A 144179-nucleotide genomic window follows, 5' to 3' on the forward strand; every position below is an offset into this window, starting at 1 on the left:
TGTTTGTCGAGATCCGATGAATTGTGGATTTATGATCAGATTATCTATGAATCTTATTTGGGTTTCTTCTGATCTCTCTTATGCATGATTTCATATCCTTGTAATTCTCTTCGAGTTGTGGGTTTTGTTTGGCCAGCTTGATCTATGATTCTTGCAATGGGAGAAGTGCTTGGTTTTGGGTTCATACTGTGCGGTGACCTCACCCAGTGACAGAAGGGGTAGCGAGGCACGTATCGTTTTGTTGCCATCAAGGGTAAAAAGATGGGGTTTTCATCATTGGTTTGAGATTATCCCTCTACATCATGTCATCTTGTTTAAGGCGTTACTCTGTTCGTCATGAACTCAATACACTAGATGCATGCTGGATAGCGGTCGATGTGTGGAGTAATAATAGTAGATGCAGAAAGTATCGGTCTACTTGTCTCGACGTGATGCCTATATGTATGATCATTGCCTTAGATATCATCATGACTTTGCGCGGTTCAATCAATTGCTCGACAGTAATTTGTTCACCCACCGTAATACTTGCTATTTTGAGAGAAGCCTCTAGTGAACACTATGGCCCCCGGGTCTACTCCATGCTATATTTTCAGTCTTACTCTTTTTCTTCGTTGCACTTTCCGCCTTCAGATCTCACTTTGCAATCAATCTTGAAGGGATTGACAACCCCTTTATAGCGTTGGGTGCAAGCTCGTTTGTGCTTGTGCAGGTACTCTGGACTTGACGAGATTATCCTACTGCATTGATACCTTGGTTCTCAAACTGAGGGAAATACTTACTGCTCCTCTGCTGCATCACCCTTTCCTCTTCAAGGGAAAAACCAACGCAAGCAAGTCCCCGTCAACGTGTCACCTATTTAAGCCTAGGGTTGGGCGGAATCAAAGTTGAACTAGCTTCTAAACCATTAGAGTGGTATTTGTTATCGGGCCCAGCTAACCAAACACAATTAACGAAATCTAATAGAGGTAAAATTGAGCGAACCAAACACCTCCTAAGTAGAAGCCACAAAAAATTTCATCATAAAATGCATTTTAGCTTTCCATAGGAAAATATGTGGACACTTGATCTTATCCACAACCAACTCCCTCCTTGTAGTAAGATTGCACATTATACATGCCATTTTTGGTTAAGGTCCACTTGACAGAATCATCTTGGTCATTCTAATCGTCTCCATACATACCTCTTCTATATGATTCCAATGTTCTAAAGAATCCCCATAGGGTTATTCTAAATTGTATATTGTCAAGTCCCTTGGTTAAAACATGAACAACGCAGGCAATACGGTGTCATAAATTGACGTGGCCCTAGAAAACCTTTCACTAATAGGAGAAAGGCTACCATTAGCGCTGATTTTACCCTTACTAGTAGCGTTGGGGCCAGCGCTACAGCTAACACGCTACAGCTAACCTGTTAGCAGTAGCGCCCGATTGAAAGCGCTACTGGTATCTACTTTAGCAGTAGCGCTGGAATAAATAAAGCGCTACTGTTAATATTCCAGCGCTACTGCTAATATTCTTGCTTTTAGTATTCAATTCACATCGTATTTATGTCCCCCCTACGTATTTGTGCATGCTCTATACAGTGGTTTCATCATATCATAATAAACATGCATAATTTGCATCACATCATACACATAAAGTATCATGTCATATAACTCATCATCATCTTACGTACTCATCTAACAACTCATCATCATCTTAATCATATACCAAGTTAAAATCTCGTAAAACAGAAAAACATCATAATAGTCATCATATGCATGCATCCTAACCGATCATGTCAAGTTAATATAAACCAGAATAACTTGTCTCTCATAAGACCTAATCCTCGCTTCTAGGTATAATGTCATAAAACAGAATAACACCTATGTCTCCATGATGAAGCATAGAGATCCAACGGTCTCCAACTTGTGCCTTGCGATCCTTCTTTATTTCTCTTCATGCTTCAATTTGGAGCCTTTTTGATTTTGATTTGCGGTTACTCGAGTATGGAGCATCGAACTCAGCCCTCAGCGGGCTTTTAATTTTCATATGACCTTCTGGGTGCATCAACAAAGGCACTACATCATTTGGCAGTTGTTGTTGAAGAACATAATAATAACCTAGTTAGCAATGTAATCAACACCATTTATGCAATAGTAGAGCGTACTTAATTAGGAAACTCTTACCAAGATATTTCGGCGAATGTCATCCGGCCTCAACCTATGCACTAGTGGCATGTAAAATGTATAATTTTGGCTAATTCCCAACTTATACGGGAAGTTATCCCCAGAAACCAGGACACCAACAAGAAAGTAGAGAAGAACATCCTGCTCCTCCCAAGTTAGATGTGATCCATACATGTAGTTTGTCGTGTCAATTAATTTTCATAATTCACTCGAAGAAACGAAATAAGTTGTAAATTATAATTTAACAAATTTAGTATATGGATGAACACCAACTATTTCTAAATATAGAATGCAAATTACTTGACAAATATGGTTGATGAACTCACATGGAGGTAAAACAGAAAGCATATCGACAACCACCCAAATGTCGATGTTGCCTGGCATATTATCTTCGGGACGAAGATCGAATGTTATTTCCATACCCTCCTGAAATCCATATGCCTTGCAAAGATCTTCCCAATTTGGGCACCCTATTTCTGTGTTAAAAACTGAATTAAATACTTTGATAACAAATGTGTGACCATGTATAGTCCTCGGGTTAGCGCTCCTCGTCTCCATTCTCTCGTGGTATTCGAAACCGAGCCTCTCCAACACATATCTTCTTACATGGCAAGGGAGGAACATATCTCCATTCTCGTCAAGCTTCATGCTGAAGAACCTATCGTCTCACAGGTGAGGCGTGTCGCACATACCCCGATAGTCGCTGCAATATTCACACTCTCAATATTCATCATCACACACTTCATGTTTTAATGTGGTAATTTAACTTATAATCCATGAAACATGTTTGTAAATGTGTAAACAACAACCGTGACACTATATCAAAAGAATTGAACGTCTATATATAAACAGAAGCATGAATAATAAAAAGGGACCTATATTTGGTCGGAATGTTAATTCATTCCCCTTTCCGGCAATTACCACTCCATATGTCATAGTTGCTATCACTAGTCATGTCGAAATTCACGGAAATTTCGGCATGACCTTCGCTAAAAACTGGACATATGGAGCGCCTGAAATTTGCCGAAATGGAAATGAATCAATTTTCTGGCAAAACATAGGCGACTCGGACATTTCGGCAAAACTTAGCAAGCAAAAGTGAGAATTAACAAAAATTTATCAAGCACAAATTAGTTTTATTGCATTTGATAATCAATATATGATGAATTAACACAAACTTAGCAAGCAAAAGTGAGAAACTCACTACTGTTTTATGCATTAACACCAACAAAAGGATGATATTTGTAGTCTTCATTAATTGATTAATTAAATAGTTAGTTAATTAGTTGGTTAGTTAGCTCATTCATCATCTTTGTTTGACTCTTTCTATCCCTTGGATGAACAGTGTCCAACATGTCATGGAAGTGTTGTGGGTTGGTGAAATATGCATGTGCCCTTTTTCCTCTCCACAGTTTAAATAAATTGTTTGAAATTATTGGTTGTCTAATTCAAACCTAATGTGCCTACTTAAATGAAATTTACAAACAAGAATGATTTACAAATAGTACTACTATATTACGAGGAAACTAAAATAGTATAAGAAAAACTCAAAGCAACGTCTAAAACTTTTTTTGAAGGACCATTTCAATATATTAAAAATAAAACACGAACCAACGTCTCTACTCGCAACTTCTAATCATTATTTTATATAGCTACAACAAAATAAAACACCACGAAGCCCAGATCAGCTCGTCCCTACCCCTTGACCCATGGCAAATATATCAAATCGAAACCTTGGCCGACCTATATGGGGTTGGCTGGGTGTTATTCTTTGAGTTAGCACTGTCAAGATTCAGGGAATGGTATAGCATACCGGTTCATAAGAATGGACGGCTACCATGGCTCCCGAATAGATCATCTAGTCGCCACCGTAGGATTGTGCTAGCTCTCACTAGTCAGCCTATATACAACCGGGATGTGGCTGGAGAGAAACATTATCGAATTATCCCAGTTTGCTGTCTATCATGGCTTGTATACGAACCGTAAACTTCTCCTCTTATTACACATATAGTTGAGATTCGCACCACTAGTCTTTCAATCCATCTCCCAATTATAGTTCATGCACTCATATAAATCTCGGGTCCTGACAAGAGGGCATCGGCGCCTGGAGGGGGGAGCAGCACTTGGAGGGGGCGGGGGGCTTACCGGAGCGGGAGGGGAAGGGGGCTTACCGGAGTGGGAGGGGAGGGGGCGGTGGCGCCTGGAGGAGGAGGCGGCGATGGCGAGGGAGGCGGCGACGACGACGATGACGGCGACGGCAAGGGAGGCGGCGACGGCTTGAGATCGAGGAGAGGGGAGTGGGGGAGTTAGGAAATTTTGAGACCGTGGTGGGGTGTTAACTAAACATAGCAGTAGCGCTCGTTCCGGAGGAGCGCTACTGCTATTGTACTTAGCAGTAGCGCTTTTACCATGCCAGGGCTGCTACTACAGCTACTGTCGGTGGCCTCGTTGGGCCCCTTGTAGGAGTAGCACTGGATGCGACGCAACGCTACTGCTATGGACCTTAGCAGTAGTGCTGATTAGGACCAGCGCTGCTACTATAGCTACTGCGGGTGGCCTCGTTGGGCCCTGTTTATCAGTAGCGCTGAAAATAGGGCCAACGCTACTCGTAAGGACATTAGCAATAACGCGTAGTATTTCCAGCGCTACTGCTAAGTAGCACCGGCGCGTGCTATTTTCCAGCGCTATTAATAGGCTCCTACCTATAAGGTTTTTCCTAGTAATGTTTACATAGTGTAGCACTGTTGCTACAATACTTGCTACAGTAAACAAAGGAATTGACCCTCCCCAAGCAGCGGCCCGGGGCCTAGCGCCGCCACTGAATGGAAAAGTCCTTGTAAAATACTATAAAATCTAAGATAACTGGTCTTCAAAGGTCTACCCTCAATTCAATTGTCTTGTCATAAACTTCATTTTTTCCATTACCCGCCATGAACTTGCATAAAGAGAGACAAATGTTTATTTATGATTGAGCAAGCCACTCCAAAATTGAGAATTTCCATGCTTTGTCTATCCCGAATAATGCACTTATCTTTTTTCGCATATATATTTGGAAATTATAAACCCCGAACGTTTGGGGTTTTAGCATGACAAGTCGAACATTTTTTATGGCAAGTTTAGTGGCGCAAGGATGAAAAAATTAGTTGACACGCATGTCAATTTATTTGGCAAAAGATACACTCGGCATGGAGTTGCAATGCTTGCCCACTATACGTTTGACTTTCTGTGGTTAAGTCCCTAATGTTCGAGCGTTATCGAGGTCCTTTTGAGTATAGTTTGCCACAAGCCCTGAGTGTTAAAGATCTTCTACCACCATTTACGCAAGAGAGCCTAATTCATCAATGCCAAATTTTGAAGTTCCAAACCCACCAAATCTTTTGTTCTACAAATTCAGACCATTTGACGAGGTGATATTAATTTCTTTCTGTTGGCTTATTCTTGCCACAAGAATTTGACTCTAAAGGAAATCCAACATTTTATTAACTCCCACGGGAAAACCATAGAAGGACATCATAAAATTTGGAATCCCTAACAAAGATAATTGTATCAAGGTGATCCTTCTAGCACTGACCAATGGCCTATGTTGCTTGCTACCACATTTGTTCCTAATCTTATCTTTAGGTCTTTTCCACTATTTATTCCGAATTCTTTTTTCATCCAGTAGTAGTCCTAAATATTTCAGAGGCACACAGCCAATGGGGAGGTGAATATCTCAATAAAAGATTTTCCCTTATCACCACCCCCCCCCAAAACAAACAATTCACTTTGTGAACTATTTTTAATGCGTCATTTGCTAAAAACAAATGAATTTTAATTTGTGAGCACTATCAAAATCACCTTGCAAGAGGAACATTGTGTCATATGTATATTGCAACATGTTAACCCCCCCCCCCCTCACTATTATGTTATAGCACTCCTTTAACCAACCCATTATCTCTTGCCCTATCTATAACAATGGCTAGATTATCACCCGTCAGATCGAAGATCAAAAGAGATAACGAGCCTCTTGCCTTCCACCTTCATAAATAGGAAATAAAGGGTCAACGTTATCATCAACCTTAATGCTAACATTCCCCCCTCTAATTACAGAGATAATCCAATCAATCATTTCCTTGGAAATCATCTCATGTTAAGAATTCAGAATACAGAAGGCCATTTGAACTTATCATAATTTTTTTTGAAGTCAAACTTAAAGACAATAGCACTTTATATTTTTTTGGCATGAATATTATATAAAGCTTCTTCATGAATAATCAACACCCTTCCATAGTATATCTTCCTTTTACAAAGGCAATTTGGACAAGTGAAATTACAACCCGAATAACCCCATTGACACTATTCATCAAAACCTTTGTAAAGATATTAAAACTAACATTCAAAAGACATACATGTCTAAACTGTTGATTTTTTAGGCTTCTTTGATTTTTGGAACCAAAATGGCAATCCCATGTTTTAGCCTAGAGATCTCCAAATCCCCCTTATGAATATCAAAGAGGCTTTTCAGGTCAAATTTAGCCAGCCACAAAAAATACCGATAAATAGTGAAACTATCAAGAGGTGACCTATTATGGGCCATGCCAAAAATTGCCACCTTAATTCCTTCCACAATAAAGTTTGCGGCTAATTTTGTCAACAGCTTCTAGATGCACAACTCTAGGATTATAAATATCTAAGGAAATATTAGGCAACTCGGGGTGCCCAAACAAGTTTTTATAAAATATATAATACAAGTAGAAGTTACTTATCTCCTTCAGTATGCCCCTCATCCTGATCAAGAGATAAGATCCTATTTTCCCCCACGCCTCCCATTAGCCTTAGCATGAAAAATACTTAGTATTACTATATCCTTGCAATTTCTGTAATTTGAGCTCTCAATTTCCATTTTAATCCTTCCCTGCTTCATGATCCTATCTAATTGCGATCTCAGATCTTTTTGCTCCCGCCTCATGCGAGTAGAGAGACCATGTAATTCACTAACTTATCAATATAACATATAACTTGTTGGGAATATCTTTTGAAGTTCTCTATACCAAGCGTTCATATTTCTATTCCAACCTTTTAACTGGGCTCTAAGCTCCCCAAGCTTGTTTTGCCACCTCTAATATTAGATCCCCTGATATTAGGATCAAGACACACATCAATAACAATTTTATTTATCCCATCTCTCAAGCCAAGAGTGTTCAAATCTAAATAAAATCTCAGAGTTAACAATGTATCCTCTATCTAAGAATAAAGTGGTACGGTCAAAATTCTCTCCAATAAGAGCACTGACTATAGTGAGAGGATAATTTTCCTTCGCATTGTACAACAAAGGATCATATCCAACATTTCAAAAGTATGGTTAGGGAGATTGTTGCCCCAACTAAAGTTCCTACAATTCATTTCTATTCCCCTCAAACCCACTTATTTAGTAATTTCACTAAAACAAAGCTTCAATACCTAGGAGTGTCTTGTTTATTTTTTCAAAAGTTTCATAATAATGCTAAAGTCACCTCCAATCAAAGAAAACACTGCCTTGATGAAGTTGAGATACTAGGCTTTCAACCTTGTTAGAATATAGAGTAAATTCCGGTTTTTACCCCCTATTTTGACATTTTTGACAATAGTTACCCCATTTAATGGGATTTCATCCGTTTTACCCCATTTAGCAAAAGTTCTGCCATAATTTACTTTGTTTTAAATTTTATGAGGGTTTTAATGAGAAAGTCCCAATTGTGAGGTTCAGTTGGCAAGCCACATCGACGGGTGTTTTCTGCCTATTTTTCTTCATGTTGAATCGGTCCTCGCAGCTTGTCCCAAGCCGGCCGGCCTGATATGATTGCACGAATACAGGTCGTTCGCGTCACCGGCCAATGCATAACTCAATTTTAGAAGGGTTCGCGTCACCGGCCAATGCATAACTCAATTTTAGAAGGGTGACACGTATACACGTGATCTTCTAATAAGCATTTTAATTCTTCCCGAATCAAACACCTCATCGGCGAATGCATGGGACACAGATATTTTAGAATATTCAAATTGATGATAGTGATAGTCAAAATCATGTGAAATAGGGTACGAATGAGAGGGCCATAGACCCTCCATCAATTGAACACAACCTGATGGGGTCCATCTATGTCGCCAACCAACGGAGTATATCATGATCATGCCCATGCCGACGTCGGCAAGCATGCTGGAGCCGTCAGATTCCACGGGGTCGTATCTTGCCTTGATGTTGCGGCCATACAGCCCTACTCGAGGAGGTATGAAATTGCGCCACCATCTCCGTCGCCGCTGCCTGACAATCCCTGATCCAACATTCGAGCGAGCCTGATGGGTGCGTGCAGTCGAAAATATGGACGGGCGATGCAATCGATTAGGGGCGAGTGTGGCGCACGGCTAACTCAGACATTGTACGTTGGACGCGATGCGAGCGACCTCCATCGGGTCGGGCCTGATCGGTAGAAGTTGCGATGACCGGTTCAGCCGAGAGAAAAAAAAGGCAGGAAAAAAGGTTGATGTGACAGAACACTCGCAAAGTTTTAAACAGGGTAAATCATGGCAGAACTTTTGTTAAATTGGGTAAGACAGATGAAATCTCACTAAATGAGGTAATTAATGTCAAAACTGTCAAAATAGGGGGTAAAAACCAAAATTCACTCTAGAATATACTCACTTCATTCACAAATATAAGATGTTTTGGATCAATATGGACTACATACAGACCAAAATGAGTTAACAAACACATCAAATGTTCTATACGCATCCGATTCACAACAAAGTTAGAACATTTTATATTTGTGAACGGAGGGAATAGGTGATTAGATCATTGCAGCAAGTAGACATGGTCGCCTTGGCACAAGCCTCTGGCATCACAAAATTTGTTTCCGGCATGCACAACCATTGACCATGACACGGGTGCTCCCAGCGAGCCGCGCCCTCCATCGCATCGAGACACCCTTTGGCCGCGGAATCTCAAACAAGGAGGACCCAAGAGAGGGAGCCGAAGGACAGAGCTTTGCTTGAGCGTGCAATGGAGTATCTCGTAGCCTTGAAGAAGCTCCCAACTAAACGTACGTACTTGCAGAACCTAAGCGTACCACACGATCCCACAGCACCGTACGTACCAACAAGAAACGAAGGTGTTTATTGCATTGTACTGTATTCAACTGGTACAAATTACCTAAGCGTACCACACGATCCCACAGCACCGTACGTACTTTGTGGAACTTACGGAGAATATAGCTTGAGGGATACCTAGGCTGTTCTCCGCAAGCAAGCATGCATGCACGGACCGTCCGTTGGTTAACCATCCATCTCGCCCGTGCATGCAATGCAGTGCAACGCAGCGCGCCAACTTCGGCCGTTGAATCTTGAATGCCCTGCGAGTACGTAGCACTCACGCATCTTATCAGCAATTGATCTTTAATTAATTAATTGCGGCCAACCGACGTAAATCATTGGGGGTGGCGCCAAACGCAAGCTCAAGTGATCCGTCACTGGTCACTACCCCGGCCCGGCCGCTACAAATACCCGTGGCTAGGTGCTCGTCTAGCCATCACCTAGCTCCACTTTGCTCTCTTCTCCATCCAGCAACTAGCTCGAGTCGAAAATGGCGGTGCTCGCGATCCTTGTTAGCGCGCTGGTGTTGCTCTCGCCGGTGGCGGCCGAGCTGCAGCGGGTGCAGCACTCGCCCAAGGAGGACGGGTCGCTGACCGTGCTCGCCGTCGGGGACTGGGGAAGGGGTGGACAGTACAACCAGACACTGGTTGCCGAGCAGGTACACTCACACAAACTGAGTTCTACCGGTTTTTGCCTCTGCTGAGAAATTTATATAGGCACTTAAGTACTTGAAGATGTGGCTAACCTTTCATGTTGGTGCTTAGGTATTCTCTACCAGTTTTTTTTTTTGCGGGGTAGGTATTTTCTACCAGTTAAATACACAAACGTTAAGTATTGGCTACGTAATTACTTAGTACAAAATATCGGTGCTTATAATTAATAATATGCTTTAGCATCACTACCATAAATTTCCTTTTTTTCTTCTTCTTTTGCTTCGGTTAATTGCTGCCCTGGGTTGCTGGTGGTTAAGTAGCCGAAAGCAGAGAGGCCATTTAATTGGTTGTACTTACATCTTATCTTAGTTGTGTACTACCCTGATTAATTAAGTGACGGAACTCCCGCTCATCCGCCAAACAGATGGGAGTGATCGGCGAGAAGCTGGCCGCCGACTTTGTCATCTCCACCGGCGACAACTTCTACAACGACGGCCTCGCCGGCGACAACGACACGGCCTTCTTCAAGGCGTCCTTCACCGACGTCTACACCGCCTCCAGCCTTCAGAAGCCCTGGTACATCGGTATGCTTGCGTCCATAACTGCTGCTGCATGCATGCCACTATTCCTTCCTTCTCCATCGTCACACACATGCACATGCATAACGCAACCGTGCGCATGCAGTCCTGGGCAACCACGACTACACGGGCGACGCGCTGGCGCAGCAGAGCCCCGCCATCCGCGAGGTGGACGGCCGGTGGACCTCCGTCGACAAGTCCTTCATCGTGGAGGCGGACATCGTGGACTTCTTCCTGGTGGACACCTCGCCGTTCGTCCTCAAGTACTGGAACGAGAGCAAGTTCGACTGGAGGAACGTGGCCCCCCGCGACACCTACATCGCCACCCTCCTCCAGGACCTGGACGACGCCCTGACGGCGTCCAACGCGACGTGGAAGGTCGTCGTCGGCCACCACCCTATCAGCAGCGGCTGCGAGCACGGCAACACCACCGAGCTCCGCGAGCACCTCCTCCCGGTTCTCAAGGTACGTACGTAGGTATTGGATCACCATGCATAGTCTTGGCTGACCTACTATATATCATGGAGCTAAACACTTTGTGTGCTTTCTTTTGGCGTGCAGGCTCATGGGGTTGACATGTACCTCAACGGCCACGACCACTGCCTGCAGCGCATCAGCAGCATCGACAGCCCGGTGGAGTTCGTGACGAGCGGCGGCGGGTCCAAGGCGTGGGCGGGCAAGTTCAAGGCCACGTCCGACAAGATGGAGTTCCTGTACGACGGCCAGGGCTTCCTGTCGATGCAGCTCACCGCCGCCGAGGCGCACCTCGCCTTTTACGACGTCTCCGGCGCCGTCCTGCACAGCTGGGGGCTCGCCAAGTCGGCGGCGGCCGCCAGCATCATCTCCTGAGCTCGTCAAAGCCGCCGATGGCGCTGTTGCTAACCAGCTGTTTAAACCGATCGGATGCAGATGCTTTCTGTTAGTGTCTTGTGCGTGTCGCACCATGTTCCTCCGTAACAAAATGTTATGCCAAATAAATTATCAGACGTTGCGCTCCAAGTGTATGTATGTTGTTCATGCATGCTTGTATACAACGACTCACACAAGTACGCAAGATACTGGTAGAATGATGTTGAGCTTTGCCGTACCCACGTTCTAAAACTTAACTAAATAAATGTATTTGTAAGTTTAGAAAAATTCCGTATAAAATCAATTTAATTCCAAATTTACTCAACTATCACAACTCATTTTTTTTACGGGCAAAACTTTTGATATATTCATCAATTACCATGGCAAAACAAAGAACTAAAAAAACAAAAAATACATCCGTGACCTTGGTCATTTGTCAATTACTCTCAATATAAACATCCCACATTTGACATGTACTAGCAAAAGAGCCCGTGTGTTGCAACGGAAGAGAAAATAACACACGCTTTGAACGCAATATATTTTTACATGGCATCACATTTGTGTTGCCGACGATGGCCTTAGTGCTCACACAACGAAAACATGTTTGAATGTACAATCACTCGGAATAAGATGAGAAATATGTTGTTTCTCCCCACGAGGTTTTCCAAAGGTGTGCATGTATGATTAACGATGTTTTCTTTCCTCTGAATTTGGTTTTAATTTAATGGATGTTTATTGCAATTTGTATCGTCGTCGGAAATAGAGAAAATAAGGACCGTGCACTACAGATTAAGTTTGCACCAAAAATAATATTTAAGAAGTATTCAACAGCTAAAATAACATCCTATTTAGATTCTACACATTTTTTTAATCAAATTTCATATATAACATGTTTAAATGGGAGTTACAGTTTAAAAGATATGGATAATTTTGTTTTAGATAAAATATGGATTGATTAATTGAAAAATCAGGTTTTTTTGTTAAAACAAAAAAAAACGTTTCGGCTGACTTAAATCCGGACTGCAGGTTGATTACCTGAAACATCAGGGTTTTTTTTTTAGAAATACAAAAAAAATCGTTTTCTGACTTAAATCCGGACCGCGGGTTGATTACCTGAAACATCAGGGGTTTTTATGAAAAATGCAAAAACACGATTCGTTTTCTGACTTAAATCTGGACTGCGGGTTGATTTCAGAAAACGTCAAGGACTTTTTTATAGAAGTGGCACGACGGACCACAGAAGCGGCCGACGCTTTATTATTAGGGACAGATAAGTCTGACATGTCCCACCGGAGGCGTTGGCCCGCTCCGTCACTCCCGTGGGCGCTCCTAGGGGAGGCGTCGATCCCCGCCTGACTCCGTCTCCGCCCATCGCAGCTCGGCAGAGTGCTCGCCTAGGCTGATCGAGGGACGCTTCGGGCTGCCGCGCATCGACAATCCCGTAGAAGGCCGCCATGCGCACGGCGGTTTGTAGCCTTGAGCCAGCATTGGCACCTGCTCACTAGACAGAGGGATCAGGGTCGACTCGGCCGGATGCTAGACGCTCTCCTGGCTACGGCTCGTCGGCTGGCGTGCCGGTTCCTCCATGATGATATAATCATTTGGTGGCTTTTTATGCTTTTTTTGTATTTATTGGGCGTTCATGTGTTGTGGCCCCAGCAGACTTTGTGAGATGTTCTGATGTTACTTGTGATGCATCGTTGGCTTTATTTATAAAATTGGGTGAAAGCCTACTGGAGCTCTAGTTAAGCACTTTGTGTTTCCTCAAGGCTCCATCGAAACTTAAGAGCTAGGCCACCCTAATACCCTTCCCATCGCCCATTTCCCCCTTTGGCCACCAATGCCAGCGAGATCAACGACACCAATCATGCCCAAGGGACGGGAGTAAAATGCATACAACCACCACATTGGGTCACAACTTCTAAAAGACCACCATTTTTTAAATCGTTGCAAAATGCATCGAACGCTATCGTGCCAAAGAAAAACTCCGACGATAAAATTGAGCGTTTTTTGACTTGGCTAACCGCCCACGTGGTGGCACATTTGAAGGCAAGCCGTTAGTGAACCTTAACGCTTGGTTAGGACGGCGCACTCGGTCGGAGCCTAGGGTCCGCTTGGTTCCAACTGGGCGCCCTCATTCTCTCCTCTCGCTCCTGCCTCTCGTGATTCCTCCGGTCTGAAGAACCAGTAGGCAGCGGCGAAGAGGGCACAATGGCATCCCACGCAATTATGACGAGAAAGGTGGCAGAGCATTCGATGAGGAAGATTGTTGCAGATAAGAACATTAGTCCCGGTCGACTTACGAACCGAGACTAATGCGTGCATCAGTCCCGGTTCGAGCGGTCAGGATGCTAGTCAGGCCTCGACGGGCATCAGTCCCGGTTCTTCTAGGACCTTTAGTCCCGGTTCGTACCACAAATCGGGCCTAAAGGGCCTGGCTCCTGGCGCAACCCCTTCAGTCCCGGTTCGTGACACCAACCTGGATTAAATGGCTATCTTCAGTCCCGGTTCTAGACACCAACCGGGATTAAAAGCTTGCCTATATATATGTTCGTCCCTGCCGGCTCACTCCTCTCATTTTTGGTCGGCGAGCATGTGGAGGTGTGTGCTACTCTAGTTCTCACCTTCTATGGACATGAGGTGTTTGATGAGTCATTGTAGTTTTAGTGTGGTTCGCTATTTTTTGTTGGGTTGTTCTTGTCGGGTTTCATTGTGTTGTACAAGCGTCGGGAGTTATGATTGTTGTGTGTTCGAAGGGTTTGGTAAGTTTCATGTGTACTCGCGGGGTCTCATGATTAGTGAGTAGTCTGATTATGATATGATTGTATCGATTTTAGCTTTTTTATAAATTAACTAGGTAATTTTTTTCTTCTTAATTAATTGATAAGGTAATTATTTTGCCTTTGTTTTTAAAAAATAAAGCTATGACGATGTTACAAGAATTTATTTGGCCAGTTGGTAAATTGGCTGGTATTTTGGTTCTGTTGCAACTTGCAAGCATCGGTCCTTTTCAAGCCTACAGCGCTTGCAAGTGCAACAAGAACGTTTATCCTTTTATAACAAAGACAAAAGCGCAAGGCGATTAGTCGGCTAGTTTAGCGGGTGAAATGAGGTGTGAGATGCAGATACATCTTGTAATACCGTGGAATGGCTCTCCCTCCTTTATCTACTCCTATAATATGTGCACCAGCAGTGGCGGAGCTTGAGCAAGATCATTGGGGCCAAATGAAATATTCAAGAAAAAAAAAATTACTGCTTGAACAACTGAAACTAGTGCTAGAATCTCCAGAAGAATTCATGGCGGTAAATACTTGAGAAAGAGTAAACAGCCTTTTCTCTACTGTGTGCCTGGGGTGCACACACGCTTATCAACTTTTCTTCTTGCCTTTTATATCAAAACAAGAAAAAATAACTTCTCTCCTTGCCGATGGGTATTGGGTGACACGATGACCGGGATGGGTATAGGGAGAGATTTCGCGTAGGCGCCTTCTTTCACGAGAGTTTGAAACAAATATTCTGTTCTACTCCCTCCGTTTCTAAATATAAGTCTTTTAAGATATTTCACTAGGAGTCTACATACGGAACAAAATGAATGAATCTACACTCTAAATTATGTCTATATACATCAGTATGTAGTCCACTAGTGAAACCTCTTTAAATACTTATATTTAGGAACGGAGGGAGTAGTAGATTTCCATGCAGTATCTTTTCCCCCATTTTTGAATTTTGCAACCTCTTTCTTTTATATATACTGTTATTTTAAACCATTTTTCCCCCTTTGAACCAAAGGGGTCATGAATAAATAAACATGAAAAAGGTTGCGGTCCACGCTGCCTCAGCATGAACAGAATCGCCAACAAAGCGCTTAACCCAGTTTGCATGGTGTTGACCAACGCAGCCCATCCAAACCGGGCAGCAGCGTGTACCACTCTCGCTATCAAATCGGGCAGCAGCGTATACCACTCTCACTGTCATCATACTTTTTGAAACAATAGGCAGAGTGGTGCCGTGCCGCCGGTCAGGTGTGCGCGCAGATCCCAGCATGTGTCGTGCAACCGGCCTTGTGCGTAGGTCTGAGACATCGAAGCGGAGTCAGTGATCATGCTCTGGGGTGCACTGGGCGCGTCCACTGAACGGCAGTCGCAGTCGCCGCCCTTGATGCACGTGCTGCTCAACGTGTCGAGAGCGTGTGTTTTGCCAAGTTCCACCAGTATAGATCCCTCAAGCTCGCCAAGTTTCACCAGTATAGATCCCTCAAGCTCGCCAAGTTTCACGAGTATAGATCCCTCAAGCTAGTGGTGTGTAAGTTGCTAATGTACGTGAGTTGTTTCCTGAAAAATCCATCCACCTGCATGCCACATTGCCTGCATATCATAGCAGTGTTCGCCCGAGAGTACTGCATGATGATTCGGCGTTTAGGTGTTGTGTGTATTCGCCCACGGTGACATGCCCAGCACGGTCGACAGAACTAGCTCCGAGCTTCCGTTGCTCACAATCAGGCGTAGTTTGAGCACCAAGCCGAGCAGGCCCGTGTAGCCGGTGTACACGTGCAACATCGCGCACCTCCTGCCGGTCATCGCCAAGACGAAGGTCGCTGGCACGCGGGTCCGCGCCTCCACTCAGCGGCTTGTGTCGTGCCCGCTCCCGCATCCCCGGCATGGAGAAGTTATCTCACCGCGTAGGCGTGCTGCACGCGTGCACCGGCCACCTACACGCCATGCGCGCCATCACAGGCCGCCCCCTCGCAACTCCGGTTCTTCCTCCCACGTTCGCCACCAGCGCTAGCGCCGGCCACCTCGTGCTTTTGCATGGAGGGACCTCTATGGATGCCCCCACATGAGCCATGCGGACTAAAAAACACCATAACCGGGCGCCCTTCATGCGGACCTTCATGGATTGCAGTGGTACAACCAGTGTGATTTGAGCAGAGAGAGGGGGGAGGAATTGGGATACAAGATGGATATGACATGTGGGACAGGGATATCAGTGTGAGTAGACTGTGATCCCGGGCGAGGTGGACCTTTTCCCGGTACGCCAAACTAGTCCAGGGCTGATATTGACCGGGATTACAAAGATTAGGGTATAGACTTCAGGGATTTGAACATCTGGGTTCAATTCCGACGAACTCTACGAGTTTGAGGTTTGAAATGGACTTTACTCAAAGGTGAGTGATCCGAGTCCGTCTCCTGCTTGACTAGAGTAGCAATCCCCCAATCCGTGTGTGTGGACGCACATCTGGTCCTTCACTTTCGAGGCTAGCTGAGATTGAGATCCCCGAGTCGAGTCATGACGATGCACGATCACAATGAGCGCTGCTAGCATTTGTTGTTATATGTGTGCCACTTCCTCGTACCCCCAGTCCAGTCCTGTCATCTCTCTTCCCCTCCTCTCTGCCTCGTCCCCTATCTACACACATCGGACGAGACCAGGTGTCGGGTGCCAAGTGACTGTAAAAAGCACAGCTTCTTCTTGTCGGGCCGCATGAGGAAGCCCCCGTCGGCGGCGAGCATGAGACCCATGGCGATGCAACAGTTGGTGCTCTTCATCTTCATGTGTGGCCTGCCCTCCCGGTTTGGATTTGCTGGTACGTGCTCGGTTCTTCATTGGTCTTCTTTCTCTTTTCCTTTTTAAAAAAGAGAGGAGCCGAGCCACCGGCCTTTGCATCAATTGATGCATGCAGCCATCTTATTAAAATAAGTTTAAAATAAAGTCTTAGATCCACAAAGCTCTCAAGCTCTTAACATAAACAAAGATAAAAAAACTGTCATATCCTGATGCATGTGATCTGTCTCTTGCCGCTTTCGTTTTGCGATTCAACAAGGTTGCTAATTTCACTTCATTGGTTGTTTTCTCCTGAGATGCATGTGCTTTTTTCCTTGCCTTTTTGGTTTTGGGATTCACGATTGTTAGTTCACTTCATTAGTTGTTTTCTCCTGAGATGCGTGTGCTCTTTTCCTTGCTGCTTCGGTTTTGGGATTCACGATTGCTAATCTCACTTCACCGTGTGCATGTCTCTATGGCGGATGCGTTTCTTCTGACACAGGAGGTAGGTGTTTTCTTTGCGAGCCGTTAGTTACATCGAACCGCATATCTATAGTTTCATATATGACCCGGTTGATCCGAACGCGAACATCATCATCAACTGGGAGTTTGCGTCCATCGACCGGGTTGTGTACGTGGTACATATACTTGGGACTTGTTCGTCTGTTGCTGAAACGCAATGCTCATCGACTGAAACATCAATTGAATTGTTGTGCGCGCAGGTCAGGGTGAGCATCCACAATAATCAATTGTATTAAAAAATCCAGAGTTTGGTCCACAAGGGGGGGCGTGGGCCCCTCGGCCTCAACATAACTCCACTAGTGGCTCTGCGACGGATAGCAAAATTAACCTTTTATTTCTTGGGCAAAAAGAAAATGTATCTTGCGTCTAGCTATCAAGTAGTCAATCATGGAAAATCCTATATGCCACTGATTGCGTCCAATTGTCGACGCTTCGCCAGGGTGGCGTGAGCGATGGACACAGTGGGCCGCCCTGTTTAGCGCATTTCACAGATCCCGGTTTTGGGAACCTTCTCGACTTTCTCAGCCGATTTTTTTCGGTTTCTCTGAACTGGTTTTTCTTTTTTATGTTCATTTTCTTTTTTCTTTACTCTTTTCTCTTTCTTTTTCTGTTTATGTTTCAAAAATATTCTGGATTTTCAAAAAATGTTCTGGATTTCCAAAAAATGTTCGGGATTTTCAAGAATTGTTCTTCAAATTCGAATTTTTTTTGCTTTTTATAAAATTGTTCTGGATTTTCGAAAAATGTTCTGGGTTTTCACAAAATGTTCTTCCAATTCGGAAAGTGTTTCTGCTTTTTTCAAAAAATATTCTGGATTTTCAAAAATTTTCTTCAAATTCAAAAAATGATTTTTTTTCTTTTTAGAAGAATCTTCTGAATTTTTTTAAAAAACTAGATTTTTAAAATGTATTTTAAAAAATGTTCTTGTTTTTCGAAATTTGTTCTCAAAATTCAAAAAAATGAATTTTCAAAATTGTTCACGTTTGTAAATTTGTTCAGGATTTTTCAAAATTGTTTTCATTTTAAAAATTTGTTCTCAAGATTCAAAAAATGTTCGTGCTTATAAAAAATTGTTCATGCTTTCAAATTTGTTCGGGGTCCAAATATATTCATCTTGTATTAGAAAAATATTCATCGTATATTATTAAATAGTTAACCTTGCATTACAAATATGCTAGGACGTATTGTACTAAGCATTGCTGAGTATAATAGTTAAACTTTTGGGAACCACTAGGCATCAGACCGCCTAGGATTAGTAGCTAATAAACGTTGGATCTGTATGTGAGAATTGATAGGCTAACGTTGATCTTGTATTTTCTGATTGGTGTAACTGCTTCAAAACGCACGCCTATCCATTAACTTGTGGGAGCATTGCTTCCTAGAACAGAGCTACCATGGTGCTTTTGCTTCCATCGCTCGAGTATGTCAAAATGTCTCATCTCAACATAGTACTTGTTTATCTTGGAAAAACTATATTGAACAAAAAAAGGGTTCTAATATAAATTTCTTTATCGCTTTGATGTAATGAAATCTATGTCGAGTGAACATCTTTACTTTTGTTTCGAATAGAATAAAAAATTGCTTCCATGAACAACACAATTTGCTTCTATTGCAATTGAAAATTGCTTGGACCTGAAACAATTGTGTCCAAGAACTTTACTCCAACCTAATACTAAAATTTTGCATCCAAGAATTTGTTTCCATGCAGAAAAATTTGAGTCAAATATATATTTTCATTATGTTTCCAACACAAGACAAACTTTGCTACCATCCACCATAAAAGTGCTTCCATCGCAAAACTAATTTACTCCTACCCGAACATGAATTTGTTTCCTTGCTCCGCCCGTTCATAAAACATATTTTCTTCAAGTCGCCAATAGTACGATGCTTCCATTTTTCGATAAGGAGTACAATGCTTTCATATTGTATGTTTCTTAAAGAATAGAGACCTGCTTCCCTTCATCGAGTGTGTGGTCGTGTTCATTATGAGGTATATCCATGTATCTCCATGCTTTTCAATGCTTCACCGTCATATATACCTGCCTTTTCAACACCTATCGGCCGCGAGGCCAGCACACAACTGCTTGAGGCATTTATCAGTTAGGCATGATGCATGAGTATCAAAGGTAGGAAGCAAACATTGGTACTATATGCACATTAGTAATGAAGAAGATAAAATTTACATTAAAATTATGCGACTAAATTAGAGCATTTTAAATAAAAAAATTGGAAGAAAATGACCTATACCAAGAAATATATGTACTATAGTATGAGAGCATGGCATGTTTCAATGGTGATACCAATGCAAGAACAAAATTTCTAAAGTAAGACATGGAGTATGGAAGCAATCCACAAACCAAAAAAGCACACAAAGTGTGATATAGGAGACCCATATGCAGGAAACAAGAAAATATGATATCTCAGTATGACTGGTTTTAGGAGGATGCATAGAACATTGGAAATGGAAACATCGAAGAGTGGGGCTAGTGCAGGTGGGTTTAAAGCATGACACGGAGAATCAAATCAGGGGCGGTGTTGTTGGAGGAACATGAGCGGTGCGGTGGATGGCGACAATGGAGGTGATGTGCGTACCCTTGAGCATACCATCTGCTTCAGCCTGATTTATTGTCGCATGTCCACTCAAAATGTAAGAAATGCAATATGTTATCAAATATGAAGATACGGTCATAGAGCGAATGAAAAGAGACATGAAGATGGTTGCTAAAAACAGTTGTATGGAAGCAAGGCAATAGAATTAAGAAACTTATTTGTGAAACACAATAAGGGAAAATGTAGGAAGCATGAAAATATGGTAACCCAACATTACCCATCCTGGTTGGAAGCATAGAATGAAACGTTGGTAATGAGACAATATGCTCACGGCCGACACGGGGATCCTTTTTTGTGTCGTCGACATATATATTTAACGGATTTGCTCTTCATTCATTTGTGAGCAATTATCTAGCTAAACAAAGCAATATTATTACATTGTAGAATCACGGAAAAATAACACTGGGTACATAAGTAGTGCCACCCAAAACCATGAAAACTGATGGTGATTTTTCTTTTAGTGTCGACACCGACATATATATTTAACGGATTTGCTCTTCATCCATTTCTGAGCAATTATCTAGCTAAACAAAGCAATATTATTACATTGTAGAATCACGGAAAAATAACACTGGGTACATAAGTAGTGCCACCCAAAACCATGAAAACTGATGGTGATTTTTCTTTTAGTGTCGACACCAACCGGGGAGGAATATTTGTATGATGTCATACATACTAATTTCATAGAAAATTGTTGATGATATAGTGACGGACTACGGACTACAGGATATAGGTCACAATTTCACAGCCCCAGCCAAAGAGTAATAAACTAAAGTATCCACACAAAGAGATCACACAAACGAATTTGATGTTCCTCCATGAAAGATTTTATCTAGCCGAACGGAATAATAATATAACATTGTAGAATCCAATAAATGGCACTGGATACGTTAGTAGTGTTACTTGGAATCAGGAAAATTCGAAAATGGGACAAAAACTAGTGTTGTTATTTATACGATGTACATACTATTTTTATAGAAAATTATGGATGATATACTCCCTCCGTCCCAAAATAAGTGTCTTGACCTCAGTACAATTTTGTACTAGAGCTAGTACAATGTTGAGACAGTTATTTCGGGACGGAGGGAGTAGTAAATATGGAATGCACATCCCAATTTCATGCCCACATATATCGAAGAAACCAAAGTATACACAAAGAGACCACACAAAATTTCATAAAACAATTAGGCCAAAATTAACAAGCAATGCATGAACTGTATAGTATCAAGAGAGATGAATCAAACCCTTGGTCAGATGGGGAGATGGGATGGGTGAATGATGTGGTAGCCGAGTCGTGATGGCTATTTTGTTGGCACTCTGGCGAGGTGGACCTCGAGCGATGGAAGAAGTGCAATATCTCGATTTCGACATGGGCGCGTTGAATGTGGGGTGGGGTGGGGAGGGTTGCAATCCACTACCGGTTCTCTGGCCTGTCGGATGCTACTTCGGCAGCTGATTTGTAACTTCTAATCCATGAATCGTCGTTGAGGAGGGAGGGTTCAAATCTCTATTGCCAGGATGCCGGCGCACCACCGATCTCGCCTGGGAAAAGCATCGGTGGAGCGTAGGATGGGGTGTCCGGGCTGTCCGACGACGAGAAGAGAAGGAGGAGCGGGTCTGGTGGTGGGGGCGGAGCCGACCAGCTGGTCGACGATGAGGGAAGAACGAGGAATGGCGGGGCGGAGCAGAAAGGGGATCTGACGAGACGAGCAAGCTGGATTGAGCTCGGGGTTACAGGCCTGATTGGAAACAAACGATTAGGAAAGAAATTCCGGCCGCCTGGTTTTTCTATTTCCATCATTCAAATGTTAAACCCCAGCCTTATACCATCAGACTATAGATACAAAGCGTTTCCCAGTATTTTCTCGTTTCTCCAGGAGAATCGTGCGCCCTGCCGACTTCGCGAGCACGACAGATCACACACACAGCACAGCACACAAGCTGGGAAATCCTGGGGCCCAGCGAGCAGGCACCGAGCGGTGCAGGACAGACGTGGCGCGCTTTTCTCCCCACCTCTTTATCACCACTCTGACTGAACTAGCGCGCGCGCGCACTCCGCTAGAAGCGCCTCCTGTCTTCCTTCATTTTCAACCTGAAGCCCAACTGAGACCCACTTCCTCCATCCATTCCATGGCTTCCGCGGCCCCCGCGAGCGTGTGCCCCATCGCGTCCGTCTCGGGGCGCTCGTCGCCGGCGAGCCACCGGGCCGTGAGGTGCTGGGGCGCGAGGAGGGGTCGGCGGCGGAGGCCGGCGGCGGGGCTGAAGGCGAGGTGCGCGGGCGGGCAGCCCTCCGCCGTGAAGCCCGGCCCGGGGAGCCCCGCGGACGACGGGTCGGTCGGGGACGAGGAGCAGCCGCACCCGCAGTTCGACCTCAACCTCGCCGTCGTGCTCGCCGGCTTCGCGTTCGAAGCCTACAGCACCCCACCCGTGAGCCCCCTGTCCCCCCCGCCCCTTCCCACTCATCGTCCTTCAACCGCGCTAATCCTGCGTGTGCTCCCGTGAACTGATGGAGGCAAGCGTTTCTGTTCGTCCTTGTCTGGCAGGCAGACGCGGGCTGGCGCGAGACCGACGCGGCTGAGTGTCAGACGGTGTTCCTATCCGAGTAAGTGGTGGCCGTGTCCCGTCCTTCCCCCTCGGACACCGGATCCGGTCATCATGTTTGTAAATTGCACTGCAAGTATTTTCTGGTTCTGACCAACTAGGGCATGCAATGCGATTCTGAAAGCTGTCGTCATTCTGAATGTTGTGAATGGTACGGCGGATTGCAGTGTGTTTCTCCGTGAAGTATATGATGGGCAACTAGTTGTGAGGCTGAAGAAAGGCAACAATCTTCCTGCAATGGATCCATGGGTATGCTGATGAACATGCTAGTGAGTCGTTACTGTTTGTTTTTTCACTACTATATGCTGCATATGTTATTTGTCCATGGCGCTTCAGCTATTTCGTTGCAGAGAATATTGAATAATTGATGGGTATAGTAAAAAAATATACTGCCAGTTGCTGAATCTAGTTATCTAAGATAAGATATCTGGAAAGACCTATAGATACTATTCTAGGTTTTCATGAAGTGGCGCAAGAAGTTTGAGAGCTCGCTCCCACATTTACTGAATGAGGCAGTAGTTTACACATTTTAACTACCACTACATAAAACTATTTTCTTCCATTTCATCACCAACTTCCTTCTCCTTCCATTGCAGGGTACAAGCGATCCTTATGTTGTTCTGCAACTTAATGGTCAAACTGCAAAGAGCCAAATTAAATGGGCGTGAGTAACTCTTTCCTTTTCCTTGGACAGAAATTTCCTCTTTCTTTTTGAGTTGGAAATTTCCTCTTTATAGTTTATATTATAAAAAAATAATGTATGTGATATATATCATGCCTAGTGGGGTTGGTTTCTTGATAAAATATTTGATACACTGGAGATCGCTATTTTTTCCATCGTCTCTGGAGTCTCTGATTGCAGCAGTTGATTAATGTAGGACGAAGGAGCCAACCTGGAATCAAGATTTCACATTTAACATTAGGACATCTCTGGAAAATCTACTCCAGGTATGAAGAAGTAATGTGAGCTCATAGTGATATTGGACTCACTTTAAGCTGTGTACTAGACAATATATCTGTTGTTGTATAGTTCTGCATCTTGGAAGTCAGTGAATACTATTCAGGTCTATGATAATCCCGTATCTGGTTCTTTAGAGTGAACCAGTGAGGTTTCTATGATTGCTAAGTTAATAACAAACTTAAATACACATCAGCTCTCTGTTGTGGGATTAACTCAGAATCAGCGGTATCAGATGACTGGAGTACATGGTGCAAATTCAAAATTTCTTTTCTTTAATCAACAAGTAGATGAGCAAACTATACATTACATTTTAGCAAGTAACATAGTCATATCAACCAATTGTGTGCATCTTGTAATTTTCCTTCTAATCACCTACTTCATTATATTCTGGTATCACCACAGATAATATTTGTGTGTTTCTTTTTTGCATCTGGTGCCATTTTTTTCAATAGGTTGAGGCTTGGGATGCAAACCTTGTCACCCCACACAAACGAATGGGAAATGCTGGGTTGTATCTTGAAACACTTTGTGATGGTAACTCTCTGTATTGACCCAGAAAATAGGACAGTGATAACATTGCTTTTAGTGCAATCGGACATTATGTTCTGCAATAATATTTAATATGAATATATGAATTCATTTGGAAACCTTTGGGATAACCTTGTTCTTTTTAGGAAATAAACATGACATCACTGTCGAATTAGAAGGCCTTGGTGCTGGTGCTGGTGGAACTATTGATTTGGAGGTAAGAATAAGATCCCTCCAAGAAAAATAATAATCTGGCCGCTGCTGTACTCCCTTGGAATGTGTATGCCATAGTGAACTGATCCTTGTTTCCCAGATGGATACGAAGTACCTTCCTAACAAAAATCTCCCTTTTTTCTTTTCATCCTTCTAAAAGAAAAACCAGCAGAATAATTTTCACAGTTGGCTACTCATAGGTAAAATGGTCTTTTAAATTACGTATAGCTGTATCCCGAGGAGTAAATAGGCAAAACTCGCCGGTAGGTTACTGCATTTTATATTTATCAGGGAACCCCATTTATTAAGCATTGCTGCTGTTCTCCTAGTACAAACAGATAAGGTGGTATACGGACAGCCTACCAATAGTTCCAATATCTTCTGTATATCAAAATAGTTCAGTCTTTAAATAATGACATAGACTTGATTTCAGGTTTATCTTAATTCTTATTATTAACACACTAGGTCAAATACAAGAGTTATGATGACATTGAGCGTGATAAACAATGGTGGAGAACACCTTTTGTGTCTGACTTCCTTGAAAAGAGCAGCCTAGGCTCCGCTCTTAGGACGGTCCTTGGATCTGAAACTGTAAATGCAAGCCAGTTCGTGCAATCTGCATTTGGGCAACTGAGTTCTTTCACTGACATGAACCTTCTAAAGCCATCGTCTTCTGATAATAAAGCTGAGGTTTCTGAAAGTCCTGAAGAATCCATGGATAACTATATTGGCTCAGATGAACTGCAACAGCAGAAGATTGATTCGATAGCTTTTGGAGAAAACTCAGATTCCCATAGTGTACCTGTAGACACTGATGCCGTTATTAGCAGTGAGGGAAACACATCAACCGATATGAAGGAACCTGATGAGTATTTCTGGAGTGCTTTCACCAAAACACTCAACCAAAATGTCCTTAAGAACTTTGGATATTCTCTTCCAGAGGCTAAGCAATTGGATGGATTTGACCTGTTAAGTTCACTTGGTTCGAAATCACGTGAAATGGCTGAACAGGTATATTTAGAATCTGGACTGGCGACAGCAGATAGACCAGCCAGTGATGGCAGCGAAACAACTCCTGATCATACAGTCAGTGTTGACAATGAAGATAGCACAACACCAGCTAAAGAAGCAGTGCAGGTTTCCTTTCCAGACATTAATGAAGTATCTCGTGACGTACTGTCTCAAACAGAGAACGTACTAGGAGCTTTGGTGATTCTTTCTAAGAACTTCTCATCTCAAGGCAAGGATTCAGTAGAGAAAACAAACCAGAAAGATAATTCAAACGCAGAAGAACAAGGTGCTGCAGATTCTGTTGATGAGGATGGTGCTGCTGTTGCATCCACCGAAGTGTCCAAAAATACACAGAAAACAGATGATACACGTCAACTGTTTGCAAGTGCCGAGACTGCTGTGGAGGCATGGGCTATGCTTGCCACTTCAATGGGGCGTTCCAGTTTTATAAAATCGGACTTTGAGAAGATATGCTTTCTGGATAATGTTTCAACGGACACACAGGTGAGTAATGTTAGCTATTGTGCTATCAGTGAGTTTTGCTGTCTCCTTGCATTTGTGTTGTGTTGCATATGTTAGCAAATCTCCGCAGGTTGCCATTTGGCGTGATTCTTCACGAAGAAGACTGGTTGTTGCCTTTCGAGGAACTGAGCAAGTATGCAATAATAACATGAAGGACCCACTTGTGTTCTCTTGAATAATTTTTGTCATCTACCATCTTATTTACTTTCGTTTCTGTATGTCCTCTCAGACAAGGTGGAAGGATTTGGTAACTGACTTAATGCTTGTCCCTGCTGGGTAAGAGTTAACACATCACAGTTTTTCTTCCTTACATTAGTTTTTGCGTTTTCATTTTAAGAATTACTAGCATTAAAATGTATTTTACTTTCCTGTATGTTTACTTAACACAGCATATTTTGAAGTTGATTGCAGACTAAACCCTGAGAGGCTGGGTGGTGACTTCAAACAAGAAGTTCAAGTTAGTTATATATTCGCTGCATTCACTTGTTTATCTGTTTGCTGTCAGTGTAACTTACCAGCTTAATGTCAATATTATGTTTTAGGTTCACAGTGGATTCTTAAGTGCATATGACTCTGTTAGGAATAGGATCATGGCTCTTGTCAGACACGCCATCGGATATATGTGAGTATTTTGTAACAAAATAAGCACCTCTTCTACTGTAAACTAAAGTAGCAGTTAATCCAACATGATGCAGCAGGAAAAAACTCAAAGTTGTACCTTTTGTGCATATTCATATTATTCTCCAGATAGAAATGTTGGCTGCTATCTTGCAAGAAACAATTGTCCAGGCTGGAAGTTTAAATGCTTCTGCTTTATATCAATCCCTTCTTTCAATTAGCTCTCGCTAACCTTATTCATAGAGCATCCCATTTCTCCACTGTAGGGATGAAGAAGATGCAGAAGCCATACCTAGGTGGCACGTCTACGTAACTGGACATAGTTTAGGTGGAGCACTGGCAACCCTTCTCGCTCTTGAACTTTCATCAAGTCAAATGGCCAAGTAAGCTTGACTTGATATTACCCGCAAAAAAAAGCTTGACTTGATCTTGATCAATAACATTGTTATTTCATATAGACAATATGATACCATTCAGTCCAGGGTTTACATGGAAAGAAGATTCAGTCAAACATCTAACACACGAGACATTCTTAGTTAAGCGATACCAGATACTTGGCTAAAATGTTTTGACGAAGTTTTAACTGTCCTGCCCTAGAACTACAAAACCTTAGCCCATGTAACAAAGAAAGAGAGCATCGCCAGGATGCTCTTTTATTTTATTTTAAGTTTTGCTAAACGCGTAGTGCTTAATATAGAATCTACAGTGCACAACTAACACTTGGCTTCCAACTTATTTTTGCTTGCGTTATAAAGGTGTCAACACAGTACACCAAATATATGTATGTATGCTATTTACCTCTTGTCCTGCAGTTTGCAAAATTTATATTCGGTGGATGCTCATATTTTTTCATGTCCCCTTGTATAGGAATGGTGTTATATTCGTGACAGTGTACAATTTTGGCTCTCCTAGAGTTGGAAATAGAAGGTTTGCTGATGTCTACAATGCGGTAACTGAATCTTCAACACACAAGATACTTTCTCAAACTCTATTCATAGACCATATACTGAATAGAAACAGGCTAAAATTCAACCGTGAATCATGGAGGGCTGTTTTCATGTATTGAATCGCGTGTAAATGTATCAATTATATGAATTATAAGTTGGTAATGCAGATTGTGATCACAACCTGTTTTTTGAACTTTAACTTCTTTTGGATAAATATATGCAGAAAGTAAAAGATAGCTGGAGAGTTGTCAATCACCGAGATATCATTCCAACAGTGCCACGTCTTATGGGCTATTGCCATGTGGAAACACCAGTTTATCTTAAATGTGGAGATCTAACAGATGCACTGGTAATGTTTTTTATAACCTTTTAGATTCAATCCATTTTTTTCTACTAAAACTGTAGTATATTCGGTTAAGTATTGTCAACATTTCCTGCTTTAATCCTTCGTATCTTCAAGTTCTCACATGAACTGAGAACTGCATTTGTATTCTGAGACAGGCGAAGGAAATTCTAGATGAAGACCCAGGTGATGAGATAGGCGAGTACACTCCCGACGTGCTTGTTAGTGAATTTGTGAGTGTCCTTTTCTCCTTACCATAGTGACGTTGCTTGCAGATTACCAACTACAAGTTGATATGTTTACCTGTATAGGAAACGGCACAATAAGATTCGAATTCTACTTTTTAGCAATATGGGTGTGTTTGGATTTGAGCCCAAGCTAGCCCTACCAAAATTTACCTACCCAATTTTTTGGTCGGTTTTGGTTGCCTATGTTTTGGCCAATGTTGGCAAAAAAAAGTGAACTTGAGTTGGTTGGAGGGCATATGTATGTCAAAGTATTGGCAACCATCCAAACAAGAGCCAAAATCGGTCCTCAGCGCGATTCCAATCCACCAGATGCTTGCCCTTGCGCCCCCAAAGAAGACCCTGAAGCAGCTAGAGAAGATTCAGCGGGGCTTCCTTTGGGCTGGCCGCGCGGCTGCACAGGGAGGACACTGTCACGTTAACTGGCGCACGGTCAGCCGGCCACTTGTGCTTGGAGGGCTGGGCATTCGGGATCTTGAGCGCACAGGGCTCGCGCTCCGACTGCGATGGCTCTGGTTATCAAGGACGGACGCCGACAGAGCCAGGCAAGGCCTGGACCTGCAGTTCTCCCGTGAGGAGATCGGCCTCTTCTACGCCTCCACCTTCATGGTGCTAGGTGATGGCCACACGGCGCTGTTCTGGGAAGACGGCTGGCTGCATGGGCAGTCGATTCACGAGCTAGCACCCCTGCTGTACCTATGCATCCCCAAGAACAGGAGAAGGGTGCGGAAGGTGGCGGAAGGCCTAGCCGGCAATGCCTGGGCCCGTGATATCCGCGGCGTCGTGGGGCTGCAAGAGATTGGACAATACCTGGCGACATGGCAGCGCGTCACGCACACCACCTTGTCCGCTGAGCCAGACAAGCTTGTCTGGAAATGGACTGCCAATGGAGAGTACTCGGCGCGATCCTGCTATCAGGCAACCTTCCACGGATCCATCACTTGCCATTCCTGGCAGTTAATCTGGAAGGGATGGGCTCCGCCGAAGATTAAGTTCTTCCACTGGCTTGCGAACCTGGACCGATGTTGGACCGCGGACAGACTTGCTCGCCGCAGCCTCCCACATCACGCCCGCTGCCTGCTTTGCGACCAAGAGCCAGAGACCATCCACCACCTGCTACTGGCCTGCCCCTTCACGCGGCAAGCCTGGCACGAGGCTCTCTCCTGGCTGCGCTTACCAGCCCACACACCGGAGCAGGATATCTCCATTCAGGATTGGTGGATTAGGGCGAGAGATGCAACTCCACCATCACTCCGCAAGGCGCTGAGGTCCACCACGCTGCTAGTTCCATGGATGATCTGGAAACATAGGAATGCGTGTGTATTTGATCATGCCACTCCGTCGCTCTCCGAGCTCTCGGATGGGATCAAAGATGAGATGAGGTGTTGGGCTAGAGCCGGGGACAAGGGGCTTAGAGTAGTCTTGCCCCCATCCTGGGATGTTCATTGAAACTGCTTGTAACCTGCTGTAATCGTCTCCTCTAAGACTGACTTCCCCTCTTTTCAATACAAAGAAACGCACATCTCTGCGTTTTCTCGAAAAAAAAATTTGGCTATTACGAAAATATTGGAATGACTGATTTTGGTCACCATCCAAACATTATACAGAGTCATGTGTTATTTTAGAAACATTAGGAAGGAAAAAAATGCATAGCTAAACAAAATTGACGTTGCTCAAACTGTATTTGACTAGTTGGGCATATTAAACTCTTTCCAGATGAAAGGAGAGACACAGCTTGTGGAGAAACTACTCCAGACGGAGATAAATCTACTTCGCTCAATCAGGGATGGCTCAGCCCTTATGCAGCACATGGAAGACTTTTACTACGTCACACTTCTAGAGGTTTCTTCTATCGTTTAGTTTGTCTTCTGCTTGAGAACTATTTCTGCTATTTTGCCTCCACAGCTTATTCCCAAAGCTTCCCCAAGAGAACATAATAACAAAAACAATTGAATTGATGCAGACTGTGAGATCAAGGTACCAAGTGGTTGATGATGCAAGTCAAGAATAGCACCAAATTGACCGTGTGATTTTATTAAAGCTGTCTGCTGGAACTTCCCAGACATGATTCGCACTGGAAGGAACATGATACGAAGGTACCCTTGAATTACAGCATGCACATGTTGCACATTTTATGCTCATTTTTGAGTGCATGTATTGTGCTTTAATCATTCATATTCAGACTAGTCTTCGATTGCACACTTAGCTAGTGACAGGTGTATTTTGTTCCCTTCATTTTTCTCTCAACAGACAAGTATTTGTTCTCACTATGTTGTCTGATCCCGCATTTGAGCTTGCAGGATTACGAAGTATTCAGCTTTGTTCCACAGATATGTACACTAATGGAGCATTTGCGGCCAAAGGAAATCTGATCTGGAAGACAAAATCTGGTCAGCAAATTGTTGCCTGCCTAATCATATGTCAACATATTTCTGGCCGGAGACTGTAACCAATTGGGAGGTCTGCTCCGAAGATGTGTATTCCCCACAAACCATGAGGTGTATGTATAACAAAGCCTCGACTAAGCTGGACAGCTATCAAGATGGTTCTCGTCTAGACATTATGAACGTGAATGTGCATGCCTATCCTCATCGGCATTCGTGCTTCTCAGCTGCTGCCAGAACAGTCATGATATGGTACTACATTCATGTGAAAAGCCATGTAAATAACACCCTTTTGCTCCCAACTGCTTTGAATCATAACAATAGAAGCTCAAGTTTCTCCGTTGATGGACCCCGGATGTATCTTCCGGAAGTAGTTGTTATGATGAAAACCGGTTGAATCACAGGCCTCTAGTATCCTGACTGAAATATTTGTCTTGGATATGAAGTTGGGTACAAATATAGATGTGCGGTGAATACTAACTTCAGAGTATCCAGAACATGAGCAACAGAAGAATAATGATAAGATACGCCCTTTTCTCCTGAACCATATCACGCAATACAAGTGAAGCTACGTGGGAAAGTATAGGGGCTAAAAAGAACCCTGATAAGCCAAACACTAACAGTCTGTGGGACGCTTGGAAAGTATAGAGGCTAAAAAGGACCCTGGTAAGCCAAACACGAACAGTCTGTGGGACTCTTAAGTAACCTAACGACTCTCACAGCCATATTAGAGCTACCTCAATACCATTTTGTCATGCAAAAACTAAATTCATGTCACCACTATGCTTTACTGCTTCAGGTAAAAATACCATTTTGTCATGTGAAAACTATTCATGTGACCACTATGCTTTACTGCTTCAGGTAGAAATAATAATGCTTTACTGGTTATCTGGGAGGCACTACCCTAGGCCCTGGATTCAAGATCCAACGAATATAACACATAATGAATCCAGAATCCAATGTCCTTTCCTGTACCTACTTACGGGTCGAGCCGGAAATCCATCATCTCCAAAGACCCATTATTTGCACATGAGATTCAGAAAAGGAGTAGCTCTTGGTTTAAAGAAAAGGGAGGAGATGGATCGAATTCAGTCTTTTTCCTTTCTTTGATGATCTTCAACACATCCATTTGAATTCCCTGTGAGTGAAGGATTTCTCGTATGGAGAAAAACCTCTTGAGCGCTATCTGATCTTATTTTTGTATTTCAAACATGGGATCTGCCTTCTTAATGGGACATCCCGGCAACATGCCTACTCATACATGTGGCCAAGTACTCAACCAATCTTCGGAGCAAAGGGATGAACGAATTCTCAAGGTACAGCGTGCTGAGAAATACTCCCTCTGTACCTAAATACTTATAGTTGGGGAGAACTAATCTAGTTCTCCACAACTACAAGTATTTAAATACAGAGGGAGTATTTGATAAAGATTCGGGCAGGATGAAACAGAAAACCCCCGAAGGTTGAGACCATTCTGGGAAGACTATCTTTCATGATAAAACGAGTGCTGGCCCTTCACACCAAGTCACTAACTCAATGTGTGTTGTTGCATTCCAGCCTTTCTTTAGTACTGGGTGTGAAAACAACGTGTACTCAGGTGATAAAAGAAAGAACTGGAGAACACAGAAATCTCTCCAATAAACCTAAAACAATGAGTATTCTGGTAGCAAGTTGGAGCCTCGACTGAAAAATAACCTGGTTTAGTTTCAAGGACATGTTGAAGCCTCCGACTCATCCTGAGACCAAAATTTATTTATGTTTCTATTTCAACCATACAAACCATAAAAAAAACTGCTGTCTTTGTTCCCATGGTTGTAAGGAAAGTCAAAGTACAACAAATAAATGGACAAAAATATACATTCCCACGTACGTCAACAGTTCAGATTGTATTATGATATTTTGTCTACAACCACTGCTGATTGCATAATTGCTGGTACCCCAAATAGGATAGATGGTGTGCAAGGGTACAGAACCTCAAACTCAGGTAGCAAATCATGCTCCACGATTTATCTGGGAGAAACTAGAGAGGATGGCTGATCTTGAATTTGCTAACTCCACGATTAGTTCAAGTGCTACATGAAACAAAAATATCAGTTAGATCAACATAAAGTTTAAAGCATGGTTTGTTCTTTGTTAGAAACAGAACCTGTTTCAAAGGAAACTTGGGCTGTTCGTAATTTTGGAGACACCAATGCTCCAAAGACTGATAATGCTTTTGATCTCGCCTTTTGAACCTTGGGTACAAAACAGAAGAATCATTAGAATTTCAGCAAATAGGAATTACACAACAACTTTCTTATTCATGGCCTGCTAGCTGTGTTGTGCGGCTCGGTTTCTGGCCCCTGACTGAATCTGCTGTTTTTCATCATTCAAGATACTTACGTTAAAGGGAGGTGGTCACAAACCAACGTCCGTACCCCTTCGACCCTAGCTAACGCGCCCTGATCGGGGACGACCCAAACCAAACATGGTGTAGGTCCCCTGTTCGCTGGCACCATATATATATAAAAGGGTGCCAGCCTAAAACATGCCTCCAAGGAGCGAGATTAAATTGCTTGGATCAGTGATGGAAAATGCCCGATTAAAATGGAGACATTAATTGTTGGAGTTCAATTGAATGGGCATGAGGATCTGAAGGCAAAAGCGAGATTAGATTGTTTGTATCAATGAATGGAAAAATAGTGCATGGATTATTCCCGGCCTAAAACATGGGTCTAAGGACTTCTTAAGTTATATCACATGAATTAGTAGCCTCTCCAAGGGATTGTGTCTTATTTTTCCTACTGACGCAAAGGTTCATTACGTCTTAAGTTATATCATACGCATCATTTAGATATAGCCTCTCTAGTGGATTGTATCTTATTTTTTCAGCCGGTGCTAAAGGTTCTTTTAATGATTGATGGACAGCTGATAAACCTAGGTGTGTGTGACTCCATGCTGCCGGGTGGCTGCCTCGTTGGTGGGCGTTTTTGGTGGACAGGGCAACTAGCATTTTCTTCACAGTGCAGCATGAGGCATTCTACTTGCACATACAATTTTCACTAAATTCAAGTATTTATCAAATTTCCTTCCGTTGCAATGCATGGACATATGTGCTAGTAGCAATAAGAACAAGATGAATTGGCGAAGTTAAGAAACGCCCAAATTTTCCCCAATTCGGCCGAAACCTGGACACTAATTTTGTCCACAATTTGAAACCCTAGAAAGATCCCCCCCCCCCAAAAAAAAAAAATCAAAGCCCAAAATGTTGAAATTGAGAAAGGAAGAGGATTTGGGACTCAACTAATGACGTCACGCCATGCTCTCCAACGTCATCGACACCGCCTTCTCTCGGGGCCACGCGTGAAAAAAAAGCAACCGACATTGCTGCACTCATAGACGCGCGTGTGGCCTAGTCATTTGCGCCTTGCACGCCATTGTCGCCTCTAAAGATTGCACTGGTAGTCACAGGCACCAGCCTTCTCAATAATGTCGCTAATGGGCCATGTGCGTGCCGCCGATAGCCACACGCTACTGGAGCAGGAGCACGCGGGACTTGGTCCGCTGCAAGCTACTTCGTCGAGCGCAGCCACTGCGCCAACATGGCCGACAAACTTGGGTCGCCTCTGCATCGCCGCTCCGTGAAATCAGGGGAGACATGGGAAATGAAGCTAGGGTTTTGATCCTAGCCGTTGTCCGATCGCACGATTGAAACTGACGCGCGGCTCTGAGCGGGCTTTTGGGTTGAGGACCCGGTTGCGTTGGCCTTATGGGATTATATTTCTCCTTCCAAGATTTTTTTCCTGCGCTGAATAAATACTGGGCAACAATGGTTTATTGAGCCTAAATGATGCGTTTTTCTTTTTATTTATTGCATTTCTATATTATGAATTTTCTCAAAATGTTTTTGCACTGTTATAAATTGAAAATAGCCATAAAATATGTTGCAGATTATGATTTACTATTCTGAATGGTATATAACCAAAAAAAATATGCAACTAGTGTCTATATCATTTTTATGGCATAATCCTGAGGTCTCTTGGTAATATCAATAAATGATGGACTATAAGTGGATGACACTTTGTTGGCTTGCAACGGTAAGGATGTTGCATGAGACCAAGAGATTTATGTCTTCAAACTATAATATGAAGGGTCTCGGCGAATTCTATTATGCCCTTGGCATTGAGATTCATCGGGATGGGTCCAAATAAACATTGGGACTATCTTAAAAGGCGTACTTTAAGAGAATGCTGAAAAAATAAAATAGGCATAAGTGCTCTTTCTCGCCTACCCCTATAGTCAAGGGTGATAAGTTTGGAATATTCCAATGTCCAAGGAACCAAAATGAACCAGATCAGATGAAGTCGTTTCCTTATGCTTAAGTTGTCGAAAGCATCATGTATGCTCAAGCATGTACACGCCCTAACCTTAGCTTTTGTAACCGATACGCTTGGTAGATTCCAATCTAATACGGAAAACCACTAGTAAGTCTGACGTTACATGCAAGGAACTAAGAATTTCATGCTTACATATAGAAAGTCTGGTAAATTAGAAGTTGTTCGTTATTCAGACTCTGATCTTGCCATGTGTGTGCATAGTAAGAAATCCACGTCAAATTATATACTCGCTCGCTGGAGGAGACATATCATGAAAAAGCTCCAAGCAAACGATAAATGCCTCATCCACGATGCAGGTGGAATTAGTAGCATGTTATTAGGCCACCAGGCATGTTGTATGGCTGACGAATTTCATTCCCGGACTTAAAGTAGTACACAACATTTTCAAACCACTAACGTTGAACTGTGATAATGAACTCGCAATTTTCTATGTGAGTAACAAGTCAAGTGTAGTTGCCAATCACACTCACATAAAGTATCATATTGTGAAAGATGAAATCCGGGATCAAACTATTAATGTTAAGCATACCAGTATGACAATGCTTGCACTCTACTTACTAAAGGCTGACCACCTAGTATTTTTCAAGCATGTCGTCGGCATAGGTGTAATGAAAGTCTTTTGATCCTGGAATTATGGGACCACTAATATGAACAACTCCCTATTAAGTAATATGTTTTCCATTTCAAAATAGGATGTATGCTATAAGTACAAAGGTTCGGTGGCATTTCATTGGTTGTTGCAACACTTTAGTGTGCTATATTATTACTATGGAGAACGGGAAAAAAGTTGAGCCTAACGATCAAGGGGGAGAATGTTGGTATTTATCTAGGCCCAATGGGCTGAAGGGTAACTTAACGCTAAGGGGAGGTTGTCAACCAACGTTCATACCCCTTCAACCCTAACTAATGCGCCCTAGTAAGGGACGACCCAAACCAACGTGGTGTAGGTCCCCTGATCACCAACGCCATTATATAAAGAGAGGTAGCAGCTGGCCACGCACGATCTAACTTGTTCATGTGGGTCTACCCTATCCCTTACAATCCAAAACCCCTAAGAGCATCTCCAATAGTTGCCCTATTTTAGGGCACAAAAAGTGGATTTTTTGGGCACAAGAAAGTGGCGTCTCCAACGGCTGCCCTAAAATAGGGCACCGAGAAGAGCAAAACCAAAAAAAAACGATCATTCAAACTACTTCGATCACATTTCATACTTCCGAACTACTTTTACCACATTGAAAGTTTATACATGCAAACTTAAACTATGACATGCAAACTACAAACACTACAGGTTATCCCAGTCAATATCATCGGACCCATCACTCTCGATGTCAAAATCAACGTCGACCGCCAGAGGGTCCTGCATCCTTCTCCTTGACCCGTGATGAAGGCCTTGCCTCTGTATGCCGAGACTCGATCTATGAAAAGTTGAGCTCGTGCGGTAGGCCAAGCCTCCACATGGCGACGTCGTAGGCACGGGCGGCAATGTCAGACGTCAGGAAGGTGCCGAGCCAGTACCGCCAGCCACCTTGCTGGAACTCGACGCCAAACTGGTCAGACGGCCGCGGCCGCACCCCCTTGAAGCAGGCTTTGCCCTTGCCATTGACGGCATGGCAGTTGCAGCTGGTCAGCCGGGGAAGGAGGTGGCAAGGACGAGGCAGCACCAAGGAAGAAGGCGGCAATGACGTCAGGCGACGAGGATCCAACGGCGACGCGGCAGGTTTCGACTGCAGGTGTGCAACGGCGGTGGCGCGGTTTCGTTGGTCCAGCAACCGATGGCGTAGAGAGGCGAGTGGATTCAACATCAACGAGGTGCGGCGGTCACAGATTTGGAGGCGGCGGTGCAAGCGGTTGGGCACAGCTATGTTTGGAGTCCACGGGGTTGGTTGCAAGCCGATTTGGTTTTGCGGTAGCTGCCCGCGTGTTGTATATTTGTAATATATTTGTAGCACCCCTGCCGCATTTTAAGTCTGCCCAAAATAAGTTTTGCAAAAAAATTGCGATAGGGCAGCTATTGGAGGGCGTTTTTTGGCCCCAAGTGTCCTAAAAAGAGCTAGTACCCTAATATAAGGCAGCTATTGGAGATGCTCTAATCAGATCCGGGGCGTTGCGCGGCGGGAAGACCTCCGCCGACCTTTGTTCCGATGCCAGGGCAGTGCCGTTGGTGCCTAGATGGACGCCAGCACGCCGCTATCCAATGCAATCGAGTACGCCAAGCCTACATCATGCCTGCATCAAGCAGGCATGGGACATCACATCGTCAACAGCAATGGCTGCTCCCATTGGTGGTAAGATTCTAAACTACCCTCTGATCGTCATGTAATTAGATGATCTGATGCCAGGCTTACGATCCTATAATGTCATGCCTAAACTATATCCAACAAGACTAACTTTAGAAAAACATCTCAAACCCAAGAGTCACTTTTATACGGCGATATTTTCATGCCTTGAAACTTCATTTTGATGTACCATCAGGTCTGGCTGTGGCATATTAGGGTGAGGCTTGACCAAATTAACCACTCAAACACATAAAAGTTGGTTTCCTTGACTTACACCGATTCATCATAATTGGTGCTCTACTTATGTTGCTTTTAAGCAGTTGTTCACCAGCAATTTCTCTCTATCTTTACCTAGATTTGGCATATTCACTTTGATAAAACAACACTAGTCCAATTTATATGAGTTGTATATATGTTGCCTTTACCTGCCAAATTTTCAAAAGATAAAAGGCTTTTATATTGCACTTTACCTGACTGTTAACGTCAACACCAGTAGAAGACTTTGCCGTAGTTGCATCTGATTCATTGCTACTATCTATCTAACAAAAAAGATTTGAAGGTGAGCAACGGAAATTAATTAACACATATGAACACTAAAAAAGTAGAAATAGTGCACCTGGGGTAGCAGCTGATCCTCTGTACCTTAGTTTTGTTGTAGCGCTATCCTGAGCACTGACAATATCACTGGAGTTTGATTCTTCTTTCAAACACCACTTTGATAGAGAAAAATGCGGGTTTGATTCTGAAACATGATTAAACAACAGCTCATGACTTGCACATGGAACTATCACTCTAGTAGTTTGAAGAAGAGACAAAGATTAGACTCCACGAGGAAACAAGGATGGTTGTCCTAGCTGCTCTGAGTTGTCGATAACGATTGTCAACTGAAATAACACACAGGTGGTTACCTGATGGTGGCAAGTCTGCAGGATAAACTACTTGCAGCGTAGTGGCTGCAGATTGCTCTTTATGATCAAACAGTGTACTTGAAACACGTGATGCGCCCATCGAGTGACGCGCACTTGCCAAATCAAGCCAACCCTAAAAAATAAAGAACATTAAAGTTTATTTCTGAACCACAACAGTACAATGCTGAATTAGGCAAACAGTTCTCCAGTAATTTCTCACAAAATTACTCTCGCATAGCAACTTTCGAACTAGATGCAAAAACCTAGATCCAGATGCTAGGTGCCAGATGAACATGGATAAAATCATCAGAGCAAACTATTACTGCCCGGCTACCTTCTTTCTACTCTGAAGGTTGAAATTGCATGACAGTTTTTTTTCGTACCTGGCGAAGAGCGGAGGAGAGCGAATCCATCAGGAGGAGGTAGCCGTCCGCCGAGTCCATGAATCGCAGGATCTCTTCGTCGTCTCCCTCGAGTTCCGCCTCCGCCGCCGCCGCATTACTCGTCTCTTCCACTCGAGGGACGGGCCCCATGTGGTGCAGCACCACCTCTGCTGCCGCCGTCGCCACGGCCATCGATCCAATCCTGACACGCCCAAACCCTTTGCTGCGGTGAGAAAAAATGATTGGTTTGGGGATCTGCCAGCGAATTGGCCAAGGTGAGGTCCAAGGAGACTCGGGATTGCTTCAAGATCCGTGCCAAGACGGTGATATTAACCATACCTTTAGGGTGTGTTCGGTTTGAGGATCAAAAGGCATGGAATGTCATGGTTCCATTCCGGATGCATGGGTTGGTTCCATTCTTGTGTTCAGTTGGACATAAAAAATAGCATGGGTTGATTCCATCCATGTGTTTGGTTTGGGAGGTAAAATGAGAAGAATCTCATTCCACTCACCTCTCCATATGAATGGTGAGATTACCTCTAATGTGCTCATATATATCTCAGATTTGGACAACGTATAATTTAAAACTAACACAGATCTGACTATCTATGGTAGTACATCATGGATGCATTCGATTAGGATGAACCCTAGCTTTTCCTAGTGTAGAAGAAACTTGGCAGGGGGAAGGGATGGCGCTGGCCAACGGGATTCATACCTTCAGGAGGAGGAGCTGCTGCAGCTCGAGGAAGATAGGGTGGGCGCGGCAGATCGGCGTAGAGGAGGCGCTGCGGATCGGGCCGGGAGGAGGAGGTGCTGCAGGTAGGACGAGAGGAGGAGGCGCTGCAGGTCGGCCGGTTCCTTCCCCGCCGCTGGCCGTCCGGTTGCTTCCCCGCCGCTGGCCGTCGTCTCCCTTGGGTCGTCGGTGGAGAGCAGATGCGAGAGGGAGGGAGAGCGGCGGCTGGGAGGGAAGAACGAGAGGGAGAGGGTTAGAGCATGTCTATTAGAACCCTTAAATCCAAAATCAGTTTTAAGGGTTGAGAATTGATCATTTTTGACACTTTAAAGGTTGAAAAACAGAGTAAAGACTAGAACCCTCAAACCCAACCCTTATAGCCTAGTTTTGAACACTATGAACATGCACGCGGAGGAACAGAGGATACAAAAATGACTTCAGCCGCGGAGGAGCTCGCGCTCGCGCTCGCGCTGCCTGGACGAGGCCGTCTCCCTGGCGTACCGCGCGGTGGAGCTCCGCCGGGCGCCGCGGCCCTTCTCGGCGGGCGGCCGCGGCTGGAGCGCGGGGGGCGGCGGCGGCGGGCGGGGGCGCGGCGGCAGGCGCGGCGGCTGGAGTGCGGGGGGCGGCGACAGGCGCGACGGCGGCGGCTGGAGCGCGGGGCCGGGGCCTGGGCGCAGAGGGGCGGCGGGGCCGGGGCGGCGGCCGGAGCGCGGGGGGCGGCGGGGCGGCAGCTGGAGCGCGGAGGGCGGCGGGCTGGCGGCGGCCGTTGCGGATTCCTCCCGCGCGCGGGAACCAACTTCCTTCCGCGCGATGTGGGAAAATGAGCGCGGGTTGGGGGCAGTTTTCCCCCCAACCCTCACTTGTACAGGCTGGGAAGGGGTTTGAGGGTTCGACCTCTAAATTTTTTTACGGGTTTAAGGGTTTAAGGGTTCTAGTCTACGCCGTTTTTTCCGATGAAAACTGTAAAAGCGGTTATTTTTAAGGGTTTGATGGTTTGAGGGTTCTACTAGAAATGCTCTTAGGGGCGTGAGGGGTGAGAGCGGTGAGGCTTTGGGTTTGTTTCTTTTCTTTTTGCGTTCAATCGATGAATGTCAACCCATCCGATGATAGAAACACAAGTGAACACCAGGATGATGGGCTGGGAATCAACCCATCCGATGACACTTTATTCTTAAACTAAACACACCCTTTCAATAAATAAATAAACTAAACACACCCTACTTCAGAATTCAAGGTTTTTTTTCAAACTAAACACACCCTTTCAATAAAAAAAACTAAACACACCCTTACTTCAGAATTCAAGGTTTTTTTTTCATGCAATCCTCTATTTTTCCTACATAAATAAATGGTCCTTACTACGAATCAAATGGCTGATGACATACAAACTTAAGCCAATTTGCCCGCCATTAGATTGCCCTACGCATAGCCGTTAGATCAGGTCAACACAGAAATTGCACGCAGCAACTCTGCAGTGAACACGACAATGGTGCTCGGCTGCTCGCCATCAATCTCACCTCACGTTGGCGCATGTGTCGGCGATCTCGCGGCACCGGAGCCATCGGCAATGTTCCAACGCATCAGCATCGGAGTCGATGGAAAATAAAAGCTTCAACTCAACTCCGACAACCCCAGGAAGCTCCACTGCAGCTCCATGTCAGCAACGCGGCGTGAAAGAAAACTCCAACGCAAGACTGTCGGCATCCCCGCGAAGCTCCACTGCACCCCCGACCGCGCTCCACTGGAGCCGCGGCGGAACTCCATTGAAGCCACCGACGCGCCTCGTTCCAACGAAACTCCATATCATACCCGACTGCGATCCATTGTTGTCGTCGGCGTGGAGTTCTCACGAAGCTACGTTGCAGCCCCGACCACGTTCCATTACAGCCACAGGCAGAGCTCGATTGCAACAACCGACACACGGCGTTCCGACGAAGCTCCACTACAGCCGCGGTCGAGCTTCATTGCAGCCACCCGCGTGAGGCATTCCGACGAAGCTCCACTGCAGCCGCGGTGGAGCTTCATTGCAACATCGCCGGCGGCGAGATCTAACGGTTCGAGAACGAAACGCTGCATTGCAGCATCGCCGCCGGCGAGATCTTGCTCGGTCGCTAGATGATAAAATACCTTGGGACAACGCTTTCCGCCACATTAAGAGCTCCGGCGACAACCGAAGATGCTGCATCGGCGCGCTTGGCCGCAGCAACAACGGCGCTGCACTGTCGTGCTCTACAATACCGGTAGCAAAAAAGACCGGCGCAAGGAGCTGCAGGTCGGCGCGGCCGCTGCAGGTCGATAGAGTGCGGCAGCTCGCCGCGAGGTGTTGCAAGCCGCTCCGCGGGCAGGCTGATGCTGCAACGAGAGTTAATGGCAGAGCAAAAGACGGACCATGCTTAGAGGACATAGGAGCGAAAGACGGGCCATGCGTAGAGGACAGAGGTAGAAGATAGGAAAACTGGATATCGCGTTGAGGCTCGGGATAAGAATGCACGGTGTGTGGTCCTCGATGACACGACAAAATCAGCCAATTGTTTTTAAACGTTTTCCTAAATAAATACTTCGTAGTTGCGTATTTGTTCATCAGTTTGCTACCGCTGCCCTTTTTATGGCTATATGACCCGTGACTTCCCTGTCACTTCATGAAAATTACACATTTTGTCTCGTAAAAGGATTAGAATCAATCGAATGATAACAACGACGCATAAGTCGCCTCGTCCTAGTGACGCATGTCCCGTGTGGCGTGGCCCCGACAACGTGCATGCCTTCTCTTCTCCCCCAGAGCTGGTACAATCCGTCCTCAAATCAGAAATCAGCGCCTCCATTGGTTCGATTCGCCGCCGGCCATGACGACCAGCTTCCGGTCCCGACAGTGAAGCTCGGCGCCAAGGCAGAGCTTGCATAGCGATTGGTTGCGGTGGGAGTCAGACGGTGACCTGCAGTTGCTCTATCGTGGCAGGCGCGTGGCAATCGATTCCATTGCGTCGCCGTTGCGGTGGTTCCATTTCAACGTCAAGGTGGGGCGCGACCGTGGGGGAGGGGTCGCCGCTATGGTGGTTCCGTTCTGGTGGCGTCGTCGCTGCTATGTTGGAGCTCCGCGGGGGTTGCAACGGAGACCCGTTGGAGTTGCAATCGAGCTTAGTTGGAGCCGTTGACGGTGCGTCGGAGCTCCGTCAAGACTACAATGGAGCTTCATTGGAGCCATTGGCGCTACGTTGGAGCTCCACGGAGGCTGCAATGGTGCTTGGCTGGAGTTCTAATGGAGCTTTGCCGGAGAGGCAGTGCTACATTAGAGCTCCGCTGGGGCTGCAATGGAGCTCGCCGGATGCCATCGATGATGCGTTGGAGCTTCGCCTAGGCTGCATTGGCACTGCGTTGACTCGTTGTTGTCATGGCTTTGTTTTAATCCAATGGCCACAAGTGTGCTAATTCAACGGCTGAATAGGCGGATTATTTCTCTATATGAAATATTTATTCACGGCAATGATCATGTATATAGGCATCATGTCCATAAGCAAGTAGACCGACTCCTGCCTGCATCTACTACTATTACTCTACTCATCGACCGCTATCCAGCATGCATCTAGGGTATCAAGTATAAAATAGAGTAATGCTTGGAGCAAGATGACATGATGTAGACAAAGTAAACGCAAGAAATATGAATAAACCTCATCTTTTTATCCTTAATGACAGCAACACAAATATGTGTCATGTCCCCTTTTGTCACTGGGACTGAGCACCGCAAGATGGAACCCATCACAACGCACCACTCCCACTAAAGATAAATCAATCAAGTTGGCCAAACCAAACCAATAGATTGGAGAGAAAAATGAAGCTATAGTAATCATGCTTAAAAGAAAATCAGAGAAGACTCAGTTAATATTCATGAATAATCTGATCATAAACCCACAATTCATCAGATCCCAACAAACACACCACAAAGAAGATTACATCGAATAGGTCACCGCGGGAATCACGGTGAACTTTGTACTAGAGATCATAGAGAGAGGGAGAGAGAGAGAGAGATCCATCATGGTGATAGCTATGGATCCGTAGGTCTGTGGTAAACTACTCACACAACATCATGGGAGCATCAAGGTTGGTGTAGAGGCCCTCACAGGGGCAGCCAATGAATTTTGTTCCAGTATGAGTTCCTTCAAAAGCAACATATTTCTCCCGCATAAGCTTGTGCAACATGCACTTGAGGAAATCATCCAATGCAGTATCGCAGTATAGGGGCTCGGCAATGGTGATCGGGGTATTCTACATGCATAACCCGCTAGATCAAAGAGTTATTCTTTGAATTGGTGCAGAAAAGCTAAAAAAGCAATTCTAACCGAGAGAATGAATCTTACAAAGTACTCCATTTCCATCATGCCATCGCCCACGTTGATCTCGTCGTCACTGCTATCTTCCCCATCCCTCCACGATGGCATGATCATCGACGAGGAATATGGCGACAACGTGGTATAACAGTAGAAGAGAGCTAGCTCGAGAAGAAGAGAAGAGTGGGTTGAGAGAGAGAGATAGATAGAGAGAGAGAAAGAGAGAGAGAGAGAGAGAGGGAGGGAGGGGGGAGGGAGAGAGCTAGGCCGAGTCGTTTTGACCCGGTCAAAACGCCTCGCGCGTGGGACCATGATGAAGTGCAGGTTGTTTTCCAGAAAAGCGAAGGGTTTTTCTACAAAGAGTCGCGCCACACAATGGCACCAGAGCGATGGACCGTCAAGGGGACCATAGATGTTATGTATTTTCATGTATATGAACCGTATTGGAGTGTTTCTCTAGTAACGATACCAAATTGTTAAGGACGAAATGTGTATTTTTCTCCTGCATTCACTATGTTACCTCGCTCCAATGGTATTTCTGGGAGACATCAAGTTTTGTTTTCTCCGAGGCAAGGGAGACATCAAGTTTTGCTCACAACATGGATGTGGTACCTTTGGGCGCTCCAAAAATATATATTAGAACTGCCTAAAGATAAATTTAGCTTGATTAGTTTAACTACTCGAATCTTGAATTTTTTGTTAGCTTTCACTTTTTTCACAATATGTTGGTTACGTGGTTATTTATTTCCCAACATCATTTCAGGCTCTTTTTTTTTATAAAAGCACCTAATTTATGATTTTCTGGTTTTTCTTTAATGTCGGCTTTGCCATTTTTGTCCATGTGGGCATGATTACAGCAAAAACATGACATAAATTGGTAGCCCTGAGTTTTGTAACCTGTTCAGGTTTGTGAAGTGCGTATTTCTCCAAAAGAGATTGCCAAAACAATACGAAAAACCCACATGATGGAAAAAATGGAAAGATTTAAAAAGAATCGCTCAATGTAGCATTTTAACCAGTGCAATAAAATGCACCTCCTTTCACATGCTTAGCTTGGACAACAATATCTTGTCACTGTTGGGTGTCTATTCGTTGTCACGCCGTTTCTTTTGTCTTCTGCCATGTAGCTAACTTTCTTGTCATCTTACAAATCGGCAGAGCATGAACGAACCGAATAACTATAAGTCCTATCATTCATACACCATAATTGGGCTGTACATTTATCGACACATCCTATCCTTTCACATGCTTAGCTTGGACAACAATATCTTGTCACTGTTGGATGTCTATTCGTTGTCACGCGGTTTCTTTTGTCTTCTGCCATGTAGCTAACTTCGTTGTCATCTTACAAATCGGCAGAGCATGAATGAACCGAATAACTATAAAGTCCTATCATTCATACGCCATACGTGGGCTGTACATTTATCGACACATCCTATCGTAACACCACGAAATAAGTATATGTGGGTATTGTATTTGGTAACGAGGCCACAAAATCCAGAGATGTTTCTACACATGAACTTCATCTTTCGGTAGGTATCCATGTTGCTTGAGATACCACAGAGCCCCCTGCGCGGCATGCTCTTGTGCGGCCTTCTTCTGTAGTTGAGCATCGCTGTAGCACTCCAAGAGTGTCTCCGAAGGTCCGCTGATCTGAACTGTAACCTTGTAGGTGAATCTGCGTCATTTCACGCATGAAGTTAGCAGAGCATGTACACACCTTGATAGGAGAATAAACATTTTGTAACAAATACGAACACACAATGTGACTAGACAGCAACACATTAATCGCCTCATATACTTATGTTGAATTTTATGTTCAGCGCGCCCGAATTAGATATAATGCGTATCACGAAGAAGCATTATCACATAACTAAATAAAATGACAATGAAACATGTCTTAAGATTTTAAATTTATGTGTTCACTATAGTTTGAACTAGCCTTTTTTTGTATCATACCCATTGACATCATAGTATTTGACTTGTAGCAAATGCTTAGCTCTGAAGCAGCACACCACAGAGAACTTGTATGACAAATACCAGAATACCACTACAAAGTACTCCCTCCGTTCCTAAACATTTGTCTTTTTAGAAATTTCACTACAGTCTACATACGGATGTATATAGACATAATTTAGAGTGTAAGTTCACTCATTTTGCTCCGTATGTAGTCCGTAGTTGAATCTTTAAAAAGACAAATATTTAGGAACGGAGAGAGTAGATAACACCTTTCCAGACTTGCTGACAAATTTCCTAAACAAGTCAGATATTGACAAATATTCTTGAAACCTTACCATAAAAAAGTACACTGCTCTCAAACTGTTAAATCTACTGCTGAATAATGACGGTCCTTACCAGCTTAAGCACTCTGCATAAGCTACCCGAAACTACCGTTTATGCAAAGCTTGATGTTAAGAATAGTATCTGTTCTTAGCTTCTGCTTAATCCTCCTTTTTAGAGCACTATTTAACCTAGGAGCATAATTCACATGCCACTACTTACCAGGATAAACACCAAAAATAAGGAACTTAGAAATGGACATATATTATGATGGATAAGAAACATATTTTCTACACTGAAGAAACCACAAACTCTGTAAGAAAAGGAACCAAGGAGGTTTGTAATTTGTAATGCAGGCAACTTAATCTATGTTCTCCTTTAACCAAGCTTACCTTCGGAGGTGGCTTGGCCCTTCTTCTTTGCACAATTCAAATTCAGGGGGTTTCCAATAACTTACGGCACATACTTCAAAAAGGAAAGACTTTGCTGTTTTATTTACCATATGACCTACAGAGGTGATTGAAAGCGTTAAGGCGCTTCCTTTAAAATTAGAAAGAAATTTGAAGTGTGAATAATAAAACATAGTTGTATATCCTGCTAATTTAGTAAACTCAATTAAAACATTAACTCGATATATCTGGGTCCATTTGTTATCTCCCACTCAGTAAATGAAGTCGTTTTGACACAGCTATAAATCAAGTTGAATGCACGATAAACAGTCAGATGAAATATGCAATTGCTTCTTTGTATGTAAAATGTTTCAACACCAAATTTACACCACAAATACTGCAAACTTGGTGCTTGAGATGTAGCAGACATTTCGTACCTTCATAAAAAATATATACCGCTAAAATAAGCTTGAGCATAAATTTTCTAATCATACGTGCCGGCAAAATTACGCGTGTGCACCCATCAAACATTCAAACTACCGTAAAAGTATTATGCTAGTGCGTGCACCACCCACCATAACAACCAACCAACTTTGCTATATCCATCTGCACGTAAGCACTTTACCTAAACATAGTAACAAGTAGTAAAGGATTACTACTCTTCTCTTGCTCTAGTAATTAGCCAACCCAAACATAGTAACAATAATACTCTGGTCCCCAAATTAAGGGTAATACTCAAACATACTCCCTCCGGCCAGAAATACTTGTCGGAGTAATGGTTAAAAATGAATGTACCTAGATGTATTTTAGCTCTAGATACATTCACTTTTATCCATTCCTCCGACAAGTATTTTCGGACAGAGGGAGTAGTAATTAGCCAACTCAAACCTAGTAACAATAGTAATGGAAAATCACTTACATACAGTAACACTTCTAATCGCGTTACTATGTTTTCTAGGAATTTTACTATGGGGATTAGGTGAATAGCTATATTCTAGGCATGCTGGGTCTACTGCACGTAACCGGTAATGAATTTAGTTCCATTACTTTATTTGCTATAGGATTTTACTACAAGGAAGTATGTGAATAAGTAGTACGAATTCTAATCGCGTTACTATGTTTTCTAGGAATTTTACTATGGGGATTAGGTGAATAGCTATATTCTAGGCATGCTGGGTCTACTGCACGTAACCGGTAATGAATTTAGTTCCATTACTTTATTTGCTATAGGATTTTACTACAAGGAAGTATGTGAATAAGTAGTACGAATTGGAGGAGTAGTAAAGGTAGTCGGTAATTTAGTTAATTCCATTACTGTGTTTTCGATGAATTTTACTAAGTGAATAGCTAGTACGGGATGGGGTGTGCGTGTAGTGCATGCACCCAGTAATGAGCTTAGTTTCTTTACTATGTTTTGGGAGGGTATTTACTAGGAAGGCTTAAGTTCTTTTTTCTCGAGAAAACGCAGTGAGATGCGTGCGTTTCTTTGTATTGAAAAGGAAGAGGTTATGTTACAATCCTCCTAGGAGGGGTAATGCTGGGAATAGAAAAGCCTAAGACTAGTGTACATCCCAGGTCTGTGGGTAGATGATACGGAGACCGGCCGCTCCTGCCTTGGTCCAGAGGGCCGCCTCCTCCTTGATCTTCACGATCAGGTCGTGCAACGAGGGTTGTGTGCCCTCGAACACACAGCTGTTACGGTGTTTCCATATCATCCACGGGGTCAGCAGGGTCACGGAGGCGAAGCCTTTGCGCATGGGGTGCGGCATGCTCCGCTTGGCTCGGTGCCACCAGGCGAAGTCTCGTTGCTGGGAGCGGCGCAGGGCAAGCGGAGCCAGACGATGATGCTTTGCCAAACCTGCCTGGAGAAGGGGCAGCTGAGCAGCAAGTGATCCATAGTCTCGGGGTCCTGGCAGCACAAGATGCAGGGGTCGTGGTGCTGCAGCCCGCGGTGTGCTAGGCGGTCGGAGGTCCAGCATCGATCCTGGTCGGCGAGCCAGTGGAAGAACCGTACTCGGGGTGGAGCCCAACTCTTCCACATGAGCTTCCAAGAGGCGCTGGGGATGGATCCTTGGAAGGTGATCTTGTAACAAGACTTGGCGGAGTAAGAGCCATTCGTAGTCCACTTCCAGGAGAGCTGGTCAGGCGTGTTGAGCAGGGTAGTGTGCTCGATGACGTGCCAGAGGCGGATGTACTGGCCGATCTCGTGGACACCGAGAGCGCCCTCGATGTCGTGAGCCCAGGCGTTGGCATTGAGCCCTTCCGCAACTGTCCGCGCTTTTCTTCTGCGCATGGGGATGCAGGCGAGGAGCCGCGGAGCTATCTCACCCACGGAACGGCCGCCGATCCAACGATCGACCCAGAAGAGGGCCGAGAGGCCGTTCCCCAGGAACATCGTGGTGCAGGCGAAGAATAGGGCGCGTTCGTCCGCCGAGAATTGCAGGTTGACCCCGCTCCAGGCTCTGTCTCGGTCGGTGTGGCTGAGCCAAAGCCATCGCAGGCGGAGAGCCAGCCCGGTGCGCTCTAGGTCTGGGATGCCAAGGCCTCCAAGTTCGATGGGGCGGCATGTGCGCCGCCAGTTCACGTGGCAGTTACCCCCATTGGCAGCCTCGCGGCCCGCCCACAGGAAACCACGCTCGATCTTCTCTAGTTGCTTGATAGTCTTCTTGGGTGGAGCATAGACAAGCAGCTGGTGAATAGGGACTGCGCAGAGGACAGATTTCACCATTGCGAGGCGCCCAACCTTGTTCATAAGCCAAGCCTTCCATGACGGCAATTGGCCCCTGACCTTGTCTACCAGGGGCTGTAGCTGCGCCGCCGTCGGTCGCCGGATCGTGAGCGGGATCCCCAAATAGGTGGTCGGGAACTCGGCGACGGGGCAGCCGAGCAGCTGCACTGCCGCGGTCGTAGCCTCCTGGTCACAGCGGATGAGCGTCGCTGTGCTCTTGGCATAGTTGACGTGAAGTCCGGAGGCGCGGCCAAAGAGGCGCAGGATGCCCTTGACCGCGGTGATCTCGCCCGGTGAAGGGTGGCAAAACAGCACGACATCGTCAGCGTACAGCGAGATCGCCGGTACCGTATGCTGCGGGTGTAGTCGCTGCAGGAGGCCCAACGAGGTAGCCCGGTTGACGAGCCGACCGAGCACGTCGATGGCAAGCATGAAGAGCTGTGGGGACAGCGGGTCGCCTTGCCGGAATCCTCGGCGATGCCATATCGGGGGGCCTGGGTCGCCATTGAGCAGCACACGGGTGCTCGCCGAAGATAGCCGGATGGCCAGCCAAGCTCGGAAGCGGGTGCCAAAACCGTAGCGGTGCAACATCTCGAAGATGAAGGGCCAGGAGATCAAATCAAATGCTTTGGCCAGGTCCAGCTTGAGGAGGGCGCGCGGGGCTTTGAGCTGGTGGAGAAGCCGCGCCGATTGCTTGACGAGGATGAAATTGTCGTGAAGGCTGCGCCCAGGGATGAATGCGTTTTGGTTCGGCTGACGAGACGATCCAGCTCAGGCCCGAGGCGGAGGGAGAGCACTTTGGCGAACACCTTGGCGACGAGGTGGATGAGGCTGATCGGCCTGTAATCCCCGAAGGTGGTGGCGTCGGCCCGCTTGGGGAGCAAGGTGAGCAGCGCCTGGTTGAGACGGTCGAAGCCTCGGCCGCGCATGTCGTAGAGCTGCTGGAAGACGTCCACGAGGTCTTGCCGCACCGTGGGCCAGCAAGCGCGCAGGAATTCTGCGGTGAAGCCGTCGGGGCACGGCGCCTTATGCGCGGGGAGTCGCTGAATAGCGTTCCAGATTTCCTCGGCAGCGAACGGTTCCTCGAGAGCGAGGAGGCCATCGGCGGGCTCGATGAACTCGTCAAGATGGAGCGAGCACTCGCGGTCGACGGCGGTGCCAAGCAGGCCATCGAAATGTACGAAGGCCGCGTCCGCCATGTCGTCGTGGCTGGAGATCGTGTGCCCGTCGATGCTGATGTTGTAGATTCTGTTCTTCAGCCGACGGTAGGTGCTCTGGTGGTGGAAGGAGGTGTTGGCGTCACCGTCCTTCAGCGAGGTAACCCGCGCTCGCTGGCGGGCTATGGTGCGCTCGAGCGAGGCAAGCCCGAGGTAGGAGACCTTCAGCTGGGAGCGCAGCCAGCTCTCGTCGGGGGTGAGAGCCCGGTCCTCTTGCGCCTTGTCGAAACGGGAGATCAACTCCCGCGCGACGACAAGCTTGAGGCGGACACCACCAACCGAGCAGGCGCTCCAGCTGGTGAGCGCGCGGGCCGTGGCCTGGAGACGTAGCACCATGCGCTGGAAGGGATCGCCGTGAGTGACGGAGCCCCAAGCCATGGTCACCACGTCCTGGAAGCCATCTAGGCGTAGCCAGAACTGCTCGAAGTGGAAACGTCGGTGAGCACGAGGCAGGGGGCAACAGTCCAGCAGCAGAGGGCAATGGTCGGAGATGACCGACGCGAGGCAGCGTAGGTGGCACTCCCCATGAAGCTCTTCCCAATCGGAGGTGCACAGGACGCGGTCGAGGCGCACGAGCGTCGGCGGTGATTGCTCGTTTGACCACGTGTACCGGCGACCGTTGAGGTAGACTTCCTTGAGCGCGAGGTCGTCGATCAGGCGGCGAAACTTGCCCATCATGCGACGGTTGAGGTTGCGGTTGTTCTTGTCCTCCTCGCGATAGATCAAGTTGAAGTCCCCACAGAGCATCCATGGACCAGGGCAGGCAGCTCACACGTCGCGGAGCTCCTGTAGGAAGACGATCTTCGCCGCGTCGGCCTGGGGCCCGTATACCACGGTAAGCCACCAGGCGGGGGCGCCAGGCATGACTACTTGGGCAGAGAGTGATGGATAAGTCTATGTACTATGGTCTTTGTGGGGCTGCAGCACATGGTCCTTTGTGGGGATGCAGCACATGGTCCTTGTGGCTGTTAGGATAGAATCCTTGACCATCAAGGACTGGCAGTTAGGATAGCATCTTAGACTAGCATCTTAGCAGCATCTTAGACTAGCATCTTAGCATATGCTTGGCTGGCTAGCAGCCTATAAATATGTATCCCCAACCCCTCAGGTTGGTATGGCATTGTGTGAGAAATAAACCAACGAAAATTGTCCCAACTCTCCTAGTGTCATCCACAACTATCAATGCTCAGGCTGAAAGGTCTAACAGAGAGAGTGTGCGTGGTGAGCGACTGATTGGAGAGGGTGACGAGCCGGCTCTTCCAGGCCAAGAGTATGCCGCCGCGGGTGCCGAATTCCGGCAGGAAGACGTATTTGTCGAACTCGGAGCCAAGCGTCTCGAGGACGGTCGACGAGCAAATGAACTCCATCTTAGTTTCTTGAATGCAAACAATGGATGCCTCGGTGGTACAGATCAGTGAGCGGATAGCCGTGCGGCGAGCGCGCGCGTTCAAGCCGCGGGCGTTCCAAATTACAAGTTTGAGGTCGTAATTCATAGTAACATGTTCGACAGGAGTAGCACCCAGCGATTAGATCGCGATGGGGCCGCCGTCCATCGTGGTCGCGGTCGGCGCCGTCCCCTGGGGGGGAGGCAGCTCGCGATCGACCAACGCTGCTATCACAGCGAGCACGGACCGGGGGATGGGCGCGGCGAAGATGCCGTCGTAGGCCCGCATCTCGACGGCGGTGATCTGCTGGTTGACGCCGAGGATGCCGAGGGTGCAGAGGACCTGCACCTGCGCCTGACGCTTAGCTGTGGGAGGAGCAGCGGTCTTGGAGGCCGAAGAAGACGCAGATCGGCCCCGCCGTGGAGAGAAGTTCAGTGCCGGCCGACGCAGGCGCTTCCCTGGGGTGGGGAGGACAGCGCTGATGTGCTTTGTGGCGGCCGAGAGGAACTCGCCCAGAGTCCATGTCTCGGTGGGACGCCGATGACGCGGACGCAACATGGTGATTGGCGGGGAGGCGAAACGGCCTGCGGGGGAGGCGAGGGGGCTGCATGGCGCATCTGCAGGGCTGATTGGCACGTTCGCAGGAGGTGGGGTAGACCGGGGGGGGGGGGTGCCATGCGCGTCAGCAGGAGGTGGGGTAGACGGGGGGGATGCCATGCACGTCAGCAGGGGGTGGGGTAGCCGCGGTGGTGGCGGGCGCGGTAGTGGTGGGCGCGTCCTCGTCTGGCGAGGAGGTGGGGGCGGGGCTGGTAGGGTCCGCCGTCATCGCGCCCTCCATCGACCGGGCCAGGGTCTCGCCATCTGTGCAGGGATCGGCCTCGGCAGGGATCGCTGCGGCCAGAGATAGGGACCCTACCAAAAGCAGCAGATCCGGTTGGGCAGGGGGGGTTGGTGCAGCACGGAGCTGTGTCCCGATGCCCTCCACGATCGCGTCGGGTGGCCGCGTGGTCGAATCAGAGCTGGGGCCCGCACCAAAGTTGGTGGCCTGCGAGCGATCCGGAGCCACAGGTGTGGGCGCCCCCTTTGCGGTATCTGATCCTGTCGGCTTGGGGATCAGAGGCAGGGCAGGTTTGACTGCTTTGTCTGGCGCTTTTCCAGGCGGCTGACGAGGTCGGCGGGTACCGTGGGCCTCGCGTAGGCCAGGCCAAGGGCAGATGATGCGGAACGGGAGGGGCGCCGCCGGCTGGGTGACTGTGCGCCGGACTTCGCAGGTCGAAGACCAGCCAGCAACTCCGGCGATGCCATCGGCGCGCTGCGGGCGCGGGTTGCGCGGCCAGGGGAGGTCGTCCATCTGCATGCCGTCGGCGCGACCAGCAGGGGTGCAGCCTGTGCGGCGTCTCTTGCGACCACGACGGCGTTGGCGGGCACGCCTGGCAGGGTCGTCGTCGCGGCGCTCCTGGTCACCGTCCTGGCCGTCGTCGGGATCATCCGCGGGGCCGTGACATCTCGGCGCAGGGGCGTCGAGCTCAGCATGGGCGAGCGTGATGGCCACCGGGTATGAGAGGGTGGTGATGGTAGGGACGTCCGACTGGTGGCGCGAGGGGAGGGACCCGACGATCTCCAAGGTGGCGTGGCGGTGGATGCGGGCCGGGTCGGCGATGCGAGCGGAAAGCCAGAACGTGGCGAGGTCGGCACGGGAGCGCGTGCGCGGGTCTAGCCTCTCGATCCAGCAGCTGCTGCCCAGGATGTGCTCCGCCGTGGAGAGATGCCAAGCCTGGGCGGGGATCCCGCGGAGCTCGAGCTCGACGCGGTAGTCCAACCTGCCGGAGCTGGCATGCGCGAGCTTGCACCATGGGCGCAACGAGAGGGAGAAGCGAGGCCGGAGATGAAGTGATCGCCGGCGAGGCGGTCCTTGAGCTCGCGGGAGGCGAGGACGATGAGGAAGTCCTCTGGGTGGTGGAGGTGCACGGAGAAGTCGCCGGGGTGTAGGGCGAGGGAGGTGTGCAGCAGCCCGTCCACCTCCTCCGCGGAGACGGTGGGCCGCGTCCCAGTGATGGTGGCCACCATGGCCCGGCGCAAGACGCCCTCCGTCTCCTCGATCTCGACGGAGCGGGCGAGGATGACCCGCACCGGGACAGACGGGGCATCGGGACGTGCCTGGACCTCCATGGGGGGCAGCGGTGTTGGAGTGCGGAGCGCCATGGGACGCGGCGTCCCCGGCGGCGCGGTCCTCGTCGTAGCCGCGTGTGGGGATTGGGCGCGAGTGCTGGTGCGGCGGCGGTCTGGGCATTCCCATGACTCGTGGCCAGACACGAGGCAACGACGGCAGCGGACGTCTCCGGTGCAGTCGCGCACCCTGTGGCGCGAGTCCAGGCAGCGGAAGCAAAGGCCCGCCGCCTCCTCGACCGAAGGGCTGCGGGGACGAGACGGAGCAGGGCCTAGCTCAGCGGCGCGCCGAGGGCGGCGGTGTCGGTCCCGGCGTCGAGGGAGTTCGAACCCCTCCTGGTCGACCTCGGCCGCGGCTCCAGCGCGCTCCACCTGCTGCTCTAGCCGCGGCCCAAGGCGAGCCGTGGCCGGCACCCTGCGCACACCGGCCGCCGGGGGGTGGGGGGGTGGGTTGGCGCGGGGCGGCGTGGTAGCCTGCTTGCGCACCGTTGGGGCCGGGGAGCTCGGGGAGGCAGCGACCGCGCTGTAGGAGCGCGCGGAGGAAGAGCCGTCGAGGGAGACCTGCCTGCGGCGCTCGTGGCCGGAGGAGCTCGCCTCGCTGGAGCAGGAGAGGGCCATGGCGAGGGGAGGGCGCCGGCGGAGCTCGACGGCGGCGGGAAGATGCGGGACGGGGTTAGGCTAGGGGCGGGTGGAGCGGGGAGCGGGGCGGAGAGCGGAGCGGAGCCATCTCATGTCCCATCTCTTCAGAGGAAGGCTTAAGTGCTAGGGCGTTTACTAGGAGTTCCAAGATGATTGGTTGGTTTCTCGAAGCGGCACCTTTAGCCAGGCCGGAGCGTAGAATTAGCACTTCTGCTCTCAGGCTCACTTTAGCGCCACCGTATATAAATATAATCATGGTTAAAAGACAAAACAAACGGCTCATTAATACAAAGGTTAAAAGACAAAACAAATGGCTAATTAATCCAAAATTTAAGTGCTGTTCACAGTGTGACCAGGTAAATGAGGCCAAATTCAACAGTGTGCATGTTTTTTTCGACTTTCTAATGGAGAGCATTACGGTGCATAAAGAAGTATTAGATTTAGCATTACCATGATACTCCTTTTTAATGTTTTTCTGAGTTGTTCCCTTCGGCAGACAGCCATTCTGCTTTGCAACTTTGAGCTGATTATTCCTTTCAATACTGACATCATCCTTTGAAAACATGGTATCCCCTGCTGTTCTTTGGCTAGAGGTTCTAAGAGTCCCACGAATAAAAATTTCCGTATTTTGGAAAGAGATGTTTGCATCCCTTTCTTTACCTATCTTCAGATTATTAATTTCTGCAGATACGTCAGCCTCAACTTTGATTGGTTCTTCATTATAACCTAGCAGTTCTGGTTCTTTCTTCCTAGCATCTCGCAAAATCTCTTCCAGTGACTTGTTTTTATGTGTGTATCCATAATTCTGCATGAGTACACAAGGATTCACAAAAGCAGTAAGTTCACTTTAGCCTTTGAAGTAACAGAATCATTCAACACTACTGAAAATTATCATGTTACGGTAATTTGCAATTACCTGACACCACCATAGAAATAATAACCAAAATAAGTATCCAATTGGTCAGAAAAAAACATGTAACATAGCAAGTGAACTTACATGGTTAAATTATATATAATAACCATTTTCACAAGACATGAATCACATAATGACCGTAAATGGGGGGGGGGGGGGGGGATGAAAGGCACTAGCTTGTGAAGCAGGCAATGTTCCTCAAGTAGGATGTCTCAGAATGAAGAAACAACCAGGAGACATATCAGTTGGAGAATTAGTATTAGGATATATTAAAAGTAGTCTGATTCCAGTCTATAAAGTCCAATTGTATCCACCCTTTGTTGATTTTTTACTTTCACTTCCAGACCTTTTCCAGGGTACTTCTAATAAACAATGGCAAACATTTTGATGCATGTTCAAGGAAAAGTCTGAAATGCATGTTCAAGACGGACTAAAAAGAGACTGGTTGCAGTGGCCAGGCCATGTTATGACTGCATAGTCAATTGACTACACAGCTTTTGAGCAAAACCTTTATATGCAAATTACATATGTAAATACAAGAAATAACATAAGATTTAGAGAGAAATGAATATATAGTGTTTAGTTCAAGTAACCGGAAAATGAATGCGACACACTTGTTTGGTTTGAATTTAGGAATGGAATGTGTTGGTCCATTGCCACCTCATCCCTCGTAAGCACAATGCTAGTTACATACATTGGAAGTGTCATCCCATCAAAATCATGGTATCATCCCATGATGGACCAGAATATTTTAACCAAATACCATAATGAATGTTGACAGTTCATAAAAAATAAATCAAACCATTGAGATTATCGTATTTCATGGTAATTGCAAAACAAAAGTCAAAGGCACCAAAAGAAGATCTTCAGTTTAGAAATTGCTTTTTGTGCACCCAACTGGAATGGCTCAAACGTCACAATTCTGTGGCAAGTTCAAAAATAAAAGACCAAGTAACCAAAATATACCTTCAGTTTAGAAAGTGTTTCTTGCGCAGCAAACTTCCTAGCGACTTTTGAATTCCGGTTTGCAGCGGCAGAACTTATCACTTGGCTGTTTATGTTAACTTCCACTTTGACGTGGTACTCTCCATCAGCTTTCATAGGTTTGGGAAGGCCTAATTCAAGTTCATGACATTGACAAAGTTCCCGAATTTCTCTCATGGGATTCATGTGCATGTCAGAGAAGCTTAACACTGGCTCTAGAAGCATAAGCACTAGCGTCCAAACGCACTTCAGGTTGAATCCTGAATCTAAAAGAACTGCAGCTACACAAGATTCGACAATATCACCAAGAACCTGCAAGATTACAGTAAAAGGATACAAATGTTATGCCACATAAAGTATGTGATTGCTAAGGATATCCTACAGGTCAGGCAGAAATAAAATATATCAAATGCAACAATTAGTTACTCAAGGAAATCATATAGCCATAGTATAAAAAAATGTATGATTCCTATCAAATGCAACAACTAGTTACTGAAGAAAATCATATAGCCATTGTACTAAGAAATGTATGATTCCTATACAATTATTGATAATGATAATACTTGTTTTGTGTTTTAAGTCGGCTGACCCCTACCATCCCATCTTATATCAAAAACTTTAATAATCACTATATTTTAGCAGTAACTGTGCATGCTAAAAATGGGTTATCTAAAGAGGCATATCAGTTACAAGGATATAACAATACCTTTGGACATGCTGGTTCTTCTACCAAGTCTTTCTCTGAATTGGGAAGTCTAATATAATTCTCAAACTTATTCACTGCTGTCGAAAGATAATTTGAATCCTTTATAAGATACTTATGGATACCTTTCTGGACTGCTACATACGCAAGCGAATTATTACTGACAGCTAACGATTTTAAATCGGTTATTTGACCAGGCTTTAGATCAGGATAAGCTGAGTAGAGGTATGAGGTTATCAAATATTCCAAAACAGCATCTCCAAGGAACTCCAATTTCTGATCAAATACGAAAAGAACATAGTCAGCTGAGTAAATCATTGATTACTACATCAGTTCACCAATGACGATGCAAGAAAAAAGAAGCTCTGACCTGGTAGCATCCTCCAGAATGTTTATTGAATGAAGGATGCACAAATGCTTCGAGAATTAGACCCTTATGTTTGAAATTGTAACCAATTAATTCCTCAAGCTCATCGACGTTAGTGTGGCTCGTCAGAGATAAATTGATGGAGCTTGCATCTAATACTCTATATAGAGATGAATCTTTATAATCAACATCTATTCCCACCCAGAAAAGGAATGCAAATGCAGCTTTGAATCCACCTTCAACAAGAAATGCTCCAACAAGCGATTCAACAGCATCCGCTATAGTCTTCCTATGCAACCAATGATGGGACTTTGTACACCTCAAGTTACAGTTTTCTCGGCTATCTGTGTGTATATTCACTTCTGTGTCAGCATTGCAAACAACTTTACAAGGCCTTCCCAGTGCAATGAACTGTGTTGGTTCAAAGTGTTGATCCCGTATGTACACCTAAGTATACATACCGACATGCACAAAAAAAAAGTTGTTCAGTTAAGCTACAGAATTCATGGCAGGTATCTTGTGTAATGATTTTTTTTTTGCAACAGAAACAAGGATCAGGGACCTCTACTAAAATGTTACAAGGCAACAAACCATGTTTTAAGTAAGAGGATGTACTTAGTAAATTAGATCATAGGGATAAAACGAATGTTTGACAACCACCGTAGATAATTATGGTCAGGCCAAGATAATACAGAGCTCATCAAGGTTATAATGCCACGATCAGCAATTATTCCTAAGGAGGATAACGAGTATATGGCTATCATGTGAACTGTTAACAAAAATACTGTGGCTTTAAGTTCAGTTCCGATAGTCACATGGTGAGTCCATCCAGGAAAGGCCTTATCTGGCAGAGTTCGGATTAATCTTGCTTTTCTTGTGGTGATTGTAGTTCACTTTATCAGCTGTAAATAATTATACTCAGGCCAAGATAATACAGAGCTCATAAAGGCTATAATAACCATCCTCAAGTAAGGAGGCTAACGAGTATATGCCTGGCTATCGTTCACAACATTGACAGAAACATGCAGCGTTAAGTTCAGTACAGATAGTCACATGGTGAGTCCGTCTAGAAAAGGCCTTCTCTGGCAGATTGTGAATTAATCTTGCTTTTCTTGTGATGATTGTAGTTACACTTTATCAGCTGTCATAGACGGCGTCTTAGAGCAATTTTTAGGTAGGGTTATCCAATGAGTTGTATCCATTCCAGTCAAGAATGCTGAAGATATTGAGTAGGCTGCTATATAAACTCATAGGGTGTAATCAATCGACAAAAATAATAAAATGATTATCTCTTCTCTTTGCGCATGGTCTCTCTTGACGACCCTGGTCTAGCTCTTCCCTACATGTTCTGGTCATGATCAAAGAAATCAAGGCATAACATGGGCAGCAGATGAGCCTACTGGACTTGGTCTACATTTGAAACAATGATAACACAACCATAGGTCACACAAAACTTGGAAGGGAAACAGATATTGGGTTCACTGAAAACATTATCTAACCTGCAAATTTCTTTTGATTGATAACTCGTATAAATGTGAATTATTCACTATAGCAGAACGTCTGCTGGTCAATTGCCCTTCATCAAGTTCTTCATATGTAAGAAAGTTGTGACGTCCAACTACATACTTCAAAAAAGCATCACCTAAGACTTCAAAGCGCTCCAAAGAAATCCTCTCCAAACACCTCTCAGTGGTAAGTGCTTCAAGGATCTGAAATTGATCAACATTATTTGCAGCATGGATAGGTAATTCAAACTAGAAGTTCAGCATGAAGGGTGCGAAAATTGCATGACTTACACCAGAAGCACTAATTTGAGAAGCCTCTGAGAATGAGGACAACATGACATCCTTCAACTCAATAGCTACCAGCAAATTCTCCAACCGACACATCAACGATGGTAACAAAGACAGGGAGCTACACATATCCTTTGAAAACCCAATTATCTTCAAAGAGCATAGCTCTGGAGGCAACTCCACGAAGTGCTCCATCAATTCACGACCTTCAAAATACAAATAACAGAATCAGAAAAGGTAACACTATCAGAAATACTATACCTAGATAGGGTCCATTAAAGGAATCATAGTAGAACAGTATATTCCGAATACAATTCATAAATGGCTTGAATCAACAGTGCTCAAAAGCTTACACCAGAGAAGCAAGAACTAGGAAAAATACTAGGCCCAATGCATCCACAAGTACATCCAGAATGTTGAAAGCAATTCACAAGCGGTTCAAGAAAATTTGACAGTGAGAATTTACATAGAGCAATATTGGCTCACTACCATCACAGGGTGCAAGTGGCGTTAAGAGACGATCTACACGCGTGGGAAAAATTGTACACTCCTGCAGAGACGACCGGCCCATGGTCACCTGGAAATACAAGTTGCATATTTCCTAACATTGTACCTATGTTTTGCTTCTCCTCTTGATGAAAAGATGCATGCCCTCTAAAATAACTGCTGACGGTCATCACAAATATTTCTTCACCTTGCGGCAAGTTGAACACTTAGAAGTATTTTAATGCTAAGCAAAATAACGATGTTTTGATAAAGAAGAGTCCAAAATAGGAAACAGTTTATAAAGGTACTAGTTCTGAAGGGACAAAAAGTGTAACCTGTGGTCTCCCGTAATCGGTCATGAAGCAAATTATGCAGATTGCAGAGCTGCTTAGCGTGCAAAAGTGGCTGCTCGGGATGTGATAGTTTGATACCAAACCTGGTTTGAAAAGCCCATCAATAAAGCACTTAAACAGAAATATCGCAACATTTCTTTTAAACTGCTCATTAACAAAAGTTGGTTAGTTAACCGAGAAAAGACTACCGGGGATGACTAGGATCAGTTCGGTGGACCTATCATACGACCATCACATAGACTACTTGTAAAGCCGTGACAGAAGCAGTACATTTGCTAACACGTTCCCTAAAACTAAAGCTTCTTATGGGGATTCCTACTGGGGTGCTCCTGTGATATTATATCTTTGACTTGCATGGCCTACTTTTCGTAACATCAAGTAGATACACTTATCATACTAAAAATAAATTCGTATATTCTTAAATGGTACAGATAGCTCGCAATCTTAAGCTAGTGAGTGCTCAATGCCGGTAGCATGAGAACTGAAAGCAAGAAAGGGGATGAAAATAATCGTTCAGTTTATTACCTTTCCTTGTAATGATCTTCATAAGTAGCACCGTCGTATTCACTTCTAGCATTTAGTTCGTTCAGAATGACATCAATGACGAAAAATGTATTAATATGGGGAGCAAAGATTAGACTGCCAACGACATCCGTTTTACTGTACATATTATCAAGAAGCCTTAAAGACTCATCTGGTAAATAGGATCCATGCACAGACACACCAGTTGGATCTTTAAAAACTGGTGATGATAAACAGCGCTTAACTGTTGGCCAGTCAATCATAAATATATCACCATACAATTCCTGCTTGATTGGAAGCAGCAGGTAAAAGGTTGAATTAAACAGCAGTGTTTCATTATTGCCCAACATAACATGAGATACAGTGAACTCAGATCTGTCCAGGAGAACCTTCAGAAACATTTCTTGGAAATTGCGTCCAAGCATCATCTGACGAGAAAAAACAATGTTAACATTTTATACGCCATTCAATAAAAGATCACATGTTAACATATGAAAAAATGAGCAAGACGGTGCCTGTTCTTCGTCAAATGATATCGTTCCTAAATGTTTCATTCCTGCTTTCACAATCCTGCCACGAGCCAAATGCAAATCAACCTCCAACTTTTCAGCTTCCATAGGAAGGGGGTTGATCACAAAAAGACCAAATATCCGATAATGTCTATCTGCTGGTATGGGAAAGAATTGAATATAGTAGAAATGCAAGTTCAATGGACAGTCCAGTTTGCATGTTGAAGGCTTGAGAATTGTGGGAATTAACATCTCATGAAGCTCTTCCCTTAGACTTTCATCTGAAATATGCAAACAATAACTGAGCCGAATCACCAGTATTATGACAATGTAAGAACAAGTGAGTGACCATACCATCATGACTGTTGTTTGCTGACCCGTTTATTGTTGATGCACTGTTCTTTCTTGAACCTGAACCAGGCAGAAGAAAATCTGTCAAAGCACCCAATTCATACAATTTCACGTATGCCTCTAAGCATGCATCCCTCTTAGCCTCGTCATTTGATTGGCATGGTTGGCCATCCACTTGACGAAAAGCAGCATTTGGTGGAAGAATTACTCTGCAGATTATCCCCTCAGTGTCATCAATGTAGATGAATGCTGGGGAAGGATTGAAGAACCTTCAAGAAGTTTAGTTATATTAGTACAACAAAGAACTAATGAATAAAAGCATGGGCAATCATAACAGGTTGACGTATACAGCAGCCCTTACATGTCCTTGGGAAGGTTGTAGCAGTAGCGATGTAGTAGAGATACACTGCATGCGGTGCTAATGGAAGCACCCGTTTTTTCCACTCGATAACTTTTCTCCTCGAGGTGATCAAACACATCATTTGAGGTTCTCAAGTCTATCTCTCCATTCATAATGCCCTCACCATCAATATAGTCATTAAGCAACTTTTCTTGAGAATGATTTCCCCTGGTATGTATCAGAACGAATAAGAAAAGCCAAAATGAAGGACTAAAGTACAATCGAACCTATAATATTAACACCAATTGTCTATCTATTTAATGGGAAAATCACCTCTCCAGGAGAACAACATATTTAGAATTTGTCATCCGAGCACGTCCCCTGGACTGGATAAAACTGGCAACAGTTTCTGGAAGATCAAACCGCACAACGAGGCAACAAGTCTGAATGTCCAGACCCTCTTCACCTACACTGGTGGCAATCAAAAGATTCACCTGCAAACAGCGAATGCCAAGGAATAGTGATGCAAGAAGCATAGTAGATATACGGGTATAAGCCAAAGTTAGATTTTAGGGCATGTGCCGCAAGTAATTTACCACATGCATTACCAACTCAAGGATAATAAAAATGTAGGATAGAACCCATGAGTCCGATCCAGGATAGAACCCTGCTTGAGTCAAAAAGACCTACTAAAACCCTATGTCTTTATTATTAGTATATTTTTTTCGAGGAAACGCAAAAAGCATTTGCGTTTCATTTCATTGAAAAGTAGTATATAATCTAACAAAACTTTGCAAGCCAAGAACCAATCCTTCAGTCTGTCCCTTGTCAATCCTTGTACTCCCTCCGTTCCTAAATATAAGTCTTTTTAGACATTTTACTAGAGGGCTACATACGGAGCAAAATGAATGAATCTATACTCTAAATTATGTCTATATACATCCGTATGTAGTCCTTTTAGTGAAACCTCTTAAAAGACTTATATTTAGGAACGGAGGGAGTACATTGTAAGTGCCAACTCACTCAGCCGTTACAACATTGGAGCTCACTAACGTGAATCAGAAACGATTAGCCCATGGCCTTGTTAAATTGAATTTCGCTTATACTTGACTGAAACTGCCGACTCGCTGACTCAACTGGTGGATCTCAGAGTCTGTGTATGCCAGCCTTGATGTTGTATGCCAAAAAGTTATATTCATAGTTAGGTGCACACAAATTAGAAAGAAAAAATCCACCTCGACAACAACCAAGATCAGCACTAGTCACCTAGTTATGATTATGCTCCCAGGTGTGCTCGATTACATATATACATCACAAAAAATCTTAACTTACTATTGAAGAAAGAGCAGACCAAGAATAAATGCAGGATGCGACATATTCAAAAGAGTTATCCAAAGAACACTTTTTATTGTCTTCGGAAGAATTCATGTAGAAGGTATGAATGCCTAATTACAGCAATTATTATACCTCACCAGAAGAGAAATTTTCAACAATAGCATCCATCTTCTGCCTTGACATGTTCTTTGGTCCCGAGTGGCGTCCCACAAGGAACTCACATTTCCAAAGATCAAGGCCTTTCAAATTTTGGAGGATATCTGCTATTGCTCTTGCAACAGTTATTCTTTTCACGAAAACTATGCACTTCATCTTTTCCTCTAGCCTGCTTATTGCAGAAACCAGAGAAAAATAAGCAGGATGATGAGAACAGATAGATGTTGAAACTTTCTCAAGTGGTTATAATTACAATGTTTGAATAGTGGTTTCCAGATAGATTCTTCTTTCATTTTTACATTTCCATGTGGAAAATGTAAGAATGGAAAGGAATTACTGCTACCCAATCAGTAACAAGATTTCATCACACCCTAAATTAAGTACAGATACTCTGGTACCATAATGTGTCCTTATAAATCCAAAGCATAAGGGATGTTACGAAAAAAGATAGTAGCACTGACGAGTACGCTCACCTGTACCTCGAGAGAATATTAATAAGAACCACAATTTTATTTGAGAAGAAAGGTTCTTTTAGCATCTCCAGATTAAATGAATCATCATGGGTACCTAGAAAGCACGTCTGTCAGATTCGTGAAGGGCTAATCAGAAAAGAAATATGCATTTAAGATGGCAACTATTTCCAATAAAAAAACGTATCGAAAGGTACATATCCACAACAATTCCAGTACTGATTGTTATTAAGGAAACAAAAAGATGTCCAAGTTCTAGTTTTTAGCACAATATCAAGCATGCTTTTGCAAATAAAAAACATTGCATTCAGAGATCGAACATGTTTATATACGCACAATTAAGGCCACAACCCATAACCACTAAGCTTGGAAGGTAATGAATGTCGTAAGCAATCTGTTGCCCCCCTGCCTTAGCCAACAGTCCTGCCTCTGCATGGGTAGTGTCCAGCAGCATAGCTATGCCAGACCTTGCACCGTTGAGACACAAGGGTTTTGCTACTTTCAAATCCACCATGTTGTAAGCATTCAATGATGATAACCTTTTATTTGCAAAAATGGAACGGATGTGACAGCTGATCGCCTCCAATCTATGAACTCATTGTCACTTCGATGGAGGTTGCTTTTTGCAAATTTTAGTTTGAAAATTTTCCCTAAATATTGATCTTTGAATTATAAGTACCACATATATAGAGTCCAAACACCTCTAAGTGCAAAGCCAAATCCACTAACATCTCAAAATGCTAGAAAAGGCCAATATGCAATGGTGGTAGGCAGCAGGAAATTTGAACAGGTGAAACCCTAGCGTCATGCTGGCATATGGATGGTTCCTCCGGCGCTCCCACCCCTCCCTAGCCTAGGTTAGCCCGCCCCCACCACGCCGCCGTCGATTCCCGCCGGCAGCGCTCCTCCAAGCCCCACCCCACCTCCATGGCATCTCCCAGCGCCTCCCCTCCCTGCTCCGGCGACCGCGTCTCCCTCGGCGAGCGCCGCTGGGCCGAGTCCGATGGCGAATCCTCCTCGGCGCGCTCGTACTGCGAGGTCGCGCGCTCGCAGGCGGCCCCGCTGAGACTGGCTGCCGCCGCGCCGGAGGCGGCAGGCCCCGCGACGGCCACGGCGACGGCTGCGGGCAAGCTCCCCGCCAAGGACCGCCTGGGACCCCGCTCCGAGGTGCATCGCGTCGGACGCGAGGTCACTCTGGACGCGGACGGGTTCCAGCATCCCCGGCGCAAACACCCCCGCCGGCCTCGTCGTACGCCTGCGCCGAGCCATACACGCCCGCGCAGCCCCTCCTCAGAGGAGGTTGCCGGCCTGTGCTTCCGTTGCCTAGACCGCTACCACAGGGTGAGGGACTGCACCAATGATGTCAGATGCCGGCGGTGCCTCATCCCCGGCCATGTTTCCCGCGACTGCGAGACCCACCTGCGCGCCAAGCCTGTGCCTCTGCCCGCCGCCGCGCCCCGTGCTGCTCCCGCACGCCAAGCTGCAGCCCCACCCCCTCTGGCCCCAACTCCGGCAGCGCCGATGGCCGCTGGACCTGCGCCAGCGCGCATCATCATGGCTCGCTCCGTCGAGATGGAGGAGGCGGAGGTGGTGCTGTCCCGCGCCCTGGTGGCCACCATCGCTGGAACCAGGCCGCGGGTGACCCCGGAGGACGTCGCCGGAGAGATGTACCGCTCGTTCCAGCTCGAGGAAGGGGACTTCACGGTCCACTCCCACCACCCCGAGGATTTCCTCATCATCTTCGGCTCCCAGCACTCCATGGACCGACTCCGCGACGAACACTTCGTGCGAGGACTGCACTTCACCCTCACGCTTCGTCCCTGGAGCAAGCTCGCTCATGCCGGCTGCGGCGCGTTCGAGTATCGCGTTGAGCTCGAGCTCCGCGGTATTCCCGCCCATGCCTGGCACCTCGCAACAGCAGAGCACATCCTCGGACCCAGCGTGTGGATCGAGCACCTCCACCCACACACGCGTTCCCGCGCCGACCTAGGCGTGTTCCGCCTCTCTAGCCGCGCCCACGACCCCAGCCTCATCTGCCGCTCCGGCGAACTCGAGATCGTTGAGCTCATCCCTTCCGGCTCCACATCCGTCGCGCCCTCCGTCCGCACGCTCATCTACCCCTTCACGGTCGCGCTCTCTCGCTCCGAGGTGGACAGAGCGGTCGCCCGTAGCGCGGGGAATAGCGCAGACCCTGGCGACGGCAGCGGAGGGGCTGGAACGGGCAACGACCCGGCCACTGGCCCAGGGCCTGGCCGCGCCCGCCGCCGCGGCCGCAAGCGCCGCCGCAACGATGCGCCGCCGGCCGGCCGTGCAGATGGCATGGCAATCGACACCCTCGGTTGGCACACGGCAGGCCGTGCGCTTCGAGCCGACGGGGTGGCCGTCTCTAACTGGCCATCCACTCGCTCGGCAGCGCCGCCGCCTGTACGCTACGCAGGGAACAAGATGGACGGCTGGCCCGGTCAGCGTGGCGGGGCCCAGCACCCTCGTCGCTTTGCCAAAAGGGGAAAGCGGGTTTGGCAGCCAAAGGGGCCACCCCCTGTGGCCGCTCCTGCGAAAGATGCCGTGCCAACAGCGCCCTACCCGACAGGATCAGAAGCACCGCCAGCTGGCGAGCACCCATTGGCCCAGAACCCACCCACGACTGCGGGTCGGACCAACGACGATTCAAACCGCATGTCGCCTAGCGCGGGGTCGTGCGGACACATTGGACCCAGCAACGCTGTGACCAACCAGGGCGCACCTCGGGATCAGGAGGACCCCCCTCCCTGCAGCGACGTACCGGACACCCAGCCAGCGGGGCCCATCTGCGACCCTGGCATTGATCCTGTGTCGGGACAAAGTGGCGATTCGCCTGGGTCACGCCCTGCTACTGGTTTGGAGTCTTCTGCACACTGGCCCACACGCAGCCTGGCGCGGGAGGACGAGACTAACGGTGTCTCCACCGCCACACCGGCCGGTATTGACCCCGACGAGGACGGCCCATGCGAAGGCCCGGACGCAGCAACCCCGGGTGCAGGCCCACCTCCGCTCGGGCCCCTTGCGCTACTGGGCCAGGAGCCCAGCTTTGTGGCCGAGACGCCATGCACGCCGCAGCTGATCGACGACGAGCCTGCACCTGTGTCGGCTACCCCAACGCCTGGCAAGTTCGCTTCGCCCCCGGTCACGATGCGTCGCACAGGAGTGCGGAAGACGAGGCCTCGCGCGCTCATGCTGGGGGAATTCCTCACGGCCGCCACCAAACACCTCAAGTCCTGCGCACACTCGGCATCATCGGGCTAGACCAGAAGATCATGCAGGCCGAGATGCGCGCCTATGATGGGGTCTTCGCCACGCCCATCCCCTTGACTGTGCTCGCAGCCATCGCTGCCTTGGTGGACCGGGAGACTCCATAGCTTGGCCCTTTCTGTTCGAGGTGCTGTGCCGGTTCGGGTTCGGAGACAGATTCCTGGAGTGGCTAGCAATCTTGTTATCCACGTCAAGCACTAGGATGCTCGTCAACGGGGAGCCTAGCCCTCCCATATGGCACCGGCGCGGGCTTCGCCAAGGTGACCCGCTATCGCCGCAGCTGTTCGTCCTCGCCGTCGACGTGCTGGGAAGGCTGGTCAAGCGCGCTGTTGATCTGGGAATCCTACAACAGCTACATCCACGTCGCGCCATCCCAGCGATGTCCCTCTACGCGGACGACGTAATGCTATTCTGCCACCCCGTGCGACGCGACATTACTGCAGTCAAGGAGATGCTGCTACTGTTTGGGCGAGTGTCAGGACTGCACGTCAACTTTGGTAAGAGCTCCGCAACACTCTTACGCTGCAACCAAGAAGAGGCTGGACCGATTGTTCTTCACCTGGGCTGCCCAATCGTAGAACTGCCCATCACATATCTCGGCATCCCGCTCACGGTGCGACGACCCACTGCGGCGCAGCTGCAACCGGTCGTGAGCCGGACTGCCGATGCACTGCCGACATGGAAGGCGCACCTCACAAACCGCGCCGGCCGCCTCGCGTTGGTAAAGTCAGTCCTCGCCGCGATCCCCATCCACCAGCTACTTGTACTCGCCCCACCCAAGCGAGTCATCAAGCAACTCGAGAAGATACAGAGAGGATTCCTATGGGCTGGAAGAGCCGAAGCTAAGGGAGGGCACTGCCATGTCAATTGGCGACGCGTATGCCGGCCTATCTCCTTGGAGGCTTAGGCGTACGCGACCTTGAGCGTGCTGGGCTTGCATTAAGGCTGAGATGGTTATGGTTTTCACAAACAGACATAGATCGCGCATGGGCTGGGCTCGACCTTCAGTTCTCAGCCACCGAGCGTGCGCTGTTCTTTGCCTCCACGACCATGGAGCTGGGAAACGGGCAGATGGCCCTGTTCTGGGAGGATCGCTGGATCCAGGGGCGATCAATCAGCGAGATCGCGCCACTGGTATACGACTGCTGCCCCAAGCGACGGCGGAAGCAGAGGACGGTGGCACAAGGTCAACAAGGAAATAGCTGGACCTGCGACATCCAGGGCACATTTGGCATACACGAGATGGGGCAGTTTCTCCAGCTCTGGCAGATGGTCGCGGACACTGTCCTCACCGACGAACCTGACCGCCTGATATGGAAATGGACTGCCACGGGAGCGTACTTAGCACGGTCTGCCTACCTCGCCACGTTCCATGGATCGGTAACCTGCCCTGCTTGGAAGATGATATGGAAGGCATGGACGCCGCCAAAGGTTAGGTTCTTCCTCTGGCTGGCACAGCAGGACAGATGCTGGACTGCAGACCGCCTCGCCCGTCGAGGCCTACAGCACCATCCGCGATGCCTTCTATGCGACCAGGCCTTTGAGACTATCCACCACATCATCATTGCATGCCCATTCACCCAACAGATTTGGCACGAGGTCCTCGCATGGTTTCGATTGCCGGTAGGATGCCCCAACCAGGAGGACTCGCTGCTGGACTGGTGGAACCGCGCGCGACACAACAGCCCCCACCCGCAGCGGAAAGGGGTGGCATCCATCACCCTGCTCCTACCCTGGATGGTATGGAAGCACCGCAACGATTGCGTGTTTGACAGGGCACAGCCCTCCATTGCTGCACTAATGTCAAAAATCAAGGAGGAGGCTACCTTATGGGCACGGGCTGGAGCCAAAGGGCTTCGGGTTATCCTACCGCAGACATGGGATGTACACTAAGTAGCATTAGAATGCTTGCATCCTGCCTCCTAGGAGGATTGTAACAAACTCTATCTTTTCAATATAATGAAACGCAAAGGTCCTTTGCGCTTTCTCGAAAAAAAACCTAGCGTCGACTACTCCAGTATGATGCTAAAAAAAAGCTACTCCGGTATGTTTTCACGGGAAGTTTTGTAATATATATTGTTATTTTAGGAAGATGAATGAGTTCGTATTTCTCTTTTCTGCTTTGAAAATTTTGAATTTCCATTCTCAAATTCAAATAATGAACAGCATTACAGGCAGGATAGCAAATCCAGCCAATAACCAGGACGATTTGTTGTTAAAAAACAAAAAAAAAATCACTGGCAGATTTTATAGGGAAGGTGGACCAGATAAATCTAGGAACTAACATAGGGGTAAAAGGAGCACAATTAGGTGAGACTTGCATAACAACTCACCGTCTAATATGTTGCAATTCAGAACAGAAATTGCTTTGTTTAGGTAGTGATGCTTAAATCTGGTAGAATTGTTGTTCATGTCAGACTCCTTTCTGTCCAAAACATCACCATCAAATGAAAGGAAAGCCTTTGCAGCCTGCGCTAAAATCAAACAAAATAGGGAATAACACATCTGATACTATCTTAAAAGGAAGCAACAAAAAAAAGAAAAAAATGCTTCTACTACCTCCATTCCTAAATACCCCAAAGTTGGGGCAGTTTAATTTAAACTAAACCAAAGCCTTATATTTAGGAGTGGATGTAGTATAACAAAGGAGAAAACAGTCAAGAACACTACAACTAAATAGGAAATAAAAGCATAAGCAAAGATTAAAGCAAGAAATATAGAATCCATGACAAACAAGATCGTACACGCCTGCGCACACGTTATGATCCCAGCTTCAAAAGGTTAGACACTCAAACGGCAGACAAGGAGAGGAGGATAATCCAACTTGGCAGAGCTTCGCCTTGGGTAGAATTTAGAGTCCGTTAGTGGGGATTCAGCACCTTAGGCGGATTTGCATTTGGAGTTGGTAGGCGACAAGGGCAGCTACTGGGGTCTCCTGAAAGGTGCCCATTTTGTGAACCCCCCCCCCCCCCCCCCCCCCCCCGCGGTGTGTGTGTGTGTGGTGGGGGGCTGCCAGCACCGGAGAACTAACAAAACTTTCTTGCAATCTACGGAAACACCATGTATGAAGCACTTGTACATCCATAGGCTCGTAGTACCATAAAATCCACTCGGAACATTTGTTACGAGCTAAGGGAACATCGCATATGAACAATATAAACTTTCACCCAAAAATACTGCAGTTTCTAATTCTGTAACAAATTCTCAAGAACAATTCTTCATTAAACACAACACAATCTATTATTTATCTTGTATTTATGAAGTTCCCAAAATGAACGCTTTCAGATAAAAGCGAGGAGCATCCTATAACAGCTCCCAAGCCACACCCCAAAAGAAAAAGGAAAAAATTGAACCAACTAACTGAAGAAAAAGGCCGTTCCAAATTAGAGTGAATCTGACAAAAAGGCTTAAGGATATTTCATTATCAACGTATTTGACAAAACAGTCTCAACTTACTTGCAGAGCTCCAAACGAACCAAGTTCTTGCAAACAGAATACTAAATTTCCATGCAACCTCCCCAGGGACTTTAGTTTCTTCTGAGAATCCTTGAAATCGTATAGGCTCTCACGCAGTATGCGTTCACTCTGTTTCAAACTCACATAAATAACAAAAAGGAGATGAAAAAGAACAGAAAACATAAGCTTGTGTAATTTAAATTTGAAATAATAATAATCCATTGTATAGCAGAACAAAACTATACCTCAAGCTTTGAGCGATCAAGTTCTTTGTTGTAAGTTACAGTAAGATTAGAGTGACCAAGCGGGACATACTTGTACACCTCCATATCAGGAAAAGCAAGCACACTTTCCAGTTCTGCATTATCAACCGAACAGACCTGTCCAACATGAGAGAAGTTTTGCAGAGGCAAATGTCAATAAGTATTATTCCTAAACCCAGCAGAACTCTTGGGGAACACTAGTAGTATGTACCTTGGCATGCAATAATTCTTCAAGGCTGTTGATACATTTGGTGTAATTAAGCTTGTTAGACCCGCCTGTCATGTAAAACATAAGAACAGTTGCATGACCACAAAAGGTAAAAAAAAAACTTACATTGCAGGGAAGATGGAACAACTATAACCGAATCTCATAGTACAACAGTAGAGGAGTAAGCAACGCTAGAGACCAACCCAATATTTCAAGTTAGTGCAATGCTAGTCCAACAACTAATTTCTAAGATCCCTGGTAATAGTTGTAACATTTTATATTAATCTAAAAAAATGTGCCAATGCTGCCATTGCTGACGTAATTGCTGGGGTTTCCCTCACCCACCCTTGCAATCTTGCCTCAACCTATCCTTGCAATCTTGCTGGGGTTTCCCTCAACCTACCCTTGCAATCTTGCCTCACCAGTCACCACAGCTGCTGATGCAGCGCTCGCCCAATTGAGCTGTCTACCTGACTTGTGGCTGGCAAAGCCGACAAGCATGTCATGGGCAGCAGCCTACCCCATTCTTTGTCGCTCCAGTATAGGCCTAGATCCTGGTAACTGGGACCATTTCGCTCTGAAGAAAGTGTAGACCTTCTTCCGGCTCGCTCGCCATGGCAACACACGCATACACGGCTTCCTATTCTGACGATGGTGGATTGGTTCAGCCTCGAGCCCTTTCTACACGGTGCCTGACAAGGATCTTGTCCACGTCCTATTTAATTTGTTCTGGCTTGGCATCTCAGCAGACAATCTGAGCCCGGTCTAGTGTGCTCTTTCACCGGTTCTGCATCTTCTATGAGCAGTCCATAGTGCACCTGCACCATTCCATCCACCACACCTTGGTCCTCCTTGCGCTCGGTGCTTCTGAAAAGCCAGAACCGATTGGTCTTCGATGGCGAGCATCTTACGCCACTCGCCGTTTGGAGGATGATCCTGGAGCACGCCACCCTAGCCGAACTTGACATGGGAAGAGTCCGTAAAGAGAGATCTAAAGGATTGGAGCATCACCAAAGAACTAACCATGGACAGGGGTGCGTGGAAGCTTGCTATCCATGTGCCAGAACCATGAGTTGGTCGCGAGATCTTATGGGTTTCACCTCTAGCCTACCCCAACTTGTTTGGGACTAAAGGCTTTGTTGTTGTTGTATATCGTCTCAGCAGTGGCATGCTGGTCGAATGGTGCTCCCGTGTGTCTGGCATAAGTTCTCTAGGCTTGTCGTGCCGTAAATCTCCTTGTATGTATCGAGTTTTTGTTGAATAAAAAATTCACTTCAGGTGTGGGGGTGGTGTGGGTTGGGGAGGGGGGGGGGGGTCCCTACCATTGCTCGCTTAAAAGAGTCCCAACAAACCAACAGCGTATCACAAGTGTCATGTGCCTTTTGGCAATAGACATTGTAACAGGCAGGTAGAGGAATATGAGAAGAGGCTTGCAGAGCAGAAGGATGGAGACATATCAGCAAAAGGCGTCAGGGAGTGGCTATAAGTGTGAGAAATATGCAACTTGTATTGCTCGCTCACTAAGACGAGCCTTCTTTTCTCTTGGGATTTGGAGAAGCCACCAGAGGTAGATGAACCTTCAATCTAAGAAGGTTGCGAAGAGGACCAAAATCAGGCATAATAAATTGGCCCGCTAAGACGAGCCTTCAAAAAGGCAATGAACTCAAATTCATCTCCACTGATGATCATGTCATCAACATATAGAAGACTGACCTCAGGACAAAAGGTAGATAAAAAGCGCAAGACTATTAATTAGGATTACACTAACTAAAATAATTATTATCCTATGCCAACATGACTGTGAACTACTAAGTCCTAAGGTACACAAAAAATGCTATTGAAGAAAATAGGACGTGCAATTCTGTTCAAGGAGTTCCACATAACTATCTAGGAAATCTGGCCACATTTACGATGCGATAAAAAAATCCTAGAGGAAAAAATAATGGCTCCAAACTTTATTGCAAATAAGAGAGCAATACTATGTCCTAACTCCCACATAACACAAAAGGTGAGATCAAATATCAAGATTTCAAGAGAATGTGGTTGGCCACCGAAGGTAATTAAAAAACCATAACCGTGAAATGTTTCCTAATAGGACTGACATCAGATTACAATTACCTTTTCCCATTACTGGTGAAGCAGTCATGCCAAAAATGCGAGGGGGCTTCACCATGTCATTACTGTAGAATTCCTGAAACAATGCTACAAATGTTTTTCAGACTGAACAGAGTTATCATGTAGAATTCATAAAACAATGTTTCAGGTATATGATTTCCGAGCTACTTGTAATCTGTTGTAACCGTCTCCTCTGAGACTGACTTTCCCTCTTTTCAATACAAAGAAACGCACATCTCTGCGTTTTCTCGAAAAAAAAAGGTATATGATTTCCAAGCCCCAGTTCCGGAACCATTTGCTGGTCCCGAAAAAGCCCGGCAGCCTCCGCCGCCGCCGATAGCGCCAACCCAGACGGAAGCAACCGAGCGGCGGCCGCCACTCCTCGGCTGGCGGCGGGGATAAGGACGACGGGTTGCCGGGGAGGCGGCGCGGCGGCGCAGATCTGAGGAGGCGGCGGGAGGGGAGAATCGGAGGCTGCTACTTGCTGGGAGAGAGAGGAGGCGAGGCTTGGATTGGAGGTTGGAAATTCTCTAGCCCGGTCGCTGGCTTTGAGCTAGAGTAGTTGTTTTTCTACTCCCCCGCAGCGGATTCTTCCCGCTCCCCCTCCCTCCGCCGTGCGCCATGTCCGGGGACCGCGTCTCCTTCGGTGACGGCCGCTGGTCCGGCTCCGACAGCGACTCCTCTGTGCGCTCCTACAGCGAGGTAGCCCGCACGCCGCCAGCCGGCCGGGGCGCCGTCCCCGCGTCTACGTCCCGGATCATCACCCCCGCGCCCCCTGCCCCTGGCCCAGTGGTGGCGGCGCCGCGGCTTCCGGCTAAGGCCCGCATCGGCCCCCGCTCCGAGGTACACCGCGTTGCTGGTGGCGACGTGGTGGATGCAGACGGCTTCCAGCAGCCCCGCCGCAAGAACCGTCCCCGCCCCCACCGTGCGCCCGAGCCAGAGCCTGCGCTGCAACGCCCGCGCAGCCCCTCCCCCGAGGCAATCGCTGGGCTCTGCTTCCGCTGCCTAGATCATCGCCACCGGGTCCGGGACTGCAAGAGCGACATCCGCTGCCGGAAGTGCCTCATCTCCGACCATGACTCCCGCGGCTGCGAGAGCTTCCACCGACGTATGGGTCGCGCTCCCCCTAGCACTCGTAGTCAGGACGTCTCCGCGGCCGGCCCTGCCCCCGCCACCCCCCCCCCCCCGCCACCGCCTCTGCTCCCAGCTCCGGTTGCCCAGGTGCCTGCCGCTGTCCCAGCGCGGGTCATCCTCACGCGCACCGTTGAGATGGAAGAGGCAGAGGAAGTGCTGGCCCGGGCCATGGTGATCACCATCACGGGCACCAGGCCGAAAGTGTCCGCCGACGAGGTCGCCGACCTGCTCCACCGCACCTTCAGCTTCGAGGACGGAGACTTCACCATCCACGCGCACCAGCCCGAGGACTTCATCGTCATCTTCGGCTCTAGCGCCTGCAAGGACCGCATGAACGGCGATCACCTCGTCTATGGCCCAAGGTTCACCCTGTCGTTGCGCCCGTGGTGCAAGCTCGCGCATGCCAGCTCGGGTGGGTTCGAACACCGTGTCGAGCTCGAGCTCCGCGGCATCCCTGCCCATGCCTGGAATGTTGCCACAGCTGAGCACATCCTCGGCACGACGGTTTGGATCGAGCGGCTCCATCCTCGCACTCGGTCCCGCGCCGACCTCGACGTGTTCCGACTTGCTGGACGCACGCATGATCCTGATGCCATCCGGCGCGCCGCTACTCTGGAGGTCGTCGAGCTGCTCCCCGGCGCTGGCTCCTCCGCCCCGACCGTCCGCATCCTGTCTTACCCCATTACCATCTCCCTCGCGCGCTCTAAGATTGACCGCGCTCATGCCCGTGCTGCGATCGCCGCCAGGCGCGACAGGGATGGCAACGGCACCGCCCCGGACGCCGGCCAAGACCCTGGCCGCTCCCGCCGCCGCGGCCGCAAGCGCCGTCGCGCCACCCCCGGGCCGTGCCGATGGCACTGCCATCGATTCCCTAGGATGGCAGGCCAAGGATCGACCTCCGCGTGCGGATGGTGTCGCCATGGCTCCTTGGGGCTCCTGCACGGAGGCGGCGCCGCCGGCCGGCCGTCGTCCCCTCGTGTGCATGCTGCCATGGTCTGGCCGGGGTGGGGCCCGCCACTTCCGCTGGGATGCCAAAAGAGGAAAGGCAAAAAGGAAAGTAAAGCAAGCTCCTGTAGACGGTCCTCCCCCCATGACTGCTGCAAACGGGGACGTAGGGCCAGCAGGTACAAATTCGCCAGGATGCGCGTCAGCTGGCGGCACGGCATTGGCGGCGAGCGGCACGGAAGCCACCCCGAATTTGAATTCGGTGTCGCCTTCTGCCCGGGATGACGGCGCTGGAGGGCCCAACTCTGACCCATGCAGCCCCAGGCCTCGTCGGGATCTGGCCCCTGTCGGCTCGGACAGCGAGGTGCCAGATTCACAGCTGGCGGGTCCATCCTCACCGGCCAACAGCGCAGCCCGGTCGGGACAAAGTGGTGCTTTGGCCACGTCACCGCCTGCCGCAGTTTTGGGGCCATCTGAGGGTCGGTCCCCGGGGACCGCGACGACCAAGGAGGGGGAGGGCGCGCGAAGCGTTTCTCCCGCCGTCATTTTGCCGCCTCCCCCAGCCATGCAAGATGCTCCTCCCTGATGGATAAGTCTATGTACTATGGTCTTTGTGGGGCTGCAGCACATAGTCCTTTGTGGGGCTGCAACACATGGTCCTTGTGGCTGTTAGGATAGAATCCTTGACCATCAAGGACTGGCAGTTAGGATAGCATCTTAGACTAGCATCTTAGCATATGCTTGGCTGGCTAGCAGCCTATAAATATGTATCCCCAACCCCTCAGGTTGGCAATGGCATTGTGTGAGAAATAAACCAACGAAAATTGTCCCAACTCTCCTAGTGCCATCCACAACTATCAATGCTCAGGCTGAAAGGTCTAACAAGTGGTATCAGAGCCTCGTTATCTTGTACCCTGAGCATTTCCTGCTCACCTCTCTCACCGGGAGCTGAGCAGCCTAAGCCGGTAGCAGCAGCTGCTCCGACTGCCCCTAGTTACCTCCCTCCCTCCGGACTGTCGAGCAGCAGCTCGTCAGCAACAGCCTCCTCTTCACGCAACAGCCCCCCTGCAGCGAGCCATGTCTGCAGGTCGCTCTCAGCACACGGCTACCTCGAGCATACGGCGCCGGCAGGAGGCCGAGCGCGCCGTGGCAGAGGAGCGTGAGCGAGCAGCAGCTGCTGCAGCAGCAAGGGTGTCAGGGCTGGCTGCAGCGGAGCTGGCAGCAGCCAGAGCGGAGGTAGAAGCAGCCAGGGCGGAGGTAGAAGCAGCGGAGGCAGCACGTGAGGCTACAGCGGGTGCCAAGGCACTCCGCGTCGGCTCCGGCAGCTCCAACGGCTCCGCGCCTGCGGACGACGGTGCCGACGCAGACCGTGCCAAAGTGGCGCAAGAGCAGACAGCGCAGTGGGCAGCTGAGCACGCCCGCGCTCCAGGTGGAGGTGCGCACGGCGACGGCGGCTGCAACGACCAGGACCGCGGCCTCTACGAGGTCCGGACTGTGGTCAGGGATGTTGGTCCCAGTGTTGGGTGGCCTACCCTCACTAACACCAACTACGTCGAGTGGGCCGCGATCATGAAGATCAGGCTCCAGGTGCGGCGGCTGTGGGGGGCAGTCCAGGACAGCAACGTCGACCACCAAGAAGATCGACGGGCGCTGGACGCCCTCATCGCCGCAGTCCCGCCCGACATGCAGTTCTCGCTTTCCAACAAGCGGACTGCTAAGGAGGCTTGGGACGCCATCGCCGCGGCACACATCGGCAGCGACCGTGCTCGCAAGTCCACACTACAGGCACTTCGTAAGGAGTGGGAGAGCTTGGCTTTCAAGCCAGGTGAGGACGTTGATGACTTTGCTCTCCGTCTCAACACTCTACTGCAGAAGATGGTGAAGTTCGGCGATGCCACCTACACCGAGGAGAGAGTTGTCGAGAAGCTTTTCCGGTGCATTCCCGAGAAGTACAAGCAGATGGCTCGCTCGATCGAGTCTTTGCTGGACCTCTCCACGATGACGATCGAGGAGGCGATAGGTCGCCTCAAGGTCGTCGACACCGACGAGCCACAGCCTCCCTCGGGGCCCATCACCACCTGCGGGAAGCTGCTCCTAACTCGGGAGCAGTGGGATGCCAGCCTTGGTGACAAGAAGAAGGGGGAGCCTTCTTCCACGACGGGCAGCCGCAAGCGCGGCAAGGCGCGAAGGGGCGGCAAGGCACAAGGACGTGCCGAAGGTGACGCCCGCGGAGGCGCCAAGGACGGTGTCGCTGGCAAGCCCAAGCCGGCACAGGACAACAGCTGCCACAACTGTGGTCGGCTTGGCCATTGGGCCAATGAGTGTCGCCAACCACGACAAGGCCAGGCTCACGTCGCACAGGCGGCGGAGGAGGAGACGGCTCTGTTCATGGCGCATGCAAGCATCGAGCTACCTTCAGCGTCACCAGTCGCAAAGGCTCCCCTCCACCTCGACGAACCAAAAGCACACTCTTCTCGGCGATGGCTCCGGGAAGGACAAGACTGCGGGGTGGTGCCTCGATACCGGCGCCACCCACCACATGACCGGTCGAAGGGAATTCTTCGCCGAGCTCGACTCCGACGCGCGAGGCTCCGTCAAGTTTGGGGATGCCTCAGCTGTGGAAATTAAGGGCGTCGGCTCCGTCATCTTCACCACCAAGACGGGAGAGCACCGGCTGCTCACCGGTGTCTACTACATCCCCGCGCTAAGGAACTCCATCATCAGCTTGGGACAGCTGGATGAGAACGGCTCACGCGTGCTGATTGAGCATGGGGTCCTACGCATCTGGGATCGCCAGCGTCGCCTTCTCGCCAAGGTACCCAGAGGTGAAAATCGACTCTACGTCCTTGATGTGCAGGTGGCACAACCGGTCTGTCTCGCTGTCCGTCGGGACGACGAGGCGTGGCAATGGCATGAGCGCTTTGGGCACCTTCATTTTGAGGCCCTGAAGCGTCTAAGTGCCAAGGAGATGGTGCGAGGCCTGCCATGCCTCGACCATGTGGAGCAGTTCTGCGACATCTGTGTGCTGACGAAGCAGAGACGACTCCCCTTTCCCCAGCAGGCGAGTTTTCGGGCCAAGGAGAGGCTGGAGCTTGTGCACGGAGATCTGTGCGGCCCGGTGACGCCAGCCACACCAGGAGGTCGACGCTACTTCCTGCTGCTCGTCGACGACCTCTCTCGCTACATGTGTGCGTGATGGTCCTCGGCAGTAAGGGAGAGGCGTCGGACGCCATCAGGCGTGCGCAGGTTGCTGTGGAGGCGGAGAGCGGCCGCAAACTGCGCGTGTTGCGCACTGACAACGGTGGCGAATTCACGGCGGCTGAATTCGCGTCGTACTGCGCTGATGAGGGCATCCAGCGCCACTACTCCGCGTCGTACAGCCCGCAACAAAACGGCGTCGTCGAGCGGCGCAACCAGACGGTTGTAGGGATGGCTCGGGCTCTCCTCAAGCAGAGAGGGATGCCGACTGTTTTCTGGGGAGAGGCGGTGCTAACGGCCGTCTACATCCTCAACCGCTCGCCTACTAAGGCACTCGACGGCAGGACGCCGTACAAGGCCTGGCATGGGCGGAAGCCGGCGGTCTCTCACTTGCGGGTCTTTGGCTGCCTTGCGTTCGCCAAAGAGGTCGGCCACATCGGCAAGCTCGACGACAGGAGTACTCCGGGAGTCTTCATCGGCTATGCGGAGGGCTCAAAGGCCTACCGCATCCTCGACCCAGAGACACAGCGTGTGCGCACGGCGTGAGACGTCGTGTTCAACGAAGGGCGAGGGTGGAAGTGGGACAAGGCGGTGGACGACGGCTCGAAGCCGACGTATGACGACTTCATTGTCGAGTACGTCCACTTCAAGGAAGCTGGGGGAGCAAGCAGCTCCTCTTCGCCGAGCACGTCTACCCCAGCCCCCAAAACTACATCGACTCCGGTGCCTGCTACGCCGACGGCACCACAACCGGCGACGCCGCATACTCCAGCCCCGACAGTCACCACTCCGGGCTCGTCTTCATCAGCACCAGCTCACGCAGAGCACAACCCGATGAAGTTCGCTTCCCCGCTCACTCACGACGAGGAGCGCATCGACGCGTATCATAGCGGCGAACCGCTACGGTATCGTACGATGGATAATCTACTCGGCGACCAGCCGGTGCCGGGACTGGTGCCACGCGACCTGGAGGCGCAGCTACAACTCGCGTGTGAGGACGGCGAACCTCGGTCTTTTGCAGAGGCCGAGAAAGACGCGGCATGGCGCGCCGCGATGCAGTTGGAGATGGATGCGGTCGAGCAGAACCGCACCTGGGAGCTCGCTGACCTCCCTCGTGGTCACCGCGCAATCACCCTTAAGTGGGTGTTCAAACTGAAGAGGGATGGAGCCGGCGCCATCATCAAGCACAAGGCTCGCTTGGTGGCCCGAGGCTTCTTGCAGCAGGAAGGAGTCGACTTCGACGACGCTTTCGCTCCCGTGGCACGGATGGAGTCCGTGCGACTTCTCCTTGCGCTAGCTGCCCAGGAGGGCTGGCGTGTCCATCACATGGATGTCAAGTCGGCATTCCTCAACGGCGACTTGAAGGAGGAAGTCTATGTGCATCAACCACCGGGATTTGCGATCCCTGGCCAGGAGAGCAAGGTACTCCGCCTGCGTAAGGCTCTCTACGGCCTACGGCAGGCACCTAGGGCGTGGAACGCCAAGCTGGACTCCACGCTAAAGAAGATGGGCTTCGAGCAAAGCCCGCATGAGGCGGCCGTCTACCGACGGGGCAGTGGAGGAAATGCCCTGCTGGTGGGCGTCTATGTTGACGACTTGGTGATCACCGGCATCAAAGATGCAGAGGTGGCGGCGTTCAAGGAAGACATGAAGGCCACCTTCCAGATGAGTGATCTGGGGCTCCTCTCCTTCTATCTAGGGATCGAGGTGCACCAGGATCACTCCGGGATCACGCTTCGACGGTCCGCCTACGCCAAGCGCATCGTTGAGCTAGCTGGGCTCACCGACTGCCACCCAGCTCTCACTCCGATGGAGGAGAGGCTGAAACTGAGCCGCGACAGCACGACGGAGGAAGTGGACGCTACGCAGTACCGACGCCTTGTGGGGAGCCTTCGCTACCTCGCCCACACACGGCCGAACTTGGCATTCTCTGTCGGCTATGTCAGTCGGTTCATGGAGCGACCGACGTCGGAGCACCAGCAGGCAGTGAAGAGGATCGTCCGCTACGTGGCAGGGACCCTCGACCACGGCCTCCACTACCCTAGGTGTCCGGGGGCGGCACACTTCGTCGGGTACATCGATAGCGACCACGCCGGCGACATCGACACCAGCAAGAGCACGAGCGGGATCCTCTTCTTCCTCGGCAAGTGTCTCGTGAGCTGGCAATCGGTCAAGCAGCAGGTGGTGGCCCTGTCCAGCTGTGAGGCCGAGTACATAGCGGCCTCCACCGCCTACACTCAGGCGCTCTGGCTCGCTCGACTACTTGGTGATCTCCTCGTCCGAGACACCAGAACGGTGCCGCTCCTGGTGGACAGCAAGTCCGCCCTGGCCCTGGCAAAGAACCCCGTTTTCCACGAACGGAGCAAGCACATCCGACTGAGGTATCACTTCATCCGCAGCTGTTTGGAAGAAGGGAGCATCGAGGCGAGCTACATCAACACCACGGACCAGCTCGCAGACCTGCTCACCAAGCCTCTTGGGAGGATCAAGTTCCTCGAACTCTGCTCCAGGATTGGGATGATTCGACTCTCCCACAAGACGACGTACAAGACTTAGGGGGAGAATGATGGATAAGTCTATGTACTATGGTCTTTGTGGGGCTGCAGCACATGGTCCTTGTGGCTGTTAGGATAGAATCCTTGACCATCAAGGACTGGCAGTTAGGATAGCATCTTAGCAGCATCTTAGACTAGCATCTTAGCATATGCTTGGCTGGCTAGCAGCCTATAAATATGTATCCTCAACCCCTCAGGTTGGCAATGGCATTGTGTGAGAAATAAACCAACGAAAATTGTCCCAACTCTCCTAGTGTCATCCACAACTATCAATGCTCAGGCTCAAAGGTCTAACACTCCCCACGTGTCGGCCCTGCAGCCCGTCACTTCACCGCCAAGGCCCATGCAAGCTGCTGGACCGGTGCAAGACCAAATCCTGTCTTCACCCTCGTCGCCCCCTCCTCAGCTCACTGTTAGGGGGCCCATCGAGGACTGCGTTGCCATGCGCTCGGCCCCCAACCGCTTCGCCTCGCCGCCGGTTACCTTTCGTCGCCCCAGGGAACGTAATACTGCCGACGTGCACTGGACCCTCGGGGATTTCCTTGCTGCCGCCACGAAACAAATTGCTGCCTCTCTCCCCACGCCGGGGAAGAGGCACCCCCGACGTCCACTGAGCTTCTCCGTCCCTCGCCGCGGCCGCTCTGCCTCCACTGCCAAATCCCCTGGAGCGGCGCCGCCCACTGCCGAAAGGAGGGCACAGGTGCAGGTCTTGCGCACACTCGGGATCATTGGCATCGACCAGCGGATCACTTCCGCGGAGATGCGCGCATATGATGGCATCTTCGCCGCGCCCATCCCGCTCGACGTGCTCGCGGCTATGGCCGCGCTGATTGATCGAAAACTACCAGAGGGACTTTGTCGTCTGACGAGCACCGCTGCGACCGCTGCCGGCGCCGGCGAGACTTAGCCCCTGCGCTGCAATCTCCGACCGTCGATCCTGTTGTTTATGGATCACGGCCCTAAGATTGTAGTTTGGAACGTCCGCGGCTTAAACTCTCGCGTTCGATGTTACGTTGTTAGATCGCTGATCGAGACTACGGGTGCGACCATTGCCTGCTTCCAGGAAACAAAAATGGATTTGATTTGCTCGTCGGTGCTTCTCGATACACTGGGGTCTGAGTTCGACGATTACGTATACCTGCCGGCATTAGGTACGCGCAGAGGCATCCTCCTCGCTTGGAAGAGCCGGTCTGTGAGCATCACAGACCCAACGTTCTCTACGAACGCGCTCACCGCTAAGGTTGCTCTTGGCACGGCCACGCCCTGGTGGTTGACGGTCGTATATGGCCCGCAGGATGAGGCGGCAAAGGTCGCGTTTCTCCAGGAACTCCGCGACATCCGCGCCGGCTGCCCTGGGCCATGGATGCTTTGCGGTGACTTTAATCTGATCTACCGCGACGAGGACAAAAATGACGGCAATCTCCATCGGCGCATGATGGGCAGATTCCGACGGGTGATCAATGAGCTCGCGCTGAAGGAAGTATATCTCAACGGGCGCCGCTACACTTGGTCGAATGAGCAGTCCCCCCCACCCTCGTGCACCTCGATAGAGTCTTATGCACCTCGGATTGGGAGGAAGCACATGCTGCGTGTCACCTTCGTTGCCTGGCTTCGGTCGTTTCCGATCACAGCCCGCTATTGCTGGACTGTTCCCCCGTGCCTGCCGCTCAACATCGCTTCCGCTTCGAGGATCTCTGGTTGCGGCTCAACGGCTTCAAGGACACGGTCCACGTTGCCTGGAATTCGGTCACCCATGCTGACCCATTCCACCGTCTGATGTTGCGGCTCCAGGCAACGGCGCGGTCGCTGACTAGTTGGAGCTCTCGATCTGTCGGGAACATCAGAAGCAAGCTCGCCATCTCTCGTGAGCTCATCTCACGGTTCGACAAGGCGCAAGAGGATAGGCTGCTATCACCCCATGAGGAGTGGCTCCGTAAGTAGCTCAAAATCTCATACCTCGGACTCGCCTCTATGGAGCGCACGTTAGCACGCCAGCGTGCCCGTTTGGCATACCTGAAGGACGGCGATGCCAATACCGCCTTCTTCCATCGGCAGTGCTCTTATCGCCGGCAGAAGTCCAGGATCCTTGGGCTCGCCGTGGAGGGCCACCTGATCACCGAGCAGGAAGGCCTCGCCCAGGCAGCCTACGAGCACTACGACGCCCTCCTGGGCACCACCCTCGACCGCGAACGCACCTTGGAACTGTCGGAGCTGATCGTGCCCACGGACCTGGAGGACCTAGACCTGCCTTTCAGCGCCGACGAGATCTGGGCGGCGATTAAGCGCCTGCCTGCGCGTAAGGCGCCAGGGCCGGATGGCTTCACCGCAGAGTTCCTGCGGGCCTGTTGGAGCACGGTTAGACAAGACTTCTTCGACGTCTTCCAGCAGTTGTTTGAGCTACGAGGCAGGGGCTTTGCTAGCCTGAACCAAGCGCTGCTCTCCCTGCTGCCCAAGCGAGCCGGCGCCAATACGCTCAATGATTTCCGGCCCATTAGCCTGATCCATCTTGTGGCCAAGATCTTCGCCAAGGTCCTCTCGCTGCGCCTCACCCCAAAACTCGATGGACTGGTTAGCAAGAGTCAGGATGCTTTCATCACTGGTCGAAGCCTCCACGACAATTTCATCCTTGTCAAGCATTCTGCGAGGTTGCTACACCAGCTCGGAGCCCCGAGGATCCTGCTCAAGCTGGACCTGGCGCGCGCGTTTGACTCCCTGTCCTGGCCCTTCCTATTCGAGGTCCTGCGGGGATACGGCTTTGGCAACAGATTCTTGGAGTGGATAGCCATCCTCCTTTCATCAGCAAGCACGCGAGTCCTGATGAACGGTGAGCCCGGCCCCCCTATATGGCACCGTCGAGGGCTCCGTCAAGGAGACCCCCTCTCTCCGCAACTGTTCGTGCTCGCCGTAGACACACTCGGACGACTAATCCGAAGGGCCATCGAAGTTGGTGTTCTGGCACGGCTACACCCTGCGAGGTCAATCCCCGCGGTGTCGCTATATGCCGACGACGTTGTGCTCTTCTGCCACTGTTCCGCACACGACACAAGGGCTGTGCGGGAGATCCTGAAGCTGTTCGGATCAGCTTCTGGCCTGATGGTGAACTACACCAAAAGCACGGCAACTCGGTTGCACTGCGACGACGACACAGCCACTGCCGCCATCGCCAACCTGGGTTGCCCCATCACCCAGCTCCCGCTCACCTACCTCGGGATCCCCCTCACAATAAGGCGTCCCTCGGCCGCCCAGCTTCAGCCCCTTGTGGATAGGATCGCCGATCGCCTGCCAGCTTGGAAGGCGGGGCTGATGAACAAGCCTGGACGCCTTGCCCTGGTCAAATCCGTCCTGGGAGCCATCCCCGTGCACCAGCTCCTAGCATACGCGCCGCCGCGTAAGACGCTTCGTCAGATCAAAAAAATCGAGCGCGGATTCTTGTGGGCTGGTCGACGTGCAGCCAATGGCGGCCAATGCCACGTTAACTGGCGCCGCGTCTGCCGGCCTTTGCAGCACGGTGGCCTTGGCGTGCAAGACCTGGAACGCGCCGGCCTTGCCCTTCGCCTCCGCTGGCTCTGGTTCTCCCGCACAGACCCCGAGCGTGCCTGGCATGGCCTAGACTTGCAGTCCTCCTCCGAGGAACGCGCGCTCTTCTTCGCCTCTACCTTCATGACCGTCGGCAATGGCAACGTTGCCCGCTTCTGGGAGGACCGATGGCTTAATGGCAGGTCCGTCTGCGAACTAATGCCCCAGTTGTACGCATGCATACCGAAAAGACGGCGCAAGATCAGGACAGTGGCTGAGGGTCTCCTTGGCAACTCCTGGGCCCGAGACATTCTCGGAGTTCTAGGCATCCACGAGATAGGCCAATACTTGCAGCTCTGGCAACTTGCCCAGCAAGTCACGCTCTCAACCGAGCCAGACAGGCTAACTTGGAAGTGGACGTCCAACGGCATCTACACCGCGCATTCTGCCTACCTAGCAACATTCCAGGGCTCCACAACGTGCTCCTCTTGGAAGCTTATATGGAAGAATGGGGCTCCCCCAAAGGTCAAATTCTTCCATTGGCTGGCCTGCCAGGACCGTGCTGGACAGCGGAGCGCCTCGCGCGCCACGGAATGCAGCACCACCCCTGATGCCTGCTCTGGGATCAAGCCCCAGAAACGATGCGCCACCTAATGCTAGAATGCCCATTTGCTCGCCAAACTTGGCATGAGATCCTTGCCTGGCTCAGGATGACAGCCACCCCACCAGACCATGAGGCCTCACTCATGGACTGGTGGCTGCGGGCCAGGCAGAATACGCCGAAGTCGCTGCACAAGGGCCTCGCGTCCGCCACCCTCCTCGTGCCATGGATGACCTGGAAACACCGCAACGCTTGCGCCTTTGAAGGGGCCCAGCCTTCCTCGCTGCAGCTGCTCAACAACACCAAGGAGGAGGCCACTGCCTGGGCCAACGCGGGCGCCCGTGGACTTAGAGTAGTTCTCCCACAGACCTGGGATGTCCACTAAGTTCTATCGTTTTTGCTTTGTAACTGGTGCCTCCTAGGAGGACATGTAACCCAAACTCTGCCTTTTCAATGATAAAAACACAAATGTCATTTGCGCTTTCTCGAGAAAAAAAAGGTATATGATTTCCTGAAATAACGTTACTAATGTAGAATTCCTGAAACATGTTTTTCAGATTGCAAGTTCTGCCGTTCACTGAATTTGTTAAGCAATACTCCTTGAAAGCTGTCATTTTAGACATAGGTAGGGTCAAACTTTCGAAACTCTGACTACTATATTTCACAATAAAAATATATTCGGAACAGATACTTGAAAACCATATATGCCTACAGCTGTCTCAGTAAGTATCTACAGAATATACAATTTTGCTAGGTTCAATGGAAATACTCGCAATGCAAATTAGTGGTGCGAGTGTAGTTTAGACGGTGCAAATGTAAAGCCATATTGCAATGCAAAACTGGCATCTTCTAGGAAACTAAAGGGGTAGTATTCAACACATGTTAGCAGTCATTCAATTTCTGCATTAATTAACTGCTTATTGTAATTAAAGATCAACTGGTTGTTCCAACTTCCAACGAGCAACGTGGTAAGACTGAATATCTGCATGACACTGATACTGTTTGATGATGAGATGACGACAAAGAAACAGGAAACGAGTGGTCATCAGATTAATGGTCCAGAATACAACCAAGCCAGCTCATGAGCGTTTCTTCTCTCCACCAGGTCGAAGCCAACCTCCCACGCCTCCCACCAGTCCGACTGGTGCCGGTTGCACCGCTGCCTCGGCCCCTCAACGCCGCGCACTCCCCTTCGGCTCCACCAAGGCTGATGCCCACCTGGTGTTGGTCAACATGTCGTCGTCCTCAAGGTCAGTCTGGCTGCCCTCACATCTCCAACAACCTCCCTTTCCACGATTCATGACGCCTCCCTACGCCTGGACGTCGCCTCTTGGCTCAGATTGGGCATACACTGAGACGCCGCCCTCCTACATTGCCTCTCATCAGCTCCGCCGCTCCGGTGACCTCCATTGTCTACTGGCCATCCCTGGTTGACGGCTTCCTCGCACCTTTTCCTCCTTGCTCATGTCGCACCTCTATAGCAAAGGACAACTCATAGGACTGATCGCATGTTGACTCACACGCGGCTCTCCCTACAATGCTTTCCTAGTGCTGTTGCATGGCCCGTACAGGGCCCCTTGGCAGATTAGTTCTTCACCAAAAAAATTAACAAACGGCAGGTACAATGTCATCATCAGATATCCTTTCTCTCCTGCGCTATCCGATGATTCTTAACGGTGGTCATTTCATTGACTCATTCTCGCACATTCACCATCCATCGGTGTCGGGTGCTCGTTCGCTAGTTGTTCTTTACTGCTCCTCGTTGGCATCTCACCTGCACAGCCCCTCCTACAGACATGATGACTCCTGCTTTATTGGCTCGTGTGTCCTTCCTAGATTCTTAGCTTATTAATTTCCCATTGTGTCCACCAAGTCCGCTGCTCTTCCGTGTTTATCTGTCATGCTAGTCACCAAACGTTTATCTGTCAGCCTTCTTTTGTAGTCCTTGTCCTTTTATGTACACTTTACAGCCTTTCCGGTCCTGGTTGTATTCTGTAGGACTTTTGTGGCTTCCATTTGCATTGTCATCGATGTATTCCCATTCTCTTGCCGTCAAGATTCTTTCACCGCCTGTTTCTTAGGCTATGATATTTTGTGTAATGCTTCATTTCCTTGATGTGTCGTCTTCTTAGACCCATCTTCCCTTGATATTTATCTTGTATCTTCTCGTGATGGGTTGTCTTCCTCTGACGGGTCATCCTCTAAATACCCTCCTTTAGCTCAACCGTTTTTTAAGACTTCATGCTACGATGACGCTATGAAGACGGAGATGTTCGATTTCAAATAATATTTGTTTTTGTGTTCTATTTCTTCAAATGCAATGCTAGTCATTGTTTGGGGGGGGGGGGGGGGGGATAAGGAGTGTGCTAGTACTGGTCTAGGTTTGTATACCTATTCGTGTCAGTCTAGATTCTCTTCCTTGTACTCCATGTCTATTGTACTATATGTTTGCCCCATGGGCTATGCAATACAACCAAGTTGCATCGATAACACGATAGACAAGTGGTGAATAGAAGCCACATCAAGAAGAGTGCGGACACTGGTCATGTGGGCCACAGGAGCAAACGTCTCTTTATAGTCATGACCATGCTACTGATGTAAGCCACGAGCCACAAGACAAGCCTTGTAATGCTCAAGAGAACCATTAGAGCGAGCCTTAACTTTGTCGGCCCACTTGATGGGACGAACACGGGAGGAAAGGAAACAAGTAGTGTTGTAAAAAAAGTTTGAACTCCATGAACTATTTGAGTTCGACTCACTTTTGGATCGGCTCGAGCTCGGCATGAGCCCTAAATGAGTCGAGCTTGAGCTTCGGGTCAAGCTCACGAGCTTATCAAGCTAGAGCTTGGATAGTTCAACAAGGCTTGTTTGGAGGTAATTTTGACTGAGCTGAGCTTGAGCCTACTCAAGCTTGCTTGAACTAAAATCATTTTTTTTATTTTGTGAACATTATTTTGTTATAGTGCAAACTTGTTCGAGTCGAGTTCAAGCCTACCCGAGCTTCGTTGAGCTCACTGTATTTTTATATGCGGGAACAGTGATGGTGCATAAACCCGTCGGTACCCTGGTAGGGTACAAACGTGTCTGGAAGTACCAGATCTAAGGGCCCACGAAGAGTTTACCTAGGTTCGGGCCTCCGGGAAGGAGTAACACCCTAAATCCTGCTTTGTGTTTGTATTCATGGTGGGATACCTCGGGCGAGGTTACAATGAGGGCTGGAGTATGAGTCTACCAAGAGTATGGTTCTACAGATGTAGATGGGAATGAAAGCCCTTAGCCCCCACATTTTACATGAGGTAGATCCAGTCTAGCCGCCGCCATATTGACTTGGGGACCAAGATAGTCTCTTGATGCATATTTGATCCTCCGGACTCCTTATTACCAGATTGTTGGTGGGCCTCCTGGGCCCCATGGCAGACCTGTTGTCGGGATCCCCTTTGAGAAGCCATCCCTGGTGTATTACAACGTTAGTAGCCCCCGAGCGTGTTTGGAGTTGGAGTTCCTTGGTCTTCAGGAAAGAGAAACCCATGCAAGCTCCTTGTCTCTTTGTTGGTTATTAGGGCTTGTCCTTCAGTAGCTCAGCCTTGAAGGACCCTTCGGGCCTGACAATGCGAGACATTCGAGATGCCATATTTGTTCATTTGGGGGGGGGGGGGGATCTGCGGGGCTTGTCTGAGCCGATGTAGCCCCAAAGTGTTGTAGCATGGAGGCTCCTTGGAAGTCGCGGCATCGCAGATTGAGGTCTGATGTCAGGTTTTCGGTGAATGGGAAAGTCACGAGCCAGCCCATCGTGTCTTGTCATATCATGAAGGAGGACCGTTGAGGCACCCATCGGTTTCGCATCGAAATGATGATGGTGCCTAAATCCCCCTGCCCACATCTATGAATGGGAAACCATAGAGGATGTGGAACACGTGGCATGCCGCAAAACTAATCGATTCGGTTCACTACAACAGTTAAAGGGGAAAAGCGAAAATCCTCTTCTGAGCCCGGGCTCATCTGCTCCCGCTCACGAAAAAAATCAAAAGAAATACTAGAAAAATTCAAAAAATTCCAATTTTTTGTGTGGTAGATAATTTGATGTGTGAGGTCCGCTCCAAATTTCAACTTATTTGGACATCTGAGCAGCTCTCAGCAAAAAAGACAAATCGGGTCAGAAAAGATCGTGAACACAGTCAACCTTTTTCACACACCCAGATTTGTTTTTTTGCTGAGAGCTGCTCAGATGTCCAAATAAGATGAAATTTGGAGCGGACCTCACGCATCAAATTATCTACCACACAACAAAAATTGGAATTTTTTGAATTGTTCTAGTATTTCTTTTGATTTATTTTGCGAGCTGGGGTGCAGATGAGTCCGGGAGCAGAAACGCCCCTCTCGGGGAAAAGAGGGTAATTTCCTCCTCCACTTCCAATCTCACCCTTCTACCTTCCTGCCTTCTCCTCCATTGCTACACACCCACAACTCGCACCTTTTTCCCCTTTCCTCAAACTCAAAGAGATGGCCAAAGGCAGGTTTGATAGCGGTCAAACAGGCAATCAAAGCACGGCCCAGGCGGTCCCATGGAGCTTCGCTCGCGGTCTAATACGTGCTCAATGCGCACTATTGAAGTCCCATGGAGCTCAATGTTCACCTCCATGCTACTGGTGGTGACCCCTTGTCTAATCCGACGTCTTATCATCATCTTGTTGGGAGTCTTATCTATCTAGCTATCACTCGTCCGAATATCTCTTATCCAATCCATATTTTAAGTCAGCTCCCAATTCGATTCACTACAGTCACCTCCTTCGTGTTCTCAGATATTTTGTGGCACAATCTCCCCCATCTGTTCTTTCCCCGCTCTGGTTCATTACGGCTTCATGCCTATTCGGATGCTACATGGGCTAGTGATCCCTCGGACCGTCGTTCACTTTCTTCTTACTGTGCTTTTCTTGGTGGTTCTCTCATTGTCGGGAAGACGAAGAAACAGACTGCACTTTCCCATTCAAGTGCAGAGGTTGAGTTGTGAGTTATGACTCTTTTAACAACAAAGGTGACTCGGGCATGGTGGTTACTTCAGGAGTTTGGCGTTTCTGTCACTACACCTACTCTACTCTACACCCACTGTGATTTGCTCTAACAACCCTATGAAGCATGAGCTCACCAAGCATATTGGTGTTCATGCCTCTTTCATGCGCACTGGTGTGTAGGATCAGGTTATTGCTCTTTAGTATGTGCCTTTCAAGTTACAGTTGGCAGATTTCTTTACGAAGGCCCAGACTAGAGCACATCATGGCTTCTATCTCTCCAAACTCAGTGTTGTTGACCCACCATGAGTTTGAGGGGTGTTAGAATTATATATTTAGCCATGTACCCCTTTGTATTTTCCCTGTTCTATAAGTTTTTTTTTGCTTATCGTATCATACATGTACATGTATATATACTGGCCTAGGGCCACCTACATGTGTATACAGCCACCTTGTAGTTCATAAACCTTTTGGTGGTAAACAACGACAACATCATCACCAACCTTGGCAGCAACAATCTCAGGCCGAGTGGCACCCGGGACAAGAGTTGATAGTGTAGGCTCGACAGGAGGAACATGACACAACAGACAGGAGACCTCACTGAAGAGAACACCCAAGAGACAAATACCACGCAAGTGAATGCGCATGCGGGCGAAGAACTATGTGGTAGTTAACACTTTGAAATTCATCGGGCAATGAGGGGTGGAAACGAAGCCCTACGACGAAGACATCACATTTTTTTCTAGAATAGAGCAAAGCTGGCTCGACTCGATCTGAGAATGGAGACACATGTAGTGGGGCTCGCTTGGCCACCGGAGAAGATATGCGGGTGGGAAGGGAGGGCAACAGTGGCCGGTAAGGTTGCAACGTGAGGAACGGCCTGATCGATAGACAAAGATGACGCAAGAATCGCAACGGTCATGCGAAGGCGAGCGAAGTCAATGGAACATGCCAGGTCAAGTAGGGTGTCGAGGGCTTCGAGGAGAAAATTGCATCCGCTGGTGTGAAGGCGGGAACGGCCTGGAAGTGACGATGATGTATAAGGAAAGCAAACAACAAGAGGCTTGATTTGGATGAGGCGCGAGCTAGGCAAGGTGATATTAGTGATGCCTTTATCTACGACTAGGATGGCCCCTTCCGGGAGTGATGTGGAAAGCAATGATGACGAGGTGGAGATCAGACAAAACTGATAAGAGAATAGAAAAACAAGGTTGAAACTGATCCAAGTATGAGTTGAGGCCGCAGAGAAAAAAACTCTAGGCCTTGTACCATGCCGAGAAATATGCAATGTATACTCCCATGAGACCATGGGCTATATATACACAGGATATTACATCGCTAATATATACTCCCTCCATTCCTAAATATAAGACCTTTTAGAGATTTCACTATGGACTACATACAAAGTAAAATGAGTGAATCTACACTGTAAATTATATCTATATACATCCGTATGTAGTCCCTAGTGGAATCTCTAAAAGGTCTTATATTTAGGAACGGATGGAGTACAAGTCTAATATGTATAACTTACTACACATACTCTCGTAGTTACATGAATGTTAGTGCTTCTTTGAGTGGGGGAATCTTCTAGGAATTTTGGAGGATTTCAATCCATAGGAACCTCATATGGATTGCATCCATAAGCCCCAATTTCATAGGATTTCGAGCAAAAGGATATATCTGGTTAAAATTCTCCTTTGTACCTTGCATACACCTTCTCTCAAGTCTCAATATTCTCACAAGATGCCTATGGAACATTCAAAGAGTATGTTGCAAATTCCTATGCTTCGACTTCCAATAGGATTCAAGAAGTGGTGACACTATAATCCTATGTTTTTCCTATACTTGTCATTTGAGAATCATGCGATCCAACGAGGGACATTTCTTTATTATGTACTCCCTCGGTCCCAAAATAAGTGTCTCAACTTTAGTACAAAGTTGAGAGACTTATGTTGGGACGGAGGGAGTATATGTTATGTGTGTATTGTTGGAGATACATGCAAGAGTCAATCATAATGATGATTATAATTTTGTGAGTTCATGATTCAATGCACAACATGTTCCTTGAAAAATATCAGTAAGACGGATAGTCATTCTACCGTATGGATGTCATAAACATGACTAGGTATATGCAGGCCCTAGGGCCCATGGAGCTCACCAACCTAGTTCGGATATGTTCCTAGTTCCTAGAAGGAAGCCTTGTGGGTACTTGGAAAGAGACCACGAGTCCTACTCGTGAATGGTCTAGAATCCTACTTGTGCATAGAGGGGGATGCCTACTAGAAGGAGATGAGGCCACCCGCCACACTATAGGTATATAAAGGAGGCGAAGACCGCGAAAGAGGGGCAACTTGATCATTTCCACAAGAGACGGAACCCTAGAGATCTAGAGTGCATTATCTAGTTCGTCTGTAGTAGTCATCCGGTTGCATATCAACTCGACAAATTCCCTCATTGTGACAACAATTGTACTCCCATCTCGAGATATAATCCAAGCAAAGCAAGAGTAGGGCCATTAACCGTCTCGAGAGGGGTTTAACATAGGCAAATCGTTGTCTAGTGATCCCAGGTGGCCCGACCGTAACTCCACGGCCAAACAAATCATGTACAAACATTGTATTGTTGTGAGGCATCAACATAATTATCCTTGAAAAGTATGGATGACAAGTATTTGACTTGTTTGTGTTATCTTAATAATCATAGTTGAATGTGATCCTTAGTTGGTAAACATACAAGGACACATATGGCGACCAACATATGTATTGGTTAATGACCAAATATATGGAGATATTAAACCAATAACATAGACATGTTATTTTCATTTAGTTCTCCATTTATTAGAAACATAACCAACAAGCATGAATTCTCCCATCAGCATGCACCAAACAATTTAAGCTCCAATAGTATTTTATTAACAACTGTGGCATGTGGATGTAGTTTTATTGAGACGAGTTCAAGTGCAAAGAAAATTCAATGATGCAATGCTACCATTGGGTGGCCAAGAAATGACAACCTAATTATTCCATCATATGAAGATAGTCTGTGCATTGCAAATTGTATTGCAGGAAGAAGATCTTGACACTACCTTCATAATTTGTGCATATGGGTGCCGCTTATGCGCTTGTGCATGATGGCATTCATCGAATATCAGAAGTGCAATTGAGTCCATCTTGATGAAACAATGCCGCAAACTATGCAACAAAATCTGGGGAGTCATTACAAGAACCTGCAGTGGCATAGGAAGTGATACAAATTAGGTGCAAAACTATGCAAAGAGTAGAACAGAACTCTTATCATATTTTGGCAAAAACGGATGCACAGATTATTAGACTGATGGGTCTATTGTTTATATGTACGCAGAATTAGACCACTAATTCAGAAGAAATTACAAGGGTGTGTTCAATAATCTCTGGGTAGAAGTTTGCTAAGAAGTACTCAGGCGTCATAACCTAATTTATGATAATGCAAATAGCTCCCTACAACATTTTCCAAGCTGGAAAATCATTGTGATTGACCTGCAAGGAGAATGTCGAGCAAACCTTACCTCAGATTCCCCCATCTCTGTCTCCCAGTCCCCGTGATCTCTTGGGTTTTTACCATCACCGTAGTAACTTTGAACTCTGAAATTGGTGGAATTAGCAATCACCGTTGCTTGCTGTAAAAAAGTAGAGCAGTTTTGTTTTCAGAGAAGAAGAGCAATTAATAAACATGTACAGTTGTGCTCAGTCATAACCTAGAGAGAAATTATGCAGTCGCGTGCCCAATTACACAACTTATCCTAAAAATGTGATGTGTGCAAAGTTGGACAGTAATCTACCTGGAGAACAAGGGGGACTGTTGGGGCTAGGAAGATGCAGACATCACGTCTGGGTTTGCGGATGAGATGGCCAAGTTCGTAAATGAGCAGCACGGCTATATGGGTCTTCCCGCATCCAGTGCCTAGGTACACTATGATGTTCTCCCCGAGAGCCCTCTTGCAGAGATCCAACTGATACCTAAAGCACAAGATATAATGTTGTTACCGAAAATCTGTATAATGAAACAGAGTAAGATATAATGTTGTTATCCGACTTGGGTATAGTTTAATGACACAGTGTAATCATTGATCAACAAAAGCTTTGTAACACACCACCAATTGTTCATCTCATGATACTTGACAAATAAAGGCGAGTAGCAGAAACTACAGCACTGGAGATTCTATCAAAGAAAAGGATGGCCTTCCTTGCCAGACTAAAGATGTGGGGTACTACAGAGACACCAGGAATTCTCGGTCAATTATTAGTCCATTTATTCATCGGCATTTTCTTTTAACAGGCGCCCTGCATTGTCAAGGTGTAACTGCGACAGGTTTGATGTGCCCCATCTACCGCTACCACAGAAACTGAAGAGCGACACGTGGGAAGGATAGCAGAGCTTCCCCAAAGCAAGTCTCCGAGAGGATCGAATCGTAGAGATTAAGAACGGGGATGGCTTTGCGAACAACTAATTCACGGAGCATTAAACTGTGCAATAGATCACGATTGAACCGGAAACACTTTAGAATTAAACACAGCTGATGGGTCATCTAATCAGATAAATCAACACCAAGTGACTAGAGAGCATGAACTGCTAAAATCTAACATTATATATAATCACAGGGGTGACTGACTGACTCTGGTTCCGCTTCGAAGCCCCGCTGCATGGCCCCAAAACAAATCCGCAACAAACGAGACACCGCGGAATCGCAGAAAATGGGGAGGGGAGGGGAGGACGAGGAGGGCGCGGTCGGTCAGGGGCAGGGCGCTTACTTGCGCGCGATCGTCCTCGGGTCCTTGGGCACGGGGTCCTCCCCCGCGCCCGCCGCCGCGGTGGAGACGTCGCCCATGGCGGAAGCTTCGCGCGGAAGCAAGGCTCCGTCTCTCCGCGTCTCGCCGCGGGGCGCAACTGCTGGGCGCCGCGGAGGAGGCTGCAAAGCGAGGGGAGAAGGACTGGTGTGAGAGGACGAGGGGTCCGTCAGCTAGACGGGGACGCGTAAAGCGCACATGGTGATGAAGGGGAGGGTAGGGAACGGGGGCCGAGCGGGTCGTGTCGAGTCGAAAGTGGAAAGGGTTTCTGGCGGAGCACGGGAGGGCGCAGCGGACGCGTGGGTCCGTCCGCGCCCGCTGACGGCTGGGGCCACAGGCACGACGGGACGCAGGCAGGACGGAGACGGGACTGTCATTGGGGCTCTCTCCTCGTCCTCGCAGGGCGTACGTGCGTGCACTGCAATAGATGCGGTGCAGGCGGTACAGCACGAGACGACGCACGCAGTCGGGATCTAGCCCGTGGGCCGTGCGGGTGCGAGGAGTCGTCCGGGCCCAGGTGACCAGTGTCATGCGTGCGAGAAACTCGGGGAGGCCGGTACAAGTCCAGCGCCTCGATGTCGCTGGCTTGAATGCGAGTAAAAAAAAAACAAATTAAGGAAGCTTGAATGCGAGTAGATGGTTCCGATGCTCCGTACAGGGCGACCGCTCCAGCAATTTACTCCTCCCTCTACCAGAGGAGGTGTCAAACATAACTCAAATGCTAATCCAGATGCTAAAGAGCACATATGTACTCCTCGGTTTCTAAATTCTTATCTTAAGTTTGTTTAAAAATAAATGTATCTAAATACTATAACATGACTAGATACATTCATATCGAAACAAATCTAAGATAAGAATTTTGAAACGAAGAAAGTATAAGAGGTGTTTCTTTAGAGGAATTTTTTTTGCTGTAGGGACTAAAAAAATCCCTTTTAGTCCATGTGAAAGAAACATGAGGGACTTTTAGGGACTAAAAGGTGATATTTGGAACTAAAGGAAGAAGTCCATATGAGAGGGTCTTTTTGGGACTTTTTGACACTTTTTCCAATAGTGTCCCTACTTTTAGCATGTTATTTAATAACTTCTATTAGTATATTACTAGGGTTAACATGGTCTTTCTGCATGTCATTTAATGACCTCTAGTTCATGTTTAGTCCCTGAAAAGAAACGGGTAGGGACTAGGAACTTTCTAGTTGAAACTAAAAAAAGTCCTAGAACTTTTTAAAGAAACAGGGCCTAAGTCTTTTTAGAGTTTTCACTCTGAAGCTACATACGAATGTATATAGACATACATTAGAGCAACTCCAATGGTGCGACCCATTTCGTTCGCCACTGTCCGTTTGGGTCGGTGCACACACAAAAGGCGGCCCAACGCGCCGACCCAACCGGACGCTTGTCCGTTTTTCGTCCACGGGCGACCCATTCCCGGACCATTTTTGAGCCGGATTTGCGTCGACGCGGACACGCGACGGACGCGCGCACGCTCGCCTTCTCCTCCCCCCGGGCCCGCTGGTCGGTGGCACATTGGCCTCCCCCCATCCAACAACAACCCTCGCCCGCCTCCTTCGTCGTCGTTGCCGCCGCCAATTTTTGCCAGCGACTCTGCCAGCTGCCCACCCTCAGCAACGCTGCCCACATCCGCCCACTCTCAATAACGCCGCCATCTTGCCGCCGGGGAGCCGACTGCTTCCCACCCCCACGCCCCCGACCAAGAAGTTGCCTCGCCGCCCGGCCAGATCCTCACCGGCGCGGCCCTCTCGTCGGACACCGGCATGGCAACTAGCTGGTCCGTGCGTGTCGCGACTCCCTTCGTCGATCGTCTTCTTCGTCGGCGCCCGCAAGTTGTTCGACAGTTTGCCAAGGTACAGAAAAATGGACAATGTCGACGAGTTTTTTTTTCACAATTTCCTTTGCGACTCCGACGATTCTCGTCCGATGACGAGGAGGAGATGTTGGCTCCCGTGTTGGTCCATCACCACCTCAACAGCCAACGGCCATTGTTCCGTGGCTCCATTCCGGACCACCTTCCGGCATTGAATCGCAACCGAGAGAGCGGGCATTTCCTTCTTTGGAAGGACTATTTTGATACAGCAAAGCCGTTGTTCAAACATCAACAATTCCGTCGCCGTTTCCGTATGAGTAGGCATGTTTTCAACCGTATTAGAGAGGGAGTGGTCGGCTATGATGACTATTTCGAGTGCAAAGCGGATGTCGTTGGCAAGATAGGTTTTTCCTCTTATCAGAAATACGCTGCTGCCATCTGAATGCTTGCATACGGAGTACCCGGTGATCTCATTGACGAGTACGTTCGTATGAGAGAGTCTACTTGCCTAGAGTCCCTGTATAAGTTCTGCAATGCTGTTATTGCTGTGTTTGGCCCTGAGTACTTGAGATAGCCGACTGCTGATGATACAGCCCGTTTGTTGGCGATGAATGCTAGCAGGGGCTTCCCAGGGATGATTGGTAGCATAGACTGCATGCACTGTGAGTGGAAGAACTGCCCTTCTGCTTGGCAAGGGCAGTATAAGGGCCATGTCAAGGCTTGCACTGTCATACTAGAGGTCGTTGCGTCTGAAGATCTTTGGATCTGACACTCTTTCTTTGGCATGGCCGGATCACGCAATGATATCAACGTGCTTCAGCGCTCGCCGGTGTTTTCTAGGCTTGTCGAAGGCAACAACCCACCGGTGAACTTTATTGTCAACAGCCACAATTACGACAAAAGATACCACGTGGGTGACGGTATCTATCCTCAGCGGACCACTATTGTCAAGACAATACCCGACCCTGTCGGAGAGAAGAGGAAAAGATTTTCCCAAGAGCAAGAGGGTGCTAGGAAGGATGTCGAGCGTTCCTTTGGTGTTTTGCAATCTCGATGGGGCATCGTTCGGTATCCTGCTAATACCTGGAGCACGCAGAAACTATGGGAGGTGATGACTGATTGTGTGATCATGCATAATATGATCGTAGAAGACGAGCGCCCGGAACGTATGTACGATCAAGGGTTTCAGTTTCAGGGTGAGAATGTTGTGCCTGAGCATGGAGGAGCGGCAACGTTTGAACAGTTCACCCAATTTCATCAAGACATGCGTGATTGGGAAACTCACGTGTAACTGCAAAATGATTTGGTTGAGCATATGTGGGCTCATGTCGGCATATCTTCTTTTTATTCGTTAGCAAAACTATGAGCGAACTGTGTGAGACATTTTTATTTTTGTTCGGCTGGTAAACTATGCTATTTTCAGTCCAAACTATGTTATTTGATTCAAACTATGAAAATTATGCAAAATAGGGTGGCCAGCCGGCCATGTCGGCACATATGGGTCGGCGCGTTGGGCGCGCTGCCGAACCATATCTAAAACAAGGCGAACGCCGGACGGGCGACCGACCCAAACAGACAAAAAACGGACGAAATCGATGTCCGTTTGGGTCGGCCCGTTGGAATTGCTCTTAGAGTATAGATTCATTAATTTTGCTTTGTAAGTAGTCCTTAGTGAAATCTCTAAAAAGACTTATATGTAGGAACGGAGGGAGTATAAGTCTTTTTAAAGTTTTCACTAGGGTCTACATATGAAATAAAATGGGTGAATCTACACTATAAAGTATGTCTACATATATCCGTATGTAGTCCTCTAGTGAAATCTCTAAAAAGACTTAAATACATCTGTATGTAGTCCTCTAGTGAAACCTTTTCACTAGATGACTACATGCGAATATATGTAGACACACTTTATAGTGTAGATTCGTCCATTTTATTTCGTATGTAGACTTCTAATAAAATATGTAAAAAGACTTATATTTAGGAACGAAGAATATGTATGCATGCATGCATGTATGTACATGTATGGAAATAATGTGCAGATGCGTGCACGACATGCGGACCGACGAAAGCCGTTTGCTGGACTTTTCGAGCTGATCTACGTTGTCGCGCAAGGAGTATAATATAAGAGCATTTTTTTACATTATACTACGTGTGTATGCTACTCCCTCCGTCCGAAAATACTTGTCTTAGAAATAGATGTATCTAGACTTATTTTAGTTATAGATACATCTATTTTATACATATCTAGAACAAGTATTTTCGGACGGAGGTAGTATATTACATATGTATGTATGTATGCCCACATTTGCAAAAAAAACACTATTGTTTACTCATAGTATTTCTAATAAATTTTATAAACTTAACTCCAAAAACACTTATGAGAAGTTTTCCTACAAAATTTAGGCATTGAAAAGTTAACAATTAGCTAACCAACATGTGGTTGGATAGTTAGGAGGACCGTGCTATCCCCAACTCACTAGAGTTCCAGTGATAGACTTGACATTTGTGCTCATATTTTTCTAAATTTATTTTAGATTTTCGGTCGATGTGTATTTAGTGGGGGGAGATGTTTCCATCGACTACAAAGGCGTGGGTGACGACTTCGTCAATCTGAAGATGATATGTCGGCTTAATTTTTAGAAGATACTCATAAGGATAGGATGTGTGTGCGCGTTAATAAGGTGAGTGTATGCATGTATGTATGAGCATTTGCGTCGGTATTGTGTTGAAGTTCCTAGTTAGCATATTCCTAAACATAACTCGTGGTACTTTTTGCTTTGTTAATTTTGACCTCCTTTCCCATAAAAAATCCAATTCAAGTATACTTTCACATTTGTGCAAATTTTCTTTTAGAAAAGGTTTTTTCACTACTGAAATCAAATAATTTGCCATCAGCATGTTCTTTGTCGTCTGTTGACTGATGGCACAGAGATGGAAAGCAGACGACACAGAGCTGACTGCTGGCAAATGTTCTATTTGCCATGAGTGAACTCTTTGTCGTCTGCCAGCTGACGGTGAAGAGATGTCAGGCACACGACAAAGAGGCTCACTGGACCGCTTTTTAATCGGTCGTTAGGTGCTCCTCTTTGCCGTTTGTCTTATACCTCTTTGCCATCAGGGTCACACGACAAAGAGTATGGCGACCTAACGGTCATCGGCCCCCACCTAACACCCCCTCTCTCCCCATAACGGCCCTCTCTTTCCCCGCGCAGCGGCCCCCTCCTCCCCACGCCTCCTCCTCCTCACGACCCCTCCTCCCTGCGCGACCCCCTCCACCACCACCGCCGGGATCCCCTCCTCCACCACCACGTCTCCCCTCCTCCATCGTCGCCCCCTCCTCCACGCACACCCCCTCCTTCCCGCGCCCCCTCCTCCTCTACACCCTGCGCCGGCCCCCACCCCGCAGACCCCTCTCCCTGCGTCGGCGCCCCCTACCACGCCTGACGCCCCTGCCGCAGTCGGTGCCCCTTCCCCGCCCGGCACCCCTGTCATCCCCGGCGCCCCACCGGCCAGGCCCCCCACCGGCCCGCCCTTACCGCCCCGGCCGCCCACTGCCCGTGCAAGTGAATTCTTTTCATTTTTTGATGTATTTAGTGGTAGGTTAGTTGGTAGATTTAGTGGTAGATTAGTGCTAGGTTTTTTGTTCTTTTTTTGTTGTTTTTTGTTGTTTTTGTTAATTAGTGGTAGATTTAGTGGTAGGTTAGTTCGAGGTTTAGTTAACTAGTTGTTTTAGTGGTAGGTTAGTTGGTAGATTTAGTTAGTTAGTAGATCTAGTGGTAGGTTAGTGCTAGGTTTACTTAATTAGTGCTAGTTTTTTTTTGCTATTTTTTGTTGTTTTTGTTAATTAGTGGTAGATTTAGTGGTAGGTTAGTGTTAGATTTAGTTAATTAGTAGATTTAGTGGTAGGTTAGTTGGTAGATTTAGTTAGTTAGTAGATTTGGTGGTAGGTTAGTGCTAGGTTTAGTTAATTAGAGGAAGAAGAAGAAAAGGAAGAAGAAGAATAAGAAGAAGAAGAAGAAGAGAGGAGAGGAGGAGGAGGAGGAGAAAAAGAGGAGGAGGAGGAGGAGAGGAGAAGAAAGAAGAGTAAAAAGGAAAATAAGGAAGAAGAAGAAGAAGAAGAAGAAAAGAAGATGAGGAGAAGGAAAGATACTTAGCTTATTTTCATCCAAAATGACAGAATTATCTTAGTTAGGTCAAAAATGACATAATAACCTTGGTTAGCTCAAAAATGTCATGTACTTAGCTTATTTTCCTCCAAAATGACATAATTAGCTTAGTTAGGTCAAAAATGGCATAATAACCTTGGTTAGCTCAAAAATGTCATGTGCTTAGCTTATTTTCCTCCATATACCCTCAAGAAGGAGTGTGACGCCGACCACGCTATTGCCGGGACATGTCCTAGGGTTTCCCCAGGCACGCAGAGGGCAGTGCGGATGGGTAGAGGGGAGTGGGGAGTGGGGGCGGGGGATGAGGAATGTAGAACTTATGACAAGGAAAAAAATATGGCCCTCCTTTCGAACACCTTGTGTGTGTCGTCAATTGAGAGCATGTTGGATGGTAAGATCCCACTGCGAATGCCCTGGTGTCCAGAGGAAGATGTGGGGTGTGAAGAGCTCTCACATGATGATTCTCTTGCTCGCCCATGCTCGAGGCCTTGGCAAGGGAGTTCACCAATGCTCGGTTTGGGAAGCGGTGGTGGGCAATGTAGAGTGGACTTTAGAGGCGATCATGAGCCTCGGATGCGTGGGGATGTGATCCCAGAATGAAGCTTTCTTTCAAAACAAGCACTACAAGCACGATCTTTGGTAAAACTAACATTTGTTAGTGTAAGGATGTGATCCCTTTTGAGGATACTTTACAAAGATCTCGTACTGACATGGGCTAAACGGCGATGACAAAGCCACCCCATATCAACTTTTTTCCATTATACAAGCCGCATTATTAATGGGTTTCTCCGAAAAGTTAACTACATAAAGACCATTCTCGACATGTCAAACAAAGTCTATTTTAGAATTCTTGCTCCACAAAAGGATCATGGAGTCAACATCAAAGAAAACTAAAGCCCATAAGTGCAAGTTGACGAATGAAAAGTAAATTGTATACAAGGATATCAACAAGCATGACATTCTCAATCGGCGTGTCAAGGGAGATCGCCACCTTGTCAAGAGCCAATACCTTATATTAAAAATTCACCATATTGAACCTGTGTGCCTGATACGTATCCAATGTATCTATATATTTTATTGTTCCATGATATTATATTATCTGTTTTGGATGTTTTATATGCATTTATATGTTGTTTTATCTTATTTTTGGGACTAACCTATTAATCTAGAGCCTAGTGCTAGTTTCTGTTTTTTTTTCTTCACGTTTTTGAGTATTGCAGATAAGGAATATTAAAGGGAGTCCAAACGGAACAAAATCTCCGGAAAGAATTTTCTTGGATCATAAGACACCCAGGAGACTTGGAGTAGGGGGCAGGGCATGAGCGGGGAGGCCACAAGCCTGCAGGGCGCGCCCTAGGGGTGGCCGTGCCCCCTGGCTTGTGGGTCCCTTATAGGCCTCCTAACCCCATTATTTGGTCTATAAATTCCCAAATATTCCCGTATCGACAAAAAGAGCCAAGAAAATGCTTTTACGCCGCCGGGAGCCTCTGTTCCCATGAGATCCAATCTGGGAGCCTTTTTCGGTAATCCGTCAGAGAGGGAATTGATCACGGAGGGCATCTACATCAACTCCATTGCCCCTCGGATGATGCGTGAGTAGTTCATCATAGACCTATGGGTACATAGCTAGTAGTTAGATGGCTTCTTCTCTCTCTTTGATCTTCAATACCATATTCTTCATGATCTTCATTGAGATCTATCTGATGTAATACTCTTTTGCAGTGAGTTTGTCGAGATCCGATGAATTGTGAGTTTATGTTCAGATTATCTATGAATATTATTTGAGTCTCTTCAAAATTCTTATATGCATGATTTCATATCTTTGCAAGTCTCTTTGAATTATTGGTTTGGTTTGGCCAACTAGATTGGTAATTCTTGCAATGGAGAAGTTCTTAGTTTTGGCTTCAATCTTGCGGTGTCCTCACCAAGTGACAAAGTAGGGGTAGCGAGGCACGTATTGTATTGTTTCCATCAAGGATAAAAAGATGTGGTTTTCATCATATTGCTTTAGTTTATCCCTCTACATCATGTCATCTTACTTAATGCTTTACTCTATTCTTCATGAACTTAATACTCTAGATGCAGGCAGGAGTCGGTCGATGTGTGGAGTAATAGTAGTAGATGCAGAATCGTTTCGGTCTACTTGATATGGACGTGATGCCTATATGCATAATCATTGCCTTGGATATTTTTATAATTATTCACTTTTCTATCAATTTCTCGACAGTAATTTGTTCACCCGCCGTATTATTTTCCTTTATGAGAGAAGCCTCTAGTGAAACCTATGGCCCCGGGGTCTATTTTCCATATTATATTTTCAGATCTATAAATCAAAAATAGCAAAAATACTATGCTGCAATTTATTTACTTTCGTTTCCGCAATATTTTATATCTATCTCTATCACATCTCATCCTTGCAAATAAGTGTGAAGGGATTGACAACCCATTTATAGCGTTGGGTGCAAGTGTTTGATTATTTGTGTAGGTACTACATTGGGGCCTTGCTTGTTCCTCCTACTGGATTGATACCTTGGTTCTCGACAAACTGAGGGAAATCCTTATCTACTTCGCTACACTAGTAGAAAACAGGGCTTCGGTCCAAGGCTGAAATCCCATTAGTCCCGGTTCACTCACGAACAGGGACCCATGGGGTCATCGGTCCCGGTTCATGAGGCCAGGGCGCCGGCCGGGCATCATGGGCCATTGGTCCCGGTTCCTGTCACCCCTTTGGTCCCGGTTCCATACACGAACCAGAACCAATAGGCCGACAACCGTTCGTATCTCCCTTTAGTCCCGGTTGATGGCTCAACCCGGGACTAATGGGTGGTGGAAACCGTTCGTCTCACCCCTTTAGTCCCGGTTGGTGGATCAACTCGGGATAAAGGTCCAAATGGTTCCTCTCCCGCGTCGTTTCCAACGAAGAAAAGCACAACCAAAGTAGAGTCTCTCGCCATTCTCTGTTCTTCTCCTCTCTCGCTCTCCTCTCTTCTTCCTGTCTTCTTCCCTTCTCTTCTTCCACCATGCCAACAACTCTCTTTGGAGAGGTGCTCGCACATGGCACGACCAAGCTCGATGTCGTGTACATGAACGACAGCAGGGAGGTGCCGCATTTTCTTCGACAGTTGCAGGGATGGCTTGACGCCGCGGAGGAGCATGAACATTTCTTGGGGCTTGATCTAGAGTACGCGACCAATCAACAAGGTGTTGCCGTCATCCAACTATGTTTCAAACTCCATGTCTTGATCTTCCAATAGGAAAGGTATGTTTTGAGGCTTTTCTTTGATCCAAGGTTATGGAAATTGCATATAGTGATATGTCTGGGTTCCATTGGATAGCAATATGCAGTTTCTATATATGTTCCATTGGATAGTTAATTGAGGGTTTCTTGATCAATTCATAGGATATGAAAATTGCATAGGATAGCAATATGTTCCATTGGAATGCTATAAAGATCAATTTCTCTTTAGTTGTAGTGAAATAATTTTCCGCGGCATTCTTTGATCCAAGGTTATGAAAACTGTATATAGTGATCTCTCTAGGTTCCATTGGATAGCAATATGCAGTTTCTATATATGTTCCATTGGATAGTTAATTGAGGGTTTCTTGATCAATTCATAGGATATGAAAATTGCATAGGATAGCAATATATTCCATTGGAATCCTATAAAGATCAATTTCTCTTTAGTTTAGTGAAACAATTTTCCACGACGTTCTTTGATCGAAGGTTATGAAAATTGCATATAGTGATATCTCTAGGTTCCATTGGATAGCATGCAGTTTCTATATATGTTCCATTGGATAGTTAATTGAGGGTTTCTTTCATTGGATAATTAGTTGTAGTGAAACAATTTTCCTTATTGCATATTTGGAAAACCGTCGGAGAATATATATATATATATATATATATATATATATATATATATGTCATAGTTAATTTACGGTTTCTTGATCAATTCATTGGATATGAAAATTGCATAGCATAGCAATATGTTCCATTTGAATCCTAAAGATAAATTTCTGTTGTAGTGAAACATTTTTCCTTGTTGTAGCAGTATGTAACCTTTGTTCCATTTTAATTTGTTGTTGTTTCAATAGTGACAAGCATTGTCCAGAACTCATGGACTTCCTTCACAACGTCATAAGTTTTGCTAGTGTTGACATAAGGAACGACAAGCTGAAGATGAGGCACACCTTCGGTATTGAGATACCGGCTGATACTTCGAAAGAGATTGTCCGATTTGTACACGAAGTGCATCCAGTTTTTGCCGCAACCCTCTCAACTTTTTAGCACATGCTATGTGGGTGAAATGATGATACCATGCCAACTTTCAACCTATTCAGAGTTCATTTATAGTGTTTTTCAATTTCTGGGTCATTTAGGTCAAAAAATCAGTAAATGCATGAAAATTACCAAATGAAGTCAGAAAGTGTTGAAAATTGATGATGTGGCCTTGAATGGTGCATTTTGAACACATAAAAAGTCTGGATTTCAAGTAAGTTCAAAAAAATGAAATCCCTTTTGTAACAGATGAGTTTTCGTAAGAAACCCTCATACTTCGAAAGAGATTATCCCATTTGTACACGAAGTGCATCAAGTTTTTGCCGCAACCCTCTCAACTTTTTGCCACATGCTATGTGGGTGAAATGATGATACCATGCCAACTTTCAACCTATCCAGAGTTCATTTGTAGTGCTTTTCAATTAATGGGTCATTTAGCTCAAAAAATCAGCAAATGCATGAAAAATACCAAATGAAGTCAGAAAGTGTTGAAAATTGATGATGTGGCATTGAACGGTGCATTATGAACACACAGAAAGTTTGGAGTTCAAATAAGTTCAAAAAATGAAATCCCTTTTGTAATAGATGAGTTTTCGTAAGAAACCCTGATACTTCGAAATAGATCGTCCAATTTGTACATGAAGTGCATCCAGTTTTTGCTGCAACCCTCTCAAATTTTTAGCACATGCTATGTGGGTGAAATGATGATACCATGCCAACTTTCGACCTATTCATAATTCATTTGTAGTGCTTTTCAATTTCTGGGTCATTTAGCTCAAAAAAATCAGTAAATGCATGAAAAATACGAAATGAAGTCAGAAAGTGTTGAAAATTGATGATGTGGCCTTGAATGGTTAATTTTGATAACATAAAAAGTTTGGAGTTCAAATAAGTTCAAAAAAATGAAATCCCTTTTGTAACAGATGAGTTTTCGTAAGAAACCCTACTACTTCGAAAGAGATTGTCCGATTTGTACACGAAGTGCATCCAGTTTTTGCCGCAACCCTCTCAACTTTTTAGCACATGCTATGTGGGTGAAATGATGATACCATGCCAACTTTCAACCTATTCAGAGTTCATTTGTAGTGCTTTTCAATTAATGGGTCATTTAGCTCAAAAAATCAGCAAATGCATGAAAAATACCAAATGAAGTCAGAAAGTGTTGAAAATTGATGATGTGGCATTGAATGGTGCATTATGAACACACAGAAAGTTTGGAGTTCAAATAAGTTCAAAAAAATGAAATCCCTTTTGTAATAGATGAGTTTTCTTAAGAAACCCTGATACTTCGAAATAGATTGTCCAATTTGTACACGAAGTGCATCCAGTTTCTGCTGCAACCCTCTCAAATTTTTAGCACATGCTATGTGGGTGAAATGATGATACCATGCCAACTTTCAACCTATTCATAATTCATTTGTAGTGCTTTTCAATTTCTGGGTCATTTAGCTCAAAAAAATCAGTAAATGCATGAAAAATACGAAATGAAGTCAGAAAGTGTTGAAAATTGATGATGTGGCCTTGAATGGTTAATTTTGAGAACATAAAAAGTCTGGAGTTCAAATAAGTTCAAAAAAATGAAATCCCTTTTGTAACAGATGAGTTTTCGTAAGAAACCCTACTACTTCGAAAGAGATTGTCCGATTTGTACACGAAGTGCATCCAGTTTTTGCCGCAACCCTCTCAACTTTTTAGCACATGCTATGTGGGTGAAATGATGATACCATGCCAACTTTCAACCTATTCAGAGTTCATTTATAGTGCTTTTCAATTTCTGGGTCATTTAGCTCAAAAAACCAGCAAATGCATGAAAAATACTAAATGAAGTCAGAAAGTGTTGAAAATTGATGATGTGGCTTTGAATGGTGCATTTTGAACATACAAAAAGTCTGGAGTTCAAATAAGTTCAAAAAAATGAAATCCCTTTTGTAACAGATGAGTTTTCGTAAGAAACCCTCATACTTCGAAAGAGATTGTCCGATTTGTACACGAAGTGCATCCAGTTTTTGCCGCAACCCTCTCAACTTTTTAGCACATGCTATGTGGGTGAAATGATGATACCATGCCAACTTTCAACCTATTCAGAGTTCATCTGTAGTGTGTTTCAAATTCTGGGTCATTTAGCTAAAAAAATCAGTAAATGCATGAAAAATACTAAATGAAGTCAGAAAGTGTTGAAAATTGATGATGTGGCCTTGAATGGTGCATTTTGAACACCCAAAAAGTTTGGAGTTCAAATAAGTTCAAAAAATGAAATCCCTTTTGTAACACATGAGTTTTCGTAAGAAACCCTAATATTCGAAAGAGATTGTCCGATTTGTACACGAAGTGCATCTAGTTTTTGCCGCAACCCTCTCAACTTTTTAGCACATGTTATGTGGGTGAAATGATGATGCCATGCCAACTTTAAACCTATTTAGAGTTCCTTTGTAGTGCTTTTCAATTTCTGGGCCATTTAGCTCAAAAAAATTAGTAAATGCATGAAAAATACCAAATGAAGTCAGAAAGTGTTGAAAATTGATGATGTGGCCTTGAATGGTGCATTTTGAACACACGAAAGTGTGGAGTTCAAATAAGTTCAAAAAATGAAATCCCTTTTGTAACAGATTTGTTTTTCATTAAAACACACATTTAAAATAACCTAAAACCTACCAAATTGAATATAATGATAACACAATAATTGAAAGGATGTGGATGTCCTAGAGGGGTGGGGGAATAGGCTCTTTAAAATAATTACGGTTTAGGCTTGAACAAATGCGGAATAAAACTAATGTTTAATTTGTCAAGCACAAAACCTACAACAACTAGGCTCACCTATGTGCACTGCTACTGCAACAAAAGACCTTCCAACGGCGCTAGAAACAAGCGTGCTGACGGGAGACTATTCTTGTCTTGATTCTCCTCAGCAACGGCACTAGGAATCCTTCTGCTACGGCTACGCCTTTAGGGACTTCCTAGGCAAATATGCAAAGGATTCCCCCATGGCCTTGGAGCCTTGCATTGGTGTTCCCTCGAAGCAGAAAGGGTGATGTAGCACAGCGGCGGTAAGTATTTCCCTCAGTTTTGAGAACCAAGGTATCAATCCAGTGAAGGAGTATCACAAGTACCAGCACAAACACAAAGAGCTTGCTCCCAACGCTATGAAGGGGTTTTCAATCCCTTATAGATTTTTTGCCAAGTGAGAACTGAAAGCAACAAAGTAAAAAAGCGAAGTAAAAGCGAAAGTGGAAACGATAGGGGTGAATAGACCTGGGGGCCGTAGTGTTCACTAGTGGCATCTCTCATGAAAGCAAGTAGACGGTGGGTGAACGAATTACTGTCGAGCAATTGATAGAACCGCGAAAGTCGTGACGTTATCTATGGCAACGATTATACCTATATGCATCACGTCCAAAACAAGTAGACCGATACTTTCTGCATCTCCTACTATTACTCCACACGTCGACCGCTATCCAGCATGCATCTAGTGTATTAAGTTCATGAGAACAGAGTAACGCCTTAAGCAAGATGACATGATGTAGATGGACAATCTCATATCTACGACAGGGCCCATCTTGTTACCCTTGATGGCAACAACATGATGCGTGCCTTGCTGCCCCTACTGTCACTGGGAAAGGTCACCACACGGTATGAACCCAAAACCAAGCACTTCTCCCATTGCAAGAATCATAGATCTAGTTGGCCAAACAAAACCCAAGACTCAGAGAGACTTACAAGGATATCAAATCATGCATATAAGAAATCAGCAAAGACTCAAATATATATCATAGATAATCTGATCACAAATCCACAATTCATCGGATCTCGACAAACACACCGCCAAAGAGGATTACATCGGATAGATCTCCATGAAGATCATGGAGAACTTTGTATTGAAGATCCAAGAGAGAGAAGAAGCCATCTAGCTGCTAACTACGGACCCGTAGGTCTGAAGTGAACTACTCACGAGTCATTGGAGGGGCGATGATGTTGATGAAGAAGCCCTCCAACTCCAAAGTCCCCTCCGGCAGGGCACCGGGAAGGGTCTCCAGATAAGATCTCGCCGAAACGGAAGCTTGCGGCAGCGGAAAAGTGTTTTCGTGGACGCCTTGATTTTTTCTGGATTATTAGGGAATTTATATGCCAAAGACCTAGGGCAAGGGAGCGCTAGGGAGGCCACAAGCTTGGTTGCCGCGGCCTCCCCCTGACCGCGGCAACAGGGTTGTGGGCTCCCTATGGGCCCACTTGCTTGGCCCTCAAGCCTCCCGATCTTCTTCCGTTCTGGAAAAAATCATTTTGGGGATTTTATTCTGTTTGGACTCCATTCCAAAATCACATCTGAAAAGAGTCAAAAACACAGAAAAAACAGGAACTGGCAGTTGGCACTGAGTTAATAAGTTAGTCCAAAAAAAGATATAAAAGGTAAACAAAATATCCAAAGTTGAAAAGATAACAACGTGAAACCATCAAAAATTATAGATACGTTTGAGACTTATCAAGCATCCCCAAGCTTAACTCCTGCTCGTCCTCGAGTAGGGAAGTGATAAAGAATGAATTTTTGATGCTTTCATGCTACCTAGCATAGATGTCCTTTGTAACTCCTCTTATGTGACGTGAATGTTCAGATCCATTAGATTCAAAACAATAGTTTGCTATTGACGTGGAAACAATAATACTTCAAGCAAACTAGCAAAGTAATCATGAACTTTCAAAATAACAAGGCCAAAAGAAAGTTATCCCTACAAAATCATATAGTCTGGCTATGCTCTATCATCATTGCACAACGAATTTAAATCATGCACAACCCCAGTATTGGCCAAGTAATTGTTTTCACACCTTTACTTTCTCAAACTTTTTCAACTTTCACGCAATACATGAGCGTGAGCCATGGTTTTAGCACTATAAGTGGTGTGGAGTATGGTGGAGGTTACAAGAAAAACAAGGAGAAGATGGTCACATTAACTAGGCATATCAATGAGCTGTGGAGATGCTCATGAATAGATATCAATGTGAATGAGTAGGGATTGCCATACAAATGATGCACTAGAGCTAAGAGTATGTGAAAGCTCTTAAAGAAAACTAGTGGGTGTGCATCCAACTTGCTTGCTCACGAAGACCTAAGGCAATTTTGAGGAAGCCTATCATTGGAATATACAAGCCAAGTGAAAATTTCCCACTAGCTATATGGTGGTGACAAAACGAGAGACTCTCAATCATGAAGGTCATGGTGCTTAATATGCACAAGTGTGGAAAGGTGGTAGCATTGTCCCTTCTCTCTTTTTCTCTCATATTTTTTTTGGATGGGCTCTTTGGCCTCTTTTTTTTTTTTTTTATTTTGGTGGGCATCTTTGGCCTCTTTTATTTCCTCACATGGGACAATGCGCCATCAATGATGATCATCACACTTACAACTCAAAACTTAGAACAACGATGACTTTATATGGAATGCCTTCGGGAGTGTACCGTGACAATGATCTAGCATGGCATGGACATTAATGGAAACATCATGCTAGCTATCTTACGATCATGCAATGGCAATGTAGACATGGTGGCACATGTCATGGTGGTAGTTGCATGGCAATATATCTCGGAATGACTTTGAAAAAGCCATAGTAGGTAGGTATGGTGGCTGTTTTGAGGGAGGCTAATGGTGGGTTTTGTGCACCGGCGAAAGTTGCACGACACTAAAGTAGATAATGATGGTGGAAGGTGAAAGTGCATCTAAACCATGGACTCAACATTAGTCATGAAGAACTCATATACTTGTTGCAAAAGTTTTATTAGTAATCGAAACAAAGCATTCAACGCATACTCCTAGGGGAAGGGTTGGTAGGTATAAACCATCGTGCGATCCCGACCGGCACACACAGGATGACAATCAATAGACTAATCATGCTCAGACTTCATCACATAGCGATTCACCATACGTGCATGCTACGGGAATCACTAACTTCAGCACAAGTATTTCTAGATCCACAACACCTTACCAATATAACTTCAATATTACCACAACCACAACTCAAAACTAGTTGAGATGAATCAAACTTCTCTAACTATTCAATGCACATGAAGGTGGAAGTTTTTGTATCCCTTTGGATAACTACCCCTTCTGAGACTACTTTCATAGCATAGATCAACTACCAAGCTGTTGGAATTATGCCCTAGAGGCAATAATAAATATAGTTGTTATTATAATTCCTGTATCAAGATAATCGTTTATTATCCATGCTATAGTTGTATTGAATGAAGACTTATATACATGTGTGGATACATAGACAAAACATTGTCCCTAGCTAGCCTCTAGTTGGCTAGCCAGTTGATCAAAGATAGTCAGGGTCTTCTGATTATATACAAGGTGTTGTTGCTTGATAACTGGATCACGTCATTAGGAGAATCACGTGATGGACTCGACCCGAACTAATAGACGTAGCACGTTGATCGTGTCATTTTGTTGCTACTGTTTTCTGCGTGTCAAGTATTGGTTCCTATGACCATGAGATCATATAACTCACTGACACCGGAGGGATGCTTTGTGTGTATCAAATGTCGCAATGTAACTGGTGACTATAAAGATGCTTTACAGGTATCTCCGAAGGTGTTCGTTGAGTTAGTATGGATCGAGACTGGGATTTGTCACTCCGTGTGACGGAGAGGTATCTCGGGGCCCACTCGGTAATACAACATCACACACAAGCCTTGCAAGCAATGTGACTTAATGTAAGTTATTACGGTATGAGTAAAGAGACTTGCCAATAAATGAGATTGAAATAGGTATGTGGATACTAACGATCGAATCTCGGGCAAGTAACATACCGAAGGACAAAGGGAATGACATACGGGATTATATGAATCCTTGGCACTGAGGTTCAAACGATAAGATCTTCGTAGAATATGTGGGATCCAATATGGGCATCCAGGTCCCGCTATTGGATATTGACCGAGGAGTCACTCGGGTCATGTCTACATAGTTCTCGAACCCGCAGGGTCTGCACACTTAAGGTTCGACGTTGTTTTATGCGTATTTGAGTTATATGGTTGGTTACTGAATGTTGTTCGGAGTCCCAGATGAGAGCACGGACGTCACGAGGGTTTCCGGAATGGTCCACAAACGAAGATTGATATATAGGATGACCTCATTTGATTACCGGAAGGTTTTCGGAGTTACCGGGAATGTATCGGGAATGACGAATGGGTTCCGGGTGTTCACCGGGGGGGGGGTGGCAACCCACCCCGGGGAAGCCCATAAGCCTTGGCGGTGGTGCACCAACCCTTGGTGGGCTGGTGGGACAGCCCAAGAAGGTCCTATGCGCCAAGGATAGAAAATCAAAGAGAAAGAAAAAAAAGGAGGTGGGAAAGGAGAGAAGGACTCCACTTTCCAATCCTAGTTGGACTAGGATTGGAGGAGGACTCCTCCTCCCTTGGTGGCGCAGCCCTTGGGGCTCCTTGAGCCTCAAGGCAAGCCTCCCCTCCCTCCTCCTATATATATGGAGCAATTAGGGCTGATTTGAGACAACTTTTCCAAGGCAGCCCGACCACATAACTCCACGGTTTTACCTCTAGATCGCGTCTCTGCGGAGCTCGGGCGGAGCCCTGCCGAGATTAGATCATCACCAACCTCCGGAGCGCCGTCACGCTGCCGGAGAACTCATCTACCTCTCTGTCTCTCTTGCTGGATCAAGAAGGCCGAGATCATCGTCGAGCTGTACGTGTGCTGAATGCGGAGGTGCTGTCCGTTCGGCACTAGATCGTGGGACGGATCGCGGGATGGTTCGCGGGGCGGATCGAGGGACGTGAGGACGTTCCACTACATCAACCGCGTTCACTAACGCTTATGCTGTGCGATCTACAAGGGTATGTAGATCGGGAATCCCCTCTCGTAGATGGACATCACCATGATAGGTCTTCATGCGCGTAGGAAATTTTTTGTTTCCCATGAGACGTTCCCCAACACAAGCCACGCACCGCCGTGCTCTAAAAGGTATAAGTGAAGCATATAGAGCAAAAGCATCTAGCTCAAAAGATATAAGTGAAGCACATGTGAGCTGAATTGTCTAACCAAAGGATATAAGTGAAGCTCGACAAAATCACGGCGAGTGCATGTCTCTTTATCTAGGTGTGCAGCAAGGATGACTGTGACACAACAAAAATAAAAGACTCCTACGATACAAGACGCTGCAAGCAAAACACATAACATGTGGTGAATAAAAATAAGTAACGTTACCGATGGATTGAAGACAAAAGAGGGGATGCTTTCCCGGGGCATCCCCAAGCTTAGGCTTTTACGGCATCCTTGAATCATCTTGGGGTGCCTTGGGCATCCCCAAGCTTGAGATCTTGCCACTCTTTATCTTTTTGTCCATAAGAACTTCACCCAAAACTTTAAAACTTCACAACACGAAACTTAAACAGAAACTCGTGATAACATTAGTATAAGAAAGCAAACCACCACTTCCTTAGGTACTGTAGCAAACTTAAATTGTACTTATGTTGATGTTGGGTTACTGTATTTTCAATCTTCCATGGCTAATACCCCCCGATACTATCCATAGTTTCATCAAAATAAGCAACCAACACAACAAAAACAGAATCTGTTAACAGCAGACCAGTCTGTAGGAATCTGTATACTTCGTAGACTTCTGTTACTTCAAAAATTCTGAAAAATTACGAAAGTCTGAAGAATTTGCATAGAAATCAGCAGCAAAAAGAATCAACTCAAAAGCTCTTACAGAAAAAAAACTGAAAATTGGTTCCGTGAGCAGAAAGTTTCTGTCTTTTCCAGCATGGCCAAACGATCATCCCCAAGACTAATCATAACCGTTTTACTTGGCACAAACGCAAAAGAAACACAAAAAAACACAATCATAACAGAATTATGAAAAGTGTGGAAAACACAAAACAGAAAGAAAAGGATAGATTCGTTGGGTTGCCTCCCAACAAGCGCTATTGTTTAACGCCCTTAGCTAGGCAAAAGGTGATGGAATCACATATAGTCATCTTTGGTGCTTAAACCATAAGTAGCCCTCATCATAGATTCATAAGGCAATCTTATTTTCTTTCTAGGAAAGTGCTCCATGCCTTTCTTTAGAGGAAATTGAAATCTAATGTTCCCTTCCTTCATATCGATGATAGCACCAATAGTCCTTAGGAAAGGTCTATCAAGAATAATGGGACATGAAGGATTGCAATCTATGTCAAGTACAATGAATTCCACAGGTACATAGTTCTTATTTGCAACAATAAGAACATCATCGATCCTTCCCATGGGTTTCTTGATAGTAGAATCCGCAAGATGCAAATTAAGAGAACACTCTTCAATCTCATGAAAACCAAGAGTATCACATAAAGACTTTGGAATCGCGGAAACACTAGCACCCAAATCACACAAAGCATTGCACTCATAGTTTTTGATCTTGATTTTGATAGTAGGTTCCCACTCATCTTGAATTTTTCTAGGTATAGAGACTTCTAATTCGAGCTTCTCTTCAAGAGATTTCATCATAGCATCTACGATATGCGCTGTAAAGGCATTGCTTTGGCTATAAGCTTGTGGAGAGTTTGCAATGGATTGCATCAAAGAAATGCATTCAAACAAGGAGCAACTATCGTAATTGAATTCCTTGAAATCCAAAGTGGGAGTTTCATTACTACCCAAAATTTTGATTTCTTCTACTCCACTCTCCACACCTTTATCATCAAGATAGGTGGACTCTGAATCATTGGGGCGTTTTTCAACCAAAGTGGATTCATATCCAGCCCCTTCATCAATAGGTTTGACACGCGAAAACAAAGATTCAAGAGGAGTCACACCAAGCACTTTAAGATCTTCGTGATTTGCATCACTAGAACGCACCCTTTTAAACCATTCATGCCTAGCACGAATTTGGGCGGTTCTTTCTTTGCTCTCATTCATGGAGACACGCATAGCTTTCAAAGTTTCATCCAAGTTGACCTTGGGAGGAGCACATCTAACTTTCAAAGCATCAATATCAAAAGACATCCTATCAACGCTCTTAGCCAAATCGTCAATTTTGAGTAGTTTTTCCTCTATGGACGCATTGAAAATCTTTTGAGAGTTGATGAACTCTTTGATATTACTCTCTAAATCAGAGGGTAATTTGTTATGATTTCCATAAGCATTGTTGTAGGAATTGCCATAATTGTTAGAGGAGTTACTAGGAAAGGGCCTAGGAACATAGTTTCCTCTAAAAGCATTGTTGTTGCCAAAATTGTTCCTACCAACAAAGTTAACGTCCAAACTAGTGTTGCTACTCTCAATCAAGGAAGATAGTGGCACGTCATTAGGATCTACAGTAGCATTTCTACTAGCAACCAAATTCATCAAATCGTCCATCTTAGCACTAAGCGAGTTAATTTCTTCTATAGCGTGTACCTTTTTGCTAGCAGGTGACCTTTCAGTGTGCCACTGAGAGTAGTTGGTCATGATATTGTCTAGGAGTTTTCTAGCATCTCCTAACGTGATTTCCATGAACATTACACCTGAGGCGTAGTCCAAGATATTGTGAGAGGCAAAATTCAAACCATCATAAAAGATTTGTATAATCACCCACAAACTCAAGCCATGAGCGGGACAATTTCTAATCATAAGCTTCATCCTCTCCCAAGATTGTGCAACGTGTTCATGATCAAGTGGCTTGAAATTCATGATATCGTTACGTAAGGAGATAATATTAGCCGGCGGAAAAATACTTGGATATGTAAGCATCTTTGCACTTATCCCAAGAATCGATACTATTTTTAGGCAAAGAAGAAAACCAAGTTTTTGCGCGATCTCGCAACGAGAAAGGAAAAAGCTTCAACTTAATCACATCATTATCCACATCTATTTTCTTTTGCATATCGCAAATCTCAATGAAGGTGTTGAGATGGGATGCGACATCTTCACTAGGAAGGCCAGAGAATTGCTCTTTCATAACAAGATTCAGCAAAGCTGCGTTGATTTCATACGATTCCGCACTAGTGGCGGGAGCAATCGGAGTACTAATAAAATCATTATTATTGGTACTCGAGAAGTCGCAAAGTTTGGTGTTTTCAGCCATGATGAATTCAACAAACAAACAAGCACACAAGCAAGCCAGAAAACTGGCAAAGGAAAACGGCAAAAAGGCAAAAGGCAAAAGAAAACGACAAAGGAGAAAGGCAAATGAAAACGGCAAATGTGAAGTGGGGGAGAGGAAAACGAGAGGCAACTGGCAAAAAAGTAAATGCAAGCGATGAGTTTGTGAGACCTACTTGGATAGATCTCTCCTTCCTCGGCAACGACGCCAGAAATACTTCTTGCTACTGCAACAAAAGACCTTCCAACGGCGCCAGAAACAAGCGTGCTGACGGGAGACTATTCTTGTCTTGATTCTCCTCAGCAACGGCACCAGGAATCCTTCTGCTATGGCTACGCCTTTAGGGACTTCCTAGGAAAATATGCAAAGGATTCCCCCGTGGCCTTGGAGCCTTGCGTTGGTGTTCCCTCAAAGTGGAAAGGGTGATGTAGCACAACGGCGGTAAGTATTTCCCTCAGTTTTGAGAACAAAGGTATCGATCCAGTGAAGGAGTATCACAAGTACCTGCACAAACACAAAGAGCTTGCTCCCAACGCTATGAAGGGGTTGTCAATCCCTTCTAGATTGTTTGCCAAGTGAGAACTGAAAGCAACAAAGTAACAAAGCGAAGTAAAAGCGAAAGTGGAAACGATAGGTGTGAATAGACCCGGGGGCCGTAGTGTTCACTAGTGGCTTCTCTCATGAAAGCAAGTAGACGGTGGGTGAACGAATTACTGTCGAGCAATTGATAGAACCGCGCAAAATTGTGACGTTATCTATGGCAATGATTATATCTATAGGCATCACGTCCAAAACAAGTAGACCGGTACTTTCTGCATCTACTACTATTACTCCACACGTCGACCGCTATCCAGCATGCATCTAGTGTATTAAGTTCATGAGAACAGAGTAACGCCTTAAGCAAGATGACATAATGTAGATGGACAACCTCATATCTATGACATAGCCCATCTTGTTACCCTTGATGGCAACAACACAATGCGTGCCTTGCTGCCCCTATTGTCACTGGGAAAGGTCACCACATGGTATAAACCCAAAACCAAGCACTTCTCCCGTTGCAAGAATCATAGATCTAGTTGGGCAAACAAAACCCAAGACTCGGAGAGACTTACAAGGATATCAAATCATGCATATAAGAAATCAGCAAAGACTCAAATATATATCATAGATAATCTGATCACAAATCCACAATTCATCGGATCTCGACAAACACACCGCCAAAGAGGATTACATCGGATAGATCTCCTTGAAGATCATGGAGAACTTTGTATTGAATATCCAAGAGAGGGAAGAAGCCATCTAGCTACTAACTACGGACCCGCAGGTCTGAAGTGAACTACTCACGAGTCATTGGAGGGGCGATGATGTTGATGAAGAAGCCCTCCAACTCCAAAGTCCCCTCCGGCAGGGCACCGGGAAGGGTCTCGAGATGAGATCTCGCGGAAACGGAAGCTTGCGGCGGCGGAAAAGTGTTTTCGTGGACGCCCTGATTTTTTCTGGATTTTTAGGGAATTTATAGGCCAAAGACCTAGGGCAGGGGAGCGCCAGGGAGGCCACAAGCTTGGTTGCCGCGGTCTCCCCCTGGTCGCGGCAACAGGGCTTGTGGGCTCCCTGTGGGCCCACTTGCTTGGCCCTCAAGCCTCACGATCTTCTTCCGTTCTGGAAAAAATCATTTTGGGGATTTTATTCCATTTGGACTCCATTCCAAAATCAGATATGAAAAGAGTCAAAAACACAGGGAAAACCGGAACTGGCACTTGGCACTGAGTTAATAAGTTAGTCCAAAAAAAGATATAAAAGGTAAACAAAACATCCAAAGTTGACAAGATAACAGCGTGAAACCATCAAAAATTGTAGATACGTTTGAGACGTATCATGCACCAACAACTTATGCAAAGCAAGATAAACAACTAAGTGATAGCAAGATATATGATAATAAACAATATGGCTATCACAAAGTAAAGTGCATAAGTAAAGGGTTCGGGTAAGAGATAACCAAGGCACGCGGAGACGATGATGTATCCCGAAGTTCACACCCTTGCGGATGCTAATCTCCGTTGGAGCGGTGTGGAGGCACAATGCTCCCCAAGATGCCACTAAGGCCACCGTAATCTCCTCACGCCCTCGCACAATGCAAGATGCCGTGATTCCACTAAGGGACCCTTGAGGGCGGTCACCGAACCCTTACAAATGGCAAACCTTGGGGGCGGTCACCGGTACCCGTACAAATTGCTCAGGGCAATCTCCACAACCTAATTGGAGACCCCGACGCTTGCCCGGAGCTTTACACCACAATGATTGAGCTCCAAGACATCACCAATATTCTAGGACGCCAAAGCATCCACGAAGAACAATATCTAGGGTACTAAGTACCAAAGGTAATAAGCTTCTCAAACTTCACTTTCACGTATCACCGTGGAGAACTCAAACCGATAATGCAATGGCAAGAACACACGAAGTGGACAAGTCCCTCACACTCAAATGCCTCCACAACAACAAAAGCTATGGAGAAATATAAGAGGAAGAACAAGGAGCTCACAAAGAACTCCAAGATCTAGATCCAAGGGGTTCCCCTCACATAGAGGAGAAAGTGATTGGTGAAGATGTGGATCTAGATCTCCTCTCTCTTTTCCCTCAAGAACAAGCAAGCATCATTAGAGGGATTGAGAGTAAGCAAGCTCTGAGAAGGTCAACAATGGAGGTAGAACATGAGCTCAACGATAGATAGGTCCAAGGGGGAAGAAGACCCCCTTTATATAGTGGGGGAAGGAATCAGACCGTTGCCCCCACTTACAGCTCGAGCCCAACGGTACTACCGCTCACCCTCCAGCGGTACTACTGCTGACTGCAGCGGTACTACCGCTGATCGTCCAGCGGTACTACCGCTGGCTACAGCGGTACTACCGCTGAACCCATGGTAGCGCAAAGATACTACCGGGCCAACCACCGCCAAGAAAGTCTTCGCAAAAAGTCCGACGAAGTACAACTGCAAGGATGACGGTACTAAAGTCTTGGAGTGATACTACCGCTGACCAGGGGCGGTACTACCGCCAGCTCTAGCGGTACTACCGCTAGGGCCAGCTGTACTACCTCTAGGGCCAGCTGTACTACCGCCAGATCTAGCGGTACTACCGCTAGGGCCAGCTGTACTACCGCTAGGTCCAGCGGTACTACCGCTCGCCACTGAAACAGCCATAACTTTTGCATACGAGCTCCAAATCGAGCAAACACAAGCTTCTTGGATTCAGGACGACAAGAGCTATCCCAATAGGCCCACAAGCAGTGACAGATTAGGCCCGAAAGCCTGCTGTTGAGAGGAGCTCTACAGGGTTTGCGCACCAGCGCTTATAAACCACTCCCAAGCTCTATCGGCAAGCGAGGTGGGACTAAACATCCAACCGCACCGCGGATATGTGATGACGAGTTGATGGATATACTTCTCGCCCCTCGTTGGTTACCCCAAGTGGAATGTGGAGATGTAGTCAGCACCAGATTTCCCTTACACGGAGGCTGTAAGGTTTATCGAACCAAGAGGACTCCTGGGCTCAACAAGTAGGTGTCTTCCACCCTGGCGCTAGCACAAGACGTGGACCTGCACACAAAACAAATAACTTTGCTCCCAACGAGTACAAAGAGGTTGTCAATCTCTCCGGCCTTGTAGTTTGCAAAGGATCAAAACACAAGCGGGAAGCTAATAGTGATTGCAACGGAAAAGTAAATGAAAGCGGTAAATGATGGAGGTGTAAACAATGATGGTGATATGGACCAGAGTTACATGATGTTCACTAGTGATGTCTCTCCCAAAAGACGATAAAAAACTATGCTTGGGTAAACAAATCATAGTTGGACAATTGATAGAATTATGATCGCACCGCAATGCTAATTATGCTACTTGATAGTTAGAGGTTCAATAGTAATGGACAGTACGCCAAGACAATTAGACCGTTTATTCATCAGCATCTACTTACTAATCATCCACCTTGAGATATCTATCCAAAACATCTCTCTCGTATTAAGTTGCGAGCCTCACCCAAAGTGTAAACTCAAAGCAACGGACAACTGCATTAACGAACTACGCGTAAGGTAAACAATCTTTGCAACCGTGGTCACAAGCACCGTTGTTTTCTCCCCGGTGGCAACATCACATCCCCTAGTCACATGTTTCTGTCACTAAAGCTAGACATGGAGGGGCATGAACCCACAATCATGCATAACGCTCCCTCTTGGATTTACAACCCACTACTCGGCCAAAGCAATAAATGGCAACGGAGAACATGCATGAATCATGATGACCCACAAGTATAGGGGATCAATCATAGTCCTTTCGATAAGTAAGAGTGTCGAACCCAACGAGGAGCTGAAGGATCTGACAAGTGGTTTTCAGCAAGGTAATATCAGCAAGCACTGAAATTATCGGTAACAAGTGATTGTATGGTGAGAGGATTCGTAGCAAGCAACAAGTAACAAAAGTAGCAACGGTGCAGCAAAGTGGCCCAATCCCTTTTGTAGCAAGGGACAAGCCTGGACAAAGTATTATAGGAGGAAAAACGCTCCCGAGGACACACATGAATTACTGTCATGCTAGTTTTCATGATGTTCATATGATTCACGTTCGTTACTTTGATAGTTTGATATGTGGGTGGACCAGCACTTGGGTACTGCCCTTACTTGGACAAGCATCCCACTTATGATTAACCCCTCTCGCAAGCATCCGCAACTATGAAAGAACAATTAAGACAAAGTCTAACCATAGCATTAAACTAGTGGATCTAAATCAGCCCCTTACGAAGCAACACATAAACTAGGGTTTAAGCTTCTGTCACTCTAGCAACCCATCATCTACTTACTGTTGTAAATATGCCCTAGAGGCAATAATAAAATGGCTATTATCATATTTCCTTGTTCATGATAATCGTCTATTGTTCATGCTATAATTCTATTAACAGGAAACAGTAATACATGTGTGAATAAATAGATCACAATGTGTCCCTAGCAAGCCTCTAGTTGGCTAGCTCGTTGATCAATAGATGATCATGGTTTCCTGATCATGGGCATTAGATGTCATTGATAACGGGATCACATCATTGGGAGAATGATGTGATGGACAAGACCCAATCCTAAGCATGGCACTAGATCGTATTGTTCGTATGCTAAAGCTTTTCTAATGTCAAGTGTCTTTTCCTTCGACCGTGAGATTGTGCAACTCCCGGATACCGTAGGAGTGCTTTGGGTGTATCAAACGTCACAACGTAACTGGGTGACTATAAAGGTGCACTACCGGTACCTCTGAAAGTGTCTGTTGGGTTGGTACGAATCGAGATCGGGATTCGTCACTCCGCGCGACGGAGAGGTATCTCTGGGCCCACTCGGTAGAACATCATCATGAGCTCAATATGACTAAGGAGTTAGTCACACGATGACATGCTACGAAATGAGTAAAGAGACTTACCGGTAACGATATTGAACAAGGTATAGGTATACCGACGATCGAATCTAAGGCAAGTTCTATACCGACAGACAAAGGGAATTGCATACGGGATTGATTGAATCCTTGACATCGTGGTTCATCCGATGAGATCATCGTGGAACATGTGGGAGCCACCATGGGTATCCAGACCCCGCTGATGGTTATTTGTCGGAGAGGTGTCTCGGTCATGTCTGCCTGTCTCCCGAACCCGTAGGGTCTACACACTTAAGGTTCGATGACGCTAGGGTTATAGGGAATTGTTCTACGAGGTTATAGAAAGTTATTCGGAGTCTCGGATGAGATCCCGGACGTCACGAGGAGCTCCGGAATGGTCCGGAGGTAAAGATTGATGTATAGGACGGATGGTTTTGGACACCGGAAGTGTTTCGGGCGTCGCCGGTAACGTACCGGGACCACCGGAAGTGGCCCCCGGGGTCCACCGGAAGGGGGCCACCACCCCGAGAGGCTAGATGGTCCAAGTGCGGGAGGGAACCAGCCCCTAGGTGGGCTGGTGCGCCCCCACACTCATCCCATGGCGCAAGAAGAGGGGAGAGGGGGGGGGGGGGAAATCCTAGCGCAGGTGGGCCTAAGGCCCACCAGAAGGGTGCGCCACCCCTCCTCCCCTCTTGGCCGCCGCACCTCCCCCCATCTAGGGCTGCCGCCCCTCCGAGGAGAGGGAAATCCTCAAGGGGGCGCAGCCCCTCTCTCCCCCTATATATAGTGGGCACTTTGGGCTGTTGGAGACACCAATCTTCCTCTCCCTCGGGGTAGCCCTGCTCTTCCTTCTCCTCCTCTCTGCTGGTGCTTGGCGAAGCCGTGCCGGGAGACCTCGTCTCTCCATCGACACCATGCCATCGTGTTGCCGGAGATCCTCCCCAACCTCTCCCTCCTCCTTGCTGGATCAAGGTGCGGGAGACGTCACCGGGCTGCATGTGTGTTGAACGCGGAGGTGCCGTGGTTCGGCACTAGATCGGAATCACACCGCGATCTGAATCGCCGCAAGTACGACTCCATCAACCGCGTTCTAGCAACACTTCGGCTTAGCGATCTTCAAAGGTATGAAGATGCACTCACCCCTCTCTTGTTGCTGGTCTCTCCATAGGAAGATCTGAATATGCGTAGGAATTTTTTTGAATTTATGCTACGTATCCCAACAGTGGTATCAGAGCCAGGTTTGCTATGCGAAGATTCTATGCACGAGTAGAACACAAAATGTTGTGGGCGATGATTTGTCAATTGCTTGCCGATAATAGTCTTATTCTTTTCCGGCGGTATTGTGGGATGAAGCGGCCCAGACCGACCTTACACGTACGCTTACGTGAGACTGGTTCCACCGACAGACATGCACACCGTGCATAAAGGTGGCTAGCGGGTGTCTGTCTCTCCTACTCTAGTTGGATTGGATTTGATGAAAAGGGTCCTTATGAAGGGTAAATAGCTTTGGCATATCATCGTTGTGGCTGTCACATAGGTAAGAAAGCGTTCTTGCTAGAAACCCAAATCAGCCACGTAAAACATGCAACAACAATTAGAGGACGTCTAAGTTGTTTTTGCAGGGTTTGACATGCGATGTGATATGGCCAAAGTTGTGATGTTGCATGTATGATGTATGAGATGATCATGTTATTGTAATAGGTTTCACGACTTGCATGTCGATGAGTATGACAACCGGCAGGAGCCATATGAGTTGTCTTAATTTATTGTATGAGATGCAACACCATGTGCTTACTACTTTTACTTCATTGCTAACGGTTAGCTATAGTAGTAGTGATAGTAGTAGTTGGCGTGACGACTTCACGAAGACACAATGATGGAGATCATGATGATGGAGATCATGGTGTCACGCCGGTGACAACGATGATCATGCGATGCCTGAAGATGGAGATCGAAAGAGCAAAGATGATAATGGCCATATCATGTCACTATATGATTGCATTGTGATGTTTATCATGTTTTTCATCTTATTGCTTAGAACGACGGTAGCATACTAATATGATCCCTCTTAAAATTTTGAGAACGTATTCCCCGAAGTGTGCACCGTTGCGAAGGATCGTTGTCTCGAAGTACCACGTGATGATCAGGTGTGACAGATTCTAATATTCGCATACAACGGGTGTAAGCCAGATTTACACACGCGAAACACCTAGGTTGACTCGACGGGCTTAGGATGTACAGACATGACCTCGAATACAAGAGACCAAAAGGTCAAACATGAGTCGTATGGTTGAATACGATCAACATGAAGTTGCTCACCATGGTGACTAGTCCGTCTCATGTGATGATCGGACACGGGTTAGTCAACATGGATGATGTATCACTTAGATGACTAGAGGGATGTCGATTTAAGTGGGAGTTCATACTTAATTTGATTAAATGAACTTAGTTGTCATGAACTTAGTCTAAAAGTTGTCTTTATAAATATTGTAGATGGCCAACGTCAACCTCAATTTCAACGCATTCCTAGAGAAAAACAAGCTGAAAGATGATGGTAGCAACTATGCGGACTGGGTTCGCAACTTGAAGCTCATCCTTGAAGCAGCTAAAAAGGCTTATGTCCTTGATGCGCCGCTAGGTGACCCTCCCGCTCCCGCAGCAGCCCAGGACAGTCTGAACGTCTGGCAAACGCGGAGTGATGACTACTCTCTGGTTAGGTGTGGCATGTTATACAGTTTGGAAACGGGGCTCCAAAGGCGTTTTGAGCAACACGATGCATATGAGATGTTCCAAGAGCTGAAACTAGTTTTTCAAGCTCTTGCCCGTGTCGGGAGATATGAAGTCTCCGACAAGTTCTTTAGCTGTAAGATGGAGGAGAACAGTTCTGTCAGTGAGCACATACTCAAAATGTCTGGGTTACACGATCGTCTGACTTCACTTGGAGTTGAACTTCCGAATGATGCTGTAATTGACAGAATCCTCCAGTCTCTCCCACCAAGCTACAAAGGTTTTGTGCTGAACTACAACATGCAAGGGATGGAGAAGACCATTCCCGAGTTGTACTTGATGCTCAAGTCTGCAGAAGTAGAAATCAAGAAAGAGCATCAAGTGTTGATGGTCAACAAGACCACTAGTTTCAAGAAGGGCAAGGGTAAGAAGAACTTCAAGAAAGACGTCAAAGCGGTTGCCGCGCCCTGTAAGCCATATGCCGGGAAGAAGAAAAAGAATGGGCCCAAGCCTGAGACTGAGTGCTTCTATTGCAAGGGAAAAGGTCACTGGAAGCGGAACTGCCCCAAATACTTAGCGGACAAGAAGGCCGGCAACGTTAAAGGTATATGTGATATACATGTTATTGATGTGTACCTTACTAGCGCTCATAGTAGCTCCTGGGTATTTGATACTGGTGCTGTTGCTCACATTTGCAACTCAAAGCAGGAACTGCGGAATAAGCGGAGACTGGCCAAGGACGAGGTGACGATGCGCGTTGGGAATGGCTCCAAGGTCGATGTGATTGCCGTCGGCACACTACCTCTACATCTACCGCCAGGATTAGTTTTAAACCTTAATAATTGTTATTTAGTACCAGCTTTGAGCATGAATTGTATCAGGGTCTTGCTTAATGCGAGACGGCTACTCATCTAAGTCAGAGAATAATGGTTGTTCTATTTATATGAGTGATATGTTTTATGGTCATGCTCCGCTGGTGAATGGTTTATTCTTGATGAATCTCGATCGTGATGTTACGCATATTCATAGTGTGAGTACCAAAAGATGTAAAGTTGATAATGATAGCCCCACATACTTGTGGCACTGCCGCCTTGGTCATATTGGTGTTAAGCGCATGAAGAAGCTCCATACCGATGGACTATTAGAGTCTCTTGACTTTGAATCATTTGACACATGCGAACCGTGCCTCATGGGCAAGATGACTAAGACTCCATTCTCAGGAATAATGGAGAGAGCAACCGACTTATTGGAAATAATACATACTGATGTGTGTGGTCCAATGAATGTTGAAGCTCGCGGTGGCTATCGTTATGTTCTCACTCTCACCGATGATTTGAGTAGGTATGGGTATATCTACTTGATGAAGCACAAATCTGAGACGTTTGAAAAGTTCAAGGAATTTCAGAGTGAGGTCGAGAATCAACGTGACAGAAAAATTAAGTGTCTACGATCTGATTGTGGAGGAGAATATTTGAGTCACGATTTTGGCACACACCTAAGGAAGTGTGGAATCGTTTCACAACTAACGCCGCCTGGCACACCGCAACGCAAGGAGTGTCTGAACGTCGTAATCGCACTTTATTAGATATGGTACGATCTATGATGTGTCTTACCGACTTACCGCTATCATTTTGGGGATACGCATTAGAAACTACATCATTCACTTTAAATAGGGCTCCTTCTAAATCCGTTGAGACGACACCGTATGAACTATGGTTTGGAAAGAAACCTAAGTTGTCGTTTCTTAAAGTTTGGGGCTGCGATGCTTATGTGAAGAAACTTCAACCAGAAAAGCTCGAACCCAAAGCGGAGAAATGCGTATTCATAGGATACCCTAAGGAAACTATTGGGTATACCTTCTATCTTAGATCCGAAGGTAAAACCTTTGTTGCCAAGAACAGATCCTTTCTAGAGAAAGAGTTTCTTTCGAAAGAAGTAAGTGAGACGAAGGTAGAACTTGATGAGGTAATTACACCCCCTCTCGAACAGGAAAGTAGCGCAGCGCGGGAAATTGTTCCTCTGGCACCTGCACCAACTGAAGAGGAAGTTAATGATAATGATCATGAAGCTTCGGATCAAGTTACTACCGAACCGCGAAGGTCCACAAGGGCACGCTCCGCACCAGAGTGGTACGGCAACCCTGTGATGGAAATCATGTTGTTAGACAACGGTGAACCTTTGAACTATGAAGAAGCGATGGCGGGCCCGGATTCCAACAAATGGCTTGAAGCTATGAAATATGAGATAGGATCCATGTATGAGAACAAAGTATGGACTTTGGTGGACTTGCCCGATGACCGGCGAGCCATAGAAAATAAATGGATCTTCAAGAAGAAGACTGATGCAAACGGTAATGTAACCGTTTATAAAGCTCGACTTGTCGCAAAAGGGTTTTCGACAAATTCAAGGAATTGACTACGAAGAGACTTTCTCTCCCGTTGCGAAGCTGAAACCAATACGAATCATGTTAGCAATTGCCGCCTTTTATGATTATGAAATTTGGCAAATGGACGTCAAAACAGCGTTCCTTAACAGGAACCTTAAGGAAGAGTTGTATATGATGCAACCAGAAGGTTTTGTCGACCCTAAGGGTGCTAACAAAGTGTGCAAGCTTTAGCGCTCTATCTATGGGCTGGTGCAAGCATCTCGGAGTTGGAACATTCGCTTTAATGAGGTGATTAAAGCATTTGGGTTCATACAGGTTTACGGAGAAGCCTGTCTGTACAAGAAAGTGAGTGGGAGCTCTATAGCTTTCCTCATACTGTATGTGGATGATATATTATTGATGGGGAATAATATAGAGATGTTGGAGAGCATAAAGGCCTATTTGAACAAGAGTTTTTCGATGAAGGACCTTGGAGAAGCTGCATACATATTAGGCATCAAGATCTATAGAGATAGATCGAGACGCCTCATAGGTCTTTCGCAAAGTACATACCTTGACAAGATATTGAAGAAGTTCAATATGGAAAACTCAAAGAAAGGGTTCTTGCCAGTTTTTCAAGGTATGAGATTGAGTAAGACTCAGTCGCCGACCACGGCATCAGATAGAGAGAAGATGAGTACTGTGTCCTATGCCTCAGCCGTAGGCTCTCTTATGTATGCCATGCTGTGTACCAGACCTGATATAAACCTTGCCATAAGTTTGGTAGGGAGTTACCAAAGTGATCCTGGTATGGAACACTGGACAACGGTCAATAATATCCTTAAGTACCTGAAGAGGACTAAGGAAATGTTTCTCGTTTATGGAGGTGACGAAGAGCTCGTCATAAAGGGTTACGTCGACGCTAGCTTCGACACAGATCCGGATGACTCTAAGTCACAGACCGGATACGTATATGTTTTGAATGGTGAGGCAGTGAGCTGGTGCAGTAGCAAAGCAAGAAGTCGTGGCAGCATCTCCATGTGAAGCGGAGTACATAGCTGCTTCAGAAGCAGCTCATGAAGGAATTTGGATGAATGAGCTCATCACCGACCTTGGAGTGGTTTCAAGCGCGTCGGGTCCAATGACTCTCTTCTGTGATAACACTGCGGCCATTGCCATAGCCAAGGAGCCCAGGTTTCACCGGAAGACCAAGCACATCAAACGCCGCTACAACTCCATCCAGGACCATGTCCAGAGTGGAGTAATAGAGATTTGTAAAGTACATACGGATCTAAATGTTGCAGACCCGTTGACTAAACCTCTTCCACGAGCAAAACATGATCAACACCAAAATGCTATGGGTGTTCGATACATCACAATGTAACTAGATTATTGACTATAGTGCAAGTGGGAGACTGTTGGAAATATGCCCTAGAGGCAATAATAAAATGGCTATTATCATATTTTCCTTGTTCATGATAATCGTCTATTGTTCATGCTATAATTGTATTAACAGGAAACAATAATACATGTGTGAATAAATAGATCACAATGTGTCTCTAGCAAGCCTCTAGTTGGCTAGCTCGTTGATCAATAGATGATCATGGTTTCCTGATCATGGGCATTAGATGTCATTGATAACGGGATCACATCATTGGGAGAATGGTGTGATGGACAAGACCCAATCCTAAGCATAGCACTAGATCATATTGTTCGTATGCTAAAGCTTTTCTAATGTCAAGTGTCTTTTCCTTCGACCGTGAGATTGTGCAACTCCCGAATATCGTAAGAGTGCTTTGGGTGTATCAAACATCACAACGTAACTGGGTGACTATAAAGGTGCACTACGGGTACCTCTGAAAGTGTCTGCTGGGTTGGTACGAATCGAGATCGGGATTTGTCACTCCGCATGACGGAGAGGTATCTCTGGGCCCACTCGGTAGAACATCATCATCAGCTCAATATGACTAAGGAGTTAGTCACACGATGACGTGCTATGGAACGAGTAAAGAGACTTACCGGTAACGAGATTGAACAAGGTATAGGTATACCGACGATCGAATCTCGGGCAAGTTCTATACCGACAGACAAAGGGAATTGTCTACGGGATTGATTGAATCCTTGGCATCGTGGTTCATCCAAGGAGATCATCGTGGAACAAGTGGGAGCCACCATGGGTATCCACACCCCGCTGATGGTTATTTGTCGGAGAGGTGTCTCGGTCATGTCTGCCTGTCTCCCGAACCCGTAGGGTCTACACACTTAAGGTTCGATGACGCTAGGGTTATAGGGAATTGTTCTACGAGGTTATAGAAAGTTGTTCGGAGTCCCGGATGAGATCCCAGACGTCACGAGGAGCTCCGGAATGGTTCGGAGGTAAAGATTGATATATAGGACGGATGGTTTTGGACACCGGAAGTGTTTCGGGCGTCGCCGGTAACGTACCGGGACCACCAGAAGTGGCCCCGGGGGTCCACCGGAAGGGGGCCACCACCCCGGGAGGCTAGATGGGCCAAGTGCAGGAGGGAACCAGCCCCTAGGTGGGCTGGTGCGCCCCCACACTCAGCCCATGGCGCAAGAAGAGGGGAGAGGGGGGGAACCCTAGCGCAGGTGGGCTTAAGGTCCACCAGAAGGGTGCGCCACCCCTCCTCCCCTCTTGGCCGCCGCACCTCCCCCCATCTAGGGCTGCCGCCCCTCCGAGGAGAGGGAAATCCTCAAGGGGGCGCAGCCCCTCTCTCCCCCTATATATAGTGGGCACTTTGGGCTGTTGGAGACACCAATCTTCCTCTCCCTCGGGGCAACCCTGCTCTTCCTTCTCCTCCTCTCTGCTGGTGCTTGGCGAAGCCCCGCCGGGAGACCTCGTCTCTCCATCGACACCACGCCGTCGTGCTGCCAGAGATCTTCCCCAACCTCTCCCTCCTCCTTGCTGGATCAAGGTGCGGGAGACGTCACCGGACTGCACGCGTGTTGAACGCGGAGGTGCCGTGGTTCGGCATTAGATCGGAATCACACCGCGATCTGAATTGCCGCGAGTACGACTCCATCAACCGCGTCTAGTAACGCTTCCGTTTAGCGATCTTCAAAGGTATGAAGATGCACTCACCCGTCTCTCGTTGCTGGTCTCTCCATAGGAAGATCTGAATATGCGTAGGAATTTATTTGAATTTATGCTACGTATCCCAACAGTGGTATCAGAGCCAGGTTTTCTATGCGAAGATTCTATGCACGAGTAGAACACAAAAGGTTGTGGGCGATTATTTGTCAATTGCTTGCCGCTAATAGTCTTATTTTTTTCCGGCGGTATTGTGGGATGAAGCGGCCCAGACCGACCTTACACGTACGCTTACGTGAGACTGGTTCCACCAACAGACATGCACACCGTGCATAAAGGTGGCTAGCGGGTGTCTGTCTCTCCTACTCTAGTTGGATTGGATTTGATGAAAAGGGTCCTTATGAAGGGTAAATAGCTTTGGCATATCATCATTGTGGCTGTCACGTAGGTAAGAAAGCGTTCTTGCTAGAAACCCAAATCAGCCACGTAAAACTTGCAACAACAATTAGAGGACGTCTAACTTGTTTTTGCACGGTTTGACATGTGATGTGATATGGCCAAAGTTGTGATGTTGCATGTATGATGTATGAGATGATCATGTTATTGTAATAGGTTTCACGACTTGCATGTCGATGAGTATGACAACCGGCAGGAGCCATAGGAGTTGTCTTAATTTATTGTATGAGATGCAACGCCACGTGCTTACTACTTTTACTTCATTGCTAACAGTTAGCTATAGTAGTAGTGATAGTAGTAGTTGGCATGACGACTTCACGGAGACACGGTGATGGAGATCATGATGATGGAGATCATGGTGTCACGCCGGTGACAACAATGATCATGCGATGCCTGAAGATGGAGATCGAAAGAGCAAAGATGATAATGGCCATATCATGTCACTATATGATTGCATTGTGATGTTTATCATGTTTTTCATCTTATTGCTTAGAACGACGGTAGCATAATAAGATGATCCCTCTTAAAATTTCTAGAACGTATTCCCTAAGTGTGCACCGTTGCGAAGGATCGTTGTCTCTAAGCACCACGTGATGATCAGGTGTGATATATTCTAATGTTCGCATACAACGGGTGTAAGCCAGATTAACACACGCGAAACACCTAGGTTGACTCGACGAGCTTAGCATGTACAGACATGACCTCGAATACAAGAGACCGAAAGGTCGAACATGAGTCGTATGGTTGAATACGATCAACGTGAAGTTGCTCACCATGGTGACTAGTTCGTCTCATGTGATGATCGGACACGGGTTAGTCAACATGGATCATGTATCACTTAGATGACTAGAGGGATGTCGATTTAAGTGGGAGTTCATACTTAATTTGATTAAATGAACTTAATTGTCATGAACTTAGTCTAAAAGTTGTCTTTATAAATATTGTAGATGGCCAACGTCAACCTCAATTTCAACGCATTCCTAGAGAAAAACAAGCTGAAAGATGATGGTAGCAACTATGTGGACTGGGTTCGCAACTTGAAGCTCATCCTTGAAGCAGCTAAAAAGGCTTATGTCCTTGATGCGCCGCTAGGTGACCCTCCCGCTCCCGCAGCAGCCCAGGACATTCTGAACGTCTGGCAAACGCAGAGTGATGACTACTCTTTGGTTAGGTGTGGCATGTTATACAGTTTGGAAACGGGGCTCCAAAGGCGTTTTGAGCAACACGGTGCATATGAGATGTTCCAAGAGCTGAAACTAGTTTTTCAAGCTCATCCCCGTGACGAGAGATGTGAAGTCTCCGACAAGTTCTTTAGCTGTAAGATGGAGGAGAACAGTTCTGTCAGTGAGCACATACTCAAAATGTCTGGGTTACACGGTCGTCTGACTTCACTTGGAGTCGAACTTCCGAATGATGTTGTAATTGACAGAATCCTCCAGTCTCTCCCACCAAGCTACAAAGGTTTTGTGCTGAACTACAACATGCAAGGGATGGAGAAGACCATTCCCGAGTTGTACTCGATGCTCAAGTCTGCAGAAGTAGAAATCAAGAAAGAGCATCAAGTGTTGATGGTCAACAAGACCATTAGTTTCAAGAAGGGCAAGGGTAAGAAGAACTTCAAGAAAGATGACAAAGCCGTTGCCGCGCCCGGTAAGCCAGATGCAGGGAAGAAGAAAAAGAATGGACCCATGCCTGAGACTGAGTGCTTCTATTGCAAGGGAAAAGGTCACTGGAAGCGGAACTACCCCAAATACTTAGCGGACAAGAAGGCCGGCAACGTTAAAGGTATATGTGATATACATGTTATTGATGTGTACCTTACCAGCGCTCATAGTAGATCCTGGGTATTTGATACCGGTGCTGTTGCTCACATTTGCAACTCAAAGCAGGAACTGCGGAATAAGCGGAGACTGGCCAAGGACGAGGTGACAATGCGCTTCGGGAATGAATCACTGATGACCCACAAGTATAGGGGATCAATCGTAGTCCTTTCGATAAGTAAGAGTGTCGAACCCAACGAGGAGCTGAAGGATCTGACAAGTGGTTTTCAGCAAGGTAATATCTGCAAGCACTGAAATTATCGGTAACAAGTGATTGTATGGTGAGAGGATTCATAGCAAGCAACAAGTAGCAAAAGTAGCAACGGTGCAGCAAAGTGGCCCAATCCCTTTTGTAGCAAGGGACAAGCTTGGACAAAGTCTTATAGGAGGAAAAACGCTCCCGAGGAAACACGGGAATTTCTGTCATGCTAGTTTTCATCATGTTCATATGATTCGCGTTCATTACTTTGATAGTTTGATATGTGGTTGGACCAACGCTTGGGTACTGCCCTTACTTGGACAAGCATCCCACTTATGATTAACCCCTCTCGCAAGCATCCGCAACTACGAAAGTAGAATTAAGACAAAGTCTAACCATATCATTAAACTAGTGGATCCAAATCAGCCCCTTACGAAGCAACGCATAAACTAGGGTTTAAGCTTGTGTCACTCTAGCAACCCATCATCTACTTACTACTTCCCAATGCCTTCCTCTAGGCCCAAATAATGGTGAAGTGTTATGTAGTCTACGTTCACATAACACCACTAGAGGAGAACAACATACAACACATCAAAATATCGAACGAATACGAAATTCACATGACTACTATTAGCATGACTTATCCCATGTCCTCAGGAACAAAAGTAACTACTCACAAAGCATAATCATTTTCATGACCAGAGAGGTAATGAGTAGCATCAAGGATCTAAACATAAACTCTTCCACCAAATAATCCAACTAGCATCAACTACAAGGAGTAATTAACACTACTAGCAACCTTACAAGTACCAATCGGAGTCGTGAGACGGAGATTGGTTACACGTGATGAACTAGGGTTTGGAGATGAGATGGTGCTGATGAAGATGTTGATGGTGACGAGTTCCCTCCGATGAGAGGAGTGTTGGTGATGACAATGGCGATGATTTCCCCCTCTGGGAGGGAAGTTTCCCTAGCAGGATCGTCCTGCTGGAGCTCTAGATTGGTTCTTCTCAAGTTCTGCCTCGTGGCGGCGGCGAATCCTTCGAAAATCTCCCCTCTGATTTTTTTTCTGGACGAAACCCTTCATATAGCAAAAGATGAGCGTCAGAGGGGCAACAAGGGGCCCACAAGCCCTCCATCCCCGACCAGGGGGTAGGCCGGGCCTGGCAGGCTTGTGGCCTCTAGGTGGCGCCCCTCTGGTACCTCTTCCGCCCAGTATTTTTTATATATTCTCAAAAAATTCCACATTGATTTTCATGGCTTTTGGAGTTTCCATAATAGGCATCTCAAACTTGCTCCTTTTTCAGGCCAAAATTCCAGCTGCCGGCATTCTCCCTCTTCATGTAAACCTTGCAAAATAAGAGAGAAAAGGCATAAGTATTGTACCGTGAAGTGAAATTATAGCCCAAAAAGCAATAAATATCAACATGGAAACATGATGCAAAATGGACGTATCGATCGCTAAGGAATATAATATAAAAGGATAATCAAATATATAACTCATAGCAATCTGAACATAATCACATAATCCATCGGATCCCAACAAACCGAGCATAGCAATAGCAAGAGAATTACATAGATGCCTTGATCATGTAGGGAAGCTCACAAGGACTAACCAATGAAGCACAAGATTGGAGAGAAGACATTACATAGCTACTCGTCATGGACCCATGGTCCAAGGAGGACTACTCACGGCACGTCTGGGAAGCGTCCATGGTGGTGGAGAAGCTCCCGGAGGTCAATCCTCCCTCCGACAGGATGCCGGGAAGAGGTCTCATGACGCTCCCGATCTCGGAAGCGCTGCGGCGACGGAACATGGAGAAATTCACGATTCTAGAAGTTGTGGAAGGGTTTCCTCTCGGGACTCTAAATATAGGCCAAAAGGGGGCACCAGAGGAGGCGGGGCCGACCCAGGCGGCCTCCTGGCGCGGCCTAGGGCCTGGCCACGCTAGTAGGTTGCCTTGGCAGCCCCTGCCCCCCCTCTGGCCCATCTTCAGTGATCCGGAAGCTTCAGTTTCGCTTATTATATATATATTTTCCTAGAATTTTTCGGGCTTCGGAAAATTGGGTAAAAGCCCGTGCGAAATAGTCTTAAGCAGACAAAAACTGGCACTGGGTGCACTGAATTAGTAGGTTAGTCCAAATATGTGTAAGATGATATAAAAGTGTAGCAAAATATATAACAATGTCACCCAAAAGATCATGGAGCATGCAATAATTATAGATACGTCTGGGACGTATCACCTGCCAACCATCTCAGCGACACGAAGCTACCCCAGCGGAGAAGCAGTGTGGCTTCCACGGAGCCCGTTCAGCATGACTTCATGGCTCCTAGCTACCCCGTGGATACTATCACAGAGGCTCAACATTGCAAGCTTATTATGAAATGTCGGAACCTCACTTTCAAGGCGGTTGTCAGCTCTCTTGCACCCCCTCAACCCAACAGAAGTTTTCACTGCCTTCCGATTCCACATGGCTATGCTGTTGTGATGGTGGATCAAGTAATGGAGGGATTTGAGGAGCTCGAGCTTGACCACCCTACAAGTAAAGGGGAGAATCAGCTGGTTCATGCTTTGAGGAGTACATGTCTATGGCAGAAGGAGTCCATCAAGCTTCCAAACTGGCCGCCTCCTACTACTCCTCCTCCTCCGGCGAGTGATCAGGGCACTCCACCACCTCCTCCTCCTTCTCCTCCGGCGAGTGATCAGGGCACTCCACCACCTCCTCCTCCTTCTCCTCCGGCGAGTGATCAGGGCACTCCGCCTCCTTATTCAACTCCTTCGATGCGTGAGGGCACTTCGCCTCCTCCTTCGCCTACTCCGGCGCATCAGAGCAGTCCGCCTCCTCCTTTGCCTCATCGGCAACGTTGAAAGACAAACATCGCCGCTCCGGCTCCTCCAGCGCGTCAGAGAAGTCCGCCTCCTTCTCTCAAGCGGAAGAGATACACCTCCTTCTCTCCAGCGGCTAGCAGTACAAGCAGAGGCGGGAAATACGGTCCATCTCTCAGGCCTCTGGAAAAGTTACCATATGAGAGGACCAAGCAGGAAAACGAGGACATATGTCGTGCCGAATTGAGGGCCCATTTTGCAAAGAAAACTCCACCTCAGAAGGAGAAGCTAGATCCGGTGAAAGTGGAGCGTACTGTCAATCAACTGAAACGACCACCACCGCCTCTGCCGGATTCCAACTATGACCGCATTCTTAAAAAGACATATGCACAAGCGCGGCGCTCGGGAACTACTTCTAGTGATGCAAGGAGAAGTGGGAAAACAATTCCCCAACTCGACCAACATGAGAAGCAATCGTGCCCCCCGCTCAAGGTGTCTAGCGATATCGTCGTTGCTAATCATCTGGGGATGGTGCCCGGTACCAATCCTGATGATTACTTGGGGGATGATGTAATTTTTGAAACGGCTGAGGTAACAAAAGAACAATATAAATACATGTTCAGGAAGCTGCTCGTCAAACCTGGTCATCCTCCTCTAACAACGATGATGCACAAATTGCATGAGTGGTACATGAAAACCTGCAGGGAGTATGAGAAGGACGCTATGTATGTGGCAGTGAAACCAGAGCACGAATTCATTGGACTTCCCGTGATTCCTATTCAATTTGAGGAGTTATTTCAGTTATACAATCAATTGGCCCTCGACAAACAACTCATGACTTCCTACTGTCTGTAAGTATTACTTCGATAGTTAAGTCTCTAGCTCAACTCGTTCATTGCATGTATATATAATTATCCTCACTATATATATTATGCAAATTGAAGACCGTCGAATTAGAAAAAGCAGGAATCGTCGACGTTGGGTTCATTAGCCCAGATGCCGTAAATGAATTGACGGTACGAAACTCAATCAAAGAGACCGAAGAGAACTTGCTAAACTCGTTCCTTATACATCAAAACAAAAGGGAAATAATCTTTCCTTACAACTTCAAGTGAGTGTTGCTGTCTTTTCTGTATACTCGATTTTGCTTACTCGAGGTTAAGTAATGTAATTGATGAGTTATATATGCGTGCACAAATACCACTTTATTTTGCTATTCATTGACGTTGGCAGGGCATTAGTAACTGTCTTAGACTCGAGACGTAAAACCGAAGAGGATTATGCGGACATGACTGCAATGCTCAAGAAGTAAGTCCAGTCAATACCGGGACCATATAGGCATGCAACTTTCATTCATGGGTTGATATCAAGTAATCATATTCTTTGCCTGGCAAGGTTTCGAAGAAGTTCGACAATAAGGTTCCCGGTCTAAACAAAGAGTTGCGATTTACGCACCCCAACGTAAGTAGTACTAGCTAGTTCCGCGCATCTCTAATTGATTCAAATTTTCATCAATATATCATTACCATGCTTTCTTATCCGTTTGATTGAACTCTATTCTCGTAAAGTATATGTACGAGGAAGAAGGGACTGTTTATGTTGATACTACGTGTGCGAGTTCATTCGCCACTCGACCTTTGAGCGGGGCTTCTCTAAGGAACTATTTGAAGTACGTAAATAATATTCATAATTTTATTTTATATATTACCATCAACTCTGTTGAGTTTTATTCATATATATGCATGTATTGACCCCCTTCTTTAAATTAGATCTGCCAAATGCGGGATGAACTCCTACCATATGATTGCATACGAGCAATTCAAGAGGACTTGGCGGGATTCTTTCTTGACCACGTCATACCTAAAGATGGAGAATACCATGTGGATTTGTAATTGGATCTTAATTAAGTGATGTTAGGGATTGTAAAAGATGTTATATTGTATATATATGTTAGGGGTTGTAAATGGTTTCCTTCATTTTCTTATTAGTTAGCGTCAAGTTCTTTCTATTTGTATAGTAGCTAGCGTCGACCAAGCACGGAGAAAGAGAGGACACTTCTCTCTATTAGATAGCTAACACAATATGAAACAACTAAATTAACCCTCCAACCCCCCACCCCCCATTAAAAAAACCCAGCTCTCGCCAAATGCTGACGCGTGGATGCCATTTGGTCCCTGTTGGTGTGACCAACCAGGACTAAAGTTCCTCCTGCCCGGGCTCCTCACAACGGCCACGTGGAGCTCCTTTGGCCCGGTTTATACGCCAACTGGGACTAAAGGTTTGGGCCTTTAGTCCTGACCCTTTAGTCCCGGTTCCAGAACCAGGGCTAATGGGCCTCTAGAACCAGGACAAATGGGCCTCTAGTACCGGGACAAATGGGCCTTTTTCTACTAGTACATCACCCTTTCCTCTTCAAGGAAAAACCAACGCAAGCTCAAGAGGTAGCAAGAAGGATTTCTAGCGCCGTTGTTGGGGAGGATACATAGCAAGATCACGGCTACCAAGTACCCATCACAAAATCATCTCTTGCATTTACTTTATTTGCCATTTGCCCCTCGTTTTCCTCTCACCCACTTCTAAAATGATTTTCAGAAAATACCAAAAAGATTTGCCTTTTTATTCGGCCTTTTTCTGTTCATCTTGTTCGTTTGTTCGTTTCCATGGCTCTACCTAAAAGTTTCGATCCGTATCTTAAGAAGTTGGAAGATATTGAGAATAATGCTAAGGGGTTCATGTCACTCCAATTTGACCATAATAGTTTCTTTAGGAACGAGCTTAAAGAACAAAGATTTATGCTTCATTACATGAATAATGAGCTTGATGATATGGCCAAGGAATTTTGTGGTTTGAAATGTCAGTTCGCTCACCTCGAAAATTTAGTAGGCCAAATTTCTGACAAACAAGCCACCTTGGTTAATAAAATGGTCGCGAAGCCAGAATCCTTAAGCATTGATGAAGATCTTAAAGCGATTGGTGTGACACCTATTGAACCTTTGTTTTCTTGTATAAATCTTGAAAAAGATGGGACTGGAGATGACTCAACTTTAGTTAAAAGCCGTCCAATGATTCGGAGTTTTTAGATCTTAATGATAAGATTGATAAAAGTGGGATGGAAGAGGTCAAAACTTTAAATAGCGATGAGCCCACTCTTTCGGATTTCAAGGACTTTAATTATGATAGTTTCTCTTTGATTGATTGTGTTTCCTTGTTGCAATCCACGTTGAATTGTCCACATGATTATAGTCAAAATAAATCTTTTACTGAACATATTGTGGATGCTCTGTGTGACATGCTTTGTGTGATTTGGGTGCTAGTGTTTCCACGATTCAAAAAACTTTATGTGATGTGCTAGGATTCTGTGAATTTGATGATTGTTCTTTAAATTTGCATCTAGTGGATTCTACAATTAAAAACCTACAGGAAGGGTTAATGATGTTCTTATTGTTGCAAATAGGAATTATGTGCTCGTAGATTTCATTGTTCTTGATATAGATTGCAATCCTACATGTCCTATTATTCTTGGTAGACCTTTCCTTAGAATAATTGGTGCAATTATTGATATGAAAGAAGGTAATATTAGATTACAATTTCCATTAAGGAAAGGAATGGAGAACTTTCCTAGAAAGAAAATAAGATTACCTTATGAATCTATTATGAGAGCTACCTATGGATTGCAAACCAAAGATGACAATACCTAGATCTATTGCATTATGCCTAGCTAGGGGCGTTAAACAATAGCGCTTGTTGGGAGGCAACCCAATTTTATTTGTTTTGCTTTTGTTTTTTGCTTTTGTTTTTGAGTGCTGCACACATTATTACCTCTGTAATAATTTATTTTTCTTGTTTTAATTAGTGTTTGAGCCAAGTAAGACCTTTGGGACGGTCTACGGTGTTTGCAAGTTGATTTTGCTGAAAAACAGAAACTTTCGCTCTCAGTCCAGGATTTTTGTAAATTCATCGAACGTGCTTTTGAGCTGATTTTTTTACACAGGATTATATTGCAAATTTCTCAGATCGTCCTAATGTTTCAGAATTTTTGGAGTTACAGAAGTTTTCAAAGTAAACATATTGCTACAAACTATTCTGTTTTTGACAGATTCTGTTTTCTTTGTGTTGTTTGCTTATATTGATGAATCTATGGGTTGTATCAGGGGGTATTGTAATGCCCAAGATGCGGTCCTATCCTTATTTTGGTGCGAGGGCAGCGACAAGTATAGAAATGCATCTCGTCATTTCGCAAAAATGGATATCGTTACAAATACATGTACTGAAAAGATGAGTATAAGAAGTTGGCTTACACTCGCCACAAGCTATATCAGAGTCACATCAGTACAATGCATACAATCATCATGAAGAAGAGCAGGGTCCGACTATGGATGAAAACAAACGATAAAATAACGACATCCATCCTTTCTATCCCAGGCTGCCGGCGTGGAACCCATCCTAGATCAATGAAGAAGAAGAAGAAGAAACTTCAAATAGCACAAGCAGCACACTTCTATCCCACCGACAACATCGCCAGAAATTGACACGTTGACAGAGGCTGGGCTTGCGTTGGTTTTTCCCTTGAAGAGGAAAGGGTGATGCAGCACAGGAGCAGTAAGTATTTCCCTTAGTTTGAGAACCAAGGTATCGATCCAGAAGGAGGGTCTCGTCAAGTCCAGAGTACCTGCGCAAACACAAACAAGCTTGCACCCAACACTTCAAAGGGGTTGTCAATCCCTTCAAGATTGTTTGCAAAGTGAGATCTAAAGGCGGAAAGTGCAGCGAATTAAAAAGTGTAAGGCTAAAAATATGGTGTGGAGTAGACCCTCGGGGCCATAGTGTTCACTCGAGGCTTCTCTCAAAATAGCAAGTATTACGATCGGTGAACAAATTACTATCGAGCAATTGATAGAACCGCGCAAAGTCATGACGATATCTAAGGCAATGATCATACATATAGGCATCACGTCCGGGACAAGTAGACTAATACTTTCTGCATCTACTACTATTACTCCACACATCGACCGCTATGCAGCATGCATCTAGTGTATTGAGTTCATGACGAACAGAGTAACGCTTTAAGCAAGATGACATGATGTAGAGGGATAATCTCAAACCAGTGATGAAAACCCCATCCTTTTACCCTTGACGGCAACAACATGATGCGTGCCTCGCTACCCCTTCTGTCACTGGGTGAGGTCACCGCACGGTATGAACCCAAAACCAAGCACTTCTCTCATTGCAAGAATCATAGATCTAGTTGGCCAGACAAAACCGACAACTCGAAGAGAATTACAAGGATATGAAATCATGCATAAGAGAGACCAGAAGAAACTCAAATAAGATTCATAGATAATCTGATCATAAATCCACAATTCATCGGATCTCGACAAACACACCGCAAAAGACGATTACATCTGATAGATCTCCATGAAGATCATGGAGAACTTTGTATTGAAGATCCAAGAGAGAGAAGAAGCCATCTAGTTACTAGCTATGGACCCATAGGTCTATGGTGAACTACTCACGCATCATCGGAGAGGTCATGGTGTTGATGAAGAAGCCCTTCGTGTCTGAATCCCCCCTCCGACAGGGCACCAGAACGTGCCTCATATGGGATGTTGCGGAGACAGAAGCTTGCGGCGGCGAAAAAGTACTTTCGATGATCTCCTGATTTTTTGGGATTTTTAGGGAATATATAGGCGCAACCCCTAGGTCAGGGAACGCTCAGGGGGCCCACAAGCCTGGATGGCGCGGCCTCCCCCCTCGCCGCGGGGTGGGGACTTGTGGGGCCCCCGGGCTCCCCTGCCTTGGCTCCCAAGCTCCCCGATCTTCTTCCGTTCCAGAAAAAATCTTTTCGGGGATTTTCTTTCGTTTGGACTCCGTTTCGAAATCTCCTCTGAAAGGGGTCAAAAACATGGAAAAAGCAGGAACTGGCACTTGGCATTGAGTTAATAAGTTAGTTCAAATAAATAAATAAAATGCATGCAAAACATCCAAAGTTTGACAAGATAATAGCATGAAACCATAAAAAATTATAGATACGTTGGAGACGTATCAAGCATCCCCAAGCTTAACTCCTGCTCGTCCTCGAGTAGGGAAGTGATAAAGAATGAATTTTTGATGTGGAATGCTACCTAGCATAGTTTTCCTTTGCAACTTCTTTCACGTGACATGAATGTTCAGATCCGTACGATTCAAAGCAATAGTTTGCTATTGACATGAAAACAATAATACTTCAAGCAAACTAGCAAAGTAATCATGAACTTTCAAAATAACAAGGCTAAAGAAAGTTATCCTTACAAAATCATATAATCTGGCTATGCTCCATCATCCTCACACAACTAATGTAAATCATGCACAACCTCGGAATTGGCCAAGTAATTGTTTTTGCACTCTTACTTTCTCAAACTTTTTATAACTATCACGCAATACATGAGCGCGAGCCATGGATATAGCACTATAGGTGGAATAGAGTGTGGTGGTGGTTGTGAGACAAAAAAAGGAGGAGATGGTCACACTGACTCGATGTATCAATAGGCTATGGAGATGCCATTAATAGATACCAATGTGAATGAGTAGGGATTGCCATACAAAGGATGCACTAGAGCTATAAGTATGTGAAAGCTCAAAAGGAAAACTAGTGGGTGTGCATCCAACTTGCTTGCTCACGAAGACCTAGGGCAATTTTGAGGAAGGCCATCACTGGAATATACAAGCCAAGTTATAAAATGAAGATTCCCACTATCATATGGTAGTAACAAAGCAAGAAGCTCTCAATCATGAAGAACATGGTGCTAACATGAAGCAAAAGTTTGGATAAAGATAGTAGCATTGTCCCTTCTCTCTTTTTCTCTTTTTTTTCATTTGGGCTCTTAGGCCATTTTGTTTTTGTTTTTGGGCTCTTTGGCCTCTCTTTTTTTAATTTCCTCACATGGGACAATGCTCTAATAATGATGATCATCACACTTTTATTTACTCACAGCTCAAAGATCACAATGATGATGACTCCATAGGAAATGCCTCCGGCAGTGTACCGGGATGTGCAACGATCTAGCATGGCGTATGACGTTGAAACATCTCGCTAGCTATCTTACGATCATGCAATGGCAATATAAGAGTGACGACACAAGTCATGAGACGGAACGGTGGGAGTTGCATGGCAATATATCTCGGAATGGCTATGAAAATGCCATAGTAGGTAGATATGGTGGCTGTTTTGAGGAAGGAATTTGGTGGGTTTGTGCACCGGCTAGAATTGCGCGGCACTAGAGAGGCTAGCAATGGTGGAAGGTGAAAGTGCATCTATACCATGGGCTCACATTAGTCATGAAGAACTCACATACTTATTGCGAAAGTTTTTATTAGTAATCGAAACAAAGTGCTAAATGCATACTCCGAGGGGAAGGGTTGGTAGGTATAAACCATCACGTAATCCCGACCTCAACACAAAGGATGACAATCAATAGATCAATTATGCTCCGACTTCCTAACATAGCGGTTCACCATACGTGCATGCTACGGGAATCATTAACTCCAACACAAGTATTTCTAGATTCACAACACCCTACTAACATAACTCTTAATATTACCGAATCCATGTCTCAAAAATAATTGAGAGGAATCGAAACTTCTCTTTCTACTCAATGCACATGAAGATGGAGGTTTTTTGCATCCTCTTTGGGTACCTAGCACATTTGGGACTACTTTCATAGCATAAGCCAACTACCAAATCACACACCGCCGTGCTCTAAAAGATATAACTGAAGCACAAGAGCAAAAGTATCTAGCTCAAAAGATATAAGTGAAGCACTAGAGCATAAGTATCTAGCTCAAAAGATATAAGTGAAGCACTAGACAAAAAGTATCTACCTCAAAAGATATAAGTGAAGCACTAGAGCAAAAGTATCTAGCTCAAAATATATAAGTGAAGCACTATGAGCATTCTAGCAAAATCACGATGAGTGCATGTCTCTCTCTCTAAAAAAGGTGTGCAGCAAGGATGATTGTGACACAACAAAAATAAAAGACTCCTAAGATACAAGACGCTCCAAGAAAAACACATATCATGTGGTGAATAAAAATTGTAGCGACCCGACTCAATACGAGTCAAGTCTCTGGTGTTTCCGTACCATCCCAAGATCATGCTGGTACACACTCAGTACATCAATGTATATATCAAGAGTTCAATCACACAGCTTTATTAATCGAAATCTCATATCGAGTACTTTATTACAATAATGAATTACAATAAAGTGGCCGAAGGACATCTCATGAGATATCTAACGAAGACTAGCGGAAGCATCAGGTAGACGAGTCCATCCAACTCCAGGGCATGTCGTTGAGCGTAGATCGTAGCCTCACTCCTGGTCGGGAAAGTACTCTGCAACATGATACGTTGCAGCCGTGTAGGTCAGCATATGGAATATGCCGGCAAGTCATCAAAGAGAGGGGAAAAATAATAACCAACTATCTCTACATGCATATTTGGCAGGTGGGGCTATAAGTTTTAGCATAAAGCCAATTTTCTCCTACAACAAGAGAGGGCTGAAAGCGAAATATTACTACATTGTTCGTTGTTAACGAGATGGTTCCGCCAACCAATTCTCGTACCCGAGTTGTTGATAATTCCCACATCATTATTAAGTTGTGTCGAGAGTTCAGGGAAATTTCAATGCCTTCGGCTCAAGTTGTCCATGACCGTGGACACGGCTAATCGATTAGGTTTGGGCACTCTACAGAGTTTTGCACACGTTCCCCACAAGATTTGATCGCCTCTGAGTACGTCCTCGCACTTCAGGGTGTTTGAAGACCGGATGATCAAAACATGGTCTTTCAACGGGTCCCTTTGAACCCTGTCGGTGCCCATCCATTCCTACCGGTCTTCTACATCTGCTAGCACCGCCTGTCCAGAGTCGCCGCATTGTCCAACCAAGCCAGAGCCCATAATGACTTGTGGCTGTGAAGGTAAGCCTTGGGTCTTGAAGCCTCCGTCCGTCTCTTCGAGCCTGGGTGAAGCTTCCCGCAAGATGTCATGGCACGTCTCCAGCATCCCGGGGTCGTCCACTGGTTTCTCCAGGGAGCCCGTCAAATTGTCCTTCACCCAGAGTTGCATTGCTTCACGAGGACTTGAAAATCTTGACTTAACCGGTCTTGGTTATTGAATTATCCTCGCATCACTCGTGTTATGCACTCAACCAGAATCCCGTCTACTCAAGCATAGCAATATGAAATTTGTCGTCCCGGGCCAAGTATCGGGGTTGTTGTGTGCCTACCACATGATACTACAACCTATAACTATAATTTCCAAGTACCTACTCAGCATGCAATTGGGCAAAGAAAGGTGAAACTACCATGCATAGAAAACATAGGAGATAGTATGATCAAAATGACTTGCCTTGATGATAGTTGTCTTGATCGAGCGCTTCTAAGTAACAAGCTT

At 46.6% G+C, this 144179-nt stretch overlaps 4 protein-coding genes across 8 annotated transcripts; 2 read left to right on the plus strand and 2 right to left on the minus strand.

Annotated features, from left to right (window-relative positions):
- Nucleotides 1–9709: 9709 nt before the first annotated feature.
- LOC123430504 (purple acid phosphatase 3-like) lies at nt 9710–11442 on the plus strand. The gene is made up of 4 exons (XM_045114370.1): nt 9710–9926; nt 10346–10505; nt 10606–10964; nt 11061–11442. The coding sequence occupies exons 1-4, from the start codon at nt 9759–9761 to the stop codon at nt 11346–11348; spliced, it is 975 nt and encodes a 324-aa protein (XP_044970305.1). The 5' UTR covers nt 9710–9758; the 3' UTR covers nt 11349–11442.
- A 10618-nt stretch (nt 11443–22060) lies between these two features.
- On the plus strand, nt 22061–30884 carry LOC123427213. Of its 2 annotated transcripts, XM_045111205.1 has the most exons (19): nt 22061–22448; nt 22565–22623; nt 22790–22871; nt 23219–23286; nt 23501–23570; nt 24036–24117; nt 24258–24328; nt 24790–25839; nt 25928–25990; nt 26087–26133; nt 26269–26314; nt 26400–26479; nt 26742–26858; nt 27343–27424; nt 27646–27771; nt 27924–27998; nt 29727–29852; nt 29974–30106; nt 30311–30884. In XM_045111205.1, exons 1-18 carry the CDS (start codon nt 22152–22154, stop codon nt 30019–30021), a joined length of 2589 nt encoding a protein of 862 aa, XP_044967140.1. In that variant the 5' UTR covers nt 22061–22151; the 3' UTR covers nt 30022–30106; nt 30311–30884. The 2 variants fall into 2 exon arrangements, with proteins under 2 accessions (XP_044967140.1, XP_044967141.1); XM_045111206.1 differs by lacking the exon at nt 22061–22448 and having other exon boundaries at nt 22606–22623; nt 22790–22891.
- A 1241-nt stretch (nt 30885–32125) lies between these two features.
- LOC123427215 (coiled-coil domain-containing protein 115) lies at nt 32126–39323 on the minus strand. Of its 2 annotated transcripts, none has more exons than XM_045111207.1 (7): nt 39053–39323; nt 38338–38539; nt 37955–38087; nt 37663–37788; nt 37517–37581; nt 32541–32628; nt 32126–32466 (listed from the first exon to the last, which is right to left on the minus strand). In XM_045111207.1, the coding sequence occupies exons 2-7, from the start codon at nt 38527–38529 to the stop codon at nt 32387–32389; spliced, it is 684 nt and encodes a 227-aa protein (XP_044967142.1). In that variant the 5' UTR covers nt 38530–38539; nt 39053–39323; the 3' UTR covers nt 32126–32386. The 2 variants fall into 2 exon arrangements, with proteins under 2 accessions (XP_044967142.1, XP_044967143.1); XM_045111208.1 differs by having other exon boundaries at nt 38338–38560.
- Nucleotides 39324–44393: 5070 nt separating this feature from the next.
- Nucleotides 44394–94767, minus strand: LOC123427216 (endoribonuclease Dicer homolog 4). 3 transcript variants are annotated; one of them, XM_045111211.1, is made up of 25 exons: nt 94548–94759; nt 93578–93755; nt 93305–93415; nt 92846–92986; nt 72809–72881; nt 70694–70758; nt 70465–70599; nt 70220–70348; nt 69097–69232; nt 63485–63572; nt 62982–63174; nt 61848–62008; nt 61536–61742; nt 61178–61443; nt 60830–61104; nt 60318–60742; nt 59775–59875; nt 58957–59159; nt 58660–58869; nt 57164–57607; nt 56797–57069; nt 56073–56402; nt 54644–54998; nt 46062–46176; nt 44394–45067 (listed from the first exon to the last, which is right to left on the minus strand). In XM_045111211.1, exons 1-25 carry the CDS (start codon nt 94622–94624, stop codon nt 44899–44901), a joined length of 4860 nt encoding a protein of 1619 aa, XP_044967146.1. In that variant the 5' UTR covers nt 94625–94759; the 3' UTR covers nt 44394–44898. The 3 variants fall into 3 exon arrangements, with proteins under 3 accessions (XP_044967146.1, XP_044967144.1, XP_044967147.1); XM_045111209.1 differs by having other exon boundaries at nt 63479–63572; XM_045111212.1 differs by lacking the exons at nt 44394–45067; nt 54644–54998 and having other exon boundaries at nt 46073–46176; nt 63479–63572; nt 94548–94767.
- Nucleotides 94768–144179: the final 49412 nt, after the last annotated feature.

This window comes from Hordeum vulgare, chromosome 2H (assembly GCF_904849725.1).
Source record: "Hordeum vulgare subsp. vulgare chromosome 2H, MorexV3_pseudomolecules_assembly, whole genome shotgun sequence".
In the NCBI taxonomy this organism is placed as follows: Eukaryota; Viridiplantae; Streptophyta; class Magnoliopsida; order Poales; family Poaceae; genus Hordeum; species Hordeum vulgare.

Coding starts and splice junctions, on each gene's coding strand:
- LOC123430504 (XM_045114370.1), top strand. CDS start 9,759: ATGGCGGTGCTCGCGATCCTTGTTAGCGCGCTGGTGTTGCTCTCGCCG. Junction 9,927..10,345: donor AGACACTGGTTGCCGAGCAG/GTACACTCACAC, acceptor TCCGCCAAACAG/ATGGGAGTGATCGGCGAGAA. Junction 10,506..10,605: donor TCAGAAGCCCTGGTACATCG/GTATGCTTGCGT, acceptor GTGCGCATGCAG/TCCTGGGCAACCACGACTAC.
- LOC123427213 (XM_045111205.1), top strand. CDS start 22,152: ATGGCTTCCGCGGCCCCCGCGAGCGTGTGCCCCATCGCGTCCGTCTCG. Junction 23,287..23,500: donor AAGAGCCAAATTAAATGGGC/GTGAGTAACTCT, acceptor TGATTAATGTAG/GACGAAGGAGCCAACCTGGA. Junction 27,425..27,645: donor TTGCTGATGTCTACAATGCG/GTAACTGAATCT, acceptor AAATATATGCAG/AAAGTAAAAGATAGCTGGAG.
- LOC123427215 (XM_045111207.1), bottom strand. CDS start 38,529: ATGGCCGTGGCGACGGCGGCAGCAGAGGTGGTGCTGCACCACATGGGG. Junction 38,088..38,337: donor TCTCCTCCGCTCTTCGCCAG/GTACGAAAAAAA, acceptor TTTATTTTTTAG/GGTTGGCTTGATTTGGCAAG. Junction 32,629..37,516: donor GTGTTGACGTTAACAGTCAG/GTAAAGTGCAAT, acceptor TTTGTACCCAAG/GTTCAAAAGGCGAGATCAAA.
- LOC123427216 (XM_045111209.1), bottom strand. CDS start 94,624: ATGGGCGACGTCTCCACCGCGGCGGCGGGCGCGGGGGAGGACCCCGTG. Junction 72,882..92,845: donor CATATGCACAAATTATGAAG/GTAGTGTCAAGA, acceptor GCATTGTTTCAG/GAATTCTACAGTAATGACAT. Junction 56,403..56,796: donor AAGAACCAGCATGTCCAAAG/GTATTGTTATAT, acceptor GTAATCTTGCAG/GTTCTTGGTGATATTGTCGA.